Consider the following 128002-nt stretch of genomic DNA (forward strand, 5'->3'; position numbering starts at 1 on the left):
TTTTTTATTTTTTTTCCCCTTTTTTTTCTTCAAGTTTACATCAAATAGAACAAACATACATTGGCACATGCAAAGTGAACACTTTGTGGTGCTTTTCATAACCATTCAAATCCAACAGAACAAAGACTGGATATCTATTGTTTTACTCCAAACATGAAAATACTCTCAGATATTTACAAAAAAAAAAAAATATATACTTACAATGCCCATCACTCTAACATAAGAATCATCTGGAACTGATTTGAATTAATTAAAATAAATTACTGTATGTGGCAGAGCTTGCTGTTTAAGGTTATTAAATCAATTTCAAGAAATAAGAGGCACAGGAGAAAAAGAAATCACTTAGAAACAATACAAACAGAAATCCAATAATGGGAACCCCAAGAGAATATGGCTTTAATGACATTTTAAAAGAAAATATCTTGAAAGCAGATCCAGTGTCTTTTTCTGCATTTGTCCTTATTCACGGTGGCCCCCTGTTTAGCAGGCATGTTGATCTCCGTCAGCAAGAGAAGGGGTGGGGGTGGGGCCATGACACAAGTTTAAAAAACCCCAAAAACCTACAGTTTGGTTCTGGAGGCTTGACCCAGCCACACAGGCCTAAAGCCGTGCTAGTCTCTGTCAGGACTCATGCATCATGTCTGGATGAAAGTTGGATGCAATCCATAGTCCTGGAGTGCATAGGTACTGCAGGTGGTGCTGGGATGCCTCTGTCTGTCTTTCTCTGCTTCTCTACAGCTCTCTTTTCAATCACAGATAAAGGACATACAGTATTCGTTTCCAAGCAGATCAGATCCTGAGGTTGTTGTAACTCACATATGTTTTCTTTGTTGCTTGACCTGAAATCACAGTGAAATATGAAGAGAGAAAAAAAGATAAAGATTTACTTTAAGCACAGCTAAAACATAAACAGAAGAATGGAAAAGAAAGCATGTTTTCAAAGGTAAATACACATCGTCATCCTCCTTCCTGCTGTGCTGTGCATTCTTATCGCCAGCTGTGTGCAATCAGTAGAAACAAATTCCAGGCCTTGTGTATCATTTCAACTCACAATGCCCCCATGCAAAGCCTTAGATTCTATTTTCAGATGTTAACTAGTGATAAAAAACACAAACACCACACAAGTGGGCACCGAACAAATGCTGGGGCATGCAACGCGATCCCAGTCTGGATTGCCATGGAAACGTATCAGAATGTGGCTGCGTGCCTGTGTGCAGTTTCTGTTTGTGTGTCCTGCTGTATATCGAGAACCACTTTGAGCTTCAGACCTTCAAAGTGAAAGTTTTTTTGCAAACTGAGGTCATCCTGGCTTGTCTGTTTTATGGTAGGAATAAAATGTGGAGTTGTGGTTAGTCTTTGGCTTGCAGTGACATTTAAGCAGGGTGTCATACTATGAAGAATGGGCTAGGGTAATGTGGATGTAGTCCGTAGAGCAATGACAAGTAGGAGGATATGTGTATCTGCAGGCTTGTTGTCCTGTTTGTGCATTTCTTAATCACAGTCATTGCTATTCTACTACTTTAATGTTGCTATGGCGACCATCTCCCATGGGCTATCCAATTAAAGTCGCACCATTTCTTTACAGCTGCATTTTGTAGTCTTGGCCGGGAAGTATGATGAATAAAACATTAGTAAATGTACAACAGAATCTTGCTGGTAAACATAGTCAGGAGGATTTTTTTTTAAATTTTTTTTTTAAAGTAAGATGTTTTTGTGTGCGTTTTCAGGTTTGATACTAAAACATTTTGAACCGCATGCATTTTTTAAGAATCCGACTTCTCTGTTTATGATCTGCGCCAGAGTAGCGCATACATTGTGTGCATTAATCATGACCTGATCTAAGGGGTTAACATAAATGGAGGCAGCTCAAGCTGCGCTGCATCATTCACATGTAACATCTTTAAACATCCAACACATAGCTCATACAGTACCAGTCACACCCTCCCAATTTGATAGTCTATTTAAGCTGCAAATTCCCCCTCGCTCCCTCTGCCTCTTACACATCAGTGCCACCGCCGCTGCCCTCCATCACCGCCTGTTGCCTAACCCCTCCGCAACCCCAGCATCCCTGGGAAGGTTCCGCCAGGGATAATAACTAATCACTTCCCAATTTCTATGTATCATATTTATGGGGAGCGGTCAGCTCAGGGTTTAGGCACCTAACTCTAACAAAGCCCTTCCAGAAGCAAGTCTCGCCATTCTGCAGTCCTCCTGAAACGCCTCATTTAAGTGGGCCATTTGAAGGATTATGTAAATTAACTTTAATTTCACTGGTCACTGGGACAGAAAAAAAAACTGCATGTGTAGAATAACTGTTCAAATCTGATTAAAAAAAGTTTTACTTCCACCAACCCGTATCCCCCCCCCCTCCCCCCCACACACACACACACAGCAACTGCAGTAAGCTAAAAACTAAACCAAAAAGCTGAATTAAAATCAGATCAGTACAAATGTATGCAAATTTATAGATGAAGAAAAATTATGTAACTCTTTTAAAGGCTTGTATTTTGGTTTCTGCTGTGTACAAGCAACTGACCCTGGAGCTTTCAAATCCAAGCTGCCTTTCCACTTCTTGATGACATTGTTTTTGGTTCAGTCACACTAGAGTAAAAATAGGACAGCGACCTCCATGTGACTAGGAAAAACTGGTGGTTGCCCGGTGCAGCTGGTACCCCAAAGATTAAGCGTGCAACGGCGTCAGCCTCTTTGTGACCGTTTTCGACTGCACAGGCCGCCTCGGGGTGAAAGCAACCTGTCAACCTGCCTCGGACTGATTCCTGTCACTCTCAGACGGACTGATGAAGTGTTGCAAACTACTGCCGTCTAATTTATAAACGTAGACTTATTAGACCATCACATCTAGCTAGCACAAACAATCTGAGCTAGTCTGTACAACTTGCATGCGATGTGTCCCTCTGCAACTGGTTGTATTCTAGCTATATCCCCATAGCACCTGTATCATCTTGCAGTTATGTCTGGACCTGAAGTAAGTAGTTAATGTGAATTTCTGTCTATACAGATGGCAACAGAATTGAATGATTTATCACAGTTTTTTCCATAAAACAGATTGCATGTAATTACCAACCTGACCACATTCATTTGCAAACTGAAAGCTGATCGATTGTGTTTTATCTTGATGCACCAAAGTTGTTTTGAAGACTACAGCTGACTCCAAACGGTTGCAGACCTGGTTCCCATCCTTGAAGCAACCAGTTTAAAGAAAACAAGATCGCAAGTTCACTGCAGTAATTTTGGTTGCATTGTAGTGTGACAGTAACATTAGTTATGTGAGCAAGTCATCCATCTGTGGCTGCCATATCCTCAAAGCTCATTTTCCTTTAAGGGGACCTAAAGTATTATGCTTTTCCTTAATTGCTGTCACATATATACAGTTAAAATGCTGAATTCTCATATTAGATATAGCCAGAGTTTCAAATAATAAAGTCTTCTATGAGATATGATAAAAGTCACATTCGCCTGCTATTCAAACTTTCTGTTTGTGAGCGGCAGCCAATCAGAAGAAAGTTGGCTTAATGGAAAAGAGAGCTAAATTGATTAACTAATATACATTTTATTTCCATATAAAGAAGTATTTAAAAAAAAATCCAGAGCATGAATCTTCTAACGTCTGTGATTCTAGTTAGTTGTAATAGAAATTGGCTCAGACAAATCCTCTCTATCATCCTAATTTTTAATATTAAAGCCTCCCATAACTCTTCTTCCTTTTGGTTCTTCCATTTGTTAAGTTGTGTTTTCCGACTACAGATTTCATTGTTAATTAAATGAAATCAGTCAGAGAAGCATTAAGGCAGTCGCGCACATGCCTGTTGGGAAAAATGTAACGGGACAGTGAATCAATGCGACATCTCAGGGCGAAGCCTCTTCTCCGAGAGGTGTAATCATGATGATATTACACCGTATCAATATCAATGTAAATCTGCAGAACTGCTAATGCTCTTAATCCTATAAATCAGTTTGAGTCATTCCATAAGGGGGCCCCTGAAAAGAAGGAATTTGGCACTCCGATGGTTACAGGAATTGACGGACATTCTCCCGGGATGTTCGAGGCGCAGTTCAGGTTTCAGGGCGGTCATGCACATAAATTCGCCATTAATAAATGTCAGTTCCAATGTTGCTAAAAAAAGAAGGGCAAGAGGAGGAGAGTGCATGCAGCGAGGGGAGAAAAGGCGAGAAGATATTCATGTTGGAGAGACAGAAGGTGAGAGACACACCGAGCAGAAGATAGGGGGCACTTTTGGGAGGGTCTTACAGAGACCGCATGCCCTGCTTGGGGACTTTTGATGTGCTGCTACAACAGATGCCAAGGTTTCACCCCTATTTACTCAAAGAGCCACATGTGTGACAGGCAAAGATGTGCTCCCCATCCCCTGATACGCTTGCATCAGCACTCTGACTTATGCGCATAACTCACACTTTCGACTCACACAATGATACACACATTGAGAAGCACACTCAGTCACAGACCCACACACTCATTCTGCTCATGACAGATGAGTGTGACAACTGTTGGCTGTTTGGAGAAATTCCCAGGAAAATCTGTGATCTCAGAGGCATAATCCAGAGAGGGGTTGTGGGGCTGGTGCACCTGTGGGTGCCATGATCACTCTGTGTGATTAGAAGTGTTGTGGGAGAAGAGGTCTTTGGAAGCTGTGATGTGTGATTTGCATGAGCTGTCAATCTTCACTGTCTTTGTCCTGACAACTAGAGATGAGCATAAAGCTTCCATGGCAACGCTGGCCTAGAATTCTGCCTTTGCAGTCTTTCTTCTTTAAAGGGCTTAAAAAACTCTTTCTCATGTTGATGTTTCTCACCCACAACAAACACCATATCACCTAACTACGGAAATATGTAGGCCTCCCCACTCACGTACTAATACCCAGCTTTCTCTCTGCTAACAGGATCACACTTACTGTTTTAGATGAAGGGTGGTATGAGTAACACACAGCAACAGGGACAGATAATCTCCTTCCATGCCCGTCGACAAAGCCCTGCTGCTTGAAATCTCTTCAGAGAGCAAGTGCCCCCATCTCTCATGTTCCCTGCCATGCAGCTGGCCTAAAGGTCGAACTATTAATCAGGATACAAGATAACTGGGTCCTTTTTAAGGGACATTATACATCATTTTAACCAAGTCACCATCCTATTAAACCAGTGGAATGGGCTTTCTAGTACAAGAAAGGAAAAAAGATCTAAAAAAGACTAAAAAGATCTCATTTATGTGTCTTGGGAAAATTTACATCTATTATACAGATGTAGATCTCAGCTCCTGGGTCATCTTTATGGTCTGTATCATTTCTCATGGCTATAAAGGGACTATTTTTAATATTAAAGGCTCACTGTGGACACAAATGTGTTTGTAGATTGTGGACCGTTCATAGGTTAAGCTTATGTCTAACTAAAGTGTTGTACTAAAGTACAAGCATTTCTTTTTACAATGTATTGGTCTTTAAAACTGTGAAAATAAAAATTCAAATGTGTATTTCTAGCAGTCCTTTGGTAATACTCTACGTCCACATTCAGCCTGTATAGAAAAACAATATTAGCATTATTGTAGCTTACAAAAGTACAAAACAGAGCTTAGGCAAGGGTTTTATATTCAAAGGTAAAATCTTATTTTTTTCCAGATTAAAGTCATATATGAGCAAGAAAAAAGAAATTCCAATTACTGGTTGCCATGCATTGTGCCTGCAGTGGTAGACCTTATCAAATTATACTCTGCAATCAGGAAATACTTAGGTCAGGACAGAATTGCTACATGATTGGAAGCATTTATGCTTTGAAGAGACACTGCCAGGAGAACACCACACACGTTTTTGTGAAAGAGTTACTGCTGCGTGTCTCTTACTACTCTGCACTTTGGGCATTCCCTCTGTGCTGGCCTCTGAGGTGTGATGCAGTTGGTTCAACCTAGTGAAAGTGAGGGCTGTTTTTTTATTTATATATATTTTTTCTCATGTAATGTTTTAAAGTTTTACAAGTTTAGCCTCAGAGAATATCACATGACTTTAGTCATGAATTAAAAATTTTAATCTCAGAGAGTCTGAGTTTTGCAGGATGTCCACAGAGTAAGTCCTGGACATTAACACTTAAAAAAGGTTTGTGTACGTATTCATGATTATAGAGTGCAGTAAACTGTTTATTAATAGTCTGCATCCTGCTTACAAATGTTAAAAACTGTGCAAGCTTCTCTGTTTTATTGCATGTTGGCTAAAAACGCCACACCAGATTACTTACTCATGGGGTCAGCAGCGGGGTTCTCACACAGCTCAGTCTTTGCCTCTCCATTGGGCCTCTCGTTGGGCTTCTGGGACAGACGTGATGACATTGTGGCAGCTGTGACTACAGCCTTGAAGCTGCGCTTCCTCTTCTGGACGTTCATCTCAGGGTGGAAGATAATGATGTACACCTTGGGCATGTAGAGCATGCCCAGTGCTACTGAGGCACTGAGGTTCATAGAGATGGTCAGGGTGGTTGTCTGAATGTACAGCTGTAAGTAAGCAGAGACAGGTGAAGAGTGATTTTAATAAAGACTAGAATAGCAGCAGACATAATCAAAATGGGTAGCTCCTTTGTGTGTGGTATCAGCTTTGATTTGGCTGCTCTATGAGGCAGATAAATATGTTAGGAGTAGCATTTAAACACTTATAAAGAAAAATTAGAAACAAGACAGCGATGATGGCTAAACGTCTGTTGCCAATTAAAGAGCAGTCACACTGCTGAGCGAAGTGATGAGGCAAAACCTAATAATAGCCACTGCCCAATAACAAAATCTCAGCATCCAGAAGATACATTACATTGTTTGTTGCCATTTTCTGAGTCTTGCAATGTGGTTAACCTTTCTGCAGAAGGAGCCATGATGTTAGTCATTAAAAACTTTTATAGTTTTATAGGAACATATTTTTAATACTGAATTCCCACATAATTTAATGGATTATTCAATTATACAATTCTTGGTTTGATAACCTACTATTATTAAGAGATAAGTAGGTGATCCCGGCATTTGCTATGTGTTGCTATGAGCAAAAGAGCACTCATGCGTTTAGTACATGATCTAGAAGCATTTATTAAAGCTTGACCTGCACCTACTCACTCAAGTCAAAGACGGTTCAAGTGTATTAATGACAACAGCAGAAGAATCACCAACAAATATCCTTACTTGCCCTCCTTCCTGCCAGCCTGTTGACTTTTTTCACTCTAGATTGATGGACCACACTGTCAGATGACAAGCTGTCCATGACATATTGAAGCCACCTTTCTTTTCCTTTTATACGAGCTGTTTTATTTCACCGCTCAAGCAATCCGAGCCCTACTTCTCCCACTAGCAAATTCTATTACCAGGCCCACTTTAATGTATATTCCTCTGAGAGTACAATAAAAGAACATGTATGCACTAAGAACACTACATTTTCAGCATACAGAAAGTCTACATTTATCTTTCTGCAGCTCTGCACACAGCAGAATGCAGCCCGAGAAAGGCTGTCAGTGCGGTAAGTGCTAGGATCATTCATTGGACTCCCGTGACATGAACACAGGTACATTCTCTCAAATGCATCCAACATGACATTCCCTTTCAGTCGTTGCATAACACCTTTCACACTGTCAGCCTGTAATTGTGAGCTTGCATAACCCAGATCATGTAGGGATTGCAAATTTTAAACACTGACTTCATTAGAATCTAGTGATTTTTCTAAGAGGTGGTGAAGTCGGTAAATCAGAGGACATTTAAGAGCTCTTTGTTTCATTTAAGGGTCTTGGAGGAGAAATAATCACTTCAAGAGGGGACATTATTGTTTGAAGAGCCGATCACCATAGCCTCCTCTCTAATCTACTGCACTTGAAAGTATCAGATGTCACTTACATACTGCCATTCAGTCAGTCACTGGTAATGTGCACTAGGAGAGGGTACCATTGTAAACACATTATCCACCACAGCGTGTCTGTGGAGAAGCAAAATGCTCAGTGAATCAGTGAGAGGAGGAAATGTCACCATTTGCATACAATCTTTCTTGGTAAATATTCGGAAACGGTAATTTCTTTCACTCATTTCCATGCTAGTCATGCCTTTGTCTTCTAATCTCCAAAAATCTTTCAGATGCCTGATATCATCAACACACCAATGCACTCAATTGCCTCCATACCCTCCAGTTTTTCTGTGAAGCAGCATCAGAAGCAGCGATCTGGCTGGTACACCATGCATTAATAACTGTATGAATATCACAGTACTCTCAGCGCACTCTGTTCTCTGTCACTCTGGGCTGGGGGAATGTCGTTTCAGCTGCAAATTTGCAGGGCTCATGACTAGATTTTTTTGGGGCCACGAGTTAAAGCGTTGTGGGGCAGCGCACGTGGCATCAAACATAATCGCCAGAGAATCTTCAGCCTGTGCTGCTGCGCTTCCATGTTTGGTAGATGGTAACCTGTCTGGTATCCATAGCAACACTACAGAGTTTGGTGCAAGCAACTAAAGATGCCTGGAATAAGCTTTTAATGAGATTCTGATACCAAAGAGTCTGCAATGCTGACCCTATCACAACTGATTTATTGACCATGCAGGAGAGCTGATTCGGGAGCAAGCTCACAATAAGCTGTAATAGGCACTTTGTGCGCTCATACGCACACACAAAGCATGTGTAGGTATGTGGGCTTTCATGCTTTCTAATACACATGCACGCACACACACACACACACACACACACACACACACACACACACACACACACACACACACACACACACACACACACACACACACACACACACACACAGGCACATAAGCACACCAAAACAAATCCTTTTTCTAACCATCTCTAACCGCAGAGACAGGGTTTTTCCATTGTGCATCTCTGTGAGCTTGACCCAAATTCGTACCCGCCAATCAAATGCTTTGCTTGTCGCAGAACAGTCATAATTAGCTTCTGTTGCTTTAACATAAATAAATACATGAAGGCATTTTCACAACTGCTTGGCAACTTACTATTTATAACCCCGTAATGATTTATTAACGCGCTCATCAGGAATCAAACGGTTGCTTTTGAATTTTACATCTCACTGACAAGCCAAATGCCAACATTCAGTCACAACAGACGATGTTTCTACTATTTAGACAAAAAGCTGTTGAGCGTAATTCTCATAATTATACCCACCAGGGATATACTTACTGCAAAGGCAATTTAATTGTGTATGGATGAGTACTATAAATGCACACAGTGATAAGAACTTGATTCAGTAAGTGACAATTAGGATGCTCTCTGCCCCGTTAGAGAATGCCTTCAATAATGAATCCAGGGGATTTGCAGTCTCCCCTCAACTACCTGGATGTCTCTTGTTGTTTGGGGTGGCCTACTTTCTATCCTGGCTCGTGTCATGAATAACTCTGTCTGGCTTTGTGCTCCAAAGCCTGATTCTGTATTGTAGCTCTGTATGTTGATGGCCTTTGCTTCTTTTCAACTCTGTACAGGAGATCCCCATTTCTGGTATTCATGATTGGCAGATTAAGAAGCTGTGACCGATAATGCACTCTGCATGTGGCAGAGATGGTAAGTAACTGTCACAACAATTAGAGGAAATCCTTTTTGATCTCAGGCCCTCCAAGGTTTGGAGGCCTATCTCCCCCTACCACCACTTCCCCTGCCAGTGGCGGACTCCCTCAGACATCGGTGCGTTGGTGGTTCTTTGTGTCCGGGGATGGGCGTCCAGGTACACACCGGCTCACTCCTTGGCGGCCGCTTATCGGGGCCTGGAGCCTGGGGCTCGCTCGGGCCACTTCAGAGGTGGGGTGCCCCCGGCCTCTCGGCCTGGGGCTCGGTCACTCAGGCACGGCTGGCTGCCGGCGGGGCTCACGGGCGCGTCACTGCAACTCCCCCTGGCTTCTGCTCCGCGGCTGCTGAGTGAGCCCTCATCTGGGACTCTCCTCAGCTCTTTCTGGGACAGTGGCGCGGCTGCCCCTCTGTTGGTCTTCCTTGGTCTCTTGTGTTCTGGGGGCCTCTGGATGTCTGGAGTTTTGATCTCCTCCATACCTGCTTCATGCCCTGGAGGACGGGGCTGTGGCCCCCCCACACCCTCTAGCAGATCATTACATGAAGGAACCTTTTAAAAAAAACAAGCGCGTCCATGCTCATAGGTGTACACACGGGTGATCACACCCACAAACTACACCCTTTTTGGCTCCTACCTCAAAGCACACTGTGTTCTGTTGATCTTATGTGCTGCACAATAATGTTTAATATTTAGTATTTACTGTCATATTCCCATATATCATTGTGATATTGTTTATTCTATTACTCTTGTTCTCTTCTGCTTGTTTTCTTTTTTCTTTCTCAGCAGGTGATCCAGGTGATCAATATATGCATTTTTTTTCTCTGCCCATTCTGTTGGTTTTTGTCTTTTGTCCTTCTCCCCCGTCCCTCTTCTCAGCTGTTTATTCTACCCTCTTTCTTTCTCCCCTTCTTTCCCTCAGTCAAGTCTGTCCCGTATTCAGTAAGTGAAAATAAAATAAACAATAAAAGGTGAATCAAATGGACCATTACGGCAAGGCTGGGATGGTCAATTTGGTAAAGTAAATCCGTTGGGCATCTTTCTTTGCCTTTAGACAACAATTCTGATGGCAAAACAGCCAAACGGGACAGGCAAAAAGAAAAAAAAAAAAAGGAAATCCCTTTTGATGTTTCCTTGACATGATTTGTCAAAATACAGTTCAGGATCCATCACGTGTGTCGGCAGGAAAATTGTGAAAAAGTGACATAATTTAAGTCCTACACGACTAAGAATAAAACTCTTTGAAAAAAACAGAGTTATTGTGTTTTGCCTATTTTCTGTCACATATATACTGTTTTTAACAAGGGCAAAGTTTCAAACAATAACATCTATGTGCAAGTGATCCCTGTGAACCAGAAGCTCATGCTTCAAACTGCTGTAATTGCTCTGTTTCAGACAGTTCTCAGTGAGACTGTGTCTAACACTTTACAAAGTGTTACCACCATGTTTTTGTCATGTTGTTACTTTCATTACAAAGGTTCTTCAGTGCTCTGCACAATGGATGGATATTAAGAAGGTACTTGCTGCAATTAGCTGACTACTCTTCACATGAATGGAGGAGGAAAATGGTGGGACGGTCTATAACTTTTTATTGCATGAAAGGACAAAAATATGATAAAGCTACAACTGTGTCCAGGACAGTAGGAATAATCAGCTTCTGCTCACATAGCACTTGATCTTTGCAAGCATCTGCATAGACATCACGCTAACACAAAGCCTGTATTGAAGAACTGAAAGTGATGCTAAAGCTGAGTGAATGCCTACCCCAGCCCAGCAGCAAGAGACGATCTTCAGCATGGAACCAAAAAGTGATGAGCTGACAGGCTTGAAGGACTGTAGCCTCCATTTCTACCTGTAGTTATTTACATTTGGACTGCTCTTGTGTGTTGTGATTAGGACAGGGATTTGTGTCAGTGTATGAACCTGTAGCCTAAAGTTTATATTGTTACTATTTATTATGTGACAATTCACGTCAGGCCATGTTACAAAGTAACGACAAATTAATCTAACAAGTAATGTAGTGCCTTACTTTCTCCAGGTAGTAATTAAGTAATTAATGTAATGCAGTACCCAAAATTTAAGTCTCTCTAGGTGTTTGTTAGTTTGCAAACTCCTCCTACATGATCAGGAGTTTGAGTGACCAAACTTGCCACGCAGGTAGGTTTTGAAGGTTCTTATCCATGTCAGAGATTAAAGATCATCACGTTTCCTAGCAAACACCACACAATAGGCTAACATCACCAGTTTATAGCATTTATGCACCCATAAAACCTTATGAAAACATCGCATCATTTTTCTTTCATGACAGTGATATCGAATTTATACCCCTAAAAGCTGAAATATGTACAATATATTAAAATGCCATCATGTTGCCTGGCAACCGTCTAGCAATAAAGTTAAAGTCTTTGTACACCTACAAAACCTTATGAAAGCATCCTATCATTTTAATTTCGTGACAATAACATCTTATTTATATCCACAAATGATGAATTATACATGTGTAGCAACCACAGAGCAACTGGCTAAAGTGACCCACTTTATTTCCCTCAATTTTCTCCATGCGGGTAAGTAAGTATAAGTAAGTCTATTTCTTTGCAAGCAAAGGCATAGCAATATTTTAGCATAGGTATGTACTAGTAATGTGTAATAATTTACTTTTTTTTGAGTAGCGGCAGCTATCCTTAATATGGTCACCTCAGCCACAGCTATTCCACCCAACCTTCTGTTTGTCTGGGGCAGCCAATTGGAATAAAGATGGCTTAAGGCAGGGGTCCCCAATCTCAGTCCACGAGGACCGGTGTCCCTGCAGGTTTTAGATCTCACCCTGGGTCAACACACCTGAATCACATGATTAGCTCATTACCAGGCCACTGGAGAACTACATGACATGTTGAGAAGGTAATTTATCCATTTAAATCAGCTGTGATGGATCAAGGACACATCTAAAACCTGCAGGGACACCAGCCCTCGTGGACTGAGATTGGGGACCCCTGGTTTAAGGGGAGGGTGGCCCTGAATGGAGGACAGCTAAAATGCCTTGTTTCAAAAAGAGGCTTTAATAAGAGGCTGCACAATGGCATGGGATAAAACCAATAAGAAACTTTTTAGTGTGAATTATGCAAAGCTACCTTAGTGCAGTCTAAGAATAAAAAACATGGTGCTGGAAATGAGAGTATTAGGTCTCTTTTAAACTTTTGAATTTGGGAAATCATTTCAACCTGGGCCAACATTTAGAGGAGTTCCAAAGAAAGAGATAATCTGTGAGAGAGACAGGTTTTGGTAAAGTTTGATGATCACAAGCCTATTAAAAGATACTAGAGGAGAACACACACTGCCTGCGGAGAAGCTGAGGATCCTCCACAGCTCCTCGCGGCCTGATGCTCCCTCACAATGAAGAAAATTCGACATTGAGAGCTATGATTCTGTCAGCAACAACAGTTTTGACAACATTCAATCAAACTTTAATCACATACTCTGAGATAATGCGCATTACACAGTTCCTCAGTGACAATGCAATGCAGTCAAGTGCCTCTGGCTGGATGGCATCTGTCATGAACAGTATCTCAACTGAATTACAACAGGTAAAATCTAATATAGCGTTTTATATATTTATTCCAAATGATAGCGGAACTACAAATAATGAACGATGTGTTCATATTGTTTGGATACTTCTCTGAGACTGGTTGACATTACCAAAATAAATTATTCCCCACCTACAATATAGATGATGTCAAGGCAGTAGTGGCAGACTGTTCTTCTAGATAATATTCAATTGGAATTTGCATGCATGTTTTTTCAAGCAAAGTCTTGCAAAGATTTCAATCAATCAGTAGCCCAGCCTTAAAAGTGTAAAAGGTAATATACATAAAACCTACATTATTTTCTCCATTTGTGATTTTTTCTTTGTATCACAACAGTCAGGAAAACTACGAGCAGCTTCTGCTTTGCAGCTCCCGGTGTTGCATGAATGAATAAATATATGAATTTTTAATTTCTGTGTTTGGACATTTATATGACCCATCTTTCATGGGATTATCAGACACAATAAGCCAAATGTCACCTAACATCCGGATCAACCAGACTTAAACGTAAGTGCTCAAACAAACATACGCATAAGGCTCCTCGAATATAACACCCAAGGAGATATTTCACTATGGAAACATAAAAACACATGAGCACAGCCCATTAAAACCCAAGTCATAAATAAATCCAGACAAATCAAACACTACTTCTGCATCCATTAGTGCCAAATGTTTTAAATATGACCAAGTTCATATCTAGCAGTCTGTAACCCATATAACGCACATATGCCACTTTTGCCCTGCGTTCTCATGCTTTAGAAATGCATTAAGAAAATGCAAAAACATTATGAAGAAAGCGTTTAATTAAAGCTCCATTCTCATTCCGCCTCACATCTAAAACTGAAAGATTAACATTTTTTATACAACGGTTGTCATAAATCATGATATGAAGGACAAGATAAAATGAAGTGAATTCCGCTCTCCGTCTCATTTAGCTCGTAATGTTCGCAGATTCTTTCATCTTCGGTCACACCTCTGTGTCTTCCCATTTCAATATGTAATGGCAATACTCCACATCTTAACTGCGCACAGAGTGTGAAACTGATGTCACACTCCCTTCTCCCTGATAAAAAATAATGGACTAAAGTTAAAATCACAACTACAACCTTTCTTTCTTTCCATTATACTTGACCACATTTAGCTTTTCGCCTGCAGTCCGCCTCTGGTGCAATCTACTCAAGGTTTCATGCATAAAACAAGTGATAGGCAGGGGAATTTCACATATTATTTTCAAAAGACTCCACATCTCCGCACTAAGTGTCACATCCAACTCCTGTCAAACGCTGCTGTTTGCAGAGAGACAGGAGTTTTAGAAGATGCAATTTTACCTGCTGAAAGCTGAAGTGAAAAAGTTTTCCGCAGCATAGTTAGTCATTGTTAATGATGCTTGTCAGGACGAACCGTCCCCATGAAGTTTATGTATTACAGGGGACATCTTACAAGAGCCTAAGAGGTTTCCACACATGTACTGAGGCATATAAGCTACATGGAGTTCACTTTTAAGCGTGACTGAGTCTTGTAGGTGTTTTATTAGAGTGTTTCAGTGCCTCGGGATAAATGTTTCATTATATCATCGTCCTACTCTTCTGAACTGCAAGAAATGTTCTATGTTTAAACACCAGCCCTCGTGTTTATTGGCAGAATACATTAAATCTATTTATCAGTCCTTTGCTCAGAGCAAACATTTATGGTGAGGCACTTCAGGCAAAAAGTGTTTTTTTTTTTTTTTGGTGTCTGTAGCTCAGGAAGTAAAGCAGGTCATCTACTTATTTGAAGGTTTGTGGTTCGATCCTTGGCTCCTCCAGTCTGCATGCCAAATATCCTTGGGCAAGATCATAACCCCAAGATCATAAGTTGCTCTCCGATGCATTCACTGGAGTATGAATGCGTTTGAATGGTAGATAGAGGCACTTAAGCATATAAAATAGAGCTTGTGTGAATGGGTGAATGAGGCATATTGTATAAAGTGCTTTGGGCGCTGCGGCAGAGTAGAAAAGCGCCATTTAAGAATCAGTCCGATCATATCTATTACCTGAACTGTTTATACCTGTATAACAGTTTCAAATAAAAATGTATAGCTTTTCACAACATATAAAATCACCAGCCACTATATTAGTTAGACGTGTTCAACAGCTTGATGATGCAAACATCTAATTAGTGAACCCAACAACAACAACCAAATGCATTTAGACATTTAGACACGGTAAAGACAACCTGCTGAAGAACACCAGAATGGGGCAAGAAATCGATTTAAGTGACTTTGAATGTGGGAAGGTTGTTGTTCCCAGGGAGGCTGGTCTGAGTATTTCAGAAACTGCTGATTTACTGTGATTTTCCCACACAACCATCTCTAGGGTGTACAGGGAATGGTCTGAAAAAGAGAAAATATCCAGTGAGCGTTAGTTCTCAGGGAGAAAATGCTTTGTTGGTGCCAGAGCTCAGAGGAGACCAGTCGGACTGCTTTAAATGGATAGGAAGAGAACTATAACTCAAATAACCATTCATTGCAACCAGAGTATGCAGAAGGGCATCTCTGAATGCTCAACATATCAAACCTTGAAGCAGATGGGCTACAGCAGCAGACGACCACATGAGTGCTGCTCCTGTCAGTTAAATACAGGTAAAGGGAGGCTACAATTTTCACAAGCTCACCAAAACTGGACAAGAGAAGATTGGAAAAATGTTGCTTTAACATGAAAGCATGGATGCTTCCTGCCTTCCATCAACATTTCAGGTTGCTAGTTGTGTTTGGATAGGTTTTCTTGGCACACTTTGGGGTTCTTAGTCCCGACTGGGCATTGTTTAAACACCACAGCCTACCTGAGTATTGTTGCTGACCCCGTCCAAGTTTTTATGACCACAGTGTGCCCATCTGACCCATGTCCCAAAGCTCAAATAACCTCAAACAAGTTTACTGAACATGACAACGAGTTAACTGTGCTCAAATAACCTCCAGTGTTACCAGATCTCAATCCAATAGAGCACCTTGGAAGAGGAAACACATCATGGATGTGCAGCTGACACTATCATGTCAATATGGACCAAATTCTCTGGGGAATGATTCCAGCACCTTATTGAATTTATGTCACAAAGAATTATGGCAGTTCTTAAGGCAAAAGGAAGTCCAACCCAATACGATCTGCGTGTAGATAAAAAAAAATCAGTCTGGCTGTGAAAGTATTTTCTAATTTATGCCGTGATAAAAAGTGAACTTAATTTTCCCTCAGTAAAAACCTTTGACTCTAATATGTCAACAAAATGTCACAAGAATAAGTGGGATTTATCCAATATTCATGTAGCTGTAATGGTAATATCCGCAGATTAACAGATATGTAAATAGATAATGCATCGTTTACATATTTAAAACCTTATTTGCAATACACTTTTTTTGAAATAATAAACTGGAGAGGTTTCATGCTGATTTGATCTGGATGCAGGTGACTTTCATAGTAATTAACTTGAGAGTGGTGAGTATCCGTCTGAGCACATGCAGGTGCACAGTAGATGCTCAGTGATCTTTAGTGTTTTTGCGTGGTTTTTCTCTACGATGCCTGAATGGGCAAACACGGGGAGGGGGTGTCACAGGTGTGGGAAATGAGGGTATCTAAATGGTGTGGGCTTTAAGAAATTCCACTCCTGCTGCAAAACAACATTAGGTCAAAGAGTCAAAGGCACTATCAGCTGGTGTCATGTCAGCCTGGTATTATTAGAAAGCATTTGATATTTGAAAGAGAGATTAGTCATATATGACTGGTTGCGTGGCCACATCTGCACATGAAAAGACAACAGGGCAAGGTATTAGAAAGTGAGGATGCGCTCAAATGCGTCACGCTGAGACTCATTTAGCCGCCAATTGTATATTTCCACGCATATCTAAACACAAGCAATTACACACATGGCACCGATCTAATCCAATCCCCTAATTACACTATTTCTGTATTTTGACATTACTTACAGGGAGGTAATCATATAGGCATCCTTTGAGCCAGTAAGTACAGTTTAAGCAGTAACAGATGTGAGGAAAGCGGGCTGAAAACTTAAGCATAAGTCGGCTGAAAAGACAGAAAAGTTAGCATCCCTTCAACTTGACTTCACTGCAGCTTTTGCAAGGGATTTTATCAAGACATGCTCGGGCACTTCTCACTAGCAGTGGCTGGGGAGTAAGCAGAAATGCACCCTCAAAGGCCATTACGCCAAGCTGCTGCAGTGTGAACCGGAGGTGTGTGCGAGGCAATGATCCAGTGCGAGGAAAGAGTTAACTGCATAAGGGGGAAAGATAAACACATTACTGCTTCGCTAGTCGCCGCAAGTAACATAATGAACTCCTAATCGCTGCTGAGGGTGTAATTCATCTATGAAATCAGCAGCAAATTGAGATGAGGAAAATCAGCTTCTGATCCATCTCATGTGGTAGCTTAGCAGGAAGGATATTGAACGGCGTGCCTCTCAAAAGGTTAGGAGCAACACTTTCCTGTCAGCATCGATATTCTGTCAGTGGAAAACTTCTCCTTGGCTTCGTCTCGTACTCACGGGCCTGCTGAGAAGCACGCACGTCCAGCGGATGAACGTATTTGTATTCTGCGCAGCGCTGGCCAGATAAGCAATGACTAGCAGAGAAGGTCGGAGTGTCATATTCTCAATCAACTCCAGTAGCACACAATGTCAACTGCTTTGTTGAGTAGAGTGCAGCTGTCAAGAGATGGAATGTGTTGAATCAAATTTCTATTTACCCCCTCATTTCTCTCTGCATTCCTTCTCCTCTTGGTCCTCATCGTTCTCGTCTTCCACCTTTCCACCTGCCCAAACTGCTTGTCTCCCTCTCCAGAATAAAGCGTAATAGTATATGTTGGGCCCCAGGCATGAGAGCCAAAATAGCATCTGGAGCTGCCAGCATCCCCTTGTGTATCCCTCTCAGGCATTCAAGGATTCTGGTGCTTACCATCAGCCCTTCCTTTGTCTTTACATGTCTATTCCCTGAATGTCTGAGCTATGTAAATATGAACTCAAAAAGAAAAGAAATCCATAAATCACGTAGTCACTAAATGTATTTGTGTGTTTGCACGAATATGCACATACATGAATATGTTTGAACAAGATAAAAACGGGGCCAAAGAAATCCAACCACCCATCCATCCTCTTCTGCTTATCATTATCAGGGACGCAGGGGGCTGGAGCCTATCCCAGCTATCATACGGCGACAGGCAAGGTACATCCTGGACAGGTCGCTAGGGCTAACACAGAGAGACAGATAACCATTTTCACTCGCATTCACATCTATGGGCAATTCAGATTCACCAATTAACCTAACTCCACTACTGGGGATAGCGGGGCCAAAGAAATGAAAGTGAAATGTGTGAGGAGGGAGAAAGAGACAGACAAAAGAGAAGTCTGGTGACAAAGAGAGAGAGAGAGAAATGACTCACCTTCTCCGCTGACTGTGCTGTGCCAAAGAAAATCGGGATGAAGGCCAGCCAGACGATGCAAGTTGTGTACATAGTAAAACCAATGGGTTTGGCTTCATTGAAGTCTTCTGGTACATCCCTCGTCTTGATAGCGTAGATAGTGCAGGTCACCATCAGCAGGATGCTGTAACCCAGGGAGCAGATTATCTGTAGGTCTGTGATGTCACACTTGAGCACTCCGCGGGCCAGCCTGGGGTTTATGGTTTTCTGTTCATCGTAGTCGATGATAGTGTTTGGAGGGTCAACAGCAAACCACACCAGCACCCCCAGCAGCTGCACGCAGATTAGACTGGAAGTGATAGCAATCTGGGAGGTGGGGCTGATGAAGCGAGGAGCTGTCACTGTCTGCTTCCCCTGCTCGAAGATCCGATAAATACGGTTGGTCTTAGTAAGCAGTGCGGCGTAGCTGATGCACATGCCCAGGCCCAGAAAGATCCTCCTGAAGGCACACACGGCTACGTCAGGCTTGGCGATCATGAGGAACGTGATGATGTAACACAGGAAGATGCCAGTTAGCAAGACGTAGCTCAGTTCTCTGCCCGATGCCCGCACGATAGGCGTGTCATTGTAGCGGATGAAAGTTGCCATGACAAAGATGGTGGCGATGATGCCAAGCATGGCCAGGAAGACGGGGATAATAGCCCAAGGGGAATGCCACTCCAGCTTGACAATGGGGATAGGTTGGCAGCTTGTTCTGTTGGAGTCCGGCCTCATGTCATAGGCACACAGTCTGCAGGAAGTTTCATCGTACTGGTACTGGTAGCCATCGCAGAGCTCACAGTGCCAACAGCACGGCATGCCCTTTACTTTCTTCTTCCTCTCTCCAGTTTTGCAGGGCAGACTGCACACAGAGATAGGCACCTCCTGCTCCCCATCTGGCCACTGAAGCTCCTCCAGCTGGGAAAAATGTGAGACACCACAGGATAAGGGGTTAGCAACAGTGAGATAAGCAAGTGATACCATGTGGGTATTGGTAAGCAGCTGTATTTTGAGGCAACATAACATTAAATTATGATTTTCCTTATTTTCTGCCATACATATACACTGCTACAAGGGTGGATACTCATAATAAACACGGCCAAAGTGTTTGAAAGCTTTTGTTCAAGTAATCCCCTGAACTAAAAGCCCCCTTGATGTATTGAAACAGTTAATAAGGTGTCTTATCGCATCATATTAACTTCTCACTTGTTGCTATATTCTCAAGCTTATGAAGTTGCATTGCAAAAAAAAAGTTCAATGCAGTCTAAACGGTAGGGAGGGAAAAATGTGTAGAAAAAAAAATGATGAACCTAATACAGCACAACATCTTTCCTGCCAATTTCTTGGAGGGATTGCCTTTTCTAATACTTGAAAGTAATTGAAATCACCATGGCAACAGAGCCTACCTTTGTTCAGTGAAATAAAAATAAAGTGATGTGAAATGCAAAAGACATTATGTTTTAATACAGGAGCCAGTGAGGTATGAAATACGTGATGAGAAGGAAGGAGAATGGGATTTGGGATTGCAAAATGCTTCGGTTAGACTTTGCACAGCCATTTCTAGTTATGATTGAAAAGTGCAGTATACAGACACACTATCTGAAGGTCTAAACCAAAGAGGCCCAAAGGTGTTTCATGATTTAAGCTCAAACTATAGCTTCGATGTACAAGCCAGCCCTTTAAAAAAAAAAATCCAAGAAGAAATAGAATTTTAAGACTCTTACATATTTTGCTAGGGAGTTAAAAAAAGAAAAACTTTCAAAGTACTCTGAGCTGATCTTTTTATTTATTATGAAAGTATACTGATCCGTGACTTTAAAAGAAGCAGAAGATAAAAGATACACCAACACGCTTTCGCGGCAATATCAGTCATCAGCAGTATCACAGAACTAAACCGAGTCCAACAAAAACAAAAGGTATTCTGGGGCGCAAGTTTTAAGCCTGAAATACATCAATGTGTCGAGGTGTATAGAGCAACATAACAATCACATGAAAATGAAGAGGGATTGAATTTAGTGATTATTTTTTGTAGCGTGCTTTGATGTTAAGTGTATTCATGACTTAAAGACTCCCTGTCGAGTTTCTGACTTCCTTGTTGTTGCGTGTCCTCATTTTGTTTGTCTCAAGTGTACTCATAAAGACGCACACCAATATGCATGTGTAGTTTAGCCGACGTGTTCCCACTGTTTCGCTTATCCGGTGCAGATGATGGCAAAGAAGACAATTGGTTGTTTAAGGGAGATGCACATACATTACAGACTTTTTTCTCCTGGCCCATTACGGGGCTTCAGGGTTGGCCATAACTGTGCCAGAAATCATGCGATTACTTCCAGAGTCACAATTTTGATTGCTTAAGTGCTTTCGCACTGAGAAGTAAGGCTAAATGCAGTGCATCACATTTTCCTGGCTCGTGCAATCATAACTGTCAAAATTTGAGTGTGTAGAACTGCACACATCTCACACTCAATGGCTGTCAGCTTGGCCATCCAACAGCTTTTACCGAGAAAGCTCGTGAGTACTGATGCCAGTGCAGCGCGAGCTAACAATGAAAGATTTACTAGCTTTACTTTTTTTTAGGCATTGACTTTGCTGGTGTTGTGGTATTGATGGTGTTAAAATGGTTTTCTTCACTGTAGAAGAAGTTAGTACTATGATTGGTTAAATGTTCAACTTGTGAGCGCTATCGAGACAGTCATAGTTAAATGCTGCCGTTGTCATTTCCCATAATTTCGCGACACTTTGCTGTCAAATTAAATCTCTCAACGTATTTTCCTTTTTTTGTGGTTTGTTTTTTTAAACCATTTGATCAACAAGAATGTGTTTCATGCTTGACTTAATAAGATAATAATATCTGCATTACAATGAGGGTGATTATCACTGATGTGCCATTTATTAGACTTCAGTGATACGCACAGTGCGTTTTAGTCCGTCGGACTGAATGTTTGTTTTTACAGAAAATCTCTACAAGGCAGCATCAAAGACCAGCAACATTTAGGAAAAGATTATCTGTTTTTTTCTTATTTACTTATTTATTTTTGGCTCACCTGCTCAATAAATATGAAGATCGAGCCTGCAGCCTGTTATCTTAACTTAAACCAGAGACATCACATCTAATACTTATGTGACTGCCAGACTTAAGGAAAACACAAGAAATCCTTCATCATCCGCAAACATCAATTTATCAAATGTACCATTACTTTTCTTTTTTTGTAAGGTTTAGAGAAACAAGATATAATGAGACAGTTAGTGAAATCTTTTTTTTTTGTCCTTGCTTCCTGCAGCTCAAACATTTCTAAGGAAATATTTTGACATTTTTGAAAATACACTATTTGTTGCAGTCTTTCTGTAGACTCAAATGGGCTTTAACATATCAACAAAACAAAAAACACTTGTTACAAACTTCAAACACTTATGGCTTTACAGTCAGACTCTTTAAGATTAACATGGATTGGTTTTAAAAAATTGCACCAGGTGCAAATACCATCACATATGACATGAGTCTGGCATCACCTCAGGTGATAGCATCACCTCCTCCACATGTGGCAACTGCCATTAATTGCACATGCAGATATGCACCCCACTCGCACACAAACGCGCACTCTCACACAGCTGCAGTGTGTTTGCGATGTGTGCACCTGTATGACGAATGTGTTGTTTCTGTGCTGTCTGGGTAGATTATCATCTGCCATTTATCTGAGGGCATGAAGGTGCCACTTGTTATTTGGACAATGAATGGTGCTCTCTGGAAAACCTCCCGATTACACACAGTGTGGAAACAGTAATGAGACCAACAGCTCTGTTGCCATGGAGACCAGAAACAAGATTTTTGACACCTTGGACTTGCTATGGAGGCTGCTATTTGGGTTTTGTTTTATTTGTTAATTTTACAGTTAATTTGAGTTTCTGCGAGCTGGAACAGCATCGCATTGAATTTCTTTATTGATCATCGCAGAGTGTATCAGGGTGCTCATTCCAACGAAACCTTTAAATTAGACGGCGCTTACAGAACGCAGTAACACCTTCTTTTCTTTTCTTTTCTTTTCTGCATTAGGATATAATTGTGTTGTAACAGCATTTGGTTTGTAATCACACTAAAACAGAACGAAGAAGAAATCTCCAGCAGCAGACGTTGTTCCACCTGTTCTATCAAATGCATTTGGTTTAGTTTAATTCTTGTCATCCCCGAGAACCATTATGCAAATGTTGACTCATCGGTATGTAAATGTCATGCTTTTTTTTTCTTTTCTTTTTTTTCCTAATCTGAGTTACAAAGAAATTTCAGCTCAGGTTTCATCCTATCATATGGTAAATGTCGAGCCATGTTTGCCTTGAAAAAATAAGAACTCATCAGTTTCTTTATTGCCCACATGAATCACCTGAGCCCATTTCTCGTGTTGTGACAGTGAGATCTATTACAGTGGCATGAAACCAACTCCCTGCACTTAAAAAAGCAGCTGCAGCCTCCAGCTTTGCACCTAAACCCTATATTAGACAGTAGGTGAATTTAAGTTCCAAATGCAAAATCCATGTTGCTATTCCATGGGTTCAGCTTTCATTTGGATGTGCCAAAAATGTCAAACAACTCACACATCCACATATTTTTAGATTAATATCCTTCCCTTTCCCTGTAACGCACCCAGAGCCGTCATACGGTTTAACTTGTACTTTCATTTCATCTGATAAAATGTGATCATAGACTTTCATCGTGTAGTGCAGGAAAGCTAGCGAGCTGCAGTGGGAACACGGAAGGTGTGTATTTCAGGTGTCACCTTCCAGCGACATCTTTGGTAGCTCTCTGCTGCCACAACACAGAGTATACGGACTGACATAAGTTAGCTTCCACTGTACACCCTCAGTCCTCCAGAAGATGCAGTGAAAGAATAATGATATGCAACATCAGTGAGAGCTCAGCTAGCTGGTTTTCTTTTTATTTCCTTCTTTCTTTTTTAATATTGAACTCCCAAATCGTGTTGCTTCTGATGTATTAGTCTTGCCCAAACATTCTTTCACTGGTGGAAACATATCAGATCTTTTTAATAACATACTAAATGTGACCAACTAAAATCCTTTTATCCCTTTTCATGCACTAGATTTAAAATAGTCTGGTTTCCCTGCATATTTTTTCTTTCCTATTAAAAAAGCAGCTTTCAGGATATTTGATAACTTTTAACAGAACCAAGTTTCAATTATGGTTATAAACATTTTTTTATTAAGTCTAAAGTAACTTTGTGTAGGACTTTGGAATATGTTTAACATTTGGCTTACATTGGAGAGCAACACATCAGTTGAAATGTGTGTGCGTTTCTCTATTTGTTGCTGGAGGAAAATATAAGACCTGAAAATGATGAAATATTGTCTGCTGGGTAAAGCAAACACGTTATTTTGCATGTTAAATTGCAAACGCTCATTTTCTCCACCTGAAATACATCAATCAGAGTGGAAGTAAAAATGTCTGCACCTGATTTGTTTCCATAGTTGAGATGCAAAAAAATGCACACCTTGAGAGATTTCAATTTTGGAAAACACAAAGTCCTCGTGCTGTAGAATCGGCACACACATATCCCTTATCATCACGCATGCCAACATTTGCAAACGCATGCCTCTTGTCTGTTTCATCAGCGGCTGTAAATCATCATACCCTGAGCTGGAGGTTCTCCACCCACTGCCCTACCACTTTATACTCTGGGGTAGAGGAGTTGGTCATCTGGAACTGGAACAGGTCATAGCGTCCTGGAGCATCGCCATTCTTGTTAAACACAACAGAGGTGCCGGCACTGCCTGTGCAGAGCAGAGCAAGAGAGAAGATGCAAAAAAAAAGAAAAGAGAAAGTGTTAGACGTTGGTGTGGAAAAACAAAAAACAAAAAACCCTTTACCTCGTTTCTCCCGACTCCTTGGTGGCCTACAAGGACAAAGCAAAGGAGTCTGTGTGCCTTTCTCCAAATATAAACCTCCAAAAACAAAGACGCATATCTTGAACCTTTGTGATAATAACAGACAAAAAAAGTCTAGAAAGCTACTAAGCTCCCTACTGATCACTATAACACTTTCTTACCTGCTTCCTATTCATCATCACGCCTGCACAATGCCCACTGGCAGAATATATTCTCACATTTAAAACATGGTTAGTCATGTGGACTCTCAACTTTAATATCAAGAACTGGCTGCTGCTCCTTAAAAACAGCGCACACCTCCGCAGATTAAAAGTAGTGCTGCATTTCAGTCACACTCTGGTCAACAACTGGGGACGTAAGGAGGACAAACAGGTCAGCCAAAGCATCTTCCAGTCCCCATCCGCTCTCAGTGTGCAGCATCCAGGCTTAAGCGGTGCCCTGAAGATTTCACTAATTAGCTTCCAGATGACTGTGGACATCTGAAACATTTAAATATCTAAGGTTTTCCTTATTTGAACTTCTGCAGGCTCTCGAGCCTGTCAGTTATTTTAACACTGGTACACGTGTTAATGTGTGCACATTTTAATGCAAATGCCAGTCAACGTGAGTTCTCCTTTACAGCAGGGAGCGCTGAATGACATTAGCAGAATAAAGGTTGTACTTTATTTCATACATGAGGTCTGCATTGTTGATGAGGTCATTTCTACCACCTCACAATGCAGGAGGGAATGAAAAAAAACTGCTGTATTTCACAAGTCTGTTCACCTTGGCAAAGCATACAGTGGTTCACATGCACGGATGGCGATACCATTTTTGAAATGGGACAGGGGGAGCCTGATGACACTTGGCATGGGAATTAAGTACTTTAATAGCTCTGGCTATAATAAGTGAAGAGAATGGACCACGAGCATATGTCCACAACACTTTGGGAACATGTTGTTTTTTGTAACTAGAACAGAGCTTGTGGCTTTTGGATGGAAGGCCACCACACCTTCTCCTTAGTTTTCAGCCAGAAGGGAATTTCATCTCCCTCCAGTTTATTTTTTTTTTCCAAGGACATTTGTCATTGAACACTCTACAAAAGTTTCAGGCTAAAAGTCTCTTGTTAAACAAGAAAGGCAGACGAGGCGAGAGAAAATCCAATTTCAGAGAACAAAATAACCAGCTTTTTAAATAAAATACTGTGAACAAGCACCCAAATTTTCTTTTTGACTTTGTGACACGATTGTGTATTACAAATGAAAGTTTGTGGCCCTTACAGTGTCGATGCAGAGACACGAATCTCTCCCATTTTGCGGTTATGCAAAGTGACAGCACCATATTCCACATTACCACTACAGAAATAGCAGCAGTGGAGCCATTTGACCCACTGATGTTTCAATTTAAAAGTAGAACACTAATTCATAGGCATCTGTGTGTCAGCACAGAAAATGAAGTGGGACGGGTGTTCAGAATTAATTCAAGTGTATTGTCAAAGGCGTACTGAAAACTCTGTCGATATGAAAACCAAACCCAAACCGGGTGGGCGGCAGTCACCGTCCTGTCACTTCGGCTTCCACCAAACAGAGAGTAGACTTGTTGACACAGTGTATAAAGATGTTGACAAGGTATTGACACCAGTGAGCAAAAGCTGTCACAGGGTTAACATTCTTATTGCACGCCCCAGCAAAAATATATAGCGTGCGCAAACACACAGTCATTCAGTAAAGTCACACGCATGATTGGGCACTTGGCGCTCAGTTTCGGCTTCAGAGCAAATAATTAAGTGGCGTTTCTGTGTGCGCAGATAAAAGGACATTAGAAATTCATTTTTATATTCTATTGCCTGATATTTTCAAGGGAACAAAATGCTTTGTGTAGAATCCTAAGCGAGAATGCTGTCTATGATGAAAGATTTATGCATTTGCATGTGGCTCTGAACTAAGACATGACAAAAGTGTACTGCTGCTGTGCGGTGCAGAGCAGTGTGGGTGGACTAGGGATCCACTGCTGTGTTTCTCTCGCATCATTATTCTCTCATTATTTTTTCCTTCTGCCTCTCATTCTTCAGCTCTGTGACTCCAGCACGGTGGGGAGATCAACAAAGGAGGTTTACACTCCTTGGCTCTCAAACACGCGTTAGCAGCGGCACACACACACAGGATAATGTGCATGGTTCCAGTCTAAATGCAATAAGGGGCAGCGAGATACGCCTGACAGAGCACCAACAGAACAACCAGTTATAAAAAGGTGTGAGATACAACAAGGCAGGAAGAGGCTGTGGAGACTGAAAATGGAAAATCTTATTTTTGGTTCACATGAACTTCTTTATTTGTCATTACCAAAATGAAATGTTTTCTAAGGCCAAATGACAGAAAAGTCAGCAGCATGAATCCAGATGGTTATCGAGGTTGGGCAACAGCTTGTCAATCCAGTGCATGAATCTGCACTTGGTTAAGGCCTTCTTGAAATATTTATATTGCTCTGTCGTTTGCATATAGTCTGCTGCTTTAGTTCCACCTTAAACTCAGAGGGCTTCCTGCCTGCTGGAACTCTGCACTGCTGCCATAGCGACAGTGTTAAAGAAAGGCAGGCGGCTCTTTAGCCTTTAGCTCAATAACACAAGTTTGCTTTCACACTTTTTTAGTATAGAAGTATTTATATGGTGTAATTAACCTTGTTAAATTTCATCACTGCAATGCTTAGTGTCAACCAAGTGTCACATATACATACTTTTAATGCATCGGGATAATTTTAGTGCATAATATCACATATTACCCTTAATATTTCTACTGATATAATTTAATTTTCAATGTCAAGAAATATGAAGAAAATAAAGCACTGATTTAATAAAAAGTATTATCTGAAATCACAGCTTTCATACTGAAATCAACTTCTGCAGCCAGAGCCTTGCATTTTTTTCAGTTCCTCAGTGTTTACCAAAGTCTATTTTTAATGCACTGAATATGTTGCTTCATTATGATGAGCCTTGATCTTATATACACCAGCCTGCTGCTGTAAATACTCACTATAGCACCAAACATCCATCCATCTGCAATTAATACTAGTCCTTTAGTACCTGAAATATATGTAATAGATAGATATTTTCTTAGAAACATTAAAAGTTTGTAAAAATCGCATGTTTTCAGTGACAACAGTGAGCTTGGTGATATCCTACGAGTTGAATTTTTGCATTTCATCATTTTGCAAAAAATTATTTACAGAAAAGATTCTTTACGTGACGCCTACAGGTCAAAGTTGGTCCTTTTGGTGACCATACTACTTTATTCACCCACTGTTTATGTCATACATTTATACAGCAATGCAGGACAGGACTAATTTCTTCTGATACAGCAGCTATAGCACACTCAATCGTCCTAACACTGTCAAATACAACCGGTATTGAAAACTGCAACAGCCATTTCACTGATGGTTAAAAAACTATAAAGAAGCAGAAAATAAAAACCCATCCTCTGAATAGACGCATTTCAAATGCTAACAAAAACTGTTTGACGATTCCCTTTTTCCTGTGCAGCCCTCAGTCAAATGCTGCCTCCCAAAATTGGCACTCATTCATTAAACCTGGTTCTCAAAGTTTTGATGAATGCGTATTTGCAATAACAAATTTTTAAAGCAATTTAGTTTGGTCTGTTGTTGCCTGGATGATTGCAGTGTGTCATTAAATGTTTGTCTTCGCTCTACCTTAGTTAGTGTTTTGTCCTCTCTCTCTATGCTCTCTTTTTCTTTCCTCTTGTCTTTCCCTCCCCCCTCAACTGGCCACAGCAGATGGCTGCCCCTCCCTGACCCTGGTTCTGCCAGAGGCTTCTTCCTGTTAAAAGGTAGTTTTTCCTTCCCAATATCCCCAATATACCTATAAGTGCTTTCTTATATTTCTTAATTGATATGGTTTTCTACAAGATAGAGTCTTTAACTCACACCCTGACGTGACAGCTGATGTGATTTGGGGCTACATAAATAAACCTGAATTGAACTGAAATGCACTGGATAAAAAAGCAAAGAAAATCAGAGCTCTGTGGGAAAGAAAAAAAAGAAAGAACTGTGTTGCTCGGTGTATTACTACTTAAATAACAAAACACTGCATAATTATGGGATTGTTGTGAAAACTGTTAACTCTTCCCTAACACACGCCTTCTGTTTTGACTGAAAATGACATTGGGGGGATGGGATGTGACTGAACAACCTTATTTGAATAGATAGAACTAACACGAACAACAGGATCTCTGAGCGAATAATGAAATGAAATGGAAATTTAGTCTGATTACCACGCTAGAAATTTAATTGTTCAAATTCCTGGAGCTGCACGTGAATTAATAACAGCAGTAAATATGCGCTGCAGGTTCAAGGAAAATCAGAGGGTTGATCTCTGTTTTAGAGTAATGAATGCATTCATCTGAAAGAAAAAAGACTTGTGAAACTTTCATCTACTTTAATGTTGCAGTAAAATAATATGCGCATATTACTGTTTGAGTCATGCTTTTAAATAAATGAATCGAATGTTCCTGTTAATTTTCAGTTATAAGATAAATGTTTAAAAGACTGGGTCTCCATCCATCCATACATCTCTCTATCCATTTTCGTATGCTTATCGGTTTAGGGTCGTTGGGGTGCTGGGGCCTGTCGTGAGGTGAAGGGTGGGGTACACCCTAAACAGGTTACCAGCTCATATTAACACCCGGCCAATTTCGATTCACTAAATAAGCTACCATGCCTCTGGACTGTGGGAGGAAGTCTGAGTACCCTGAGAGAACCCCCTCACAAGCTAGATGGCCTGTGGAATTGAACCTACAATCCACAGGAGAGGATATGCCCTTCCAAAAGGAAAGGAAATACTGCAATCTCAGGTAAATCCTTAGTACAATGTGCCTTCTGAGTAACGTAGCCAGAGGTACACTATTCCTACATATACTACACTGCAGGATTTTGTCATACTACTTAAGGAAAGTGTCATTTTTATCTGGGTCCACTTCTAAAGTTTTGAGAGAAGATTATAGCCGTGCTTGAATCACTAGGATCTAAAAGCTAGCCGAATCTTATCTAGAACATTTTGTGAAGACACCGTGTACTTCAAAAGAGCCTTTAATGATCACAGGCTGACATGCATGCCAGCAGATTTGTAATGACAAAGGTTTCTATGTTTTAAATTCGTCTCCCAGTCTCTCTTCTTCCTTTGCTCTCTGCATTTTAGAACAGCTGTCATTAAAAGCCGTTCGGCATTAATTGTTAAGGATCCTCTGATTTCTGCACAGGGATGAATAATGTAGTTATTCAAGCACAGGTAGGCCCATCAAGTATCATATCAATGCAAAATGTTACATATCTGACACATAAAAACAGAGGAGGTAGCCTGAAATGGCTTTTATGGCCATTAAGTTGTTTTTTTTCTTTCTAACTCACATGATGTGCACACAAAGCAACTAAAATACTCAGGAATTAAGTGTTAATTAAAGGAACAGTCTGACACTCATATTTTAAATATGATTAGTCTTCTTATTGCTACAAGTTCTAATAAAATACCGACATTATTTTTTGTCTTTATAACCACTTTAACACATGCACTGCTTTCTCAATACTGGCTGTATGCTGGAAATGCAAATGTCCAACTGAGTCAGATAGGATACTAAATGGTCTTGAGTTTCCTTGGATAAAGTCAGTGAACTATCTAATTGCACTCTGGTGCGAACAGTACTGATAAATATGCAATAATCCATGTGTTTTGTCTCCTGCCTTCTCTATCCAGACAGGTCCCCTCAAACCAAAACTAATTAGACTTGATTCTCCCAACACTGCCTGAAATTCATGTGTCACAACTTTTAAAGTGAGAATGTAGCTGGACAGTTGGTTGGAATATCGAGTGAAAAAAGAGGAAGCTTCTTTGTTTTTGTCCAAAACCTACCAGCACCTGTAAAGTGAACAATGCTGACCCTGCTTTTGCTTTGTTATCTACCAGAAACTTTATATAGTCTTTCCTCATGGCCCAGCAGTAATCCACAAAACCGTAACAAAAAAAAAAAGACACACTGAGAGGAACCTGGCTTTTTAAAACCACAATATGCTCAAAGATGATTAATCCATTAATGAATAAATGTTTGCACAGCTTCTCTTTCAGCTGATTCTATTATCCACTCGCTCAAAAAGAGAGCTTGAAAGATGCTGGACAGAAACCGCTCGTGCTGTTAAGTAAGACAACAGCTGCAATGTTGATAAGTAGCTGATAATTGAATTTTGACATGGTTTATTCTCAGGCGTACAAGCTTTAAATGCAGTCCAAAATTCTAAACACTTAAGCGATACCATAATTGAGTTTGTTTTTGTTACCCGCGCAGCCTGTAAACATCCGAACTTTTACAGCGTGTCACTCACCGTTGAAGCTGGTGTTGCGTATGTAGCTCAGCAGAGTTTTTCCCTCTGCTGCCTCCAACCGCGGACAAACGCCAGGATGATCAGGACATAAGTCCCGGTGCATCTTGTGGAGAGCGTGGGCCATGGCGTACACTGCGTCAATCACAAACTGCACTTTGCCTTCCTGCTCATACTTGGAGTCGATCCCGATGCGCTCCTGGCCTGAGGGAGGAAGACGAAGACGAAGACTAAGAGCCAAATGCATTATGAACCATTAGACGTTACATTCCTGCAGCTCTCCCTGTCATCTCCAGTTCCTTTTTTCATTCCTCAATTTGCCGTTTGTTGTTCTTACTTCAGTTTTGATTCTGAAGGAATTGCACCTAAAGCGACAATGTGGCTCAGGAAATAAGAAAACACATTTAATTCCCACGTGGAAGCTGGATCATGAGAAAGTGTTTATGACAAATACAGCAAATACATTTAATTACTGCAGGGCATTAGAAAGTAATAAACGCCTAATAATTGACCTCATTTGTCCCATCGGAAAGGTGATGAAGATCATGAACTTTAGACTCTTCTACAGGGGCCCCCCGCCCTTTGATACCCCCCTCCCCCGGTGGACTGCCCTTTCACTGCAGGCTGCTGTAAAGGTTCTGCCTCGTCCTGCTGCCGATACACCGACTGAATATGTAACGTACAAGCTCGACAGGATTTTTGTTGTTGTTGCAAACTCAATTGTATTTCAAAGCGTGAAATTATGGAAATTATAACAACAAAAATACTACATCTCCTTTTAATGATGATAATCATCATCATCATTATCATCATAATCGAAATATTCACACTCCTACTTAACAAAAAACAACACAAAAAAACCCTGCACCATCAAAAAGGAGACTGAACGATGATTTCCTCCTCAGTTATAGCTGCTCACAGGAGACCTGAGTGATGATAATTGGCAATACAGCATAAGTATATAAAGAATGCAGAATATTTCAATAAAATAACGAAGTTCAAAAGCGATCTGCGCTGACATTCTAGCCCATTTCTAAGAACATACATTTCTGCCCACACATGACCTTTTTGATTTTCTGAGCTCGGTACAAGCTGCTCAATGGACAGTCTTTGCAGGGAAAAAAAGCCTGTTGTTAGTATTTAATATTCATAAATATCAACTCAGCTTGCAGTTTGAAAAGAGCCAATATATAGGCATTTGTACAGCCATTTTCAGGGGAACTGAAGAAAACATAAAAGGCATTTACAGTCATTTTACAGAGCTTTTGTGGGGCTCACTAAGTGGAAGAGTATTGTCTCTGACACATGATAAAAGACACCAAACAGGCGATTATAAAGGGAACAAAATCCTTCAGGAAACAGTAATTTGTGTCACGCTGCTATTACCATCATCACGTATGCAAGCAAGATTAATAGAGCATCCCACATCACAGGCATCATCCACATGGATAATAGATGAAGTGCAATGCCTGTCACGCCGTTGGCAGGCAAGTTTAGGTAAAATGAGCATGAATCACTGTAAGAAACAAGCCTTTCATTAATACTACTAGTACCAAAGCAGAAGACATAGTTTTCTGTCACTTTCCAAGCTAAATAAATTAGTCTCTGGCTCAGTTACTGTGCTGAGCTGCCAAGGTGACTGTGTTAAGGGGGGAATTGAGGGAATATGGGATTAAAGAGTTACAGGACATTAGCCACAAGAGGAGACAGTCTGCAACTGTAGAAAGACACGTGGTGCATTATTTTTCTAATAATAAACTCTGCCTGTCCTGCACCCGCTGGATAGAAACACCTGGTGTTAGACTTTCTGGATACACAGCAGACAAAAAACAAAAAAAAACTAAACCCTAATCGTTTACCTGCAGCTTCAAGTGCAAGCAAAAGGTCAAGTTCGAATCAACCGGGCGCTGACGTGGGAGAGTGAAACTACGCATCACCTTTTTAGTGTACTGCAGAGATGCTCATAATTGGTGCGCGTACCTGTGCATTTTCGGCTGGTATCCTCTTTCTTTGAGGCGCTCAGCAGCTTGCAGTTGAAGTTTTCCTCCCAAAACTCGGCAAACCAGACATTCCTGCGATTGTTCTCGAGGGTGAGTGCAGTAAAGTATTCATCAAACCCTGGAAGAGAGGAAAGAGGAGAATGGCTCAGTTCCGGACCAATTACCAACCAATTCAGGGCTAGAGGAAATGTACTGAAACTTTAAGCTCGGTGGTGGTGGTGCAGTAGTGCTGGTTGCTAGGTGTAGGAACAACACTACTTCATCAAAATTTGACTTTAGTGGTTCCTCTTCCTCTCAAGCCCCGTGGAACTTTAATCACTTCTTTCATCTAGGAAATTACACTAATTAAAAACCAGGATGCGGAATAAATAACGCAGGGATAGTAAGTGATGCCAAAGCCCGCTTCCTCGGGCTACGAGGAGCTGTAGGTGCTGAGCAGGTTTTCTTCACTTCATAAAATCCATTACAACGGAGATGGATTGAAGGCGTGATATATTAACTTAACACATATTTCAGCAGGGCTTTGGTGCCTGTATGAAGAATCATCTTTATGAGAAATAACCTGCTGCAAACAAAAAAAGAAAGCCTGTGTGGTGATTTTTTTCTCTTTTCTGTGAAACTTTACCACCCAATGTGGGTCAGCGAAGCGAGCTGGGACAAAACTCCCCCGCAAGCACCATGGTGCAGTCATTTTTTACTGTTGTTTCTGAGCAAACAGCTCTATCTACAATGGGGTTGAACCAGTTCTGGAATTCTGAGCTGATATCTATGTTTAAAATAACAATCTGGATAATCTCTAATGGCCATAGTCACGTCCTTAGTTTTGCTTTTCTTGTCATTTCCCCTGTGATAGACTGGTGACTTGTACCTCGTCTGTCGCTCAGTCGCAGCTGTGATAACCTACAGCCCCACTGTGACCCTGCATTGGATAAGTGGAAGAAAATAGATGGATGGATGTTATTTCCCCTTTTGTGCCAGAAAAATCCAGAAATTGTCATTCCAAAAATATTGCTTTTCACTGTTTCAGTCTTTTAATTCTTCATAATGGCACATTCGAACATTTAAAATCAAATTGATGCAAAGCCACAGATAAATATCAGTCATTGCCACTGTTAAATGTCAGCATATTTGGCCGACAGGCTGATGTCGTCTGATATATTCCATAGCATCCCAAATGACTGGAGGAGAGTCTGAATTCCCCATTTTAATGTCACTGTGTATCCACTCTTTGTTATCCAGTCCCATTGGCTGAGTTGTGGGTAAAGGTAATAATGGCTAATCAGAGCTGAATGACTCAGCTGATTTTCCTTTCAAAGACCATCAATAATGCATGGTGGATTAATAATTTTCTCACTGCCTCCAGAGTGTACATTTGTCCTGGCTAGACCTCCCCTAATTAAGGAAAGCTTCATAAAACCCAGCCTTTCAAATTTCCTCAATTGTAATGATGAGTGGTTATTAGGCCTGTGACACTGAACAGAACTTAAAATAGATGGCACATGCTGTGAATATTTCTGTGGTAAATTTTGCATGTCCTGGCAAATGAAGCTATATAATTCCCTTGTTCGCTTCCATTTTCTTCAGGGCAGACTTCTTCAAACTGCAGTTTTAAAGAATAACAGAGTCGTTAATGACATTTCATTTAGACATTAATGATATAAAATGTTAAAATAGTCCAAAAAAAAAAATTGTGTACTATTAAGGTTTTTCTCAAAACCACCATTAAGCGTCGCTTTTGATAACGAGGCAGTGCTTCTGTAATAATTTTAATACCTGTGATGACTTCCAGAGATGAAAAAGTTTACAGTCACTTATTTCTGTGTTTGAGAAAAGAAAAAATAAGTCATTTTATTCTAACTGACTTTAGTTTGGTCTTGTGCAATCCACAGCCAAAGATGGGAACAAGGACACGCTGGTTCTCTGCAGGATGTCAAAAGTCATTCAGAGAGATGTAGGAAATTGTTTGCTGAAGCAGAAATACATGATGCAGAGGGAGGTGAAGTGGGTAGAAAGAAAGTAAATAAAAATATGTCCTTGTTCTTAATAGTCTTTGAAGATTGCAGATTTTTGATCAGTATATGTTCAATGATGTTACAGGATTTCTACAGCATACTTTTTTCACTGCAGTCCAATCTGCTGGATGACACGACGGTTAAACGTAAAAGCGATCGTTCACTTTGATGAAACAACAAAGAACTATGATTCTGGAGCATTTTAAGATCTTTTCAGCTCATTACTTGGGTTTTATCATTTTCAATATTGACTTTTGCCTTTGAAGATGAATTCATTTTCATTAAAAACAACAATACACTACCCGTGAGGCACCCGGGAGTACTCGTGCAGCCGTTAGCAACTAGTGATTGAACACTGAACCAACCTTTGGTTAGAGCCATGATCCTAGAAAAAGGCAATATGCACCATCTGAACTTAATAAGGTTTCACGTTTATGTGACAGAACAGCAAAGACGAGACAGGAAAGTGGGGAAAAATGTACGACCTGGTTAAATGGCACAAAGAATATGTATATGTTATATGAATATGTATAATACACTGTGCTAAAACAATAAAAAAAAATTTTGGACCACCATTAAATGTAAGATTGTTGGATAACAACAATATAATTATTGTTGTTATCCATTCATTTTCAAATTTCCTGTTTAACAAAAACTCTGTAAAAAAAATTTGTAAATCACATTATGTTTTGATTAGGTTGCCAAATTACAGTTATTTACTTCCATTCCTGAATAGAAAAATTAGTTTTGAATGTTATGCTTGATTAATTTCTGATGTCTCAGAGAAGTCCAGTGTGCCGGCTCAAATTTGGCTTTATTTTGCCAAATATATAATAATAGAATTTTTAGTGTTTTTGACAGAGTTCTAAAATATTTGTGTTTTCTTGTTTTTATGACAGGGGGTCCAATAAATGTGTTAAGTGCTGTATGTGTTTCAGAATGTTTCAGTCAGTAACTAATGCATATTTTTAATCTGCCAAACCATAATCATTTACTCCGTAATATAGCAGTCAACATGTTTGCCTCACATGTAAAAGATCCCAGATTCAAGACTGAGAACAGACACAAACTGGGGGGAGGGTGACAAGCTAGTGTAAACCCCTGTAAAATGGGAACCTCAGAAAGGATTTCTTTCACCATCAACAAATAACACATTACATATTGCACAGCACAACCTTAACTGGAAATCCTGAAATACGCCCTGTTGTGAAGCTATTGCTTCAAACAGCTACAAGGATAAATGTGCAGGCTGCGCCACCTTTAGTTTTCCAAGACCTTATGGATAAATGGGAAAGGGGCTCTTTCTGTCACAATCAATGATAGTGAATGAGAATATATATATGGATATGCTAAATCAATTTCAGTGTGTAATAGTGCCAGAGCAGTACAGTTCAATATGTTATACAGAATGCATATATCTCCCAACTGTAGACATAATTTCCTCCCCAATTTTTCACCAATGTGCCTGAAATGCAAGAGAGAAATTGGCCTTTGGTCATGTCATAAGCTGCAAAAACACCATTCTAATGTATTATCAGACAGAATATATACTGGGCTGAAAATGGAGATGGACCAAAGTCTATTATTTTAGGTCTCCCTGGTAGATTCATCCCAATGAGAAAGAGAGGATTGTACTGTATTATTCTGAAAGGAAGAACCTCTTACTGAAGTAGATTAGTGAGAAAGAACCAAGTATTAAAGGTTGGCATAGAGTGTCATTAGAATATCTCACAAACATATCACATTCAAAAGCAGACCAATTTGGAAAACCTATTTGAACTACTCGAGACCTAATGTATCTACCATCTGGCTGCAGAGTTTGTTTGCTAGTTTCTTTTCTAAATGTTCTGATAAATGAAGACTGATTATTGTCATTTTTGAGAAGCTAGGATGATGAGTTCTGTTTGTGGTTTACTCACATAAATGTCTTTGTTTATAGATTTCAGAATGGATCCATCCTTTTATTATAAAACTGAAAAATTTGAGGATTAAGTGTTTAAATATGTATATTTTTATAGTTTTTCAAATCATTACAGTGCAATACTTTGCACGATTATGGATATACTTATAAGCACAAACACATGGCTGTTACACCTGTTACACTTTTTTATATATATTATACAGGATATTATACACTTTTACATTTTTATATATGATTCTTACTCCTGTTTTTTTTTTTCTCTTAGTTTAGGTAAAAGTTTTTCTAGTATGTTTCTCACAGTCGGGGGGAGTATTTTTTAGCCGGAAAAAACATTTCACTGTATGTTGTACCAGCTATAACTACATGTGACAAATAAATAAAGAATTGAATTGAATTGAATAAAGAATTGAATTAAAATCAAATGCATGAATCCACCGTCTCCTGGTGAGCACTTTAAAAAGGGTGAAGCTGAAAGTACTTATTCCAATCCTAAACTAATGAATGAATTGAAATTTACTTGATAACCAAAAATAAAGGCTTCCTGTGAACACCATTGTTTTCTTATATTGGCTTGCTGTGTAAATGAGCAACTGTTGGCAAATTTATGCGTCATAAACTCAACAGGTAACAATGACAGCATTGTATTCACAGTATTTAGATTGATATCGTACTTTCTTGTTTTTAGCATTGTTGACTTTGAACTGATGAACAAATTAATCAAGCAGGGGGGGGGGGGGACGACACCCTTAATGAGCGAAGCAACGTAACAAAAGATGCGGTGAAGACTGTAATGTGAATATCTGTGTGCCCACCTTTAATGGACGAGCGTTTCGGCAGTATAGTGATTGCTCCCACTGCTACATCCTCAAACTGGTTGATCGGGCTGCTTTTGGACCCCCAGCTGTCAGATCCAATCCACAGGAAATGGCCCACCTGATTGGCTCTCTTGGTGGCATTGAGAACTCCCCTGCAAGAACATTCATGTTTATTAGGAGAAAGCAAAAAAGGCATGTGCAATCTAATATCTATTACACAGAGCGTCAGCCAGCTTTAAGAAGCTGTTTGGACATTACAGCCATCTCATGCACAGTTCTCCGGTTTATCTCATTAAACCTGAGACGACAGCTGTTTTGTGGGTACGTGTTTATCTGTTACTTAAAGAAAACAGACATTTTTCCTGTCTGTTTTCCTTTTTCCTTCACTTTCACATCCACTTTTTAGTCGTTCGAGCTGAATTTGCAGTTACCACAGTAAATGTTTGATTCTGTGTTTCTTTACGTAAACACTACCCATGGGGCATTGTAAATGAAACAATATCTCTGTTGCTTTGTTGTGATCTGTATTCCCACTTCTCCTCAGAGGCATGCTTGTGTTTGTGTTGTTACAGGTATGTTTGTGTTGCAGACACAGCCCGTGCACATGGTAAATCTGTGCCTCTAGCCTTTCTTCGGGAGCTGCTACTTAGAGATTAAGGACCTCGACATGGCAAATCATCAGCATGCCTGAACAGACATGGGTGAAGCCAGAATGTGCGGCGCTGCTCACCGTATGTCTTCTTCGCTGGCAAAGATGATGACTGCCCGCGAGTGCTGCGTTTCCAGCAGTTGTTGGATGGTTTTGTCGTAATCTTCCAGCTTGGGGTTGTGTGGAATTTTTACAGACTGGGCGATGCAGATTCCACCTTTTTAATGGGAGAGAAGTAAGAAATGATAAGGCCTCTGGGATGATCTCACCCATTCACCCGCTCTTACACAGAGATGTATGCGCACAAACACACAGAAAAAGCCCAAGGTCAAAATATTTGCTTTGTTTTCTTATCCTCTATGAAAATCTATGAAAACAGAGCTGAAGACTCTGCTGATTTTAATGAAGCTGTCATGCGTGCTACACAGTCTAGATTATGTATATTCTTACTGTGCCCACAGTAACATTTCACTATAATCTGCAAACCACAATAGTATGCAATATGAAGCTCACACTGCGCCTTCTAACCGAGCATCAGTCTCAGAGTGAGGGAATTATAAACATATCAGCTATAACAAATCCAATAATCCACACCAACAGGGACATAAAGCTACAGATTTTATATTATGGATTTGGGAAAATCCAGCAGCTTGTCATTGAATTTTCATTTAAAGTCATTATCAAACAACTCTTACTGGAACCTGAACCAATCAGATAGCACAGCTGGCAATAACAAACAGAGAGCATATTAATACAGACAATAAATCACTCTCCGACGGGTCATCACTAATGAGTTTGTACTGGATGGAGGGCGCTGATTGCTTTAGAGACTAACTAAATACAGCAGTTGCTAAATACTTTATTTGGCACAGTATATCATCAGAACTGCCTTTTAGCACATGACTAGATATTGCTTTCTGTTATTCATCAGCCAGTTATTGAGTAGAGAAGCAAAACTATAGCTTTAAAAATAAATAAATAAGATTTTTGGCCTACTCTGGTGTGGTAATTACAGGTGTGGAGGATAAGATAACCTCTTAAGCACTTTGGATAAACAGATAATATGATCGCCTGTGCCAGAGAACATCTTAACCACTGTGGCCCTAGACTGAAGCAGCTTTTGTCCCCCGGTGAACAGCAAACGTCTACCGAAACAATTAAAATTATTCCCACTCAAGCATTTTAATAGTCCGAATAACCTTTTAGTTTGAGTTTCTCTGCATAGTTAGAGAGGTGGAAGGAATCTCTTAATTGCCACTCTCTTCAGCCTCATTACTTTAATATAAACAGCTTTTCGCTGGGAGATCACACGTCTCCAGTCAAGGTTTACTGTGGCAATTTCTGACGGCAGAAGATAAGAAAATGACAACAGCTAAACCTCCTCTTTACTCTCCATTTTTCTAGTATCAGCAAGCAAAAAATTGTGGATTTTTTTTCTTGATATAAGAAATAATCGAGTATCTGCCAAAGGATCTCTGGGATAGCTGCTGTTATCCTCCCTGCATGGACTAAACTTAAACATGGAGACACTGCCAATGTACTGGTTGTTGCTTAAGGGTTTGTTGTATCCTGTTAAAGTGAAACGTGCTTGATGTCATTTGTGCAGACTAGCCAGCGCTGTTGGTCTCAAAGGAACGGCATTTAAAGCTTTGTTTCAGCAGAGAGATTTCAGATCATTTCAGCCTGTCATTTCAGTATGACACTGTATTTGTTATCTTTCTTTCCTTTTTTTCTCCTCAGGAAGCTCTAGCTCTGTGCTGTGACTGATTTGGTTAAATTCATATTAGCTGCAGCTCTTAGTTCCCAGTTGCAGTGTGGCTGCAGGTACATGGATACATATAGTGACTGCAGGGAGGGGGAAAAAACAAAAGAAAACAGAACATACATCTGCTGAAAATCCATTATCTCCATTATAAAAATAAAGAAAAAAGAAACCTGGGGGCTTGTGTAAAGAGTCATGATGGTTTAACAGTCTTCAACAGCAATGTACTATAGGTCACAACAGTCAATTATACAGACAGATACCACAGGAGCCACTGATTAAGATAAAGAAGCATTTGGAGCAGATCCCATTTTCAGAAATAAAGAGCACCAGAAGTGAATGTGCTGCAGGCTTGAAACCACCCTAAAGGCTGCAGGCTGGTAGTTGTGCAACAGTGGCTAAATTATTGAATGGCTGCAGAAACCCTCATCTGTCAGTTAGTGAGATGGTCAGTCAGTTAGTTTGGAAGGCAGGCGCGATGAAACAGCAAGTGTTGTATCGGTGGTTCCACAGTACTGTGCGTTGGGTCAGGCCGTTTTCACCTGTCACAGGAAGCCGTGTGGACTTGAAAGAGTCCTCGACTCAAAGAGAAGATTTAAGCAAGAGGAGAGCGTGTGTCTGTGTGATGTGAGACAGATAAATGTCAAGTTCTGAGAGAAGAAAGTGTCTTATTACAACTAATTGAAGTCAATTCAAGAAAGAGGACTAGAGATAGAGATGGGGGTCTTTTAAGCTGTCGTTTACAGTCGGTGAGTGAGGACAGGAAGTGGATTTTTCAAAAATATATCAAAAGACTCGAAATTTCTTGAAGTCAAAGCGAGGTGAATTGGTTTGTGACATTGAAAGCTTTACCTTATTCACTTATTCGTTTACCTATGATCCAACGACAGCATAATAAGACTATATACACCATGAACCTGTACCCTCTGCTCCAACTATGATTAATATGTTAAAGTCAGCTTAATGATAATGATGGCTAAATTCATCAGGCCCTTGGAAGTTCTGCGCTTATCTGTTTGAGTGCCATAGGTCATGCACTGCATTAACTGCTTCAATTATTCATCCTCACTGCCCTCGGTTCTGGAAATGCACGGCAGGGTGAGGAATCCAGCATTGCCATTTTGCTTGGTGAAATATAAATCCCTTTAAATTAGAGGCTCTTGATGGATTCGACCCCCCGCGTGACTACTCAACACCCTCCAAACCTGAACCCCCAGGGGATCTATAATGCTGCAATTATATTTATCACCTCGATAGTCAAAAGGAAGGCCCTCTTCCCCCCAGTCTCTCTGGCTGAACACTTGGGAGTAAATCACTATGGACTGACAAACAGCTGACATTCACGTGCTACATCTTTGTGTCCTTCTTAATCCAGCGTGCCTTTTCACTGCGGGTCTGGGACTTGGCAAAGTCAGAGAGTCCTGCGAAAGTACTGTGGTCTATTTTATGACCGGTTTCATCCCCGGTCTCCTGCTATTGCTAAATATGAGTCCTGTCCTTAACAGGCCAATTTCTCCTCCCTCGCAACTCAGACTAGATGTAAAACTCATTGTGCTGGCAACTTACTGCGATCAATTCCACAGTGATACTTTGTGGGAGGTTTTCCTGAAATCCAAGTCGTTTTATCAAATGGGAAAACTAAAACCCATCGCTCTGGCTTGACTCCAGACAGACAGGAAAGTACAAACTACAGTTATCTCTGCCAACTTCACCTGAAGCCAGGATGAAGGTGCACAATAAGATAGTGCCTGCAGAGGAGAGAGAAAGTAGAACAAAAAAAAAAAGAAACAAAAAAAAAGACGGAGAGGAAAAAATTGAAGAGATCAATACAGGCTGGCCATCACTCTAGTCTCAGCTTGGGGTAATGGGCAGCCATATTGCATTAGTCCGCTAGATAGTTCTCCTTGAAGTGGTGAAGCGAGAATCCTACTAATGCATCTGACATTTCAATGCAACCAAACACGGCAGCCACAAAGAAATTTCTCAAGGCCTCGCAGATCAACTTGCACGGATGCTGAAACAATATCCACCCAGCAATGCTGTTGTTGTTGTTGTTGTTGTGCAGCTCTTAAAAAAAAAAAAAAAAACTAACTGTATTTCTTCAAATAAAACCCACTTGTTATCTCCGATCAAGGCCGGGGGGGGGGGGGGGGGGGGGGGGGGTGTGTGGATCACAGAAACAAATAAATATAGCCCCTTAATACAGGCCAGGAAATGAAACAATCCCCTCTGCCTGAAAATGTTTTGCAACAAGGCTGCTAAGAAATTAAACAATTGCAGGAAGTGTTACGTTTCAGTGTCCTCAGGGAGTGTGTCAGGGAGGATCCAGGTTTGCAATATGAAGGTTTTCCATGGAAGCTACAATGTTATGCATATTCTGCTATTGTTAGTTTTTTTTCTTCTATTATATTTACAGTTCATGTGCTCATGCTGTGCATCATTAAACACCGTGTGAAATTAGCAGAGCACGAGTGCATTTGGTAGCTGGATTGATCACCATCCTCGTTTTGACACACATTGATGTGTTGAGGGCAAGCGGGATCCTCCAGGCTTAAAAGGCGAAGCCAACCCAGAAGTGCCAGAGACTATAGTTCCTCAAATAGCCACTTGAGGCTGGATCCAAATGCAAGTCAGCCCCCAAAGACTCCCACATGCACACGACAGCCTGTTACAAAAAATGCTTTTAGTCGGCACTGCTAATTTTCCTGTTCATGAAAACTGTACGGGGGGTACATTTTTAATAACTCACCAGAGTAAATTTTATGAGAGCCCAAAGTTATGCATTATTAGAGACGTTTCCGCTTTGAGTGACAGGCAGATGGGAAACAGGCGGCTATAGCTGCTAGCTGTCTGCTGCTCATCAGCTCAGCTCTGTTGTCTGGAGCACTTTTAATACAATTATCTGACTAATCTTGTTTGCTGTGTGGCTAATTGTACCAAAAGACCACTGACGATGCCTGTGCTGTAGTATTTTGTTAATTTTATTGTTAAGTTAAAATTAAAGCATTGTAGTTTTTTTTATATGCTAGGTATCTGTTCAATGCATCCTTAAATACAGCTTTCTAACCATCCAAAAACAAACACTTTTAGCTCTAAAAAAAAAAAAAAAGATGGCAGCCCATTGTTTATGGATCTGTGCATCAGAGTGATGCTCTACTTGTTGTTAAAGTAAAATAAAAAGTTTAACAGATAAACTCAGGCAATCCTGTTGATTTAATTTAAGACTGAGTCACTGCTCGCCACAGTATTAAGAGTGTAATGCAGTAACTTTAACAGGGCAAGTGGGAGAAGATTGGAACGAGGCTTAGTACCTAATCATGATTACTTATAGAGATGAAATGGAGGATATTACAAACTAAGGCCTGCCTCTAACAAAAGCCTGTTACGTCCTGAAGTTGAGGTAAATAAAGAACCCGGTGATTATTTAGGAAATATAGTCAGCCATTTAGAATAATTCTTATTTAATTCAATACCTTTGCGGTTAGTTCTGGTGCAGAACCGGTGCCCCTGAATGAATTCTGTGACTGTACATTCACGCTATTACATAATTAATGTGTTTATTAAAGATAAGATGCCTTGGGTACTGGAAGCTTTCCGTCATAGGGAATAATTCCCATTTGTGTATGAATACAAAATAGTGCAAAGCGACTGGAGCTCAGTTGCAACAGTGTGACTGAACAACAATGGCTTATAATTCCATAGCCCTTATGTAGCTGTTAGAGAGTCATAATAATATCACAGTGTTTACTGCTCTTTGCATAAGAATATAGGAGACATCAGTAGGAAATGAGAAAACTAGTGGGAAGAAGCTGTGTTTATCTCAGGATACTGTTTAGGATAAATCAGGTCTTTTCCCTATTTGTTCCTATTCAGGCTACTTTCTCTCTCTTACTTCTGCCTCTGCCCCGTCTATCTGTCGATGCATATTACTCAGGCACAAACAGCTTCTTAAAGTTTTAATGAGTGATCACACTGGACATGAATGCACACAGATAAAATATTCATGCATGCTGGACTTCTGATCGGTGCCTGTGGGACATCATTAGCTTCGCTCATTTTAGAGGTTTCTGCGCATTAGTCTATTAGAAGAAGAGACAGAGATCACTCCCTTCAAAATTACAGGAAATGGACTGGGATCTATAGAGGTGAGAAGCAGCAAAGTACTTCTGTGGCATGGCTGTGTCCTATCATGGATGAAGGGTAATTTTTCCCAGACCTGGGTGACATCCATCTTCTTTGCACAAAGGAGAAAAAGGCAGAGAAGCTACAAAAAGCCCAGCTGTTGTTACCTCTTGTGCATTAAGATCTTTCTGCAATCATTCAGTATGTTTGTTTGAATACACAGGGCATTGAAAATGTGGAGTAATGTACCCTTGTCCTAATTTCACACACAAACTGCAGTAGCAACTGCAGAAAATCTCTGCAGACCCTGTAAAGCGCAGCACAATAAACTCAATTTTTTGATAAAGCTAGTTGACCCGTTGTACTGTATACCAACTGAGCATCTCCTGGCGACAGTAACGACCGCTGTTTCACACAGACCGCTATGTGCCAACAACAGCAGCAATGTGGAAAAAGCTGGTGAGTCACGCGTGTGCACAATTTTCAGCCCAGTTACAGCCAGAAACCACCTCACCTGTGTGAATGCAAAGCTCTGCTGTAAGATCCTAACCTCTCTGGACACAAGTCTAAACATAATCACCTGTTTACCCAGCAAAAGGATCACAGTGGCTTTAAACAATCAGAACAAAACAAACAAAGCTGTTTCTAATAGGGAACTTTATCGACCATTAATTTTCTTTGTAATTATATGGCTTTTGTGAGAACAGCCTAAAAACGTTCAAGAAGCTCGACTCCATTTACTAAGCAGACTAAATATCTTAAACCTCTCTGCTACATACAGACCAGAGCGATTCGAGCTGACTACTCAGAGAGACCATCTTTGCTCAGACTCGTGCAATCTCACTTCCAGTGGTAAAAAACAAACAACAAAAAAAGAAAAAACCCACAATGGCAGAATATAAAACAAAACTCTCCCAAATGACCAGTTTCCGGACTATTCTCTTTTCTCCTCTTTGGATAAAGTGAACATGTTAGACATGTATTTTCAAACAATACCCTTTCTGCTTCAGCAAAATACTCAATGATTGCATTTAAATAAGAGTAAGATGTGTTCGGGCTTTCCTCATTACTGTGACGCGGCATCTTCTCCACAAGATGTTTCTCTGTCTACATTTCTAGTAACACTCCACAACTGGCTGGGGAGAGAAAGCAGAAGTTGCCAAACAGATCAATAATTCATCCACCCAAAACAGATTTTATAATGAATTGGAAAGGCAAAACTAATCATCTTCTGGGTGGGTGCAAGTGCAAGTGCGTTTTAAAAATTGTAAATACACATTTCAGAAAATAATTAGAACTTAACTTTGTGGACGGGTCACCTTTCTTTACCTGCTTCTTTGGAGAGTTGTGTGAAAGCCTCCACTCCCTTCTCTCCATAGCTGCCCTCCGAGGCGATGGTGGAGACGTAAGTCCAGTTCAGCGCTAGGATAATGTCCACCATGGCCTGGGCCTGGAACGAGTCTGGCGGAACCACCCGAGAGAAAAAGTCATAGCGTCTGTCATCACTCAGCTCCGGGGCCGTTGACGCGTAGCTGATCTGCGGGATCTTAAAGAGAAGAAGTGCGGCTGTTATTGTGGTGCAGCAGCAAAAGGTAGTTTCCGTGGTGACTACTTGGACAAATCACATTTTTTGAATGACTGTGTTTGAAATTGCGCACTATTTATTGTACGGTGCACTACATTTGCTCTCTGTCATTTTATTTAAGTGCTCTCAATTTAGTATTCAAAGTGTGAAATGTATGCGCTATATACCCTCGGCTCGGCGCTCTGAAAAAATAAAAATCCCGCAGTGGAACGCAGTAAGAGTATGTTTTTCTACCATTCTCAGAGACTGATAGAGTGTTTACCCGGGTCAGCCATATTTTGAGGCTAAACTGCCTCGAGATGGTGTGAGAAGACTTTTATGTTTTTGAAAACTAAATACAAAGCAACTTCCAGCAGCAACACTTACTAAGAAAACTGGAGGAGAAACAGCTCTATAAGAAGACAAGCATCTCTAAGGCTTACTACACATCATCTGTTTAAAGCATACTTTGTTTAAATATTACTTTAAGCCAAAGGGGATCTTTATTCTTAGTGTTCTTTAACACTACCCATTCTGTCACAAATGTTTGCAAAGGCAGAGTCTGCCGCTTAAATTTTGTACACCTGCAGCAATGGGACTGAAAATATCTGGTTCCAACGGTTCAAACTTGTCTTTAAATATCTTAAACTGAGCCTTGGGGCAGTACCTGAGTTGTCAGCTTAAGTTAAGTTTTCTGATTGGTTTAACTCTGCAAGCAGAACGTTTAAAGAGTAGGTGGGTGGGACTGCTGGCTTACATACAAGAGTAGAAAAACCTTAAACTGATTGGTTGGGGCAGTCTGAAGTTTTTGGGTCGTTTGATTTACTTGTGCATACACTCAACTCATTGTCTGTAACTTTGGTCATGTTAAATAATACGTTCCACCATTATAACAGCATATCTATGATAGAAAATGAAGGAAAACATAATAGCAAACCTTTAGCTAACACAGTGGCTAATGCAGAAAATGTAAACACTGTTCATCTCCTTTCACTGTGTCATAGCCAGATGTTGATCAATGTTTTTGACAAATTGGGGTGTAAAATAAATGAGCGTTTTACTTTCCTTATATTTCATATTACCTCATCAACTGATCAAGTACATATTCACATTTTGCAATATTTTACAAGGCCTATATTGGGTCTATTACCCAGGCCATATGCAGAGCTGTCACTTTCAACTCTTATAGCATATCAATGAAGACTTATTGCAGAAAATGCCTTTGCAGCACTTTTTATAAAACAGCAGCACAGATTGTACTCTGTAACACTTACCCCTTAATAAGACCTTAATCTGTCTCCATCATCCTTTAGCATAGCCAAATTTAGAACTTAAAGAACTCAATATAACTGTGCTACTGACCTCATCTATGCACATAGAAAGACAAGTTTTATTTCATTTCTAGAGCCTTCTAGACTTTCAATCACATCCTAAGGCCTTTCTCAGTGAAGGAAGTAAGGTAGCATGCACCAAAAAATAAATAAATACAAATAAAAAAGATGACTCAAACACCTGGAGTTTAACATTTTAAAATAAATCCATCAGGTGCTTTTCTTTTCTTTTCCAGTTGTCTAAGGGATCCTTCATTGTGAAAGCCCTGTTTACAAATTCAAGAATGGACTTTAATGTTCACATTATTAAGGTTTTTATGCTGAATGGACAAGAAACATGTTATTTAAAACTTGCAAACGGTGCTTTCATTCTGCCTCATTAAGACTCGAGGTGCCTTCTGCACTCGTGCTACATCCGGTCTTAATGGGTTAAAGAAAGCAACATAATCACACTTAATTATCACCCCAATCTACGCAGCTACTGTGCAATTTAGTGAATGAGCAGATAAATAAGAGTGTCTCAGAAGAACATAAAACTGATTCAGTAAGGTCAAGCTCTTTACAAAGATGCAAGATAGTCATTTTTCCTAATGTTTAGAAAAAGGTTAATAGTCTGCAGGTGTTCTCTGAGTACCCTTTGAGTGGTTCAGATTTTGATGGAAACTCATTCTGTCAGTCCACCACTTTGGTCCAGAATTACCTATTAAAACTAAACAATTTTATGCCATGAAACTTTTCACAAGGCTGCATGGTTCACACATCAAACATTTCAACTGTCCAGTACTTTGATTATAACCAAATACTTTCATTCTGACGGTATTCCTGGAATAGACTTTATGTTAGGGCTGGGCGATATGGCCTAAAATTCATATCGCGATATAATTCGAAGCATGTGCGGTAACGATATATATCGCGGTATATTCTTTTCTTCTGTATAACGTATTTTCCACACTACAAGGCACACTTAAAATCCTTTAATTTTCTCAAAAATCGCGAGTGTACCTTTTGTATGAATTCTGGTTGTGCTTACTGACCTCGAACCGATTTGGGCGTGCAGAAATCTGTTAAAAAATGTTTTAGTACAACTTTGGTAAGCCGCACTGCTTGATGGATTGTCAGAGCATTACGGCTGCCTTAGTGCGGAGCTTTGCGGAGTAATCTGGGTCCAAAACTCCGTCTACTTCCGGTCCCAAAATCAAACGATCACTGAGAGTTAAAAACGGTCTAAATTCTTTAATCTTTAATAAAATCATCAGCGTTGCTGTTTTACCAGGTGTAACAATTAAGTTTAACATCCAGGCATCCATGAAAACAGAAGTTATTAAAGTTAGAAGTTAGAAGGACGTTAGCTCGCTAGTTTCCACCTAAACATGACATACCATGTTCTGACTGAGAGATTTTTGAAACTAATTAAAACGTACAGCTCTGCTACCACTTCCGACATAAATGAAGACAGAAAACTAAACAGCAGTGGCGTTTGCAGGGTTACTGAAGTTGGACTAGCTGGTATATAATGTTGTGCTACGTGATTGCTAGCGAGCTGTAGTGAAGCTGGAGGATGAATGCCAACTTTTTTTCCACTCGATAAAAGTTAACGTGAGGGATTCTGGTGGTTAGGGACAAATGCAATCGTATAGCAGGATGCTATACAAGGGCCAAACTTCAGTCAGGAGAACAACTGATCATTCATCCACAATACAAGATTAGTTATTAATATACTGCAACAACATGGGAATAGAGCAGCTGCGAGAGAATTCAACATTAATGAATCAATGTTACGAAAGTGGAGGAAGCGCAGTTTTTGGCTTTCCCCATATTTCAAAAGTTTCTTTGCTATGACTGTCGGCATAATTTGCAGATGATAATGGTTTTAGCCGCTGCGATGCTTTCGACCAAAACAGGCGCAGCTTGATGACATCATAGCGATAGAGCGGTATAGTCAAAATCTCTATCGTTGGCCAAATTTATATCGTTTCTATTGTATATCGTTTATATCACCCACCCATACTTTATGTGTGTTCAGACAGAAAATTAAGTCACTTTTAAAGTCACTGCAAGGACAAGAGTGTACACGAATTTGTCTGGAAAGGTGCAAATTGATGCCAAGACACATCAGTGTGTAATAATGGAAGTCTGTGCATAACCCAGGGATTTAAATGGAGTGGGAAAGAATGGCAGAATGGGAGAGCAGAAAAAACTTTCACAGACACACGCAGTGCACCCAGTGTTAGCTGTAGCTGTGCATCTGGCTGTTTGGGGTGAATAAACACAAATAATCCAGCTGTTAAATTTGCACAAATGACACGAGGCGACGCTATGCTTTCTGTGTCTGAACATAGTGTTTCTCTTCTCTTCTATTCACATGAGCTGTATTAGCTACTAAAAAATCCAAACTCCTCAGACAACAAAGGGATCTAGTGTTTACCCAGTGTGTTTCGGGATTTGCCACCATAACCACATCTGCTGTCACTTTTAGGTTAAAAATGCCCCCCTCCCCCTCCGCTTCCATTAGACAGGTGGGTGCACAAGCAGGGACATACAGCATGTCCTCTTGAACCCAGTGAAGTAGCCCATTACACAGTCCATTAAAAGCAGTGTGTGAATGGCATTCATTTCTGTTAGCGTGATCAAAAGCAGTCGGACACTGGGGAAACACAAGAATGAGGACACTGCAGCTCGCTGATGAGAATGCTTCAATTCACACAGTGTGAGCTATAGCTCACAACTCACAGAGGGTCAGTTGCACAAAACTGACAAATGGAGGACCAGAGGTGGGGGTTAGACTCAAGGTAGCTCAATATGTTTCAAGCAATAAACAAATAAACACATAAAAAGAAGAAATCAGCCAATGCCAAATTTAAGTCAATGTATGAGCAGGGAATGCTGTTGCATCACAAGTCAGATACTACCAAATCCGCCTAAATTGAGTGTACTGGGTTAAAGATGAAGTACAACAAAGTAATGGAAAAGCAAAAGCAACAGTGATTTGAATTTAAAAAGGCTCTTCTTCCTGAAAGTGAAGCACCTATTTGGAACATTTGATAGGGTTCTATCTATCAGTGCTGCTGTAGTAATACCGTGGAGTAAAAAGGTGTTATAGGTTTGTTGAATCACGTCCTATCTCCGCTCCAGCTGGGACCAAAAGCTTCTTGAACATTTGGCTCTCAGGAGCTTTTCGCTGCAGGGAAACATTTAAGATGGCAATGTCTTTTTACTTTGTCTCAGGCTTGCACCCTGTTGATATAATTTCTCCACTCCCTATGTCACAGGAATTGCAGCGCAAACATTCGCACGTTCAGTCGGTCCTTTTTTAATTAGCACTTTGACCTCCAGGTAACAAAAGTGCAAAACCCTGATTGAGGAAAAGCTCGGTTGCCGAGATTAAACCTGCTGAAAGTATAAACTGATGCTGACAAGATTGTAACACCTTTCAATTTTCCTATCTGGCGGTTATTAATTTAGCTCCCTGTATGAAATAAGTGGATTAAATTAAAATCTTAACTTGATTATCTTTCTCAGTAGATTAGAAGAAACCGAGTTTCACGTTTCCACTTTGGTCACAGTTACGTGACCGATTCTCAAATCCGTCAAACAAATAAGCTCTCGTTGCAACAAATTGCAGCAGATTTGAATGTCTTTAGAGACGCTGATAATGCAGACATAATCAGGCAAGGAGAACAGATATTTCATCAACACTTTTGAATTGTTTTTCCGCAAATGACAATCTGGAGTAAAAGATTTGTTTTCCCTCAGTCCTTCCATCTAATTTGCTTTTATCTATATTGCACTTGATACTTTTTGTGAGTCGCATGTTTCAATAAGACATTTGACGCTATTACATGTGAAAGATGACAACATTCATAATGACGTCTTTTACGCTACAGTGCCAACAAGGTGAAGAGATGACACCGATGCCTGAAAGCAGTCTGTGTCGATGACAACTACAATAACCATGAACCGATCATGAGCAACTAAAGTCAGGCCAAGAAAGAATGATTAATGATGCCCCCCTTCAGTATCACAATTACCCAAAGCTGATGTCTGGCACCTGTCATCTGCAGTATAGATCAAGGGAAGGATTGCTGAGGGTAATCGTTGGCTTGCTCTTGAATGTATCTGGGCTGACAGGATCGATGGAGGGAAAACACAGAGGTCTGTTATAGGGGACACTGTTTTATTGATTTACCACCACAAAGTGCCGTAGCCGCCCTGAATAAAAATCTGTTGGTGGAGCTTAACGAAAGTAGAGGGGGAAAAAAGAAGAAAAGGAAGGCAGAGACTGAAGGTGGGAGGTGGGAGGAGGGTGGTAATCTGCTTACTGACATTAAATGAGAATTTCAACCTGGGTGTTTAAGTGGAGAGGTGACTAAGCGAGGTTGTGTAAAGGTTAGGCGCATTCACAGTTAGTGGGAATGCCAGGTGAAGTTAATTAGAGCACCGTGGCCTTTCGCTTGAATTTTCACATACGGCAGCCCACAAGCACCATGGGCAGCTCTAAAGAAAGGTGAGAGACTGTAATGTTTGTGCTTAAACTGTCCTGCTCTGCTAATGTGAAGGTGATAATTCTAATGAGCTGAGAGCAATTCTTGCAGATGCTGCTGGCTGCATGGTCTCTCTCTCGTGCCACAATTTGTGATTATTTGAAGAGAAATATGCAGCATATGGCACAGCACGACTCTCAGGCGGGGTAATGGCAAACATCTATCCCTGAAGATATGAACGGACACATATCCTTCTGTACAAAACAGAGGGCTATAACAGTCCATGGATTCTAAACTAAAAACAAGGGCCATCTTTCAAAGTCAGAATTTCTCTTAAAAAAAAAAACGAGACTCTGACTCCATCACTCAAAAATTAGGCACAGAACACTGGAATATTGTCCAGGCTGGGCTTTCTATCCATTAATCCATGAGCAACTCTCAAAAACACAGCTCCAAATAAACTGTGAGTGACACGGCTGAAATGTTTCCCATGGATGGCTCTAACTGGGGCAAGGGCATCCAGGCAATTCTTGTTGCAGGAATCCCTGTGCCTCTATTTGCTGCATGATTAGCTTCTAAGTATATCTTGACATCAGTCAGCTCCACTCGGCTGTTGGTAACAATTCTCCACAGTGATGGCGGAAATGACAGCGGGTTCTGACAGACTGAACTCTAACCCCATGCTGTCTGAGGCTGAGCGCCAACACACAGATTGTCCACATGACACCAGCGCAATCACATGCAAACTCTGAGCGTGATCCTCCAAACTGGCCAACCAAAAAGCTACACACCCTGGCCGTAATAGAGCAAATAATTGCTGCCAGAAAAAAAAAAAAATCTCACATCACTAGATTTATTTGTAGCTCCGGTGCCTGGCGTTGTAAAACAACGATGGTCGATATTCTATAAACAAAATAATGCAGCACTATAAACAGGCCTGTAAAGATATTGAGCTGTTATCAAGTTTTACAACTTTCCCGCTAAATCAAGTCTCGAAAGCTGTGGTGCATGGCGGGCGGGGTCGGGAGGGGAACACACAGACACGGGTTTGTATTCAGACAGCAGTGCCATTTGTAAGCAGGGCAGAGGTAATGACTGTGTCCATACATGCAACCTCAGGCTGGGCTTTGGTAATCTCTCTTTACCAGAGCGTGGCACTGCCAGCACAGCCGAAGAGGCAGGGAAGGAAGGGTGGGGGGAACTGACAGCTTTCCCTCCCTCTATCTGTCACCCTCTCCCCCTCTTTCTTCCTGCCCATCTGTGTCTCTCATTCTCACTCAAACTCTCCTTTTGTGAAGGCTCTGTCTCATCAATGTGCCCCCATACAACCTGTAACTCTCAGTCTCGCTCCCTTGTTCTCCGCCCCTCGGTGTATTTCAAACCAGCTGAAGGGAGACGAGTGAGTTTCATCTTCCTGTGCGTCTCTTCCTCCCTGTCGGCTGTCCGCATGCAGACACGCCCATACAGATGATCAGCAGACACTTCCTGCCCAGAGAGGTCCTTAGGCTGCCAGTTTCCCCCCAACCCGAGACAATCTGCCTTCAGTCATTTGGTCGAATGCCAGCCAACTTTGCCCTTCGTGGTGTCCTTCGTCCTCCTCTTTCCATATTTTTTCATTTTAACCCTCGCTCCAAAATTCTCCCACATACAATTAATTTGCAAAAGCAAATAGAACTACTGGGATTTTATCTTTACAATTTCTATCAACAATGCATCTGCAAATTTGTCAGTACCAAAGCAAAATCAGAATGTAGAAGGTTCACTGGGAGGTCATTTCATTCACAACAAATGCTGTGCCAACTTAAAGAGATCATTCTTTTCAGTTCAGTTCAGTTCTTTTTTATTTCAAACATATACATTCACCAACGTTTCATAAAATCATTCCATACAGTTACATACATTTTAATGATAATGTTTATAAAACGTCAAGTGTCGACATTAAAGTTGACACATTAAACATTTGTTTGTTTATACATTTAGCAAATATCGACAATTAAAATAGAATTTGTGTATATTTGAAATTGTGTTTCAAAGTCTGATATTCACTCTCCCATTAGCTCTGGTTTTGGTCTCTACCAAATATGCTGCTACGTACCAAAGAAAGCCTCTTTAATGAGTCAGTCACACTAAAGTTAAAATAGGACATTTAAAGCTCATAGTTGCTCAGACTGAGAGGGCAACAACCACAACCTCTGGGTGACCACTTTTCACAAAGCAACTGGTCAAGTCATCTGATGAAAGTGAACCGGACTCCAGACAGTCTCAGTCCAACTCTGACTGACTGCTATCGCACTCAAACAGACTGGCAAAGATAATCGCTGCCTGGAAACCGCTGTCTAATTTATAAACGAGACAGACTGCTAAGACGTTGCGATCAGTCACTTGTGTCTCTTTGCAACAGAGATTTAACTGGTTTGGAACTGATTGCATTCTGACTTTATTCTTATATAAAAGCACGGTTGCCGAGCATTTATGTCATTTTGCAGTTAAATTGCTGTCCTGCTGCGACTGTGCCACTATTTGTGGAAGTATTTATGAATTTCAGATTTATATTTCTGATTTTATGGATGGACTATAAGTATAAGTAGTTAATTTTTGTGTAAACAAAAAATTAAACATAATTTCCCTGGGGATTAATGAAGTATTCTGATTCTGATTTTGATAAATAGATGTCAAAAGATTTGCAACAGACGGGAACAGATTTGCAATTTTTGTTTTTTGTAGATAATTGCTGTATTATCACAAACATGATGTCATTTCAAACTTGAACCCATTCAATTGCAAACTGATAGCAATTGAATGGGTTTTAAATGAATGGGTTGAATGGAGTCAATAGATTTGCTGACTCCATCTGTTTTTAGCCACTTAGAAGACGGAAACTGACTGCGAGCGGTCACAGACCTGATCCTTGTCTCCAAAGCAACTATTTCGAATGCAGCGAGATCACAAGTGCGTTGCACAATAGAAATCATTTCGACCGTGTCTAATCACTGTTTACGCTAGTGTGACTGCACCGTAGCACTTAAGTGTGCCGCTATCTACTAGTTGCTGCCTGCGTCTGACCTTGAACAGAAAGAGTGAAGTGTGTAATTATAGGTTATTATAATTAAGTACAATTACAATACATAGACTGAATTGAAATTAAATGTGAATACAATTAAAGTTGCACCACGCTAACATGGTGATGGAGCTGTGAAATGAAGCATGAGTAGCACAGGTCCTGTGACTTACATGGCTGAAGCCAGCCATCTTGCAGCCTGCAGTTATTTCCAGTTTACAGTCACAAACCCAACTATTCACATTTACAGCCTTCCTAAGTGTGGTGTGTGTCTCAAGTCTTGGATTAAAAGATACTGTAGTTGGCAAAGAAAATTAGGTTTTAACAGCGGTTGGGAGACAGGTTACTTATTTTAATCCCTCCACCACTAATGTCTTTACTCTCATTTTTCTCTCCTCTCCAAGGCCAGCCTCATATTGCTCGTTTTGCCATTTTCCCGGCAGCTTTTCAACAAGGATATTACTTGAACACTATTTAACCAGTCGGGATGTTTATTGTTGCAGCAGCTGGTTTTTTGCCTTGTTCTTCTTGTAGAGAAATCACAACACCCTTTCAGAGTTGCCCACACGTTGAACTAGCCCCGGTGTTACATGACAGAAAGTTAGGCTTTTATAATCCTTTATCTAACACGACCTTCCATCGTCTCCTTCTTTCCGCCCACTTTTCTTTCTCCCAGTCGATTCCCTCACCCTCTGTCTCTCCCGCTCACTCCATGCCAGTCCCCTGGGCAGCTCCCGTGCTCTGTGCCGGGCCTGAGCTCTTGCATGGCTGCCCTGCCAGAGTGTATTTTAAGACAACCAGCATGTTTCTCCATGGGTATAGAGGCTAGGTATGACTCACAAATCAGATATTTGACCAGGAGAGCCACACAGTAGAGTAAAGCTGAGGCGTGGGAGGAAAGTGTGGATAGCTCACAAAGGGAACCTGACCGACCTCCATCTTTCCATCTGGTAAACAGACTGCTATTTCAACTGTATCGGTATTTCAAAGAAATAATAATTTCCCAACACCAAATAGCTGCCTATAAGCCTCATCAGAGAAGAGTGTGTATTGAGCAGAAGCTCAGCATCTATGCAGTGCATCGTAAAGGTGTAGTGTGTTTGTTGCTGCTACAAACACATGTCACAAATAGAGCCTAGTGAGTTCAGGATCCTGCCTTTCATGCTAGCATGACAGTCGAGCTTTTATCCTGTCACTCATGAGAGTTATTTTGTACAGATACAGTATCTCTTCAAGTCATTCCGTAAAGCTTCTTTTGACTTAGGATTCAGACAAAGCAAGGTCCTGCAGAGAACAATGCGGTTCAACAGAACAGCCTTGATCATCGAGGCTGTGCTGTGCGCTTTCTTCAGGTGTGACAGAATAAAACACAGCCTGCAGGTTTATGACTAAGTGTTATCAAATGTATTCCTCTAAATCCACGGGATCTCACATTACAGTTGGCTGTATTGATTTTTCCCAGCTGTAAAGTGCACTGGACGCAGTTTCGTTTTTTTCCTCTGTGTTCTTTATAGCCTGCATGCTGACTACATTTCTTCGGCTGGAAAAATAGGAAATCTCAATAATGCTGAAATCTACATGTCGTTATTCCTCATGTGACACATCTGAATACAAATGTCCATATTTGTGCTTTGGGAATCATGGGTGTGCGACACACGTCGACACCCCTGCTCGGCCTCATTGCTTCGTCCAGTCCTAATATCGCTCTGACATATTTTTCACCAAAGAGCGAGCATAGGTTCATGTTTTTCCCACCTCCACCTGGAGCATGCTGGGTCTGACACATTCATTGTCAGTCGTGCACCTGCAACACTCTGACCTGCATCCCAATGAATCCCTCTGTACTCCCCCCCACCTTCTCTCCCTATGTAGCGCTCTCTTCAGACTCGACAGAGCATCATCACCAGGCCCATTTCTCCCCTAATAGTGCAGACAATGCGGGTGAGCCTCCTCGATCTTATCGTCCCTGTCTGCTCACAAAGAATTTTTTAGCAGGGCCATATAATTACAGACTGATCACAGGCGTGGAAAATATCACAGCTATCCTATTCCTTGTGTTAGTACTTCTGAGCTCTTATTTGATGCCATGCACTTGAGACATATGTACTGGTTTGGAAGGCGCACAGAACATTTTCATAAGCAGTTATCTGCTTGCTTGGCATTGCCTGCAGTGCTGCCTTGAACCTCTCCCAGAGTTGAGATCGTAGTATATTATCTGCAACACCTGCATTCACAACACACACACACCAAATTCCCTGTCAGCCCTCGTGGATCTGCATGTTGAGAGTAGTTGAAAGAGCATGGAGACGAATGCACTTTCCTCACACAGGTGAGTTAAAACAGAGGTAATGTCCACACACCGTGCTGTGCACTGTGGTAACTGTAGCGGTTACAGACTGTCTGCAGTCACAGTGTGTAGTGTAATTTCTACGGCGCTGAGATCCTCGTGTTACAAGAAATAGGCAGACTTAGCTGCTTAAACTGCCACTCAGTAAGATATTCACAGTCATCGACCACGGCTTTATAAAATTTGCATAACAACAATGAAAATTCAAATCTATAAAAAGGCAATAAAAATGTACAAACACGAGAATTGTAGTTAAATTGAAATGAAAAACAAATGAGGGGATAGACGAACAAACAAATACCGAAACGGATAAACAATTAAAATAGAGCTGCATGAAAACAAAAGTGAACAAAAACTAGAAACTGTCGAGTATAAAGCCCATAATAAAAGTGATTTAAAAGGCAACTGGGGTTTTTTTCCCCCCCACTTTTTTAAGTCTTCACTGTAGAGGTTTTTACTGCCCTTATTACTTTGGGTTTAGCTGCACACCAAGACCTTCCACCCAGGCCTTTATGTACAAAATCTTAACAGGGATTTCCAGACTAACTGGCCCTCACATTAACTGTCTTTCACACAAGGCATTTTATTGGTAGAACTTGTTGGTGGATGTACACTGCCCCGGGAGGTTCAGTTCAGGTCAATAAAGTCTCTTCTCTCCAGCGGTTTCTGGGTCCTCACGGCAAAAGCCCATTCACCTTTCTTCTTCTGTCTAGACAGGGGTCAGCCAGAATAGCCTCAAGATCTCAGCTTACGTGACTCATGAGAAAATAAAAGCTCTGCTGGGAGGCAGACAACAGCAATATGCTTTCAATGTGACTGAGCTGTCAATAAATTACTATCTTTAAGTCTTGTAAGAAAGTGAGTTGATGCCATTGTTAGGGATGCATATTCTAAAAATGCTACATGATACACAATACCATTAGAGGTTACCAAATTGATACAAAATTCTAAAAAATGAGGACTACTTTTGATATCCTTCTGCGTTTTTTGCTTTAAAATTTTCTCCTTTCAGGCTGGTTTTTGCGGTGCTTCTCTCATGGTTTTATAAATCTATGCCCACCCAAAGATTGGGTAATCCACCACTCTGGTCAAGACTGAAATATGTCGATTTCCATTAGATAGGTTGCAGTGATATCTTGCACACATCACGTCCAAAGGTTGAATCCAATACCTCTGGTGATTGCGTTACTTTTTTTTTCTAGGCCCACCAGCAGACTGAGTTTTGCTATTTTTGATGAAATGTCTCAAAAACAAATGGCAGGATTGTCATTAGATTCAGCACACATGCTTCATGGCCCGCTAAAGACAATTTATAATCACTTAGTTGATCCATGACTTTTTCCTCCAGCGCTGGCATCCAGTTAACATTTTACTGTAATTTACCCACTACTAATTACATCAGAATGAACCACAGCTTTACTCTGTGTTTAATGCTAATTGAAGAGATGGTTAACATAGTAAGTACAGGCTCCAGAGACTCTAGCACAGCTTTGGGCACTAAGTCTTGTTGTATATTTGTCTGTTTTTCTGCTTAATCTTAAATTTTATTTTGCTAACTACACCTGACTAAATGTAAGCATTTACAAAGTCCCTTTTCCTTCACCCAACACTTTAAATCATGTTTTGTTTTAAAATTCAAAAATGTATTTTTCTACCATTACAGGTACACAATCTTTTCTGAACATGACATTGGGATACTCTTGAAAGTTGCCCTAGTTGTTTGTAATCCATCACAGTGAACAACATCAACACATCCATCTTCTGAAGCATTTATCCAGTTTGGGGTTGCGCTAGCTGGTATTGGAGAAGAAGATGAGTGAACCCTCTATCTAGACCTGTGGCCAATTTAAATGCAGATATTTGACAGTATCGGAATTATGCAGGGAGGAAATACTGAGGGGGGAAGCTAGATCATTCAAGGAAAGTCATGCAGGCATCAAGCATTTGAGAAAATTTGCAATGTGTCTCTGGCCCACATTTCACTGCAAGACTGTTTTAATTGAGCCACATTGGAGGGTTTTTGTGAATCAACAACCTCCTGAAGGTCATGCCAAAGCATCTAAACTGGATTTAAGCCTGGATTTGACTAGGCCACTCCAAAAACCTTCAAATCCACAGAAAATGTTCTCCAAAAGTCTTAAGGATCATCATCCTTGTGTTCTTTTTTGTCAGCAGTGGGTTTCGCCTTGGAACCATACTGCTACTACTGCCCCACTCACACATATGTGTTTGTCATCTAGAAAATCAAAGTACAAGAAATCCCTGCAGATTTAACGTACCTCAACCTCAGCCTTAACCAGATCATTTTTCACATAGTGTTAGTTGTGAATAGCTTTTTCCTTTAATACATGAAATCATAACTTCAGAATTCCATTTTGTATTTAATTTTGGTTATCTTTGTCTAATATGATTTTTTTTGATGATCTGAAACTTGTACACCCATCCACCATTCTCTTCTGCTTACCCTTGTCAGAGTCATGGGGTAGAAACATGTAAGTCTGACAATTATGCAAAAAGAAAAAAAAGAAATCAAGAATGGGGGAAATAGTTTTTCACAGCACTGTAGATTCTGCAATATACTCTGATGAGAACAACCCTTTGTTCAATCATGGCCAGACGGCCCTGAGGCTCTCTGTTCTGCTTTGTGCTCCGGGTGTCATGCATCACTGAGGACATCTGACCTGCCAGTCATGTCAGCAACACACTAGAATCCCTGCACAAGCAGAACAATGGACAATAGTTCATTCAGTGAGCCCAAGAAGCTTTTTCCAGTGATCTATTGAAAACCTGCCAATAGTGGAAGAACTGGACACGGTCTTTCACGCAAAGCTATTCTGTGTAAACAGACTCCATTCGAAGTGAGATCACAATTCATCAAAGCGAGTGTCTCAACTAATGGACCGAGAAAATTTATGTGCGATGTGTTTTTGTGACATGAACATTTCACATAACTTCTACTCGCAGTGTAAGAAGGCTACACGCTGTCATGTAGTTCAGAGCCGGAATCAAAGATGCTCAACAGACGCCAGATCAGACAATTAACCCCAGACAAGTTAACCAGCCGAAACAGGAACGAGTCCTGCCAAATACAATGAAACTGTCACACATCACTACTGAAAGGTTATCTTTATTTTCAACACGAGCGCGAACATGCATCTCTCCCAGAACAGCTCATGTGGATCTCAAGCCTGCTAATAACACAATCTGTCAAACGAGCTGAAATATCACAAACAAAAAAACTTGAACGTATAAAAGATCTAAAAAGCTGAATATTGAGCTTTTTGGCTCATTGATCATTCAAAATACAGTATGTATGAAGTCTTGATGTATTTTTGTACAAATTTCATATGCGTTTCATAAAGACGGATTTTCTCTATATATATATATTTTTATTTTTTTTTTTGTGTTTTCAGTAACTTTTAAAGACTCAGACATTAATCCAAATCCCTATATAAAAATGATGACAGGGTTCAGAGACAGAAAATTCCTCTATAGCGGTATTAGTGAAGCTAAACACATGAATACGGCATTGAAGAAAGACAGGATTATGTGAATTGCACATGGCCTAAATGTAAAGTGTTAACATTATAGTAGAAGGACACCTCAAAGCGTCGGTGGTTAACTTGGGTGCTCCGTAACCTTTTTTTGCATGGTTTCTCCAAATAAAAAAAGGTGTGATGTGTTTCCAACTGTGCACAGGAGCTGGAAAATTGAGCATTGAGAGGGAAGGATTACTGCCACCCAAAAAACCCCACACACACATGTATTTGTCATCTAGGAATTCATTAAATTAAAGTACAAGAACTCCCTGCAGATATACAGTACCTCAATCTTAGCCATAACTAGAACATGCCTAAACTCAGCCCCCATCCCAACCAGCGGTTAACCTCGTGGTAAACCACACATCAAGAATTATGTGAAGACTCAGCCAGCAAGTCATTAAAATTCAAATGAGCTCTGCTACCGACACCACAAACTGTAACGATCTGCCAAAGAAAGCGCCCATCTAGCTTTTAACGAGAAGCTCATGTTAGTGACAGTGTGGAAGGATGTAAAAATTAATGGCACCCTCCCTCAGCACAGCATGTAGCTAGGTGCATGCTTCCTTCAGATGGCAGGTCTAGAAAGCAGAGCACAAAAAGTACAGCTTCTAAATAAAAGTGCTAACATCAGGTTTAGGAAGTTTTCTGGAAGGAGATCCAGCTTTTTTAAAAACAGCTTTTTACAGTGGATATCTCAAAAACTGGGCATCTCATATCAAAACATTTTACATAGATGAATAGCACTCCAGGCCAGAGAAAAGTCAAAAATTGATTTTAAGGTGAGCTGTCCCTTTAATGTGAATGAATATAGGCATTTCAGTAGCAACAAACACACTTAATACAAGCAGACATAGATACTAAAACATAAGCTGCCAGGCATATAGTGCACAAGCTGTAATACTAACTCTGAAATACAGTGTGGTTAGATTTCTTCGGTACTAAATACATTTTTCACAATTAGCCTCATAAACTAAAGAGTGGCGATAATAGTCTTTGACAAGATGATGCATCGTACACAAAAGCTGGAGCAAATTTATGCTGGCATGTATCGTATTTCATTGGACTTAAACTTCCAGGTAGTGAGCACATGACGCCTCTATGCATAATCCATTGTTGCTATTGATCCACCAAGCCTCATTAAGGGTAACATGTAAGTGCTTCAGCACTGATAAGGCAGTTAAAAAACACTATATTCGGTCATCAATAGCTTCTGTCCAGGAGACAATTGCAGTTTAAGCATCCTCTATTTGAAGGCAAAGAGCTTCCATAATTTGTAAAATGTCAATGGTGATTGAGGTCTTCCCCCAAATCAATGTACCTGTCAAAAACGGGCGTTTCAAAGAGCCCTTGAAATCCCACAGGATTTGCATGTGAAAATAGTAATCCAGTCAACTGATTTTTTATGTATGCTGGCTGCTGAGGCACAGTATACTTTTCAAGCTCAAAAGAACAGAGGACACAAACACGTTCAAACAGCACTCACACTCCACTGCATAGCCAGCAGAGAGAGGGAAAGAAAGAGAAAGAGAGGGAAGAGGGAAAAAAACATTCACCAAACATTATCTCGAGGGAAATACACACAAAATGAAATTGAAGCTAATGAAACTCTGGAGTTCCGCTCTTATATTTTCACATGTAAAATCAACAGGTATTTTAGCTTAACTACCTGGGGCCCATGCTGCACTCTAATAATTTAGTCCCTCAATAAAGGCCACAGCGTGCTGGCTGATATAATGGCTATACCGTATATTACAGCGTGTTGTCTGAATGAATGTTTTGATGCACCCCGAGGCCCTGCTGTAATAACACAACTGAAGGACAAGGAATGAATCCCAGTGACAGTTTATTATGTACGCTGTGAAGAAGAGAATACTGGACCTCGACATCTCTGATACAAAGAGCAAACGTGCTCATACACTCACTGGACACTTTGTTAGGTACACCTTTGTTAGCACTGAGTTGGACCCTGTGTTTTGCCTTCAGAACTGCTTTAATTCTTCATGGCACAGATGCAACAAGATGCTGGATACATTCCTCAGAGATTTTTTTCAGATACTGACCTGATAGCATCACACAGTTGCTGCAGATTTGTCGGGTGCACATCCACGATGTAAATTTACCATATCCCAACGGAGACTTGTTGACTGTGGAAGCCATTTGAGTTTTGCGACACAGCATGTTTTCCTGCTGGAAGTAGTTATCACAAGATGGATACACTGTGGTCGGCAACAATACCCAGGTAACCTGTGCTGTTTAAACAATGCTTAAGTGGTACTAAGGGGCCCAAAGTGTGCCAAGATAATATCCCACACACCAGCACACCACCACCCACACCCTGATCTGCCAAATATAAGGTAGGATAGCTCTGTGCTTTCACGTTTTAATGCCATATTCTGACCACGCTATCCAATCATCGCAGCAGAAATCGAGACCCATCAGTCCGGACAATATTTTTCCAATCTACTACCGTCTAAGTTTGGTGAGCACATTCAAATGATATCCCCAGTTTCCTGTTTTCAGGTGACAGGAGTGGCACTTGGTGTGGTCTTCTGTTGCCTTCAAGGTTTGATGTGTGTTTAGAGATGCCTCAGTTGTAACAAGTGGTTGAGTTACTGTTGCCTTTCTGTCAGCTCAAAGAAGTGTAGCCATTCTCCACTGCCCTCTGGCATCAGCAAGACATTTTCGTCCAGAGAACTGCCACTCACTGGATATTTTCTCTGCTTTGGACCATTCTCTGTGTGAGAAAATCCCAGCAGATCAGCAGTTTCCAAAAATAATCAGATAGACCTGTCCGGCGCCAACAATCATGCCACGTTCAAAGTCATTTAAATCACCTTTCTTTCCTATTTTGTTGCTCAATTTAAACTTCAGCATGTCATCTTGACTACGCTTGCATGCCTAAATTTGATAAATTGAGTTTTGCGTTAATGAGCAGTTGAACAAATGTATCTAACAACAATGACCGGTGAATGTAAACATTAAAACAGGCATATTCAAATAAAATTGTATACATGCAGTACTCATGTATACAATTTATTTACTCAACTTTTTCATACAACTTTATTGTTAAATGTTTACACTTTAAATTTACACTTTACACACAAAAAGACTAAACCCTTTACTGTGTACATTTTTGTTATTATGCCAGATTTTTAAAAAAGTAATTAAAAGTTGTTCTACTTAAATTAATCACAAATTAATGCCTCGGGATAATTATCCGATATTTGTCATAAGTAAAAGGATCATACAAACTGCACTCATTCTGATTAGTAAATTATGAGGGTATTTCGAATCACAGTCCAAGTACATTTTGCTGATAATGCTTATATGCTTTTACTTCAATAAGAAATCTGGACTATACAATCATTTGTTGCACTGCAGCAGTTTTCTTTTTTTGTATTAGTTCAACTAAAATAAAGGTTCTGACTAATTAACACATAGAAGCGGAGGACATATTAATTATGGTAGTGACTGCATTAAACATTGAAATATACTAATTATACCTTTTAAAAATCATCAAAAACAAACATCTCTTCTCACAAGCAAATGCAAATCTGGGGCACATTAAATTAAAGAGGAAACTAAGAAAATATAAACACTGCAGCAGAAGGGCCATTGTGTTTTCTCTTTCCTCTCTCGCAGTCCTAACTGCCGTGTGGCGTGCCTCTACTTCTTGCCGCTCTTCAGCGGCATGCCAACATCAGAGCCCTCACACGGGTGTGCAGTCTATGCAGAGCCTCGTGCCACCAGCCTCCAGGGATGGCAAGACAGACATGTGAACAGTGCATCTCCTGTCACTTTTAAGTTTAAGTCACGCTGCAGGAAGTGTATTAAGTGTATTGTTTTATTAACCCTCAACCAAATGAAGTGTGTGATGGAGACTTCAAAACAACAGTGACGATCAGATCTGTCAGTCAGCAGGCCGAGCCACCATTTTGGTCTCTAATTATTTAATTTTGTTGTTGTTTTTATCTGTCAGGTGGAAATTTTGTGCAGAAAATCTTGGTCTCTAGAGGATGACTGGTGTTCTCAACACTTGTTTACCTCCTGCTGCACCCTTAGCCAAACACTCCTTGTTTTCAGACCTTTTAACCATTTGTTGTAACGCTTCACTTTACTCTCCATTAAAATGAAAAAGCAAAACGTTCTCACTGTTGAATGATTTCTTACATAAAACACACACATACAGAACTCAGGTTCATTTCCATCAACCTCAGCTAGATTTAAGTTCTAAATGGCAACGTGTATTTGTTAGCGAACATGCTAACATTAGCATACTGAAATATTTGCTAACATTTCGTACACTACTTATGAGCATAATGTGTTTGTAAGTAGATTTAAGAGGCTTTTACTATTATTTTCATCTATTTACAGACATTACTTCACTTTTGGATGTCCACAGGAACGTGCTAATAAATGCATTACTACACATAGCTGCATATTTACATTTTAGCATGTTCTGACCATTTACTAATGTTTCTATACTGCTCATAAATGTTAATAAGGACAACAAAAGTAATGTCTTCCTCTTTTTTCCTCCTGTTTTCACCGTTTTCTTGAAAAAAGGATATATTTTATGTGTTGAAAGCAAGTGATAAGAACATAAGAGAACAAATAACACAATCCAGGTCTGAGAGGACCACACGGCACACCCTTTTGAAGAAGCACACGCTCTCACAGACAGCACTAAAAGCAGCCTTTTAACAGTTCCACTTAATTCATTTACTAGGATTGAGACAGGTGCCGGATAAAATACAGATCATATTTAAAAAGCAAATTTCATTCAGATATCCTGTGCTTAGCCTTACAGCACTTAAGTCCACTGTAGCTAAGTGGTCCAGCCTCTTAGCTGTACTGTTGTAGTTTGCTGTAGTTTGTTCCTGCGTGCAAACGAAACTACAATGAGGCCTCTGATAAGTCTTTTCAGCCCGTGCTGGATCATTTTCTGCTGAGGCAATGGGGACAATTTTTCCTTTTGGAGGGATGAGTGAGAGGCCGGCCTGCAGCCAGCGGAGACCTCCTCATGCTTTTCCACTCATCCCCGTAAGGAGATTGGACGTAATGGGGTTTCCTCTTCCATGGCTCCTTCTGCTCACCAGATAAACTGCAGCAAACTTCCAACAAAGTCTTAGCGCTATTCTTGTCACATTTTACAGTCATTCCAACAATAACTTTTGACGGAATACGGTTGTGACCTCATTGTGAGCGGAGCTAAGCTTTTAAGCAGGTGGCCTCGTCCCCACCCTCCAGGGCAGTGGAATAAAATAGGGGAAACAGCCCCTCTGGGGAAGTCAAACTGCAGCAATTGTCAAGAAGAGACCCAAAAACCCATGTAGAAATGAGGGATGGCGCCTCATTAAAGACACCATATCAACATTTTCCAGCTATAAATGGAATCACAATGCAATAAACAAGCTGCATTATGATTGAAAACAAAGAACGGAATAAAAATGTACTGGCTGCGTTTTCATTGAGAAACATTTATTCATGTAGCAAGCTATTATGTAGCTTAATAATAGGGTGCAGCATCCCCCCCAGGCCTGCAGGGAATGACCAAGACCTTGATATAAGGGCTTGGATTGATTTTCATATTCTCCCCGTGGCAGTCTACTGACCTAATGGCCTTATGTCAACAGAAATGACAACTAGTCTAACAGGGATATTTTATTCATTTTATTAATATTGCATTACTTGCTCGCCATGTGTTGTGTTTGGGTGTGTGAATATATACCTGGTCTGCTCAACGGCACTCCTTCACAACATTGCTTGAACTAAAAAGAGAGGAAGGAAGGAAATTTCAAAAGACATCGTCATTAGGCATCGTCTGTCTCGGCGGTTGTCTGTGTAGATCTGAACCCAGGATTTGGCGGACTCTTTGATGCATTTTCCTTGAGTACAGTTCATTATCTGAAAACATTTTGTAAACACTGCAATATGTGTGCAAAAAAATCCAATTTTCACATCAAATCCATGCACATTTATTGCTTAACAAGATCAGCGGTCCCGCTGAAATCCTCTCGGAACAGATAACATTGTTTGAGGATGCACCAAGAAAGGTGAGATACATTTGCTTCTCGTCGTATATTGATCTTCCTGTCTTTCTCACTTCGTCCAGAGTTCAACACGTTTGAACTCTGGCCTGGGAAATGGCAAGTCCCGCCAATATCCAGCCAATTTAAAAGAGCCGGTGGAATTGACCTCTTCTTAAGTAAGTATTGATTGTCTGAATCCTTGTTTGTATAACTGTATGCTTAGGAAGGTTCTTCCTGGATGGCAGGGATGCAAGTACAAAAAACTATGGTATATAGAAACTGATAAAAAATGGTGTATATTTGTCAAATTCTGGAAACTCTTGCTAGCCTATTAATGATGTTAATACCTGCAGCCTGTACTTGTATCCCTGCCCACATTATTTCCTGGATTTCATGCGTTTTAACACAGAGTGTGAGCAAATTTCACCGTGCCAATTCGGGTTTAAACTGCCCATAAGTGTCCACGTACAGACAGAGGCTGAAGCTCTCCAAACCTGTCGTGAGGACCAAAAAACTGTGGAGCAACGAGGCTGTGGAGGAGCTTCGCACGTGTTTGGAGACCACAGACTGGGACACAATGAAGGCTGCTTCTAACAGCTTGGACGAGTTTACGGACACTGTCACCTCCTATATCCACTTCTGTGAGGACAGCATTGTGCCATCACGCACCAGGGTGAGTTATAACAATGACAAACCCTGGTTTACTCCTAAACTCAAAAAGCTGTGGCTGGAAAAGAGTAAGGCGTTCAGAAGCGGAGACAGGGACTGCTACAGAGAGGCCAAGTACAGGTTCACTAAAGAAGTGGACATTGCCAAACATCAGCACTCTGAGAAGATGCAGCAGCAGATCTCAGAGAATGACTCGGCCTCTGTGTGGAAAGGTTTTAGGAATATTACAAACTACAAGCCTAAAACCCCCCACTCCACTGATGACTTGCTCTTAGCCAACACCCTTAACGACTTCTACTGCCGTTTTGACGAGCCATCAGGCAGCCTTCACACCTCCAACGACCCCAACAATAGAGGCACTTTGGACACTCATTCCCCCACCTCTCCCCCCTCCATAGAGCCATCACCACCTTCAAACTGTTCACCTGCAACACCCGCCCCCTCACCCCACACAAAAGAGGATTTCACACCACCTCCTCCGACCACAACTCTTCATATTCATGAAGCAGATGTGAGGAAGCAGTTTAGGAGTCTGAATGCTCGGAAAGCTCCCGGCCCAGACGGTGTGTCTCCTGCCACCCTCAGACACTGTGCAAACGAGCTGGCCCCAGTGTTTTCTGGCATCTTCAACTCCTCACTGCAGGCATGTCATGTGCCTGCCTGCTTCAAGTCCTCTACCATAATCCCTGTCCCCAAGAAACCTAGGATCACTGGACTAAATGACTACAGACCCGTGGCTCTGACATCTGTGGTCATGAAGTCATTTGAGCGCCTAGTTCTCTCCCATCTCAAGACCCTCACGGCCCCCCTCCTGGACCCCCTGCAGTTTGCATATAGAGCCAACAGGTCTGTAGACGACGCCATCAACATGGCCCTACACTTCATCCTGCAGCATCTGGACTCCCCAGGAACCTACTCCAGGATCCTGTTTGTGGACTTCAGCTCTGCCTTCAACACCATCCTTCCAGACCATCTCCGAGGCAAGCTTTCCCAGATGAATGTGCCTGATCCCATCTGCCGGTGGATCACTGACTTCCTGACGGACAGGAAGCAGCACGTGAGGCTGGGAAAGAATGTCTCGGACTCCCGGACCATCAGCACCGGCTCCCCTCAGGGCTGTGTTCTTTCTCCTCTGCTCTTCTCCCTGTACACCAACTGCTGCACCTCCACCCACCAGTCTGTCAAGCTAATCAAGTTCGCAGATGACACCACCGTCATTGGGCTCATCTCGGACGGGGACGAGTCTGCCTACAGGAGGGAGGTTGAACGTCTGGTGTCTTGGTGCAGCCACAACAACCTGGTGCTGAATGCCCAGAAGACAGTGGAGATTATTGTGGACTTCAGGAAGCACACAGCCCCACTCCCCCCCATCATCCTGACTGACACCCCCATCACCTCTGTGGACTCATTCCGCTTCCTGGGTACCACCATCACCCAGGACCTGAAGTGGGAGCCCACCATCACCTCCGTCATCAAGAAAGCCCAGCAGAGGATGTACTTCCTGAGGCAGCTGAAGAAATTCAACCTGCCAACACGGACGATGATGCAATTCTACACTGCAATCATCGAGTCCATCCTCACCTCCTCCATCACCGTGTGGTACGCTGGAGCCACTATCAGGGACAAACAGAGACTGCAGCGTGTTGTGCGCTCTGCTGAGAAGGTGATTGGCTGCAGACTCCCATCTCTGCAGGACCTGTACACCTCCAGGACACTGCGGCGTGCAGCTCGGATCTCAGCTGACCCTTCTCACCCTGGACACAGTCTGTTTGACCTGCTCCCCTCAGGCAGGAGGCTCCGGTCCATTCGCACCAGAACCTCTCGCCACAAGAACAGTTTCTTCCCCTCTGCTGTTGGACACATGAACAATAACCACATGATTGTCCCCGCCACTAACACATGACCCTACGCTGTGTCACTGCATCATTTCATGTTTGGCACTGATCACCACCTGCACTCATGTATATATCTTTCTACGTAGCACTCATAATTCTTATTCTCATGTATATATCTCATGTATATCTCATGCACATATCTTTCTTTCTACATAGCACTTTAATTCTTATTGTCTGCACTGAAGCACCGCAGCAATTTCCTAATGTTGTAAACCTCAACATCTGGCAATAAACCCATTCTGATTCTGATTCTGATTCTGATTCTGAAGTCAGCACTTGATTAAACGACTGGAATGGAAACCAGCAGGGCTCTCAGTCTCAACTAGAAGTGAATGTCACTGAACTATAGACAATGCATTCAGAATCATAAATTAAAGTGCAACAGATTCATTTCAAGTTCAACAGCATCTCTCTGCATATGTTTATTTTGTTTTTTTGGTTTTGTTTTTATATTTTTTCTTCTTACAGCTCTAAAATAAGTATACTATCTAATGTTGCCATAACAACAAAACCATAGAACTTGTAAAATCAGCCACCACCGCAACATGTCACTTGTTTTTAAGTTAATCACGTAAAGCTATTAGCCCCAGTCTTCACGTGCATGGCAGCATTATTACAACGTTTCTCTCTCAAGTATTACACTTTGTTAAAGCAATGTTTATATTTAGAATGGCCTGGATCTCAGATAGTGCTTTTCTACAACACGTCTCAAATCCACTTCACACACACACACTTTATTCTGTGTCTAAGTAATCATTCGGCATGCAGACTGGAGCAGCCAGGGATCGAACCCCCATCTGTCCGCTCAGCAGAAAGCCTGCTCTACATCTTGAGCCACAGCCACCTGCAATTTAGGATCATCACCCTATTTTAAATGTGACTAAATCCACAGATGATGTGTCATCACATCTCATCTATACATAGAAGCATGTTCACATCCTTATTTTAATCTAAAGGTCGTGTACCCAAATAGAATGAATAAGATGTCTTTTCTGTCCTAAAATATGCTTCTTTTGTTTGTTTACTTTTGCACACACAGTGGTGCAGCGGTTAGCACTATCACCCCCGGCACAAATTTTCTGAGTTTGAATCCACCAGCAGGCTGAGGGTTTTCTGTGTGGAATTTCCTCCTACGGTCACGCTTCTTAGACTTATTGGTGAGTATAAATTGGCTGTGTATCTAAGTGAATCGCTATCAGCCTCTACACGATAGACTGGTGACCTGTCCAGAGTCTACCATGGTGGATAATCAGGAAAAATTGATGTTTGCATGCTGCCTGCATTAAATTAACATCGCACGGTGATTTTCTTTCTATTTGAGAGTACCTGTGTGGCTTAGGTTCACTAAACCACACAGGTACATTTTGTGATCTCATAATCTAATATTCAGTAATTCCCTTTTTCTTTTGTGGATAAGTCACGACTGCAAAGAAGGGTGGATATAATTGGATGGGTTTGATGGCTTATTAAAGTCATCCATATACAGTCGAGTTTTCAATTTCCATCTGCATGCTAAATCCCACTGATTTCTCAAAAGAGAACATTTGGAAATATCTAACCTATTTATCTCATCTCTCGTATACAGTACAAATTCTGCTTGTTTTTTATGCTGTTAAAAACATTTTTCATTTTATTTTTGGCACAGCTGACTTTCTTTTTATAGTCAGTAGTCAAATGTGCACTACTAAAACTTCATTCACCGTCCTCTTCAGTAACAAATCCAACTCTGTTGTTTGTGATCTTAAAAACGTTTACTTATGAGTTAAATGCTGAACCTTAGTTGAGAAAGAACTGTCAAGTTAGGAAATTAATTTTCTTTTTTTATCCACGTTTCAAGCACTTGTTATAAAGTTAAAATGTACTGAGTTGGCTTTCTATGTCAAACTCTGAATAAAAGCCAATTAGTAAGTGATGGAGAGGAAATACAAAAGCTGAAGCCACTGGTGTGGATCATTAGATATCCACAAGACAGCTGTGTTTCCATCCCTTCAGCATTGGTAATAGGCCAATTTGTGGGCATATATGTGCATATCTACTCATATGCTGGCTACTTAACATACCAACGGTGTGTTTTATCGTATGGCTGAATGCAGTACTAGGGATGTGACTAATGGACCTGAGCTGCTGCAAGCATCCACGTACAAATGGCAACCGTTACCATGTTTAGAAAACTAGATATATTAAACCTGTGCCATCCGATGTCACTTTTAGAGCTTTCTCCAAAACACACACACACACAGCTCCTTCATATTCCTTTGGTGTCCGTCTTTACCATTGTCAGCTAAATAGATCACACTGCAAGGCTTCAATCTCCTTCAAATCAGTCACAGTGATGATTCTGTGAAAAAAAGGGGGGAGATAAAAAGCCGACCGGAGCCTGTCAGGGCTATGAGAGCAGAGGACATCAATGCCTCACTTAGACAGCCAGTCTGAAGGGGCCGGTTCCCCAGATGAAGAGGACAAGACGGAGTTCACCTGCATTCAATACAAAGTTTTGCCACCGCCTTTGGGAGAAGAGATGCGACGGAGCATAGCAGGCTGCAATCCCTGATGTAAATGTCATCAGGATCAAAATCAATTTCATGATTCATTCAAGAGGCCAGAACTTTAAAACGTACAAAGTTACCTGTTATTAATTTTTTTTAAATTAACAACAGCGTCATCTTCCCGCCTCTGCTCGCGTTCATGGAGTAAGGACTCGACGATTTTCTGCACACATGCAAACAATTCAAAAGTTTGGCTGATTGATTTTTTTTCCTCCTGTGGCATTGTTGCTTCTCATTTCCAACACAGCATGAAAGGCACTGAAATAAAAACATCTTAGCAGCAAATCGGCCTCACCATGGCAACAGTATTGATCACCTCTCCTGGGTCCTCAGAAAAATCTATCCCTCATGTCAATTTCCCAGCACTAACAGTTCAGCAGCTACTCACGTCTTGAATAGACAGGCATGATATTTAGAATCTAGTAATAAAACCTACAATCATTATTTAGCTTCCCTGATGATTCATTTATCGCAGGAGTGAGATACAAAATGACCTGATGATTTTCACTGAGAACAATGCGGGGAATCGGTTGTCACTATTCACAGTCTTGAAGCATAAAGATTACACTAGGATTTCTTGATTATGGAGCTCAACCAATAATGAGGTCTAATTGAAATTGACTAACGCTTTGTAGAGAGTCCGTCTGACTGAGGTCTGGTCTTTTTGATATGAATCCCCCCCCCCCCCCCCCCCCCATTTGCTGGTTTAATTACATCTGAATGGGGGTTTCTCAGGCATTTGATGTTTTTCACAAGACTCACTGAGTAGTATATAGATTTTATTTCAAAGCAGCCTCAGAAACTTAAAGTTACTGCCACCTACCAAACAAACACAGTGTGACTAATGCAAGTAAGTGGGTATGTATTGATTATATTGTATCGTGTGGCCTCAAATTTAATTTGTTATCCATAATACCATTGCTTCTGGTTCCACTGAAAACATAAGTGTGCTCAGAGGCAAAAAAGTTTAAAGGAGGACTGAATCTAACTTCTCAAGGTATTTGGATTTAAGTGCGCCGAAGAAATATGCCTTTTTTTTTCAGCACTTTGAGGAAATGAGAACAAATGCAAAGTGATGGATGGGTCTGCATGACAACTGCTGTCAATCCACAAGCTTGATTACAACACCTGAGCTTCAGCAACACCATGCCTACACTCTGACAGCTTGACACTTGCAGACGTGTTGGTACACCTGGTGTGAGGAGGAGAGAATAAAGAGAATTAGGGACTAATCTGGCTTCCCTTTAAACCCTCTCAGTTTCACAAATGCATAGGTTTTCATGTTACAGAGCTTGCACGAAACTGAGGAACTCTTGCAACCCTCGCGCCGTGCAACAAAATAACAAGTGCAGTTATGCTTCAAAGCGTAACTGCAGGGTTTTGAAATCTTGTAATAATAAAAATTTAATTTATTAAGTGAGCCTACAAAGAGAGAACAGGAACTAAAGCTAGGCTGAAGATTGTGGTGTTGTGGTGGGGACGATCAGTCCGGCAAAAGGAACCACAAACCCTGGATATAAAAAAATGAGTATATATATATATATATATATATGTATACAAATGTGTGGCATGTGTAAGTGTCTGTAGAGTAGAAAGGGAAGACGACTGGGTGGGGGTTAAAAGCTTGTTAAGTACTCTGACGGTCTTACAGATGGAATTAACCAGCTACTTACACAATTTGTCGAACTGAGCTGGAACAAAAACAATGACTGACAAGACTCTGAGTTACAATCTGCAACCAAAAATCATTAGCACCAACACTGCATGCAGCTCCTCCCCAGTTTAAACGCCACTTTAAACTTGCACAGGAAAAACTGTACAGAATTATGCAAAAGCATGCACATGTTTTTTCGAGTAATTAAATACTTTGCTATGTAGATGTGTTTTAAATAATTAATCTTTCTGTACTGGTGCCTTGCTGCATTTCCCATTTCACTGCAGCACCAGCAGTAGGCCAACATCATCAGTTGACTCTCAGCCAACAGAAATAGAGACGTTTTCCTATATGCTCAAGCTATGCCATTAGGAAATTAGTCTTGTGAATTCCTTTCATTTACTTGCAGCCATCAAGCTCAATCAGGCTGCAAAGCGATGGAAACAAGCTTATTTTGCAGAAGGGAAGCCACCCCCTTCCCCCGTAGGTAAAAGCTAAAGGAAACTCAAGCATAACTCAATGCTTTCAGGTTCAAAACAATTCATAAAACCGCCTGCAGTCTGACGTACAAGAGGTTCATATAATCATGTGCAATCATATGAAACAGGCCTTTTATTCTCAGGAGGGGGTTGTTGAGTTTGGGTGTGATTGTGTCAGGCTGTCAGTGCCCACTCATCCAGACTCCGGAGTGAGACTGGAACAGACGGGAGCTGTTCTTTCAGCACCACCGGGGACAAGCAACAGCACTCTCAGCTGTCTCATCCACACAGTCTAGTGGATTGAAAAACCACCCAAACTCACTTCACCTTCCTTTTGTGCCCCATGTTTTAAGATGGAGAGAGGCATCAGTGAGAACACATCGAATCCAATACCACCATCTGAAAATAGATTCTTGCTCATGATGGATTCTCTCTCTCTTTTTTTGTTGGTGTCCTTTCTCAGACACAGTTTTCAGCTGTTTCACTTTTGCTGTCCTTTCAAGCTGCTTTTGAGCGACAAAAAAAGTGTGTTTACCCCTCTCTAAAGCGCATTATTACCTCCAAATTCAACAAACTTCTGCTGCAATAGTGGGAAAAAATGCGATTATCTTAAAGCCACAAAACTAGTGCACACGCTCAGACTTGCCTGGAAGAGGCGTAGGATGTTGGCAACCATAATCGATACTGAACTCGCCGAGGCTCCGATGACTCCCACCACTTTTTCAGGCTTGACAAACACCGGTGGGTCCCCGTTAGTGCACCGCACGTCGGAGGTGTCCTTCGTGATCAGCGCTTGCACGAAAGTTAACGATTGCTCCAGCGCATAAGTATCCCTCGAACAAGTGTCCAGCACCCGTGCGCCTAAGGTGATGTTGGGTAAGAGTTGCTCGTCCTGGTTAATTTGGTCCAAAGCGTACATCATGGCCTCAAGCCGCTGGATGCCGTTCTCTTTTTTGAGGTCCCCGCACGGCGCACCATCGATTCCTCTGGCATGCACCGGGAAGAGTCCGCCGAGGGTCAGGTGTCCCTCAGTCCGTATCGAATGGGGTGCATAAGTCTCCTGAGGCAGCGCGAAATCTATCACAGTCCTCATAAGCCAAAACACCCTCCATATAAAGCTCAGCTTCACGCGTACACCGGGACAAGCCATGATCAACTTTTAGGAAGGAAGAAGCCTGCGATCCGACGATGATGAGACCAGAAGAGGCTAAGAAGTTTGCTAAAACGAACCCATTCTTGTCACCAGGGAGGAGATTCAACAAGCTGGGCTGAGGAACCAAGGGGCAGCAGAAGACTCAGGCGAACTGCGCCCATCGTTTTACAGCCAGGAGTGAGCGGTTAAGCTTGTTGAATAGTGAAGCCCCTAACGGAAATTTAGCGCTCTCAGGAAGGGAGGCTACATCCATTAGTTAGAGAGAATATCACTGAAAGGAGACGAAAACCCGCAGCAAATTATCTGGCTTAATTTTGTCCATTTATGCTAAATCCAAAGAGCGAATAGAAACATAATGAAACCGCTGCGAGGAACTGGCATATCTTCACAACCCAAAGCCCGGAATTTAAGTATCGTGTAGTAGGAATTATCGCTTTAAATCAATACTTCTTAGGACCGGCAGAAGTGGGTGACATTCTCCTTCCCCAGAACAACTCCACGGGAGCGCAGGAATGGCTCGCTCGGCTGTGGTGTTTGTCTCCCAGGGGTGCATATCATCTCCACAGTCTCCAAAGGAGGGGAGGGAATGACGGAGGGAGGGAATGAGGGGGGGTGGGTTAAAAGAAAAAGGAAAAAAAACGGTTAGTGTGAACGCAAACGTGCGTTCATTAAGCAGTGGACTAAGAAAAACCAGCTAATTAAATCCCCGACTCTTTCTCAGTCTCCGCAACCGGTCGCCTTTATACAAAATGAATGAGTCACAGCGAGGGATTCACTGTGTGCGCCGAGTTTTCAGCCCCCTTTCGACGCGAGACGTCATTCAGCTGGCAGCAAAAAAGAAAAAGGAAAAGGAGAAAAAAGATTAGCATCACTTTGTGGAAAGGTTTCCAGGAAGTTAGCGCTCGCTATCTTCAGACAGAAGAGAAGGTAAACAAGGCAAACAAATGCACTTACAGACTTGAATAATAAGACAATTGTTCCTCTGAGTGCCTTTCAGTGGCTGCATCTCAGCATTATAATCTCTGTCTCCCTACTTCCTCTTCCTCCGTTATCCCCCTGAAACACACACACACACACACACACACACACACACACACACACACACACACACACACACACACACACACACACACACACATAGACACAAAAGTGTTTTTTCCCCCCCTCTTTTCTTTTGATGTTGACGGTGGCAGGCATGGAACAGAGATCTGTGGCATTATGAAAACACAGAAGAGCTGCAGGTATGAAGGGCTTCACCCGCCGACTAAAAAGTGGCTTTCCTGAAATAGTTTTGGATTCATTACTGATGCACCTTTAAAACGGAGCAGAGAGGGAGGTATGGGAGGGAGAGAGAGCATAGCAGACACGTTTGGAGGGGTCCAGGCTGGTCTCCAAGGCAACCCTTCTTCAGAAGACTCCTGATTCATCCTGTGCAACCCTCCTGCCCCCACAAATACACGCACATCACCCCCCGCCCCCTTACCACACACACACATCATCAACATCATCCTGGATAAACATACTGGTCCACAGACTGGTGAAAATTGCCCACACCTTTAGGAGAACGGAGGCCTCACATCTTCCTAACAAAACTCTATCATCACCAAACTATTTAATTGCACAGATGGTACTTTTACAAACAAGAAGATTATGATAATTTGCTTTTGTGGGCATGCATTAGCCAGGGACTCACTTGGCAATTTGAGGCATTAATTAAAAAGGTAGTTTCTGCTTTGCATTCAAAGTAAATCGCACATTCAAAATAACAACAATAATCATTGTAGTCTCTGCTAATGAGTACATGTTCAGTGGGTTACGCGGAGAGAAGGGGAGCGAGAGAAGAGGTGCCCGCTGAGCACTCTGTTAATACATAATTCATGCATAAACCTTCATTTTCAAGTAACCTTAGAAACTGACCACTCGCCAGCCAACACACATGCAGCAACAGCATCCACATTGTTGGTGGAAAAGTAAAGTACAGTGGCACTCTGGGAAACAGGAAACAGGAAGTGGATTACAGGATAAGTCCCTTAAGTTGGTTTATCATTGAATAATAAGCAGCCTCAGAGAGTTGTTTTATCGTGAAAATGATTATGAGGCATGGAATCCCATTTTATGAACGTGTTCATTCCATTAGTTTCTGTTCAATTAAAAGATTAGAAAAGGCGATGTAGTTCTAATTGAAACATGTCCTATTGACATTACAGGCTTGGATGGACAAATTTCTAATTAATTAAGTTGAGATTAATTCGAGCCTAATCCGGCCATGTAGTGTATTTATCTTCATTAGCCACGCTGAGTACATGAATATCTTTCAACAGGCAACTCGTGCATGTCCAATGTAGTTTTGGGTGTACATACTGTACACTGGGGCCAAAATTCATGAGATGCACTAAAAATACATTTAAGGAAACTGTGTGGGAACTGCAGGGAACAGACTGCTGGGGAGAGAAACCAGGGATGTGAGAGGGGAGGGAGGCAGATGGCCACCTCCACAGTGAGCACACTGAGACAGACAGGAAGGCAGGACTGGAAAAATGCAGCAACAGCCTTTACAAATGACACCCGGAGAGACTGGTGTCGCAACGCACGACACTAATTCCCCAGCTCGGACTCGGAAAGGTTACTTTTGAAAAATGGGGCCCTCACCGTGATTTAATTCACTGACTAACCCCAGGAAGAGGGGCCTTTTCCCCGGGGAGGCTGTGTGATTTAGACTGAGATTACACTTTGGTTTGGATCCTTTCTTTCTCTCCCCTTCCTCGCTTTTATACAGACAAAGAGTCACGTGTCTGCGCACTCAAACAAATTCCATTTCACTTTCATCATGGGATGAAGTAGGAAGCAACAAGAAAGAGGAATGAGAGGTTTATGTTTAATACACAGCTGACCAAAAAACCAAATAGAGTCATAGTTTTCACATGGCAGGGGCGCACAATATTTAACAGGCATCCTGCCAGATAAATTATGGTCTCCTTTGAAAAAGCCAGAGCTTTTGTTTCAAGCATTCAATAACTTGTCTGCTCGATATGGTCTTTTTCAAGTCAATTACAGGGGCTGGCACTGTGTGCTCCTCTAAAGAACGACGAATCCAAGAACAATAAAAAGTCAACATCCAGGACAAGAGGCAATAAGGTTTCTTTTTGGGCAGACACTAGGCACAATGGCTCTGTCTGTCAAATTAATTAACCTGGAAACCTGTTTAATTCCCAGACTCGAATGAAAGGGCGACGGTATCCACAGGAAAGAAATAACTCCAGAGCAGGAGGTAATTGCACGTCGAGGTGATTTGTTCGAAAGCACACAGGCCACCAGCCTGTTTGGAGTCATGCATATTCTGCGAGGGGTGAGGTGTTAATGTTAGATCAATGTAGGAACATTGTTAGATTAGCAACATGAAGGTCACTGAGCTGCTGGGCCCCCTTGTCTCATTTTGTACCATCTGCTTTGGAATAATAAAATCAGGGCTATCCAAGCTTTTCTGTACCACTGTAACCAGAAATAGTGCCTGTAAGGAGACAAAAAAAAGCATGTTGTAATTCTACAGGCGTGCTGCACGAGAAGACAAATTCTTACCTCTTCTGCTGTTTATGCCAAAGACAAAGCAGGTGCAGTGCAGCTAGGACAATAGACTCTCCACACTCTCAATTACGATTGTAATCCATCTGTCATACCCTCTCCCTTCTAATTATGTCTCTGTAAAGCTGCTGCTGTGAGCTCAGTACCCATTCACACTCTGAAATGTGAAAGATAGACAGATAATGCACAAGTGACCACTGGAATACATAACTGCAGTGGGCAGCTTGGTGACAGCTGGTTTTCTCCTGTTTGAGTTTGCTTACATTATAAGTGCACATTGGCAAAAATATAAAGTGAGAAAATGGAAACCCAGTATAATATTAATGTAAACTATAGCTGTTTTTCTTATATAAGACAAGTGTCTACTCCTTATTGTGAGCCAGCATGGTTGTGATAATGACTATAGGTGTTATATGTGACAATAATGAATCCAAAGGTGCTGACCTTCCACCCACAGAGGCCAGGAATTTTCCAGAGACCCTATTAGTGGGTAACTGGGCCTTTGTTTTGATGGCTAACGTCATGCTCCACTGGACTCACATGGTAAGTGGGTGCAGCTGTGTTAGTTAGCCAGGAGGACTTTAGCCACAAATGTGATTGTGATAACAAATGCCTATTGCCGTACGTCCGTTAATTAGCCAATGCTTTGAGCAACTCTGTGACATTTTTCTTTTTTTTTCATCTCAAGTGTTTTTATGTGGCCTTGTGAAAGAGGAGATTTTATCCTCAGTCTCGGTCAGTGAGTCATTACAGCCCCTCTTCATCTGTGTTTCTGTTTTATGGGGATGATACGACAGGCCTGTGAAAGAATATAAAAAGCTACAGCCGGCATTTGTTTAGCTCATCTTACCAAAGGATAAAGGATAAAATTTAGGCTGGGTTAGTCCAAAAATAACCAAACCCCCCAACAAACAAAAAGCCTATAGGGCAAAGACACAAACGGGTTAAAATAAAGTCAGTGTAAACATGATATAGCCAGGCTTAAAGTCAAAATCTAGTTTGTTTTCCTATAGTTGCTACTCAGACTACACAGCTTGTAACACTAAAGACAATAGCAAGCTCCAGGTATCGACTGTACAGCTTGCAGGATTTTAGATGATGTATACTTATTGGCGATGGAAATACAGCGCACTTGATGAGGAGTTGACAGAGAGGTTTCGATTCCGTAGAAGCGATTTATTTAAACCTGCTGAGAAGCTGTTGCAATTCTTGCTGGACACAATCCAAAGATTGGTTTGTACCACTGATCGGTTTTCCCATCAACCAAATCAGTGAAAGCAGGTGAAGCTTTCCAAAAACCATCAACGGTTATACCGCTATGTACTGACCTTTTCAGTGGAGAATCGTATCAAGTTTGATTAATTTTGTGCTTTTCTTTGTGTTGCTGAGGTCTTTCCACTTTTACCTTACACTTTCTTCTCAAAGCGGGGCGCCTGACTCACTACACTCCAAGTTGAGTGCTTTTTCTGGTTAAGCTATCAAACTAGTACTGCTAGACTGTCAGTGTGTTCTTGTGCTGACTATAGCTGTTTTCTTCTTTCAATGTCAGTGAAAATGCCTTTTCTACTTCTATTATCAACAGTTACTGCAAATCAGAAGTGAAAAATCAGCAAGAGAACAACAGGCTGTTATTTATGCACCCTAGCAACTAATACTGCAAGGCAACCACGGTAGTCACATGGGTATTCACATGAATGCATCGCTAAGATCTGGCACAATTAAGACTGGGTTTTCGCTTTGTTGCTGCAAACAAATGATGCGGACAGCGTGCGTTCTAAAGACTAGTGTTGATAATAAAGTCAGGACGATGCTTAGTAAAGTCTTGTTGTTGCTGTATAGTTGCTGGGCAACCACATTGATGAAAATGAAACTCTTTAAATTTGGTTTAATATCACAGAGACATCATGGTAAGAACATCTGGATTTTAGATTTATCATAGTGCAGCTATTTCTTTAATGCATTTGCCTAAGGTTACAGATGAAGAATTAGTTTGTCACTTGTGAGTTTTTATTAATCCAAAGACTAAAAGAAACACAGTAAAACAACATTTAGGTCCAGTATTTGGGCAATGGCACATTTTATATACCACCACAGTGGATTTCACATCAAACTCTCAAGATATGATTGACTTTCAGCTTTAATTCAAGAAGTTTAACACAAGTACTTCATTAACCGTTTAGGAATTACAGACATTTTATACACAGTCCCTTATTTTCAGAGGTTCAAAGGTTAATGAACAATTGATTATCCAGCATTTTCATTACAAAGTGAGGTCGGTTCCCTTGTCATTTCATGACAAATTAAGCGAATAAAGGTTTTGCAGTCCACTCCAAGCTTTCCAGGCATCAATACAAGTGAAGCGGCCCGTCTTTAGCATCTTTAGGCTGAAAAACGAAAACAGACCTATGAAAAACATTACGTGGCAAAATCAACAAACTAAATTCTTTCAGAATTCTTTCTTTACTTAAGAAAACAAACCTCTCATCACATTTAGCCATGTTAAGTAAACACATGAGGAGGTCAGATGATCATTATCAAGGTCTACAATTAAGCGATTCTTTCATGAAAAGGGTTTACACTAAGGTGCAAACAACTGGTTATGCTCAAAAAAATCTAAAAGAGTCTGTACAGTTCTGAAAAGAATATATAGAGAAAACCAAGATTTACCTGTACCAGAATGATGGGAAGAGAAAAATATGGAGAAGGAGAGAAACAGATGATGCACAGTATGCCACATCATCTGTCAAACACGGTAGAGGTAATGTTATGGCATGGGTGTGTATGACTGCAAATGCAAGCAGTTCGCAGGTGTTTATTGATGATGTGACTGCTCAGAGAAGCAGCAGAATCAGAACTCTGAAGTGTGCAGGGCAAGAATCCCTGCTCAGATTCAGGTAAATGCTGCAAAACTGGATGGATAGATGGATAATGACTCAAAGCAAACTGCAAAAGCAAACAAAGAGTTTTTCAAGGCATAGAAATAGGATATTCCTCAATGGCCAAGTCATTCCTCTGAACACAACCCAAATGAACATGCTTTTTAATAACTGAAGACAAAACTGAATCCAGAGAGACCCACAAACAAGCAGCAGCTGACAGTGGCTACAGTAAAGGCTTAGCACAGCACTGCAGAATATTTTCATCCAAGTATGAAAAACAATGCTTAAATTGAAAATTATGTTAATATGTCCAATTACTTCTGAGCCTCAGAAAAAGTGATGGCTGTAATTGCTAAACAGTTAATGTCGTTTTTAAATTAATTAGTGTTTAATTTAATTAATTAAAGCTTAAAGTCTCACTTCAATTGCATCTTTATTCGATGATTTGTGCGAAAATCGTGTAATTCTCCAAATACTTTGTAACTCTGACTGGAATAAGGACGCTCATGCACAGAATGGTGATCTGAACATTTAAAACCCTCCAGCTACAAACACTCAGTTTGTTCTTTTTGTGATATCCCAGCATGAGAAGGCAGAGGATCTCACAAAGAGCGCTTACCTGGAGAGAAAACAGACACTTGCGAACATGGCTGAAGAAAAGACGCCACAAGCTGATAGATATTCTGAAAGTTTTTGGATTTTCCAGAAACAGAAGGGGCTTTAGCTAACAGCCTCCCACAAGAATACCACAGCCACATCTGTCCACTCTAAAACACTTTTGAGCACAATTATACGACAATCACTGTTTGTGAGTATGTGTGCTCACAAACAGTGTTTACGAGCTGTGTGATTTTATCGTATCCGGTCGTTAAGTGATGACGTGACGAATCCTACTTCCGGGCCTAAAGTAGTCTGCATTTAATATGGCTTTTGTGTTGTTAACATGTTTAATGTTGTCAAAGGAGCTTGCAAAGAAAAGCGTCTGGACTTCTTTAAGTTACTTGAAGACGTTTCACCTCTCATCCGAGAAGCTTCTTCAGTTCTAAGGTCAAATGGTGGAGAGTCCCAGATATAAACCTAGTGGGAGTATCCCCCCACAGAGGGACAAAAGGACCCCCTGATGATCCTCTAATCACCTGAGCCAAGGTGTGAAACTGGGTGTGGGTCCCAATCAGCCAGAGTTTTGGGTGAGTTCATTGTGAAACCTGGCCCCACCTTATCATGCGAATTCCTGAGATCAGATGGCCCAGGATGTGAGTGGGCGTTAAGGTGTCTGGGAAGGGATCTCAAAACTGGATTATAGATGGCAGAGAGTTGGTGTCGTAAACCCCCGCCTCTGTTCAAAGATGGTCGCTCACAGTGGACATAGATGGCTTCTTTCACTCCTCTTTCAAACCATCTGTCCTCTCTGTCCAAAATGTGAACATTGGCATCCTCGAAAGAGTGTCCTTTATCCTTAAGATGCAGATGGACTGCTGAGTCTTGTCCTGTGGAGGTGGCTCTTCTGTGTTGTGCCATGCGCTTGTGAAGTGGCTGTTTGGTCTGTTTGGGCCCAGCCCAGACCTCTACATTGGAGAGATCACTGTTGACCTCCCTCGGCTTTTATTACCGCTAATCATTTATTTAAGCTCAGTTTTAAAACCTTAGGATGTAACTACAGCCCAGCCCATGCAGCAGTATATGAATGACTAACCTCGTATTGTTGATGGATTATCTCAGTTGTTCTCCTGGCTGAAGTTTGGTCCTTTTACAGCATCCTGCCATGCGATTGCATTTGTTCCTGACCACCGAGAACACTCACGTTAACTTTTATCGAGTGGAAACATTTTTAGCTTGTTTATATTATGCTAACATACCTGTGTCGCTACCGGTCACGTAGCACATCATTATATACCAGCTAGCCAAACTTCAGTAACCCTACAAACGTCACTGCTGTTTAGTTTTCTGTCTTCATTTATGTTGGAAGTGATAACAGAGCTGTACGTTTTAATTTGTTTCCAAAACCCCGCAGTCAGGACATGCTATATTGCATTTAGATAGAAGCTAGCGAGCTAACTTCCTGCTAACTTCTAACTCCGTTAAATGTCATAAATTCCGTTTTCATGGATGCCTGGATGTTAAACTCAATTGTTACACCTGGTAGAGCAGAACGCTGATCATTTTATTAAAGATGAAAGACTTTAGACAGTTTTTCAACTCTCAGTAATGCCACAGTGATCGTTTGATATATGGACCTGCAGTGGAGTTTAGGTCCAGACACAGCTAGTGACGTCAGACTTAACGACCGGATTGCTTAATCTACTCGATATAAGTACCAGAGATAAAAAAAACAAAAAACCCCAAGGCTTAAGGTCTGTGGTAAAATATCTCCAGTTTCAGACTGCACTCGATTAATATCAGGATTTTTTGCTGTATGATTGTTCAAAGGAACACAAAATGATGGGTATGAGAAAAAGCTTTAATTTAGTTTTCAGAATTAAGCATCAATGTTTAACATTGATCTTCTCCCCTCACTCCCAGCAAGAAAGCAATTAAGTGTAAGATGTTGAGTTATTCCTTTAATGAGGGTCTATATAACGATTACCTCCCTAATATCTGTGAATGAACATATTATCAGCCCTTTTAGCGAATAACCCCGAGTCGGCTGGTGAGTAACTGAAAACTAATAACTGCTGATAAATTCTAATTAGAAAAATGTCAATATTTTCCTGCCCCTCTCACTTAAACGGTGACTCACACCAGATCACTTTACATATTGATCACCTTACCATTACTCACAGTTGTTCCTTTATAACAACTGTGAAGAGCGCTGGAAAAAAAAAGAAGAGATAAAACATACAGTGATAAAAATCGGGACATTTTCTCAAAACAATGTGAAGCTGAACTGTTTTGATCTACGATTACCATTTTTATTCAAAAATGGCTTGTTCTTGTTTTGAATTGATTTCTGTCCCCAAGGTAAATGTCCAGCAGTACAAGGCATTTTGCAAAGTGCAGACTGTGGCTCCATATAAATTGTAGCACTGCACTTGTGATGTGACACAAAGGAGACCTCTGCTTCCAATCTCGACACCTACAAGCCCTCTCTCTCTCCCTTCTCCTCTTTCGGCTCAGAAGTGCACAAGTGTTAAACAGCAGTGCTTCTAAATGGGCCAAATATTCCAGATTAAAACTATCTTCGTGTTAATAAAGATGACAATACTGAGACACTGCACATATTGCACTGCAGATGGATATCATACCCTCATCAACCCTTTCACTTTGGCAGGCACGCATGCTAATTTGTTATTCTTTTAAATTTATGTTTTGGCATCTGGTCACTGTAGCGAGTTAGCATTTGACATATTTGCAATGCACAAGTCTGATGCTGAATTATGTAATTTTTTAATGCTTACTGTAATATTCCCCAAATGAGCTCAATGTTCCATTTTTCAGACAAACTTTATATTTTAAAAACTGTTGTTGTCATTAAAACCGTGTGAGTGGATTATATACCCGTGCTTCTTGAATTAACTGCAGTGCTGTTTGTGTTGCAAAAAACATATTTCCTTCATCTTACACAGCTCATTACCATATGGAGCTGCTAGCAAGGACTGCGGTGGAGGGCAGGCCTACTTATTTCAGATAAGTGCCCCTGCAGTCTTTACCGCAATTGGAAGCGCATACACAAAAGGTACACACACGCACGCACACACGCGCACACACATTTTCAACAAGAGTTTGCAAGAGTGCTCGCTATTGTGCTATTCATCATGCACATGAATTAATCTCGCTCACTCATTAGGTGGAAATTAACAGTGTAACAAATTACTGCATGTGGATATCACATAAGGTGGAACTATAAATCACTGCCTATATGTATAAAAGCCACGTGTTTCAGTCGACACTAATGGTTGCTGCCTCATACACTTTTTGTCGCCTCCTTTTAGTTGGAGACTGTACACAATTAAAAGAAGTTCCAGTTAAACCATTCCCCATTTTGACCATGTGCAAGCCTGAGGAGTGTGCAGCCTGACCGTAATCCCCTGAGTTTATCTGTTCAGTGAGCTCAGTGCTTCACGGTCCCAAGTATTCCTCCTGTCTCTCAGGCTCGCTCTGTCCCCCATGGCCCAGTGGTCCCATTGGAGCACTGCGGCTGGAACTTTGGGTCACAAAAGCTGCGTTATCCCAAGGGCAGTTCTACTGTTGGCACACTGGGTGCTTTTTTTTGTAGCCATCACAGCTGATGTCTCACATGAGAGGAAAAGTGGTGGAGAGATGCATATATTTACACAAAGCTACGCACTGGTGACATTATGGAGATAAGAGGAGTCACGGTCAAGTCACGGTCCCTATGTGGAGGTGACTGCTGTGCTCGAACATAGAGAAAGTATCAGCAAGCACAGTGTTTACAGAGTTTGGAAGGAGGAATAATTGTGTATTGTAGCATTTAATGGGTGCCCGACAGTGTCAAGTGAAAGCGAGTCCTGTCGGCACAGGGCACAGCACAATACCGACAGAGCAGAATGGGACTTCTTATGGTTGCTCGGGGATTGAATAAAGCCCAGTTCATTTGCTGCATATCACGTTTTGTTACATGGTTTCCGACAATTCCTCATATTTCATCCGTGCAGCTGGCAAAGGGCGTTTTATATCCTTCCTATTTCCCCCACCTTTCAGCTCGTTTTAAGCTCCTACATGTCATGGTGGTGCTTTTTCTCCTTTTGGAATTTCTCCCTTCTTGCTTTCAAGCTGAAAATCAAATCTATAAATCAAAAGCAATGGGAGAAAGACATCAGGACTGAAGGGCATTTAAATCCTTTCAGAGTTCCCAAAGCTTCAGAGAGTGAAATAAACAGGAAATTAAAATGAAGCTGGAAATGGTAGAAAACCCTCTTTTTAGGAGATTGAAACCAGGTGCATTTCTCTGGTATATATTAAGTACTGTTGGGAATGAAGCCTCCCAACCCTTATTAAATTCATTACAAAAAGAAATGATTAAATTCTCGGAGAAATGCCAGACGCGTCAAAAAATTATAACTGATGCTTTTTGCTGAAAAAGATTTGAGGAGGTCACGAAAAACGCTGTCACGCTTAATGTGCAAAAAAGCTGCCAGTTTCAAAGTTCTCTTAAATTACATCATGTCAGTTATCAGGTTGAACATAGCCTATAACCATGTCGGCTCACCTGGCTGTGTGTTTTATTGAAATATTGCTGCAGAACAAAGTTGTTGGCTGACCTTCAGAGTAAACTTCATTTGCATAAAAGTTTGTGATTAGACAAGGTGCAGCCACCACTGCAAAAACAAATTTGTTCACACTTGACAAGCACTGGCTGTGTTCATGACTGAAAGAGCAGGTGACCATAATTTACCACCCGTTGGCCAAACTTGTGCCAACAGGTGTCCACAGTCAAGCCTGTCAAGATCTGTGGCACTATGAACAGCAGTGCTTTGAGTTAAATGCTAGAGTAGATAAGGATTACATGTTTACTATGTTAGCTTAGCGGGTTAGCATGCGAGCATTTGCTACACACCACACAATCAATAATGAGATAAGAATGGACCTGACATTTTGGCATAAACATAAGCAGTGTTGGTCAAGTTACTTGAAAAAAGTAATCAGTAACTAATTACTGATTACTTCCCCCCAAAAGTAATCCCGTTACTTTACTGATTACTTATTTTCAAAAGTAATTAATTACTTAGTTACTTAGTTACTTTTTAAAAACACGATTTACAACCTGAATAGGTGATAAAGTGATAGATCTTTCAGCCCAATTCTACTTTTTCTACATAATCCATCATACAAAATGTAATCAAATGGGAAAAGTCCCTTTTTAAAACTTGTTTTATCAGTTTTAATCTTTTAACTTTATGCATCAAGCAAAAATTTTATTATATGCAACATTCTCTGACTGGAAGAAATCTGTTTAATATTTAAACCTATTTTCTGCACATTCCAACACATAAAATATTTTTTGTGTTTACACTCACTCTTTCAAATAGATGCAAGTAAAACACAGCAGAAAATAAATAAAGTCAAATACTCAGCGGTCCTGTTGCTCTATTTTCACCTGTAAAGCAAGAGTTGGGTAGGTGGAGGTTTATCCTGGTGCAGGTGTGCTGCAGCGGTCAGTGGAAGAATCCGCGAGTTTCTCTGTGAATTTCCCATTACGTCGTAGCGCACTCGGTGCTTGCTTGGAAGTTTAGGGTTTTTTTTTCGCTGTAAAAAGAAGTTTTCTTCAAAAGAATGTTTTTGTCACTTTTTATGGAATCAAACTCAAAGTAAGGTCAGTACTTCCACGCTTTAAACGCTGCATGCTCATACTCTCTCCCGCACTCGATATATTATCCATTGTTGGTCTGCACACAGCTGTTTTCACGAACGTCGCACTTGCTTATGTCACTGCCATGAGACATTCTCGCAAAAAAAATCACGGTTTTAGTAACGCAGTAACGCAGCGTTCCTACGGGAAAGTAACGGTAATCTAATTACCGTTTTCGCAATAGTAATCCCTTACTTTACTCGTTACTTGAAAAAAGTAATCGGATTACACCATCTCTGAACATAAGCACAGAAAATGCAGCACCGTGGTGCAGTGGTTAGCACTGTCAGCAAATAGGTCCTGGGTTTGAATCTACTAGCTGGCTGAGGCTCTTCTCTAGGGACTTGACATGCTCTCCTAACAACTGTGTGAATTCTCTCCAGGCACTCCAGCTTCTTACCACAGACCACAGAAGCAGTGTGTTAGGTTAGCGGGTGATTCTAAATTGGCCGGGAGTGCAAATAGTTGTCCGTCTCTTTGTGTTAGACCTGCGACAGACTGGCAATCTGTCCAGGCTGTACCCCACCTCCTGACCTATGGCAGTTGGAATAGACTCTGGCACCTACCCTAACCCTGAAATAGATCAGCAGAATAAAATAAATGGATGGAAAACCACTGGAAATTTCACTTGACATTAAAGGTTTCTGCCAATATTTTACAAGCCCAGTGTCCACCTGGCCTGTAGGTTAATCCCCCACTGGGCATCCACATCCACTAAACAAAAATAAAATAACAAATAAAAACAACTAAAAAAAAACTTAACATGAGGAATAAAGCGATTACAGATTAAGCTAGGCTAGATTGTTTTTTCTGAATCATATTTGAGTCCATCTAACTGATGGTGACACTTCTATAGGCACTCTAATGATCAGATAACTATGAGACAACTATTAGCACAAAAGTCGACATCATAGTGATGCTACAGGAAAAGAAAATTGTCATATTCACTCAAGTTCAACCATTGGGGAACGTAAATATTTGGGCATAAGTTCCTAACAATTCAGATTAAAGATGTTGCGGTATTTCAGGCCTACTGGAATGAATAATACTGAATACTGCATACTAGGATCCCTAGAGCCATATGGCCATGAATAAAATGTGCAGTTTAAAAATGTATCCAAGGAAGCCTTAACAGCCCAATTAAGAGAAATATAATTCTGCTTTTCCTCCAGAAAGGATATTAGATGGTATACACTCAGACATTTAGTAGAAACTGAGAATGACATAGTCAACATGACTCTAACTCCCGCTTCTGTGGAGACGAATCACAAGCAAACATGATGACTCATGTAATTCCTGACAGCCTCTTTGCTGAATTTTAATTAAAGCTAAGCCTAATACCTACACACACGTCACACACGCTGTGATCACCTAAGTAACACTATTGATTAACATCCTTAAAATCTTTTCAGAAAATCGGTGTTATCGAACATTCATTTCAGGCAACTTTTCTCAATCAAAGAAAGGCCAGCAGTCCAGCTCTGCTCAAATACAAACAGATTTACTGCTCGCGGTGCATAGATCAATATTTTTTCTTCATTGTCTTGAGTTGACGTGTGAATGAGAAATCCAAAACTCAAACATAATCACATCAAAATGACTGCTGAAATGAAAAACGATACCTCTAGTTCTTTCTTTCATAGACTCCCATACAATAAATTGAACACCATCAAACCAACGTTATAAATCATGGCACTCGGAGGTAAAGGCAGGAATGAAAGGCACGCTTTCCTTTTAAGTGGAGGCTTACGATTGAACCTCGGGCACTGGAGTCCATAAATCGCAGCATCAATTATTAACCCAAATCTGTTTTAATGTGCCAAAAGAAACCCCAACGGACAAGCTAATGCAACTAGCAGGAAACGAGGAGAACAGATAAAATGACCAGTGTGGCCAGAGTAGGCCTCTTTTTACGTCAGCACTGATCTAGAGTGCAGGAAGGCATCAAACACAAAACCATCCAGTCAGACTTCGGGGGCCATCAGGAGCCATATTAGCAGCTAACAAATAGAGAATTCCACTCATTTGCAAGCGGAAATATGCTGTTAGATTGAGCCTTAAGGACATAATTGATAAAGGCCTCAGAGACATGGCAGTGCACAAGGGACCGGCAGAGTTGAGCGAAGCCACATCTTCAGCCTTCTCCCTCGATGCTTTTAGAAAGCATGTTGAAGTTTACAAAGTGATACAGGCGATTTGGAAGTGCGTAGAAAGCCAACAGCCAATAATTAGTAGACAACCTCAGCAAGTGCACAGTGCCGCTGCAGGGATGTGTGTATATCACGATCACAGACTGAGACTAAAAGCAAACAAGAAATTCATTCCCTTCAGGGTCAGTGAATTTGTGTGCAGTTCATTTTGCGGTAAATGTTTTTTTTATTAACCTCTTCAAGTTGCTCACATATTATGCAGGAAGGACATTCTTGGCATGAAGGCTGCTCCGAGAGGAATTCAGGTAAACATCATTCATCATCATTCCTTATTAAATTTTGCTTATAAAACCCAATTACCAATAGGAAGGGGCTGGGAGGGGGACGTAGATAAAAGAAAAACAGGTTAGAGAGGGATATTTCAAGTTCGAAAAGAACAAACAAATTGTACAAACTCAATAGTGGAATTTATTTTTTTCCCCTTTCTTACTTCAGGGATACCGTATAAATCAAGTTGAGGCATTGATGCCATTTTCCTTGCTTCCACTATTTATTATTTAATTATTCATCATGTTTTGAGGGGGGAAACGGCATGCTGATATGGGAGCGAGCCCTAATTTTGAAAAGCAGTACTTGCCAGCATTCAGCAGCAACCCAATTCCCTATGCTCTGTGTACATGATGCAAAACCTGTAACTGGTTTTGATTTTCATACATTAAAATACAGCCTGGGGCCAAACTATACCACTAGCCAGTCAGTTGGATGTGGTTGTTCTTACTTATTTAAGAAAAGAGCTTTATTTCCATTCAGTGATCACCGGGGAGGCTCTCCAGGATGCGCTCTGATCTCCTTCTTCATCTGACAGAGGGAGGGAGGGGAGTGTGTGAGATGGACACTGAAGCTGTCTTATTAGTGCTTAACTTTCCTGCTTAGGGCTCCAGATTGACATTATAAAAAAATAGAAAAGTGTTCATGAAGGCTGCACCATAAACAGTGGCAGTGATAAATATCTGCTGTCAGTTGCAACATGACTCACTTGTCTGACTCTTAGCTTTACTGCACACAAAGGAGGCACGAGCAGAGCAACCATACACTGCTGTGAAATCTTTATCAGATTACAGATAATAGATGCACTCTATGAAATAGCTTATATTACCAGAGAGTGAGCTGAAGCGGAACACGGTTCTGCACCAAATAGTGAATAATGACCATAATTTTACAAAATCACAAACAAACATTGATACAGGTAAAAGGCCATACACGACCTCATTACTCTTCCTATGAATGTGTCGTTTTGTGTGGATTTCAGTTGCTTTCTCCTTCCCCTGTGTTCACCACAGTTCTGCCCGTGCACCAGCTAGGGTGAGGTTCATTTTGGAGTTCACTGAAGTGGATGGAGGATACAAGTCTAGTCCACAGCGAGACTGTAGGTGTAATATGGGGTCTGTTTATAATATGGCTAATTTCAGAACAGGAGAGATCAGAATCATAATATCATATTATTATTATTTCTATTGTTAATCGGGATTATTTGACATGACATCAGATGTGGGAAAGAGTGGCTTTGTTTTTTAATTGAGTGGTTTTCCTTGAATTTGTTTTGAAATGAGCAAAATAAATAAACCTGCAAATATAAGCTGACCTAAACCTGCCACAGGAACTTCACATTTTTACAGAACAGGAGGAGAAGCATTAAGAGCGCGTTACTTGCAAACTAGAACAGCATAATAATCATTTTTAACTTTATTATCTTGGAGTAATAATTGTTGGACAGGCAAAATTGTACTAGAAATGAAAATTAGATTCATTGCACAGCCTGCCATTATATCTATACACTTTCTGGAGCAAATCTTCATTAACACAAATATCTAATCAGCTAATCACATCTCAGGGACTCCATGATTTTATTTATGTAGATATGGTCAAGATAACCTGCTGAAGTTCAAACTGAGCATCAGAATGGGGAAGAAAGGTGACTTAAGATTATTTGAACATGGTACGGTTGATGATGTCAAAAGTGTTGACCTGAGTATTTGACTAACTGCTGATCTACTGGGATTTTCCCAAATAACCAACAACTAGGATTTACAGAGAATGGTCCCAGAATTTGGCTTAAACAACACGAAAGCTTGAATCCATTACACCCCCCCAGCAAGAGGCTGGTGGGTGGTTTAATGGTGTGGGGATATTTTTGTGACACACTGTCACAAGCACCAACTGAGCATTTCTAAACACCATAGCCTATCTGAGTTTGTTGCTGGCCACGTCCATTACTTTAGAATCACGGTGTACTGCTTGTAGCAGAATAATGTCCCAAGCTCTAATCAGCTCAAAGTGGTTTCTTGAACATGACAATGAGTTTCCTGTACTCAAATAGCCTCCACGGTCACCAGATCTCAATCCACTAGAGCCTCCTTGGCATGTGGTGGAATGGGAGACTGTCATTATGAATGTGCAGCCAACAAATCTGCAGCAACTGTGTGATGCTATCATATCAATATGGACGAAAATCTCTGACGAATGTTTGTGATTATCTATGCCAATTAAGGCATTTCCGAAGCCAAAAGGGCGTCCGGTGAAGGTGTAACTAACGAAGTGATCACAGTGTTTAGTTAAGGAGATTTGCATTTGTAAATCAAAAAGAAAAATAATATAACTGGAAAAATTTCCTCCCACAGCCTAAAGACATGCAAATGAAATCAGGGGGATTAATGACTCTAAATTACCCATAGATTTAAGTGTGGCTTATTAAATGAGTCAGTGATCACTCTGAAATCTGTCCAGGTTGTTTTTCTTCCTTTACTCCAATGAATGGCATAAAAGACTCCCCAGGCCCTGACTACAGAATGACAAGTTAGAGAAATTGAATTAATTTTGTGTAGTTTCACATCACAGTTCATATATTATGATATATTTACACTTAATTCATATGCAGCTTAAACCACAGTATTTTAATCACTAAAAACAGCCAAGCCCCTTACAGAGCTCCGCTTTGGCAATGCTTACATCTATCTTGTGATGAATTCTTCCTCTCTCACTGCTGCCAGGATGAGTTCTGTTCAATCTAGATCAGTCAATAATGCTGTCTTTTGGGACACAAAGGACAAGAAATTCTTGCTAGCTTCCTAATGTCAATCCGTGGGTTGTTAATCTTCAGGGGTCACTGCAGTCAGTGCTCTAAGGCAATGGTGATAAGGCACTAATATGTTCTTTAGGTCACAATCCACTTTTGTCTGCAGTCTTATTCGTTTGCTGACTACACACGAGTTTGTGGCCATAGGTAAGTGCATCAACATGACAAATGTAACAAAAACGTATTTTCAGTGCAAGATAAACAATCCCTGCAGTTCACAGAACCCACAAATTAAGTTGCAGCAGAGAGTCATAGGTGCCATTTGGGCTGTGCACTAGTAGAAGATTAGATAAGAGCCAGTGCTTTGTGGCTTCTTGTTGAAACATCAGACCTAAACTATCTGGAATTTGTGCTAAATGAATCTGATAAAATTAACTGAGAGGCAGCAAAGGAAAGCCTTGTTTTGCCCTGCAGGTGGGGCTCTCCATAAAGATGTGACATCATGTGAAAATTATGACTAGGCATAACCCTGCAGCTGTCAGCTTTACACAAAACCATTGAGTTCAAGCAAGCATACATGTTTGAAACAGACCCAGAACAAGGAGGGACTCCTGCAGAAATGACTACAGTACACAGTGTGCAATGCTTTCATGCCATAGTAGTGCCATTCATATTTCACATGTATATCATCAGATAATGCTAAAGAGATAAACAAACAAAAAAAAACCAACAACATAAAAATGTTTCCTTTTGAGACACATTCACGTGAAAAAGAAAGCGTTAATGGGATTTGTTAGGTATTTTAGCACTACGGTTAGCATTTACTGGATATTGTTTTATAGTGACATTATACAGGAAAACTCTGTCATTCAATAAGGCCCCTTTGTTTTAGTTATTTTTCTCTTTGACCCAAGAATTGATGTGTGAGAATCACAGGCTGGTACAAGGTTGAAATACCACAGAGATCACTCCCTCAGCTACATTAGTTTCTTAATCTTTTAGACGCCTGTTGAAGGCCAAATGGTTTGTTTCAGATTTCACTAATGTAAGAACTCTTTGTTTTGTGCCTTGAAAATATGTCGCTGAGATAATCACAATTGTAGCTGAACTGATACACTACACAAAGGATGCTTCTTCACCCAAGGGCAGGAAGACGCTGCCTTATCTTGGTCTGTACTGGTTTAAACTGATAAATCTGCTGTCTCATGAATTTTACCCTCTATATAAACTGTTGTACTTGTGAATAAAGTTGAGTCAATTTGGGAAGACAATCTAAAGCAGTCTCTGTTTTCTTGTTCTCCCAAGCTGCTCCCGAGCTCGTACTAACACGCTGAATGGCATGCTTGAATATTACTTGAGAATATATTTGACTGTGTTACAGACTAAGGGACATTCTCTGCTGATAGGTGAAGGTACATTCTCTGCTGATAGACGTCCACGCCTCGGAGGAAGCCGATCCACGGATTAGGCCTTGGAAACCGTTTCCTTCAGGATTCTCTGTAATCTTCGTTTACTTAGTTTACAAAGTTGCATGTGAACAAACCCAGAGTCCTTTGGATATTTGAAACCAAAGCGGAGATGTGTGCCCGTGATGCACAGCGCCACATTTGGCAGAAACCAAGCACAGCATATCAGCACAAAAACTTATACATACAGCCTATCATGCACAGTAGCGGAGTGGTGATGATTTAGGCTGGTTTTAAAGCCACAGGACGTGTGCACCTTGTAGTCATGGAATTGACCATGAACTATATATAACCATATATAGAGAGAATTTTAGAGTCAATTCATCTGCAACAGAACCATGATCCCTAGCACGTCAGCACATCAGGATGGCTGAAAAAGAAAAAAAATCTAATTGTATAGCAATGGTCCAAAGGCCAGACCTTAACCTGACTGAAATACTTTGGCAGGACCTGAAGACAGCTGTGCATAAACCTGCAAACCCTTTAATAAACTAAAGCAACACTGTAAAGGAAAGTGAGCTATAACTAGTCCACAATGATGTGAGAGGTTGATAATGTCATACAGAAAATAACTACTTTACACTTTTGTTGCCAAAAGTAGTTCTAAAAGCTACTGAATAATTAGTATAATTTTTTATGACTTAATAGAGCTCTATTTTTATGACTGTGCATCCAGCCTTTGTTTATTTTATTCAAAAGATGATATTTATATATATATATATATATATATATATATATATATATATATATATATATATATATATATATATATACACAATAATTTTAAATCCTACAATTATTTATTACCTGCATAGTTCCCATTTCTGTATAACTGTATATCTCAGATTTCTGTAAAGTTTTTTTATTTCATATTTATATTTTGTTCATAGCCTGTACATAGCTTGTACTCACTATAGCCTGTACATACTTATAGTTATAGAATATTCATAACATACTTCATACCGTGTACATTATAACATACCATAATAGACCCATTTCTGTAATATATCTATATTATTGCTAATATATATTGTAATATATCTATATCATGGCTAAAGCACTTCTGGATGGATGCAAACTGCATTTCGTTGCCCTGTACCTGTGACATGTGCAATGACAATAAAGTTGAATTCTATTCTATTCTATATTTAGCGTTGCAAAATCTTAACACTAAAACACTATTGGGGGTGCACTGACATAAAAAAAAGAAAGTAATCCACTTGGACTTTGGTTACTTAAACGGTTGGAGTACATGTAGACTCTTGTCTTTGCATTGGCAACCAACAACAGAATATTTGGCACTCTTTGCTCATGGCTGAGAAATTTTAAGAGCAGAAGCAGCTCTAGCGAGGGAATAATGATGGATTGTAAGGCAGCTGCTCTCCATTCGAAGGCGTGCCAATAACTAGCTGCTAATCAGGCTTGATACAGATGTGTTATGTGTTGATACAGAGAAAATACAGGAGAAAGCCTGGACTACAATCAAGGCATTTAAGGCAGTTTCTGGGGGAGAGAAGTGGGTGTTTTTACCTTTTTTTCCACTTTGAAAATGCATGAAATCTAAACAATATATACGCAAAAATAAAATTAAAAACCCCACAACTAATCTGGGCACTTTAACATAGCAGCACAGCTTTGGCTTACATTTATATGAATATGAAATATTAATGATTTTTTATATTGACTAAACTTTTGAGGGGCACATTATAACCCTAACAGAAATAAAGAAACAGTCTCTGAGTTAACAGGCTGCAAAAACATTTTCTGTTTTAAATTACCTGCAAAGTCCAAGAATTTATGACTGACCAAAAAACACTTATAATTCCAGATAGGATGACGTACACTAGAGGACATTTAGCTTCAGACACCTGATGAATTATAAAGTGAGAAACTCATGAAAATGTACAGTATTAATGACTCACTGCTTTTCAGAGAAGCCATCAAGTCTTCTACGGTTCATGACAAAATTACAAGTGGAAATTTACCAAAGACGTGCTGAGAGGCCGCTTCTTTTTCTTGGCTTCAAAGAGGATTATCTGATGCTCTTTGGCAAAATATAAAGTAGCGCTATGATCAATGTGAGTTAATTAAATCTTTGTTTACTTGGGGCCATAAACATGATTAATCTATATTTTGTTTCGGAGAATATCCAGTGAGCTTTTATCCACAGGATACAGCTAAAGTTTCCCTCTGAGTAACCTAGATTGACTACCTCTCATAAATGCCAGACACACTGGGATTGAAGTAGGATTGGCAGCCTTTTAGAATTCCTTCATTTTCATTTCCCTGCACAGCAGCAACATGCAGAGCACATATGCTGCCAAGAAGCCTTTGCAACAACAACGAAATATCTTAAGAATCCTCCAACCTTGATTCAAACACTTCCTCTATTTGAATGCTTCAAGCAGCAAGCATAATAGTCTTATAGCTTTTAAAAAGCTAATGTGGGCATGCTCACCCGTATGCAATAAGCCACTTTGTTTGTTGAAAACTCGCCAAGTGGCAAAAAAGCAGCTGCTATCTCTGCAGTCTCAAGGGGCTAGTTAATTTTAGAAAGATAATCTCCTGCAATATGCTGAGGGATTAAGACGTTAAAAGTCCCAACATGGAAAGACGATAAGACTGTATAGTCATGGACTGTGAGAGTCATCCAGTGTATTTTAGCGAATAGAAAACTATGTTATTGTGCTAATCAGCATGCAGATCAGGAAAAACAAACACCAGTTGTTCAATTACATGTCTGTGTAATTTGCGACTACCCCTCTCTGTCTGTGAGTCACAAATGATGATGACGATGATGGCAGTTCATCTTTGGCTATTACTATTGTCTCCCAAAGCTGAACTGCAGTACTTTCTCAAGAGATTACCTGCAGGAGAGGAATGCTACACTAAAACAGGGGATGCACTCTCTTTGGCTTAATCAATGTCATTTGCATATTTAGAATAAAAACTAATCCTCATCAAAGTGAGGTTCTCCACCTGAGGCCCTTTCTTGTCCTTTCCAAGCAATCCTTCTCTTATTAAATGATCCCTTGACGATATTCACCTTGCCAGAGAGAACAAAGCACACTCACACAGTGTGCAGAGGGAGGGGATACTACAGGGATGTTTGGACTCAGTATGAAAGCATGATGTGATGCAGAGAATAAAGACCTGGGGTATGCTGAGATGAATGCTAGAGAGAGTAGTGCAGCCGCGCTACAATGCTGTTTGGGTTTGGAAGTCAACCAAACAGTAAGTTCCAGGTGAATAACAATGTCTAGATTTGCAGGAATCAGGTTCAAAGACTGTGGGACTACAGCTAGCACAGCCAGGCCACCCACTTGCGTCTTGGGATGTGGCCAAGGTTTTTTTTTTTTCTTTTCTCCTTTCTTCAGAGCACAGCCAGGGGTGACATTCAGGCTTCCCCTGCTGCTTCTCAGCTGTGCTTGTAGGAAACGCGTCACACACAGGGCACAAATATGCAAGTAAATACACCTGAAGCAAACCTACGGATAGGAGAGCCATTTCTCCATCAGAGGGATTTGTGTCACAGTAGAGGGTTGCTGAGCAAAAAAGAACTGGGTTTCAAAAGATCCCCTAAGGCCTCGTATTGAGGAGACAACCTCTTCCCTCTCAAGGGCTCCATTCTATATAAGATAAGCAAATTTACACTGGCAGACAAACGTGACTTTTTGCTGGTGCAGGAAGCGCTTAGGAGGAGGTATCATAGGTGGGCAAAGCTGATAAGATGACAGCTGGGATTGGAGAGCCTGGAAAACCAGCATGAAAAAGAGATGCCGAGAGGTTGGATTCCTCCAGGCCTTTTCATTTCAAAACATCCTTTATGTAAAGATCCATAAATCATCTGAGGTTTTAGGAGTCATAACCTGCCAGTCCACAGACTGATGCTCCTCTTCAAGCTTATTTCTTTATGGTAATATCCACCCCAGGGTGCTGTTTGGCTGAGGTTTTTTTTTCCTGGCTGAGGTTCATAAGATTCTCACCCTGTTTATTGGCTGTCAAATGGATTACAGACTCATTATCAACAGGCCTCTGCGTGGCCACACAGGCCTGTTGTTTAAATCACATTTCCACTGTGTCAGCTACAACACTGAATTCCATGGCCGGGGAGTATCAAAGGGTGTGCGTTTTGGGTTTTTTTGTGTATGTGAGTGTGTACAGAACACAGTCTAAACAAAGTGGCTACACTAAAGGCATGGCTGATCCAGTTTAACACCATGTCTCACTTCTAAAGTTGGAGCAAAGTGACTAGCCACTGAGTTTACCACCCAGACTTTAATTTCAGGACAATGGTAGGGAATGACCTGTGAATCCACTGCAGCAGTATATTCAGTGTTATTTAAAAAGAAAAGGCTTTAAGGCCACCGCTTTTTCTACTTCATTTTTCTTTTTGCTGCTCTGGCTGTGGTGTTGCACTAAACTTAGATACTCGTGTCTGCTGCAGCGTGCTGTGGTGAGGTTTGTTGGTGTGATGTAATGTGATGTGATGCTCTTTGAAGGTCCAGGGCTCAACGATGCCATATATGAGACAATTTAACATCTCTAGCCATTATGAATTTACCTGCAAAAGGTGATGGGAAAAGAAAGTAGTGTTATTCAGCTTGGAAATGACAGCATTGGCCAGAGTCTCTCTAAATCAGATTGATGATCCATTTTTCCTGCCCCGGGGCCACAGTAATGTAAGGGCCTGGGATCCACCGAGGCTGCAAAGAGACAGATGGGACCTTGTCTGCTATGACCTTGCTGAGCTAATATTTCTCCCAGGCCTTGTCTGTTGCCTCATCATTAAAGGTGCCATGGCTATTAACATTGGGAGAATACTTCAAAGACGCTGTTTACTTGGACAAGACACAAACCAGGTGAGGAAAATATCATCCGCAGAGTAACAAGGCAAAGAAGGATTGCTTGATAAATGGCAAGTGTCGTGCATTGCTGTGCAGTATACCTATTTACACATAACTCATATGCAGTACATCACAGCTGACAGTATTCCTGAATGGAGTAGTTGAAGAAAAACTTTAATATATATTAATTATAAATTGTGATTTTTCTGGGAAAAATGTCTCTTATGTTAGAGAATTTTCTTAATGATTTCCAAATCTTGGGGTTGGAACAGCTGGCGCATAATTACACAAAACAACTTTTAGAGTATTTAGAAGTTTGTAGACCGCATTCCTATTTTTCTCACCCAACACATTAAAAAAGGATAATAAGCAGAGTAGGAGACACCAGTTTAGTGAGACTTAACAATGCATATAAAACATAAATATATATTTTTTAAAAGTTTTTATTTGTCCATGTGGTCAGAAGCAATATCATTGGTTGCAGGATTAATTGCTGTCCTTGTCCCTGAAGATATTTCTCATGACCCTGGGTTATAATAATTGCCTCGAAGAGAAAAATTGGTATAATAATAATAATAACGAATTACTTATTTACATATTTATCACCTTTAACAACGAACAAAAAAAAATAAAGACAAAATTCATGAAATTAAGGGCAAAGCAGAGCAACAAGAAGAGATAAAAATGATTTAAAAAATACAGCCAACAAGTTTTAAAACAAATAACAGTAATAATGCTAACAATAAAATGCAATAACAACATAACTGTAACAAAGCAATAAAAAAATGTCACATCAAAGCAAATCTATAAAAAATGCCTCCCTGATGATAATTTTTGACAAATATGTATTCACGCATCAATAGTAATGGTCTACTTTAAAGATGACTATCACAGTACAGATTTTGTTTAATCGTACCTGAAACAAGTTGTGTGTTATCGAAATTAAATGAAACTAAATGTTCTCAAAACTCAAACATCTCTACTCTATTCAAAACCTCAAAAAGCCACAGTGGTGAGGCCATTCATAAACACTTCCTTTCATTCCCATCCACTAATGAAACCAAAGACAGGACAAAACATGGCAGTCAGTGAATCCTGAATATGAAACTGCTACCAAAGCCAACCAAAAGCTGGACCAAGAATCATATAGGTAAATATATAGGTAAGTGTACTGTTTTTTTCTGGACTACCTGTATGCACATGGTTTTTTCAGTGTTGTTTATTGTGTCGGCACATCATTTATGAAGCTGCTATGTTGTAAAACTGCAGTTTTCATGTGTCTTTGACTACTGAAATAAAATTTATGGATTGCTCCATATAGGAAAAGGGTGGAGTCCCCACTCCGGGTCAGGGATGAGTTCCTGCCCCAAGTGGAGGAGTTCAAGTATCTCGGGGTCTTGTTTGCGAGTGATGGGAGAAGGGAGCCGGAGATCGACAGACGGGTTGGTGCTGCAGCCGCAGTGATGCGGACGCTGCACCTGTCCGTCGTGGTGAAGAGAGAGCTGAGTGTAAAAACAAAGCTCTCAATTTACCGGTCGATCTACGTCCCTACCCTCACCTATGGTCACGAGCTGTGGGTAGTGACCGAAAGAACGAGATCGCGGATACAAGCGGTGGAAATTAGCTTCCTCCGAAGGGTGGCTGGCCTCTCCCTTAGAGATAGGGTGAGAAGTCCAGGCATCCGGGAGGGGCTCAGAGTAGAGCTGCTGCTCCTCCACATCGAAAGGAGCCAGCTGAGGTGGTTCGGGCATCTGACAAGGATGCCTCCTGGGCGAGGTGTTCCGGGCATGTCCCACCGGGAGGAGGCCCCGGGGCAGACCCAGGACACACTGGAGAGATTATATCTCTCGGCTGGCCTGGGAACGCCTTGGTGTTCCCCCGGATAAGCTAGAGGAGGTGGCTGGGGAGAGGGAGGTCTGGGCTTTTCTGCTTAGGCTGCTGCCCCGCAACCCGGCCCCAGATAAAGCGGAAGAAGATGGATGGATGGATGGATTGCTCCCCAATTGGGTTTTTTAATTATTGCCCAAATAAATGCCATTTAGGTATTTCCTAAATGGTTCCAGAGTGATAAGATCTGTTTCTAGATGGACATAATTCCATGTTTTTTAGGCTCTCTGTGACACGGGGGAACGCTAGCTGTGTTTCAACAATAATAATCACTCACACCTGTGAAAGACTGTTTCTATGGTAACTATTAGTGAGACCTGGAAACAATAAAATCATTAGAGATGGCAAAACTCCCCTCAGAAAGCAACAAGGATGTTGTCTGTTGTTTCTTTTGCCACATGAACTTTACAAATAGGCAGAATCTCTGCAATTCACTGAAATTTTATGTTATTGGACGTTTGTTGACCTTATTCATGAATTTTCCTGGTCAAGTTTTTTTTGTTATACTTTTAAATTCAATTGTCTGGAGATAAGGAATATGATGTGATTCCTAAGTCTTCCATGTTCTTTAGCTTAAAATACTGTCCTAACTGGTCTAAGAGTTGGAGTAAACTAACTTTTCTCAAGACTGTAAAGAACAAGAAAACTTTTAAATCCACGCAGACATTTATCTGAAGTCTGACTTTTCATTAGAGCTAACCCATAGTCTATTATTTGTTTTCATTTCACTTTCACCGACCATTAATCGCCAAGTCACATTCAGCCTCCTCATGGCAGCATGTAAGCTACATGCCCAACATAAAGTTTATTTTATCATGAATTAATTACAGAAAATGCCTCGGAAAAAAAAAATCTACTGACATTAGGAATAAATTGCAATGCCACAGTCAGACCAGGAAATATGCTCTAGGAAGCAATCCAGTGGGTCACTGTTACTCACCGCCAGCCAGTAAAAGAGAGAGATAAGGAAATAATCAAAACAGAGAGGCGAGGGACTACTTCAGCCAGACTGCACTGACAGATGGGTTCCTACTTTTATTAGTATTTAGTATTTAGTATTTATTTATTTATTGTCATTGTCAAGAACAATGAAATTGCGTTTGGGGCTTCCATACAACCCCAAAAAAAGAAGAAAATAATAAATACCCCTTAAAACCCAAGTGTACATATTTAACCCAGTGTGACTCCAATGCAATAAGACAATCCTTATCAATAATGTTCGTAGAAATTCAGACAAAGACCTGAGAAACATGACAAAATACAACAATGCAACCCATTCAATATTATTGTACTGTGAGATATGATATCAGATATGATAGTTATCTATTTAAGAAAGAGAGGGGGGGGGGGGGGCAGGAGGGAGAAGAGAATAAAGATATGATGCACCAATGCAGACCAGTTCATTGCTATTAAGAAGTTGGATATGGTTATTGTCCGTGAGAGGGGGGCAGAGAGTTCAGGAGCCTCACAGCCTGTGGATACAGGCTGTTGGCCAGTCTGGATGTTCTGGCCTGTATAGACCTGTACCTTCTCCCTGAGGGCAGCAGATGGAAAAGGTGGCGCGCAGGGTGATGTTGGTCCCGCAGGATACTGTGCACCCTCCTCAGACAGCGAGTGGGGAAGATATTACTGATCTCTGGCAGACTTGTTCCAATAATTCTGCCAGCTTCTTTCACCACCCGCTGGAGTGCTTGCTGATCGGCCTTGGTGCAGCTGGGGAACCACACTAGAAATCCATACGTCAGAACGCTGCTGATGGCACAGTTGTAGAAGTTCAACATCAGAGATCTGGGAATGTGTGCGCTCCGCAGTCTCCTCAGGTAGTAGAGGCGCTGTTGGGCCTTCCGTACAACTGAGGTGATATGGTTGCCCCAGGACAGGTCCTCGGTCACAGTTACCCCCAAGAATTTAAAACTGCTCACCCTCTCCACCGCCTCACTGCCAATGAAGAGAGGCAGATGGTTGTTATGGCCCCTCTTCCGGAAATCTACAATGATCTCCTTGGTCTTTTTGGTGTTTAAGACCAAGTTATTGTCGTGGCACCATGACTCTAGTTGTTGCACCTCTGTCCTATAGTTTGTCTCATCATTGTTGGAAATAAGTCCGAGCACTGTAGTGTCATCTGCAAACTTAACAATGAGATTGGACGCGCAGGAGGAAATACAGTCATGGGTGAAGAGAGTGTATAGCAGAGGGCTCAGAACACACCCCTGAGGGGCACCGGTGTTGACCACAAGGGTGGAAGAGGTGTTCTTACCCACTCTGACACTCTGTCTACGGTTAGTGAGGAAGTCCACAATCCAGTTGCACAGAGAGGAGTTAAGTCCCAGTTGGTGGAGTTTGGGACGGAGTTTGTATGGCCGGATGGTATTAAAAGCCGAGCTGTAGTCTACAAAGAGGAGCCGTGCATAGGTGTTCCTGTGTTCCAAGTGCTTCAGTAATGTGTGCAGCACTGTGGCGATCGCATCCTCGGTTGACCGGTTCTCCCTGTATGCAAACTGGTGCGAGTCCAGGGATGGTGGAAAAGCAGCTCTGATGTGTTTAATGACCAGTCTCTCCAGGCATTTGGCGGGAATGGGGGTGAGTGCCACAGGTCTGAAATCGTTCAGACATGTGACATTTGACTGTTTTGGGATGGGAACGATGGTTGCTACTTTGAAACAGGATGGTACCAGTGAACAGGACAACGAGGTGTTATATATAGAGGTGAAGACGTCCGCCAGGTCCGCAGCACAGTCTTTTAGCACCTTTTGGTTACCCTCCTCTCTTATTTTATCCAAACCAACCAATGCGTGTTTGATATCTGCTGGCTTTTGCAGAATATTTTGTCTTTTATAACCTTTCAGCTACTTTAGAGCTTAGTCCACAATAAAGCAAAAGAACACTCCGCAAGCCCAAACTCCCTTATCTCCAGTTTCTTATCTCTCATTAGCTTTAGCCTGTGATGAATTTTGGGGCTTTACAGGGGAGCGATTATCTATTGAAATATGGTTTCATTTTGGAAAGACTTTATCAGCAAAGCTATTTAAATGTTTATAATGAAGAACACTGTAAATCCCCCAAGTGCCCCCGTACAGCAGAGTATACACAGCACAACAGTACGCAGCAGGTGGTAATCATTGTGCAATCACTCAAACAACAGTACACACTGAGGCCCCCGAGCCTCCAGCCACTCCCCGGGCAGCCCAGCCCCTGATATTTGCTGGGCGTGTGATTTGTTCTGGGATCTAAGCAATAAGTAAAGCCTCTGCAGGCGACAATCAGTCTCACTCAATCCTGTTTTCGTACCCACCGCTCCCCATCCCCCCTTCTCTTTTTCATCTTCTGCCTCACTTTCACAGCGTGCGGCTGACAGAGAAGCATGATATATGGCTGCATCTCTCCGTTTTAGAACCCACAGCAGCACGTCATTTTTCCCATACATTTTGTTTTTCAACTTGAATTAGCGTCTGCTTTAGTGAATAATCAATGGGAATCACTGCAGGTGATCAACGCCAGTCTGTCCTCTCGTTATGTCTATTCTGTGGCTCCACTGTGCCTCTGATTCAGCTGCTGAACAGCATAACTGAAGCAGGTAAGGGCTCTTTGTCCAGCCCAAGGTCACTTCAGCCAGAAAGGTTGGTTGTTGTAGCACCTGCTTGAAAAAAGAAATATAGAAAATGTATGATGCCAGTACAGGTTATATACTCCCCTCCACCCAACACCACCCAACATGAAGGCGTAATGACCCATTTGCCCACCGGCAACATTAAACTTTCATCAAATGCGTTCTAATGGAGTCATACATACTTTACCGAAAGACAGCAGGCTACATCCAGAGTCATATCTATCTGCTGCCGCGGCTCACTTTCGCAGCAGACGTTTTATTAACAGTTCCTCCAGAAGCACGAAGCCTGCATCACTTCCTCTGGAATACCTGAAGGCTTTCAAGCCACATTGGCATTTTCACTGTAACACATTTGCAATAATTAACAGAGCTAACTTTCTTATTGTGATTAATAATAGAGTAGAAGATACCATTATTGAGCCACACATTAAATTGCACTCATTAAATTGACTTCCCTGAATGTACCAACTCAGACTACTAAGCAGGACAGTGGAAAGGTCAATGTGATCGTTATATAATTTAGCTGGAGAACAATTATGAAATGGTCTAATAAGAGTGATTTCTAATGAGCGATGTGAGCAATGTGAGAGTGACACCCCTTCGTCGGTGCAGCTAATCTATCTCATTGTCAAAATGTGAACATCCATTTCAGGATTACTCTCCCTTTAGCTGTTTGTGGTACCTACACTGAGACTGCTAAAGCAACTCAATTATAGTTTTGTTTCTTTATACTAAGCCAAAATAGAGAATTTTTAATTCCATTGAATGCCATTTTATATTGCTTATTTCTTTACAGATTAACACCTTGGATTTTAAAATATGTGAGTGCTTAAAAAATTCTTGTTTATGCTTCTAGAAATTAACCAGTGGGTTCAAAAAACTATTTGGCTTGTAAAACCGTAGAAATAAGTGCCGTCAGGTGCTTTTGTCACTGGTGTGTAGATTTCTTTACAGAAGCCTGAAACCCTGTATAAACAGTCTAATAATCATCTAACATGCATATATTATGTGGGTTTTAAGAGCCATTTTCTGCATGATAAGTGCTTTTAATTCTCCTTCTGTGAGTATTTTTTGAAAACAAACCCCTAAAACAAGACAGACTCACATAACATATTCATTGTCTTTTCGCATCTTGTTTTGTTTTTTTTTTAAGTAATTGATTTCCATGCAAAATGCACAAAGTAACTCTGAATAAAAGAACCTTTCTAAAGTTTTGACACCTCATCTGCTTTGCTACAAATTAAGTCCAAATTCAGTATTTTCCCTCCTGTGGACGGAAATACTTCTGAACCAGGGCAAAGTTGGAAATGGTTGCAGAAGACCAACTATCTGTTCTGCTAGCTTCAGCACTCGATAGCTCTGTAATTAAAGCCAGTCCATTTTATCGATTGAAGTGGAAGGAGAAAAAAACCCCAGAACCTTTCAACATTTCAGTCTCCACTTCTCCATCTGTAAAAGTGGTGGAAAACCTTGACCATGTCCAGGCAATTTGGTCGGAGAGGGCCTCTCCTGTTGCACTCAGTGACTCTGGCCATGCTCTGTTACCTCATCTCATCAGCTGGGAAAGTATTTGTGCTTGTAGCTCCAGAGAAGGCGGCCACGAGTTAAATTGAGTTACCTGTTCGGAGATGGTTTCATTTTCCACGGATGGCCCCGGAGAGCCTTGATGGAACTGCTAACTGCTCATCACCCTTCATGTCCTCCAGTGTCTGTCTGAGCAGAGAGCAGCGACATGGCGACATCAGCAGCGTGGCTCAGGTGGCACGGACAGCTGGCCGCAGGATCCATCACACTAGCTCAACTGTGGAGTGCAGTCAGATAAATCTGCTCCAAATAAACATTGCTGTTTCCATCTTTCACTGACGTGAAGCAACATTCTACTTCTCCACTTGCCATCTCTTTTCTTAATAAGCGAACACAAGCTGCGGTCTGATGAAGCCCCGGCGTTTCTCAACTTCACTCATTCATTACAGAACAGAAGTGGTCATGCATGAGAACACACGCATACATGCAATCAGACATTTTAGATAAGTGGGCAGCGGATTCCCTCAGTAATGAGATAATGATTAATTCTATGGCTGTGATTTATATGAGAGGTCTATATTATGTAGGTTAATCCTCATTGATTTGGGTATAATGGATTTTCTAAGATATGTCAATCTCTCATAAGTGATATTGAAGGGTAAAAGGCTAGAGGCCTGACTCATGTCCTGTCTGTCTGGGTTGATAACCAAGGGGCTGGAGATGAAAGGCGGAGAGGAAAGGTGTAAAGAACTGATGTATGGAGATAAAAGTTGAGAGGATAAACGAAAGGCGAGAAATAAACGATGAGAGGGGATGAGGCAAGAAGTGAAGGAATGGAACAGAAGGAAGGTTTGCCAGGAGAGCGGGGAGGAGGGGGGGCAAGCGGAGATATGGAAACTGAGGAGAGAAACAAGAGATGACAGAAACAGGAAAAAAGAAGGGGATGAGAGGATAACAGATAAAAGAGCAGAGGATGAGCAGAGAGCCAGCCACCCCACAGTCACGTCACACAATTTACTATGTTCTGGCCCATAATGTTTTATAGCACAATCATTGATAGCACAGTAGTCAGTAGCGATCTCATTTCACAACCCATATCCTTCAGTAATGTGAACACAAAGGGAGAAGCAGAGCTATTAGCAGTGTCCAGTAGTCATCCGCTGCTACTCATGCATAATTGGCTTTCATGGAAGGAAGCAAGAAAGGGTAAACAGCAAGCAATCATATTAACTCCTGCGAATCCTAATTGAAATCCGTTAACAATCAACAGAGACAATAGAGGTTGAGGAGACATGGGCAGTTCACACCCCGAGCCCTCTGTCTGCTCTTCATATACTGATACGCATCAAGACGTGTTATTATGATAATCGATAGTTACGCTTGTACTCGACGGTCGTGTAAACACCAAACATCTGAGCATGAAAGCAGTGAGGTGAGATTTCACCTCAGTGAGGGATAATTTTTCAAATTTAAGTTTGTTCTCTTTTCCGCCCGCCTCACGCTCTGCAAGATTCAAGCGGGTTTAAAAATCGAACGATGTCCAGAACTGTCAGTGTTTTTTTTTAAATGCAATCAACAAAATTGCACTATTAAAACAAGATCAATATTAATTTCATAACTGTCTGTTAAATACGGAGCCAAAGCAGGCACACAGTAATTTAGCTTAGCATAAAAAAAGCGCTGGAAGCACTGGGAGCCAGCAAGGCTAGATTACCACCTTGTTTTATCAAGTTATCCATCATGCGTTTAATATGTGCAGCTTGGATATGAAGTAAACAATATGCTAAATGAATTAAATGAGTGAGTTTCCACAAGGCAAGGCTAGTAATTTTTCACCATTAAACTGAGCTAACTGTTGCTGATTCAGGCAACATGCACAAAATATACACAAGACAGTCACTATCCAGAACTGAACCAATACATAAAGGCTGCTTTGACTGCATCATTATTAAAGTACTGTGTGTCTTCTAGCAAGTTTTATTCAGTGTTATCATGTAAATGCTACAGATTAATGCTTTCAATCAATGTTATTTAATTTGTAGAAGTGTTAATTCTAATAAGAAAACATAACAAAAATACTGTAACTGGAATGTTAAAGTCTTAAACCACTAGATGGGGTGCTTGTCTCTTCACAGTTACAGTCACCTTATGCAAGAGACTGGATGAATGAAGAACATTTCAAAGTGGAGATAGTCATGTTGTGCCTAAGTATGCTGTTTGTGATTCAGATTATGCAACGTGAAACAAAAAAAAACTCACCAGGTTGTGGGAGCTTTGAGTAAGATATTCTTGAATAATGCACTGCAATCACAGTGAACACAGAACATATGGAGCATCTGAGCAGCTCCTCGTGACAAGCAAACAGTCTCATACTGCCTGCAACTCCTTTTCAGCAAAGAACTCATCCAGACTGCAAATTCGCCCGGGGAAAGAAAAGAAATAAAATGCAACGCTCCAAATCTTTACCCAGGCACTGACTCATTTATATTTGAGAACCTGGCTGCCAGCCATGCTAACAAAAAGCTGTTGAAAGACACTGAACAAGGGTGCACCTATTCAGGTTCAAAGGTTCACAACTGGCACACAGAGGTAGTGGAAACACTTCATCTGCGGGACTTGGGAGGTCATGTCGGACTTTCCTGCGCAATAATGTGAGAGTCAAACCTGCTTTTGTGTCTCAACCTAACATGTCACAATGTCAGTCATTTATTCAGTGATTGACTCTCAGTTTGACATGACTTGTTTCACCTGAGTTTCCTTCACTTTAGCTTGTTTTTCAAATCACATCACCAAATGTTTTGTGATATTAACATATTTTTCATTTAGGACTCACGCTGGAGTGTTTTTCGCTCTGCAGTGTGACATATCCTTCGGAGAGATGTTTTATTTTTGTGTTGTTTGTGTAATGTTGTTTACCTGTGTTCATCTTTCTTTTTGCCTATCTTTGTCAGGTTTTTCTTGAAAGAGATGTTTAATCTCAGCGAGGTTTTTCTGAACCAAGGTATTATTTTTAAGTAAGAGGAAGTATAATAACAAAAGAAGTCTGAAATAGTCTTTTCTACATCCCCGCATGTCTTTAATGTTCAACAAAAATATTCTTCTTACATCTGAGAATTTAAAGCTTTATATTATCGACTCTTAGCGAGCTTTGCAGTTTCTCAAGGGCAAGATAAGAGCAGACGTTTCGCTGTGCACCACTGCGTTTCTTTTTTTCCCCCTTTCCCCCTTCCCTGCAGCAGATGGTAAAGAGAAAAAATCACTTTCTGCTGGGGGCAGGATGCATCTGGGTCAGGGTTTAAGCTTTGAGGTCCACTCTGAACCTGGCTGACTTGACAAGCGTATTTTGCATTGGCTGAGTCCAATCACATATATGAGAAGGAGGGAGGCAGGATTTGCGAAGCAGCTGGATACAAAGATACTGATTAGATTAGGGATTTTACAGAACAGCGGGCTGAAGCAACAGACACCAGCCTGACAACAGACGCACACCGGAACATGCAGAGACAAATAGAGACTCCCAAAAAGATCTGCAGGCAATCTCAAGTGGAAAAAAGGTGGAAGAGATGAAGAAGGTGCTAAAAGTGACATTCCAGGGGACCTCATTCTGTTAAAAGTACACAGACTTTTACTGTATGATGAGAGACATGTCATGGTCCTGGGTCGTGCGACCCAGTGTTTTGTGTTTTAGCCTATTTTGATGTTTATTCTTTGTTTAGGGTCACTAAGGCAGTCCAGCCATTTGTACATATTACCCGTGTATTAAGTCTCCCTTGCCCTTCGTGTGTTTATGTCTGCGTGTCTTATATTGTCAAGTCCATGCTGTCGGTTATGTCATCTCCCCTGTACTACGTCTCCCCGGTTCATGTGTCTTGTCTAATCTCCATGTTTCCTGTTTTACTTTGAAAGTCTGTATTCACGGTCAGTGTATTCAGTTTCACTCCTTCTGTCCTGTCGTTAAGTTCATGTGTGTCAGCTGTGTTCCCATGTGTGGCCACTTCCCCTGATCATCCCTCATGTGTATTTAGTCTCTGTGTTTCATACAGTCTGTCTCGCATCGTCTGTGTTACCACCTCCTGTGTTCTGTACCTCCAGCCATAGTCTTTCCTTAGTTTTGTCCAGTTTAGGTTTTCTGTTGAGTACTACACGTATGCTGCCCTCATTCTGTTTTTGTTCTTTTCATCAGCCATAATAAAAGGCTCGTTTGTTGGAATCCACTCCTGCATCCTCGTTTGTGTTCGCACCTGGGTCCACCACACACCTTTCCGCACGGTCTGCCTCCGCAGACCGTGACAAGACAATCAGCAGAAAAGGGCAAAAAAAATTGTTTTGCAATTTAGGAGAATAAGCTGCATAGACGCTCAACTCTTTTTCTTTTGTTTACCTCCTCGTGCTTTGATTGAATTGATCTTGGGAGTCAAAATCAAAAATAATAAAGTACCACAATTGTTCAACCACATCAAGAGCAGCAAAACAAGGGCCTGCCTGAGCAAAAGAATACGTTCCCCACACAGTTACACCGAAGCTAAAACCAAATGCTGCCAGTGACATCACACTGGCACAATCATGAACCTAATTTAAAGCCTCATATGCCAAAACCATGAATCATTATCAGCTTATGCACACTCTGGTTTATAGGTCATGTGTGATCCCCTTATAATCAGGGACTTGGGGACTAACACTACAGCAATACATTCAGCAGCCCATTCAGCAAACGGTGCTAGGAGTGTTACATAACACCTTAAAACAATCAATGAAAGGTGAATATTTAAAAAGCTATCGAGATTAAGGCTTTCTTTATAGTAGGACAAGGTTCAATTTGCAGGCAAATAGACAAATTACTAAGAGAGCCATTTGAGCCACATTACAAGCCCACGTAAACATAACACCTACAAGAAGGGCCTGTTTAGAATCCATTCCTAACATATCTCAAATGTACACGTGTGGGTGTATGTATTTCTTACATGTTGCAGCCAAGCTGATGACTAGCCCTGGGACAAGATTGTGTCATTGCTTTTTCATTTCAGCACAAACACAGCCAAATGTGTTTTCTTCATGCTCAACCCATTTTTAAAAACAAAAAAAACCCCAAACAAACTAAGGAGCAGGTTTTTAAATCGATCTCTTGTTGAACTTAACATTCCTCCTTAGTCGTTCTCATCCACATTTCTGTGGACACCGACATCTTTCTCCATTACCCCACCGTCTGAGAAGTGAAGCCCATCCAGCGAGTTTGAATCCGTGGGGAATCAGGTTATGTGCCTCTGCAAAGTGAGTGAGTGAGTGAGTGAGTGAGTGGGAGTCAGTCAAAGCCCCGAGCACTTGCACAGAGGGAGGTGGTGGGTTGGGGCTAGCAGAGAGGAGGTGGCTGCTGGGAGGCAAAGCTAATTCACTGTGACAGAAACCAGAGCTGTCAGGACCACCATGACCAAGCACCATGGACAGCATATATCCAGTCAAACCCACAGCCAAGAGATGGGAACGGAGCAATGTTGGAGTTCAGAAAGAAAGCAGAGGATGTACTGCATAAGGCACTTAGAGGAAGAGTGAATGTGTGCATATTCGGGGGCAGGAGGAAGCTAATGTCGATCGACTTAAAACCACTCAAATAGACGCAGAGCACACAGGTGAGGAAAAGACCCGAAGAGCCTGAAAGCCTTCAAATACACCAAAAGATGAAGAGGGTTTCCAAGCTCACAGAAAAAACAGGTGTATTTACAGCATTAAGAAAACCAGCACTAAGACACAGTCACACATACTCAAAGAAAAACAAAAACACATCGAGCACAGCCAAGTTTCATGCCCCTGGGATTACTGGTGAAAGGTTACCGGATAACACATGCAATATTCATGTGTAAAGCTCCTGGGCTCTGCTAATATGTTAGCAAGCAAAATCATACAAATCTACTAGCACACTAACAGATCAGTGTGGGAAAACTGATATTGGTTAAAAATGGAGAAAGAGAGACAGAGAGAACGAGGAGGGCAGCCACCAGCATGATTACTTAATGATGAGAGAGGGAGACACAAGACTGGTCTCTAAATGACACGGAGAAGGAGGGGGGATTGTGGGAGATTAACTGAGCTCTATGCTGTTTGTTATACACTGCAAAGCACCGCAGGATGTTTCTCGAGCGGCACTCTCATTTGGGAAGAGGAGAAAAAGCCTGCTAGGGGGACCTTAAAGTTAGCTGAGGAGAACGGCGGGAGCCTTGAATTATTCCTCGAGCGCCTCGGGAGGAGGATCCGAAAGGAGATAAGGATTAGACAGCTATGTTGTGGGTATTCATTGATGGGGATACAACTCTGAAAGCGGGAAAACGAAAGAAAGTTGGAGTCTCGTATTGTCGCTAAGCAGTTTATTTTGGATTTGTGGTTTGGCCGTGTGTTCCTTTCTTCATTTTATTTTTTTGGAAGGGAGAATGAGATTAACTAAGTGAACAAAATTGCTCACTTGTCTGGGAGTAGTGTGAACTTTTCTCCTTTTGAGCTTTTAATTTCATAAAGACTTAAAAACATTTTTGAAGGTAAAGTATGTCCACACTATGCTTTCACAATGTGCTGAAAAGTTTTTAATTATATAGAGCTGTGGTGATTAGTCAGTTTATGAATTTGGTGATTAAAGGGAAATTAGTTGGCATTTATTTTCTGTAAGTTTGGTATAGATGAGTTGTTAGAGTTCAGAGGTATTGAACTGAAAAAAGCTTTATGTCGCAGGCTGAAAGACACTTTTCTGCTGTGATTGCGGATAATCTCAGTTTATGTCTGCCTTTTTTAAAGTTTTGGCTTTGGCCTCTTTGTTAGCTGCTGAATGCTCAGTTAATAACACACAACAATCGACGTGCCAAGAAACAATAAAAATAATTGTCATTTAGAGACAGTGATTACTGTGTATACAGGTCCGCGTGTAGCTGGACAAGAACACAGTTTTCACAATTTAGACTGTGCACACTCAATGGATTTTAAATGAAGCAATCAAGATGTGATTGCACTGCACTTTCAGCTTTAATTCAAGGGTGTAAGCAAAAACATTGCCTTAACCATTTAGAAATTACAGCCAATTTTATACACAGTCCTCCTTTTTCAAAGAATTAGGTTTAAGCGAGCCAACTGAGCAGTTCATGGTTGGTCAGTTTACACGTTATTCATGACAAATTAAGAAACTGATTTTAAGTGTTTGGTTTGGGCTAAGTATTTTTATTGTGTAGCCGTTTATTGAAAAGATGTGAACATGGAAAATAAGAGGTCATCATTAGACTCGAAAAACAGAAACAAAACAAATTATCAAGACAATAAGAGTATATAACTGTAAGTGTATAGAGGTGTAACAGAGACTTTATAAAATAGCTGAAAACTATAGTCGATTTCTGTAGTAATACAAACTGTGGTTCAAGTAAAAAATATTTTTTTAAAGAAAATATACTTTTAGGTAAAACTCAGCATTGATTTTAAATGTTTTTTTATCTGATCTGACTGACTGATTCTATTTTGAAAGTTTAATACATTTTAAAAATATTCCAAAATAGGTACCCAGAGGGGTTTTAAGATAACGGCTGGCGAGACTTGCTTCTAAAACGACCTTGGTTGGACTTTTTGCGCAAGATCAGTGAAATGCTGCAGAATGGAACTTCACAACTGAAAAATAAAATATACTGAGAAAGAAGCCCTGATCTCAACTCACCTAAACATGATTTCTGTCCAAAATAAAGACCGAACAAACATGCATGGTGATGTCTTCAGGTTAAGGCAGTCAAAAACAGTCTTTATATTTAAAAATGTCTAATTATTCAAAGACTTTGGGGTCTGTGCAAATAGAATGACTATGGAAAAGATTTCATATTTGCAATATCTTTGCTAGAGCCTTTGCATTAAAGATGAAGTTCTTGTCATTTAAAATCGCCTTTTGCTGATCTACAGAGGCATAATCACTAAATAGAGGAATAAGTAGTCTGCATGAATCTGACTGTTGAAACATTTGAAAATATCCCAGCATGAGGATTTCTTATTCCAAAGCATTCCAAATATTTTATATAGAGTTAAAAGGATTCATGGTCACTAAAGTGAACCATTTCATCTTCTACTGTACCACAGATACTGAGAGCTCCAGTATGGCTGAACAGCTCAAAGCCTGAAACACTTGAAAATAGTATACCCTTCTCATATATCACCCTGTTTCTCATTTGATTCTTATCTTTTCAGGGAGAACCAGAGGGATTAGAAACCTTGAAGGATTCAAAAACCATGACCTGTGGACTAAATCCAAGCCTTCTCTTGGTGCTGCTCTGTTTTCTCCACAGCACTGAGGAGACCTGCCCCTCCGTGTGCCTCTGTATATCCGATGCAGTAAGCTGTAGCTCCAGCGGACTTACCAAGCTACCTCACTCCCTGCCCTCTTTCTCAATAAGTCTCGACCTCAGCCACAACCATGTCTCCTGGCTGAGTCCAGGCTGCTTCAACGGGATGTCCAGGCTGGAAAACCTGCTGATGGCGCACAATCAACTCAAAGCCCTGAATCCTGGAACTTTTCAAAACGTCTCTGGTCTCAGGCACCTTGACCTGTCCTCCAATAAGTTTCGTGCGGTAGAGCAGCACTACTTTCAGGGGCTTTGGAGGCTGGAGGAGCTCCTTCTCTTCAATAATAAGATTGCACGGGTGGAGGCCGGCACACTGAGTGGCCTGAGCAGCTTAAAAAAGGTCTATTTCAGCCTCAACCAAATCACAGACTTCCCTTTCTTCTCAATCCAAGATCACACTCATCCATTCCTGAGCATGTTAGATCTCTCATCCAACCGACTGACCCATCTGCAATGGGAGGATGTGAAAGCTTTACCCAGGTTGGTGCAGCGGGGCCTGTATCTCTACAACAACTCTCTGATCTGTGACTGCTCCATGTACAGCGTGTTTTGGCACTGGGACCTGAGGGGCTATGACTCAGTGAGGGACTTTAAGGAGGAGCATATCTGCTTCATTAACGGAGACCTACGATCGTCCATTCAATTTCTACAACAGAACCGATTCTTCCTCAACTGCACTGTGGAAAAACCCGTTTTGCAGCCCGTAACAGTTCTCCTTTCCAACGTGTTGGTTTCAGAGGGAGAAAGGATGCGTCTAGACTGCCAAACATCCCTGACGAGCACAGATCTCTCCTTTACGTGGCTCTCCCCAAGCAAGGGGCACATCACCAAGGCCAACATAGATGATAATCTAATTAACCTGCTTCCTAATGGTACTTTGGAGATCCGAGCAACCAAGGTCAATGACTCGGGACTGTATGTGTGCACAGCTGTGGATATTAAACAGGCACTGAATGCAACTCGGGAGGTGAACGTGACGGTGCTGCTGCCCACGGCAGAGTTATTCAACACTGGCTACACAACGCTGCTCGGCTGTATGGTGACTACAACGATTATCCTCATCTACCTTTATCTGACTCCATGTCGCTGCATCTACTGCAAACGGTCAAAGCAGTATGAGTCAAGCAGTCTATCTTCTACCCTCTTCCACTCTACAAGAGACCAGACCAAAAGCCAAACTAATAAACACGTAGCCTTCATTGACCCGGTGATGAATGAAGAAGGAACAGATTGGTCTCTGGAAAGCTGAAGTTTTTTTTCCACCCCCCCAGGCGGAAACTGAAAGTCTTAACTGAAAACTCCTCTGTATCTAGCTAGGACATGCTATTTGAGTAATAATACTATAAAGGGAAAAAAAGAACTTCACGTCTCCTTTCCAACTGTCAGATGCAGTTAAGAGGCATCCTGAACAAAAAAAAGAAAGAGAAAAAAAGTAATATCTCCTGTTTCAATTCTCCTCTTTCTGCCATGTGGCCAGGTAGTCGGAATGAAAGTTTCAACTTTGCTTTATACCCGCAACGTACTGGCACCACCAAATCACAGCGGAGCCATTATCAGTCCTTAAAATCAGCTAATAATTTCTCCGTGCTCAGCTACAGCACTAGGGGGAATATTTCTCATGGGATCTGAGAATGAATATGGCTTCCCTTTCAAAGTTTTGAAGATGGATTAGTTCCCCCCACTCCCAAAAAAAAAAAATGCAAGTGAATGACTGTACTGACTGCTGGAACTAAGATCAGTTTGCACACCTTACCTGGATTGAGGTTTTACAGATAGTGTAGAGCAGATAAGTGCTAGCACTGCATAAACTAAAGATAAATTTAAAAATGAAATGCAATATACACCCTATATCCCCTAATGTGTAGCTTGAACATGTAGCACCAGCTCCTGAAAACTTCATATCCTCATTTTCCTAAACTGCTTATGTCTGATTTTGTATTATTTTAGTAATCTTTTTTTTTCAGAAGCCATAGCTTACAGCAAACATTTAAAAATCTTATCTAGCTCAAAACAGAGGTGCATCCTGCAGTGAGCCATCATAAATATACATGTTTCATATAAACCTGTTGCATTAATCTGGCAGGGGAAAAAAAAGATCTGCATGCTGCTTATCTGGCAAAGAGCAAAGTGTAGAAATCAGGAGTGTCAAGAACCCAGACAAAAAGCAGCAACTGGCCTGCTCTTCAAAGACAGCATCTTTTTTTGATCAAACACAGCAGAGCACTTTGAACACTGCAGAATAAACACAACCACTAAATTTTGACTGAAGTGACAAATTCTTCAAGCAGCTGTGACTCAAACCCTGAAGGTGGCATTACTTTGTATAGCTTTGTTCTTACTGTTTGGTGTTTGGTGTTTTTGTGCGTGCTTTTTTTTTTTTTCGACTGAAGTGACTGAATATTGTTTGTTTGTTCTTTTTTTTAATTCAGCAAAACATGCTTCAAATGACAGAATTACACACTCCAACAACAGAGATGAAAGATGCTAAAGAAAAGACTCCCATGCTCCGCACTGAAGGAACAAAGTACATGGGTGAGAGGGTTTTTCCTGCATAAAGACATTTTTGGCACACCCCCCGCAGAGGTTTTTAGCCAGCCCCCAAAGGAAAATCAACCAGCACCAAATGATTAAGGGACTGAGAATAAAAGTAGCAATTTAAATCCTCTCTAAAAGAGCTTAATAACACTTTATCAAACAACCACTCAACAAGCAACGTGTCTTTTGAATTCCAGGGGTCAGGTCCCCTCTAGTCCACAGCTTTACAATCTTTTAGAACTCATTCAAACCAGTTTTGTTCATTGGATTTCATTTACTTAACCCTGCATCAGCATATTGGCCGCATTTTATCAAATGGTTGGAAAAAAGCCTGAAAATGCACATTTTTCTTATGACTTATGGCCTCTACCGTATGTAGATCAATCAGGCTTTATTGCTGCGTATAGTCACCCCACAAAGGCCGTTTCAGAGCCTAGAAAAAACCCTGAGGTTGACTGCATAAAAGAGCTAAGACAGCATATAGCTGGTCGATGATGAAGGGAACCCTGCCGAGACAAACAGCAGCCTCAAAAGAAACAAATCAATTTTCTTCAAGTCTAAGCATCCATAATGTTTTAAGATTGTAGCTTAATCTTAATAAAAACACTGGGTGGGACTAGGGATTGCATCAAGATTGAAAAGGATCAGATGTAATCCTTCATATAATGTCAGGGACAAGTCATCAGTAACTGCGTGTATTACAAAGCAGAGCTTGTCATTGGAGTTAGGGCCTTTGACTATTTTGAAATCCTTAATTAAAACATGACTCCTTTTAAGATAGAGGCGACTAATATTGTTGTGCAGCTTATATGTAAATTCAAGTTCAAAAGGAGGTGGGAAATCTGATATCAAATGGCCAACGGTGCATGAAAGTGGAACAGACTGGCTCTTTGACAGCGATGAGTTTCATCAGTATTAAACTCACAGGGATTAACCCAAAAAAATTCGTGAGACTAAGGCTGCATCCATAATAACACTTTTTTTGTTATGTTTTAGAACAATGAAAACAACTTTGGTTTTAGAACAGCTTACAAAATAATCTCTGAATATACTAACACGGCTGTAAATGGACATAATATCGTGCATTCACAACATGGGCGTGTGTGTATCAGCGTAAACAGGAAGGAGAGGACTGGGTGCTGGGAGAAGAATACTGAAAAGGATGCACAACAGCGGGGAAAAGTTAGGGAAAGGTTTTTTTAACTGACAGATGATGAGGTAGAAAGTAATACACGAGCATATGGTGTTCATGGACAAAGCAGTAAAAGGTTACAATAAGAGTAATCATAAAGTTTCTGCCTGCCCAGATACCTACGAAGGATTAGGAGGGATTAGGAGAATTAGGGCCAAAATAATACAAGTATTAAATTTAAAGGACTTTTTTATCTTGTGGTTTTTTATTATAAGGATAAAGTCAAAATTTTGTAACATTTCAAGAATAAAGTATAACAAGTTAGAAAAAAGTTGTTTCGATTCAAACTACACCTGCTAGTAATTGGCAACATCTACAAAATAGTCTTCTTCTTTCAGCTGCTCCTCTTAGGGGTCACAATGGTGGATCATCTGCCCCCAATTCACCTTATCCTTAGCAACCAACCCTCTGCATGCCCCTCTTCACTGCATCCATGGACCTCATCTGTGGTCTTTCACTTTTCATCCTGCCTGGCAGCTCCATAATAACCATCCTGTGCCCAAAATATCCATGAACTTTCCTCTGTGCATGTCCAAACCATCTCAGCCTTGCCTCACTAACTTTGTCATGATTGCCCCTGCCAAATGCCTTGCATATATTAAGATAAATCATACTTTAGACTTAGTAATGGGGATATTATTTCACTTTTAGCACATAAAGTGTGGTAATAACTACTAGATCTATGAGAGCTGACTTTATTTTTGACATTACCACTTTATTCTCAAAGTAGCACCTGAACTTTATTAAATTATAGGGTTTTTTTTCTAATTATAAAATAAAATCAGTAGCGTTTCCTGAAGTTTGAATTTTAAGGGTCCTTTATTGATGATGCTGTGTGGACCTTAGTCAGAAACGATGAGCCGTGATAGATCACCGTGCTATAATGCACTACTCTATTCATGACACCATCACTGATCGAGTATCAAACGTTTTCAGTGTGGTAAGCATCCTTTCTCAACAAAGATTACATAAGACGCTGCTGTGCGCCTGTATGATGTAACGTCTTGTATCTTGTTTTTCAGACACAGTGCACTAGAAACATTAAATGGTGCGATGAGTTGGAGTGAGATTTCAGGAGATTACCACAAGGATAAAAAACCAGGTTCTTGGTGAATTGCACTGTTTTTAAATCCTTCTAATCCGCTCTCTGACGCAGCAAACACAGCTGGGTTGGGATTTATTGTTTTTCTCATATGATTAGATTAGATTAACAGGTTAAAACAAAGAGGACATGTTGTGAGCTTTTCATGGAGGGCTTTCCATTTCGCCGAGGGTCCACAGGTGATCCTGGTTATGCAAGCTCACTCCAGCTTTAGGAAATAAACCTCAGTGTAGGCAGGATGTCAGAGTCAGGATGAGCGAAGCTGGTATCCTAAAGCTATTTGGAATCCAGCATTTTATTTTAACCTTGTGACAACAAGTACTTAACTGATAATGGGAGGCCTCAACACTGCGTTGCAAAAATGGAATGAATGATTATTGTGCTTTTTCCAGTTCATTTCAGACATGAGGAGGTAGTCAAGAGGCAGATTTGGTTTGCCGAAATCAGGACCCTTCCAGCATTTCATGTTTTGTTTATACTAACATTTAACCGCTGATGGAAAGTCCTGATAATAACACTGTAAAATAAATAGCTAATTTCCAGCATACAAAAAAAAATGCAACTCTGTACAGCTCAGTCTTTTTGCTCCCTGCAAATCATCCCGAGGCATTCTGACAAATTACCCAGATGTAAAGGAAGCAACTCCTTAATGCTCGAAAAGATGTCCTTCTCCAAAGCGAAACACTCCATCAGGCCCAAATTAAAGCATGTACTTCCCCTTTCCAGATTAATTGTTTTCCCAAGTTCGACTGGGCTCCCAGGGATTCGAAATCATCTTAGTCAAGAATCTAATTACTGTGAAAGAGGAGTTTTAGTCTGAATAGCACGGGTTGAATTGCTTTCATTCGTGGAAGGCAGCCTTGACTGTCAACACAGGCTATTACTGAACTGTCAAAACAGTCATCAGGCAAGAGTGGAGGCATCCAGCTGTGTCAGATACATACTCATTTTTCAAATGCTGTGACACCCACAAACACACACTCCCTGTGTCACCTACAATCCTTATTTTATTCTAACTGGGCACCTAACTTGGAATATGCGCTTGTGAAAAGCTACTGACTACACTCTAAAAAATGATTCATGGGGTTAGTAAGTAAAGCTTAAAATTAATAGCTTTTTCTGCATAAAAAATTAAGTTTGTTGCATGTACACATTGTAATCAGTTGATAACTTAATTTAATGAGTTGGTCGAAATGAAAATAAAGAAAACAGTCTTAGCTCAGTAATATATCGATTTTGAACAGACATTTCTGTGTTAACTTAACATGAAAGTGTATTCAGTTAATACAACTTAAAAATCTCGTAAGCGTCCTTTAAAAGCTGAGTACAAGGCTGACTTGCCCGGACATGTTGTGCTCTCAGACCACTGATCGAAAGAAACGGAGGCAAAGAGAGAAAGCAGAGAAGCGGCATTTTGTACGGAACATTATCAAACGTTAAAGCTTTGTGGTGAGTACAATTTTTTGCCTTGTTTTATTCACAGCAGCTAATAACTCTAACTTTAACTCTATCAACACGCACTGCAAGAAATCCTTTTTACACAACACTAAACTCTTCCTCGGCGAGTGGTGGTGATAAGCTAGTAACGTTACACTTCTGGCTAACTTGTGAAGTAATTCAACCGTAACATTAGTCTTTGTTAAGTTTTGTTTTACGGTGGCAGCCAAATGGTGTTAATTGACACTGAGCTTCTGTAGCAGTAGTTTTAACTCTGCAAAGACAGGGTAATACATGTTTTTCTTCTTTCTACTTTGAAATCGTTGCAGCGTTGATGAAGGTTTGACCAGCAAAAGGCTGGGCCATTTTACATTCATGACTAAACAAATGTAGGTTACTGAGTATACATTCGGTTTAACATCGATGCATTTTGATGTTTAAGTCCTAGAGTTATTTTTATGTGAGATTGAAGTTTGTTAATTGAGCCCTAGCTGAAGAACAGCCTGTGTCAAAGTTCAGTCAAAAAACGCGGGCGAGGAAGCGAACGCCATGTTGTAGAAACGCCACAGGAAAGATCTTAAGTAACATTCATAAACTAGTTGTTTTAATGACATTACATTGAGTGTGCATTAGCACATAAAATATAATTTTGCTCTTTTGGGTGTTAACTGCAGATACATAAGCGCAGTTGTATCACTTAAGAAAAAATATCTTTGATTTGGAAACATAACATAACATTCTCCATTCGCAGGCAGGAAGTTGTCAATCAAGCACCAAAAATCAATGACCTGAAAGAAAGATGGCCTGCTCTTTTTGATGCAGTTCAGGTAAATATTTTTCCATAAGATAATTTGCAGTATGTATTCTTTTAAAGTAAATTGTATACATTAACATGTTGTGCCTATTTGTGCCTTTTTTTTATACAGATAAACCAAGAATTCAGAAGGATCACCACTGTTAACCTGGAGACAACATTCATGGCAAAGCTGGACCAGTACTCTCAGAAAATAATGTCCTTGCTGTCCTCAAGAGGAGGGGCTGCAAAAATGCGCATTCGGCGCATCCAGAACATGCTGCTAGAGGTATGAATGAATGAAATGTAGTTTATTTCAAATAGGATAATCCACTTTTTTTTCCAATAGGTGATATTGAGTCTTAAAAGGTAGCTGTTTACAACTCAACTATGTCAAATTATTGTTTAGAGCTTGAGGCACAAATATCAATTAAAACTATAAATACTTAATAATAAAACAAATTATAGGTGATGTGGATCATGATTGGCAGAGTAATTTGCAAGATTTTGCAGTTTTTCTATTTGTTACCTGGATTTTTCAAGTTCATGAATTGATCATTTCAGAGAAATGGCTCTTTGAAATGATCAATTCATTATTTTGATTATCACTGGAAATCTATAATTGGTACAGTTCAGGCCATATAAAGTCAATCCTTTTTTTTTTTTTTTTTGGATGTAATTATCAAAAACCCATCCTCCTCGAAGAGCAGTTCGACATTCTTTTTCTTATTCACAGGACGATTCTGTGGAGAGAAGGCGAGAGGTCGCTATCCGTGGCTTAGTGGTGTATCTCAGGGAAAAGGAGGAGGATCTCTTCAAAGAGCAGGTAAATCAGACATGACTATACTTTGTATTAGAGGTACGATCTAATCTATTATTAATTGATTTCTAAATTAATCGGCAACTATTTTGATAATTGATTGATCGGTTTAAGTAATTATTTTAGAAAAAGAAGTCCAAATTCTCTGGTTTCAGCTTCATAAATGTGAATCGTTTCTGGTTTCTTTACTCCTCTATGACAGCAAACTGAATATGTTTGACATTTGAGGTCATCATATTGGGCTCTGAGAAACATTGACATTTTTCACCATTTTCTGACATTTTCTGGACCAAACAACTAATCAGATAATCGTCAAAGGAGCTTGCAAAGAGAACCTTCACAGACATAATCAGATAATCGAGAAAATTGTTAGTTGCAGCCCTATTTTGTGTTACTCTCATGTATAAGTATGATTACTTAAAACATTTATATTGATTCTGATCTACCAGGATGGTGGCGGGGATATTACCAATGAAGTGATGAAGATTGTAACCAGAGGTGCCACAACGTCTGATCCAGCCAGCGCAAGGATCATACTTGAAGGAACAGAAGTCCTAGCAGACCTGGATGTACCCAGAGCCTGTGCCTTGCTAATGGGGCTGATATATGCACTCAACCTCAGCTACCCAAAAGAACTGAAAAACACTTTTGAAAAACACTTTTGAAGTGTTTCAAAAGATATTCCTCGAGCTGGATGATCTGAAAGCCAGTCCTAAGGTAATGTCACTAAAAAGTAAACTGTTGTACTAAAAAATGTGAAGAGTGAGGCTATCCTCAAATTAAACGGGAAATGTTCCACTGTTGTTTGCAATGTGTTGTGTTACATACTTTACAGTAGGCAGTAGGTGTAAAGTTGAGCGTTGAGCATTAAGTACACCTAGTTAAAAATAATGCACTTTAAAAGGATAGCTCGGGTCTTTTGAAGTGAGGCTGTATATGAGGTACATATGTATTGTGAGTGTATTACACACAGTAGATGGCAGTCAGTAAGCTCCACCTACGGAGAAGCAGACGGGGCCACCGGCACGCAAGATGAGCCTCCATCCTAATAAAACTGATGTCAGTTTAAATGTACATTATATCAAGAATATGTTTACTGCTTTATTTTGCTATCAGACAGCCTTTTCTGTGAGGAAAGAGAAGTTCTACTGCTTGTTGTTTCAATCGCTCTGGCCCACCAGCGTCCATGGACAAAAACAGCAATTTTACCTGACAGCACACAGGAGTTGCTGGTCTCCTGCTGCCTTGATCAGTAAGTGTAATTGTGTTATTTGGTGACTTTGGTGTTAGTTCGGGTTAGTTCAGATTTACCAAAGTCACACAAACAAACTGAGCCTATCGTGCGTGTTGGTGGCAGGAATGTGCTGACTGCTGTCTACTGTGTGTAATACACTCACAATGTACTTCATACTTAAAAAAACCTAAACTATCACTTTAACACAAACAAACTTGAATCAGAGCATGACTGTCAAAATGTTCAGTCTTTTTGAGACAGATTTACAGGGGTGTTTTATGTAATTTATTTTATGGAGGCAACAATTTTGTCTGCTATTGAAATGTCAATGAGTCTGGAATGGTGGACTGGTGTTCTAATAAACAGTTTGATCATAAAACTGGAATTTCAATGTGTAATTTATTGTATAATTGTAAGTTATAAGTTACTGTAAGTTACTAGTACTCAAAAAAATTAAGGTAACAATTTGCATGGATATTTCTGAGTAGAATAAAAGTAAAAAAATAAGTTTTAATAACTAAATGGAGTAATTTTTTAAACAATTAAAATTAAGTTGGTTCAACTTAATTAAGCTTGTAGAGGACAAAGCAAATCATGTTGTTTGTACGTAAGGAATAGAGTTTGCCTAACTAGAGAACTCTTGTGGCATTTACGCTATAGTGGCTAAGCTGAAGTAACTTAAAAAGATCCATGCAAATTGTTACCTTAATTTTTTTACGTTAAGCCAGCAGATCTTTTTTTAGAGTGTAGGCTACATTATCTTTTTTTAGGAGGTAGGTCAGTTGCTTCCAAAAAAAGCCTAAAATAAATGCACACTGCTACACCAGACAACAGGCTGTTCATCATACCTCTGAGCTGAATGCGAATGCAAGCCACGTTCTGTGTTTTCAAAGCAGTGAAAAGCAGCGGGATTTCCAGCAGGGATCTGGTCTCAATCAGAGCACTGTGGAGTACATAGCATATGAATACTTCCTTAATCAGACCTACAGGCCCGTCACATTTCATTGCAAACAAATGAGTATATGCTCTTAAGCAGCATATTTTGGAGCAGTCTCCTGGCTCACTGTGTCTCACCAAGTAGAATTTAGATGGACATTATAGGATCTGACAATCAAAATGACCCAGTGTGTTTCAAGTTTTATACCGCAGCCCATGACTACGTTTTTACAACACTGTCTTGTCTATTTATTCTTCCTTGGCATTCAGTTGTATTTTTTTCCCACTGGCTTTATTGTACCTGTATCATGCTGTACCGGTTCTTTTGTTATAACGTGTCATACTTGTCCACTAAAAGACAACAATAAACTTTGATGAAATCTGGCTTTATTATTTCTATTAAAAAAAAAGACCTTAACTGTCAGAGACACTAGCGCTACCCAATCTGCAATACATTACAGTGTCACTGGTGGCAGACACTCACAACTGTGCTTTATGATACTATTTGCTACCATACTTACACAATGGCTCTGAGGATTGCAGTGTTGGTCAGTCTAAAACTCTGAAACATCTCAGCTATTATTTAATGGATTCCCATTACTTTTTGTACAGACCTCGAAGAAGTAAATCTGAAGATATTCGATTTTTGAGTGAAAGAAACAAGTACTGAATGGATGGCCATAAAAAAATGTTGCACACATCCAAGTCTGTTTAGGAATAACTCTTCTGATCCCCTGATGTTTCATCAGGCACGACTGTATGTTTCATTTGGTTTCTTACCAATTTTCTAAAGAACCAATGACAGTCACACTCAATTTTGTTAATTAGCAAATAATAGAGTGATGTTGGAATTTGAAATGATTAACGTCAGCGAGCTAGCATTATCTTTGTAAGCATGCACAGTCATGTGAGAAAAAGGGCTCTATTTGGGACCAATTTGAAAGCAGCGCAAAATATTTTCCTACCAAAACCTGATTTTACACAGGTGGCAACACTTGTTGACTATCAGTTAAACAAGTCAATTTGATTGGCAGCCCCTCTCTGCTAGTTACCCACTTAGATCCTAAGGATGCAGTGAGAGTGTGTTTAGATTTTCAGAGGACTGCGCAAAATAGTGTGAAAACTTTTTTTTTTTTCACATGAATGTAGCTAGAACTTCTGCTGTGTCCAAGTGCAGCCTCATAGTGTTGCCTGCAAGGCTGTCGTTATGGTATCGCCATGTTGGCTACATTTATAATCTTAATGTAGCTATATGTGATTGACGGAGACTCATAGAAGAGCACTGGATTACATTTTTTTCCTCTGCTGTGTTGTTTACATTGTTTTGTGCATCGCCTCAAAGGGCTTCATAAAAAAAGGTGTCTTTAAGCAACATTACTTCTCTCTGCTCAAGCTGCATTCTAATGTAATGTTTGCAATGTTGCCTTTAGGCTGCAAACTAAAGACAAGAAAAACTGCAGTGTAAGGAGGAATGGGTCTTCCATAATGTCAGGTAATGAGAGAAGGGGTACTGGTGTTACACTTGCTCGTGAACAGAGGCAAGTTTGACTCTGGCCCAAATCCCTACATCCTGCAAAGGCACATCTACAAGGTAACACCTAAACCCAGAGATCTCTGCTGCTCACTGAACCCACAGGACCAATTTTAAAGCAATGGAAATACATACTTCTTTTGACCTGGTTCTTTCTTCCACAGTGTCCCATAATCCAATGAAAATTCTTTTAAAGAATCAAGTGTATTATGTTCAAAATGATCACATTTTAGTGGTAAAAGATCTATTCAGATCAGAATTTTCAGCTGAAATTCCAACAGAGGTGCACATTTCCTCGAGAATGTACAAATTTAAGATGACTTATTTTTCAAATTAACTACATTTCAGAGAGAAATATTACATTTTAGCATAGATTTGGTGCAGTTCCTTTATTTTTAGGTCCATCTATTGCTTATCCAGATGCAGGTGTTAAGTTTCTCTTATGATCAAACACACCAGAACGGCTTCACATTCAAATTAAAATATTAAGCAATATTATAAAATGCATCATTAACTCACTTTAACATCCATTTTTATTTTTACTTTCTTATTTCTGTAACAACGACAATGCAGGACTTTTAGTTGTAAAGTATTTTATTAATAATATTAAGTGTAGTACAGTACAGGCACTTTAGCTTAAATAAAAGATCTGAAATGTTCTTCCTGCGCTGGGTGATAAAATATCAGTTTAAGAAATACTAAGTAAAAGTTCTTCCATTCTGAATTGTACCTAAATCGACATACTGAAAGCACCAAAAGGTAGAAAAAGCAGAAGTCCTGATTCTGCAGAAAAAAATGGTTCCTCTGACAGAAATATTATTATTTATGACTTTTAATATTGATACATCACTGCTTTACCAAACATTTTACTCTTGAACCTGCTGCAGTGTGCTACTTTATTATACAAGGCTGGGTAGTTTTATCTGATAAAGCTGAAGTGCTGAGAGATGATTAATGGGGTAGCAAAGTTCTGCTATCCAAGTTTATGTTCATTTTTTTGACTCCTCTTACATCTTTGCCTCTCAAACAGTTATCTAAATGGAAACCAACTCACAGCTTGAGAGTGGAAATATCTTTTTTCTGAGTGGTGGAGACTTCACTCCTAGATTTTCTGAATGTGACAGGTTGTAGAAACCAGGCTTTGTTTTCGTCTGAAAAGCAATGAGAGTTGTCAAATGTAGTGGAGGGACTGGAAGTATAAAGGAGAATAAAACGGAAGTGCTTCAGTCAAGTATGCAGGCTCTACTTTAGGGACTAAATGCACATAGTTGCGCTCCAAAATGCCTCTTGGTGACAAACTCATGAAAAATACGACAAACAGAGTGGATGAGAGCATTTTAACACGTTTCAGCTAAAACTAACCTGTTATTTTTGTTTTTGCCAAAAGCTTTTTTTTCTGTTCAGGTTTATTCATTGTTTTGCCCACATTCTTTGAAAGAAAATGCACCAAGACCTACTCTACTTGCTCTCTGTGCAGATAACTTAAGAGTCAGATATTTTTTCCTCGAACAAACAAGCTAAGGGGAACGAGGGAACATGAGTAAAGACTTACATGAATCGATTAGCCAGGAACGAGCAGCTGCTGTTAGCTTTAGCACAGTTTAAAATTTGTTATTACGGTGTCCAATTCTAAGAAAAGTAGATGCTTAAAATTATGAAAAATGTTTTAAAATAAAATATCCAATTTAATGCTTTAAAATGTCATGGTTTTTTTTATTTTTTTAAAACTATTTCTGTGGGGATTTCAAAATAAAAGTCTCAAGCTACTTTTTAGGCCGTGCTTTAAATGTCCTATTTTCAAAATAAAAACCTAACTTCAAACCTTTTAATTTTTTAACCTCTATGAGTTGCTTGAAATGATCATTTTTACAAACCTCAGCTATCATCTTTGATT

General features: G+C 40.7%; 2 protein-coding genes across 3 annotated transcripts; one reads left to right on the plus strand and one right to left on the minus strand.

The window, feature by feature from the left end:
- Positions 1–490: 490 nt before the first annotated feature.
- On the minus strand, positions 491–75902 carry LOC146645513 (metabotropic glutamate receptor 7-like). 2 transcript variants are annotated; one of them, XM_085393517.1, is made up of 12 exons: positions 75813–75902; positions 74352–75682; positions 45437–45653; positions 38305–38440; positions 37572–37726; positions 33695–33745; positions 32807–32944; positions 30830–31030; positions 24216–24355; positions 18560–19495; positions 6256–6508; positions 491–839 (listed from the first exon to the last, which is right to left on the minus strand). In XM_085393517.1, exons 2-12 carry the CDS (start codon positions 74853–74855, stop codon positions 790–792), a joined length of 2781 nt encoding a protein of 926 aa, XP_085249643.1. In that variant the 5' UTR covers positions 74856–75682; positions 75813–75902; the 3' UTR covers positions 491–789. The 2 variants fall into 2 exon arrangements, with proteins under 2 accessions (XP_085249643.1, XP_085249644.1); XM_085393518.1 differs by lacking the exon at positions 33695–33745.
- Positions 75903–114400: 38498 nt separating this feature from the next.
- LOC146645514 (amphoterin-induced protein 3) lies at positions 114401–115962 on the plus strand. The gene has a single exon (XM_085394980.1). It carries the CDS (start codon positions 114416–114418, stop codon positions 115775–115777), a length of 1362 nt encoding a protein of 453 aa, XP_085251106.1. The 5' UTR covers positions 114401–114415; the 3' UTR covers positions 115778–115962.
- The last annotated feature ends 12040 nt before the right edge of the window (positions 115963–128002 follow it).

Source organism: Rhamphochromis longiceps, linkage group LG20 (assembly GCF_057381845.1).
Source record: "Rhamphochromis longiceps isolate RC_006_pf linkage group LG20, R_longiceps_female_GT1.1, whole genome shotgun sequence".
NCBI lineage: Eukaryota > Metazoa > Chordata > Actinopteri > Cichliformes > Cichlidae > Rhamphochromis > Rhamphochromis longiceps.

Coding starts and splice junctions, on each gene's coding strand:
- LOC146645513 (XM_085393517.1), bottom strand. CDS start 74,855: ATGGCTTGTCCCGGTGTACGCGTGAAGCTGAGCTTTATATGGAGGGTG. Junction 6,509..18,559: donor CAGCACAGTCAGCGGAGAAG/GTGAGTCATTTC, acceptor GCTTACTTACAG/CTGTACATTCAGACAACCAC. Junction 840..6,255: donor CCCCGCTGCTGACCCCATGA/GTAAGTAATCTG, acceptor CTGTGATTTCAG/GTCAAGCAACAAAGAAAACA.
- LOC146645514 (XM_085394980.1), top strand. CDS start 114,416: ATGACCTGTGGACTAAATCCAAGCCTTCTCTTGGTGCTGCTCTGTTTT.